The sequence below is a fragment of the Mus musculus genome, chromosome 13, assembly GCF_000001635.26.
Source record: "Mus musculus strain C57BL/6J chromosome 13, GRCm38.p6 C57BL/6J".
Taxonomy (NCBI): Eukaryota; Metazoa; Chordata; class Mammalia; order Rodentia; family Muridae; genus Mus; species Mus musculus.
The window spans coordinates 80,959,645-81,103,823 of NC_000079.6; the positions used below are offsets into that span (position 1 = coordinate 80,959,645).

A 144,179-nucleotide genomic window follows, 5' to 3' on the forward strand; every position below is an offset into this window, starting at 1 on the left:
AAAGCAGAGTAAAAATGAGCACTGTGAAGGTTCTATGACATGAAATTGAAAATTGTAGAGACTGTGGAATGAGTTTATGAGAGAGGGATGAAAGCATAGCAAATAACCTTCTACATCACACACACTGTGCTCCAGACTTAGCAGGACTGAAGCAGTAGCTTTTTTTTTTTTTTTTTTTTTTTTTTTTTTGAGAACATTAGAAAGATATCATGGTGGCCTACATTGTGCTATCTAGAACTGGAAAGGTAGGTATTGCTAAACTTTCATACTACACCCTGAGAGCTCAAACCCAAGTGTCGTCATTTGTGCTAAGTGCCACATGCTGAAGTGTTAAGAGAACAGATAAACACCAAACAGGCAAGTTCTTCCTGGAAGAACTGCAATGGGCCCAGGCAACCAAATCATAGTAATAAGGAAGTCCCTTTGTTTTGGTGGCACAAGAAAAGTGGCCTGAAGCAACCTGATTGAAGCTCTCTGTCTACTTTGTTCTATGACTTGTTCCTTCTTCCTGTCATACAAACCCAGCTACTCTATGCCCAGGCAAGCACACTTTCTGTTGTTTTCTAAAATCCCAAATAAAGCAGTCCCAAAGAGAACATTAAGGTGAATCGATTGCGGTTTTTCCTTTTAACATACTCAAAATCTTCCCCTCCCAGCACACACCTTCCCCCTCTTGGACAAACAACAGGTCCCTAGAGCACACAGCGAGAGTGCCTCTACCTACCTGCAGAATGAGGGAAGAGCAAAGGCTATGGAATGAAACCTCCATTATTGTTCATTTTGTTCATGGACTTCTAGTGTCCGGCCCTGTGTGACACTGTTTGCTGTTGAGACTACCCAGTCTGTGGTATTTGTTGTGGCCCTAGCTGACAGACACAAGTACATATCACAGTGTTCCAAGAGAATCCTCTCTCTGCTGGAAAAGTTGGTTGGAGATTGACCATTGACCTGCGCCTACAGTTAGGCTCATCAGTCTTACCATTGGGAAGAAAGAAGCTCTTACCTCAGTGCGAGGAGGAACTGCTACGCATTCAGGGAGTTGATCTCTAGCATAAAGGGCAAAGGCCATGTCCTCTCTTCTGAGATTGCACTGCTTCTCTGTCCCAAGATCTCTCTAAGGATGTAAGATGGGGGGCTCTTCTTGGTGGTTTTGCACGAGTCACCACTTCTCTGGCTAGCTGGTGGCTAGCAGCACTGTCTTGATGTAGAGTCCCTTTACTTAATTTTCTCTAATAATGAAAGAACACTTGCCTAGATACTTTAGAATGTATCCAAGGATCTGCCCAGAGTCACTGAACCACTGCATTTGTGATGTAGAGTCCCAGTCTTTGTTACCCCAGGTAAGATTAATACTTTGTAACATCTGACCAGCTGCTTAATCATATTTAATAATAATGACAAGATACTAATTTGTTGGCTGCTTTTCACATCAGTGTTTTTAGGCATCCCTTCATTGAATACTTTCCACAAATTGATCAGACAATGTGTCTGGCCTCCATTTTTCAGATGAGAAAACAGGACTAGCTAAGCCAAGAAACAGGTTCAAAGTCACACCTTAAAATAAACCTGGCCTCCAAATATCACCCTGAGAGCATCAAGGCAGCACAAATTTAAATTAAGTAAGAATAATGACCCAGAACAAGTCAGTTTTAAATACCAGCTGACAAATATAACTAGTTGTATTTTAAATATCTACACAACATTGTCAAACTTTCAAAGGCTAACCTAACCAGTAGATGTTCCTTGTCATCAGTAACTGAAATATATTGCTTTCCATTTCTTAGTTCATCCATTTCTCACAGTTTTGTTCCCTCCCACCCTCCCTCTCTTCCTTCCTTCCTTCCTTCATTCCTTCCTTCCTGCCTCCCTCCCTCCCTCCCTTTCTTCCTTCCTCCCTTCCTTCCTTTTCAATGTCAGTTTAGGGTCTTTAACTTCCTATAAAAAAATCTGGCTGTCATGCCTGCATATAAGCTTGGAGAGTCACTCTAACCTCAAAGCTCTTCCCTGCAAGAAAAGCATTCCTTTTTTTTCTTTTTATATTTTATTTATATATTATTATTATTTTAGGGTCTTTGAGACAGGGTCCCACCACAGTGGTTTAAATCCCCCCTCCTCCCACCACACTCATCTTTCATCTCCACGCCCTTATTATGGCTCCCTACCTCCCCCTCCCCCTCAGGGTTTCTCTGTGTAACCCTGGCTGACCAGGAACTAGCTCTGTAGACTAGGCTAGCCTCAAAGTCAGGAATACACATGCCCTGCCTTCCGAATCGTGGGGTTAAAGGCTCACCCCCACCCAATTTAAATATTTAATTTTTTTTTTTTTTTTTTTTACAACTAGAAAAAAAGAGCATGCACGTCTTGGGACAGTCTCAACCTAGTAAAAAGCAAGAAAAGCATTCCTAATAGAAAGAAGGCTGTTCTATGGTGATGCGATGCACTGTTTCAAATGCACACTGGCATCAGGAGCAATAAGAATTCTAGGACCTTGGAAAACAATTGGCAACAGTTGGCACAGGTTCTAAAGGCCTAGTGTGATTGTCTTAAAACTCAGCTCAAAGGGGTCCCTGTCCCTCGACCTGTCTCTGGATTATCTCATTGATCAGCTACACTGAACAATGCAACACTTGCCATTGGCTCTCAACATAGCATTGCCACAATCACCAGTACAGTTGGAAAAATCCGAACAGGATGCTAGAGGGCTGAATGCCCAGGACACCATCATGGTTCTCTGTTACTATCAAACATGCCTCCAGCTTTTAGAATCCTTTATGAGAAAGGCAATTGCACAAAGACCAAAGATTGGCTTCCTTTAACACTGAACATCAAAACCGAGTTAAACTCTCTTTTTCCAAGGATACCTAATGTTTTACAATTCCACTAAGGCCACAATGATTTAACCTCAAAGTCGTGCAAAGGTTTGACACATCACTTGCAAGGCGTGTTTTTGTTTTATTTACTCATTCTTCCTGTGTCTCATTTAAAAATGTCATTTCTCAAATTGGGTGCGGATTATTAAAAAAATTAAACGTAAGCAAACAAAAAATAAAACCAAACAAAAGCAAAAAACAAACAAGCAGACAAAACCCACCCACACCCCCCCCTCCAAAAAAAATCAAACAAACAACAACAAATACAAGCCAGAGCAAGAGAAATCTCCTATCTGAGGAAATACATGGGACGAAAGCCTAAGCCCTGGAAACGGGGTCACGTGGGGCCACCCCCACCCCCCACCCCACCCCCGCTGCGGATCCTGGACGTCACCCGCTCTGGCCCGTGCGTGCGGCGGGTGAGTGGCCCCGGGGTCTCCGCGGCCGAGGCGCTGGGACGCCCTTCCTGACAGCCGGTCTCCCGGCACGTAGCGCTCGCCTGACTCAGCGCTGAGTCACCGCTCCCGCGGACTCCCGCTTCGCCCTGCACAGCCAGAGGCTGCCGGGCTCCGTGCACGCCGAGGCCGAGCCCTCAGTGCTGCAGACCGGTCTCTGCGCTTCCCGGAGCAGCGCAGGGTTTACAGCTTTTGAATCCCGACCAAGCCCAGCACTAACTTCCTGCGTTGTTTTCTTTGCCTTAAGGGCTGACTAGTCTAGGGATCAAATTCTTCCATCGAAGCTTGTTGGCGCAAATCCCGGCTTTGTCCTTGAACAGTGACTTTGAGATGATCTTCGTTTGGATTTTTTTAATACTTCCGCGGTTCCAAACTTCTGTCTTATTTATGCCCTCCGTTTCCTAAGGTTATCTTTTCAGTGTGTTTGGTAACTAATCTTGTCATAAAGCCACACTGCGGTGACGCAAGTCAGGTTGGAATCTGGCATGGTGTACAGGCAGTGACTTACTGTAAAATCCAGGGCCTTCATCGCGACATCCTATCTGTCATCTCAGGCACTGATTAGCTTCCTTGCCCTTGGAGAGGTCCCGGGGATTTAGAAGGCCTGTTGAAATCTGTCTTTATAGCGGCCATGTTTCTTGCTTCCTCCTCGGAGTTTAAAATGAAGAGAACGATAGATAAGCATTTCTGCAAACGTAGCTTGGACCACCTGTCCCAGAGCACAATTTTACTCCAAACTGCAGCTGCAGAATGTCCTGAATAAAACTAGAAACCGGCCACCTGCCAGTGAAACACGTGATCCGCAAAGCCTACCAGAGGATAGGAGGAAAGCAGTTTTCCTAGACTGAACACACAGACCACGTTGGTTCTGGTGTTCTTATTCATCTTTCTGTCTAAAATACTGGAAAGGTAAAATGCGGGGCGGCCACATAAAATATCAGCGTACTGTTATAGTGATAGCCATTTACATCGCTGTTGATATGGTAGAGATGGAACCGAAGGCCTGATGCTCTAATCAGACACTGCTACACAGCTATAGCCTCAGCAGGAAGTTGTTCCGACTTCCGATCCCTGGACATTTTCATTTCTCTGGGAAACTCTTCCAGCTTCATCTTTGCTAGCATTGGAGCAAACTCCCCAACAAGCCCTTGTTGGTCCAAGTAGAGTTCTTGGACCAGCAACCCAGCATCACAAAGTAGCTCATAAGAAGCACAGGCTCTCTGAGCTGCTGACGCAGCAAAGACGGAGGAGTGCTTGCCTAGTATGCTTGAAGACTGGAGTGGAGGAAGGGAGAACAGAAGTTCAAAATCATCCTCCGCTGCGTCCTTAGAGCCTAGAATCTCAGACTCCATCCAAAATTGGCATGTTTACGAGGTCTCTTTATATCGTGAACTTGGGAAGAACTGATCAGTGGGCTGGCAGAGGTAAGGAGAAGGCGTGGGGGAGGACAGCATCTTTCACTTTCCAGGACTTCGGTAAGAAGTGCCACACCTAGCACTGTACCTAAAATAGTAAAGGTGGACTATCTTAGTTAAGGGTTGACTGTTGTGAACAGACTCCATGACCAAGGCAACTCTTACAAGGTCAACCTTTAATTGGGGCTGGCTTACAGGTTCAGAGGTTCAGTCCATCATTATCAAGACAGGAGCATCACAGCGTCCAGGCAGGCATGGTGCAGGAAGAGGGAAGAGCTGAGAGTTCTATATTCCTTATCTGAATGCTGCTAGAAGACTAGCTCCCACATGGCTAGCAGAAGGGTCTCATTGTGCACCCCCACAGTGACACACTTCCTCCAACAAGGCCAACCTACTCCAGCATGGCCACATCTCCTGGTAGTGCCGCTCCCTGGGTCAAGCATATTCACTACCACATGGACTTACCCTCTTACAATCCTGGAGACTGTCCACCATGTTCTAGGTAGACCCCTCTGGGCTCCTTTCTACATCTCAGCAATGGCCATAGATCTCTGATTGTCCCTGGCATACAGTCTATGCTGCTTGGATCACATGGCATTTTTTTTCTGTGTTTGTCTCCACATTAACTCCCTACTAAGGTCATGTGCTCTCACTGGAGGCTCCAAGTTCCACACTGACAAATGCAAGTGCACACCATTTCTGGGATGGGTGTGGGGAAGTGATACAGATGGAAATAGCAGGGTACAAGAGATACGATGGATAATTGGGAAAAGGGGTGTGCTGTTATTAGGGAAGAGAAGGCACATAAACACAGAAGGAGAGAGTAAGATAACAGTAAGGATGCCTGAATCATACCATTAGCTACCTTAAAAGAACCCCAAAATACCAGTTAGTCTATGTATAATATCATATATAGTTTAAATAAAATTTCCTCATCTGGGCTGACAATGCTTTCTACCAGAACCAAAAATCACCTAAGAAAAACCCAACACCAGTAATGAGAGGCCTTCTTTTGAGTCATTGAATAGGGTTGTCCAAGAGACTTCCCCCACATACAGACTATCGCTCTTGTCCTTGTTGTTCCCCCAAAAATGGAAAACAATCTCTATTACTGAAGATAGCAGTTACTTCAGACAAAGGGATAAGAAAGTGACCTGAATGTGCCATTCCTGACAACTAGCTTTCATGGTGTTTCCAAAGGAGGGAGGCAACCAAAAGTTCTACCCAGCTATAATTTCTATAAGCAACAATGGTACACTAACCCTAAGGGTACAGTGGGGGAACATGAGCTTTGGCAGTAACCAACACCTCTCTAACTGGATTTAAGATTTGCTCAACTAGAGGGAAACTGGGGGCTTGGGACTAGAAACCTGTTTAACTCCTCGGGGCTAGTGAAATCATGAATTGGGAAAGAATCTATAATCACCACTTTTAGCAACCAGCATAATATTTAACTAAATTTTAAATATCTGTTTCGTACCCAACCATAAGTGTAGTCATCACCTCTCACCAGGAAACTTCTCTTTGCCACAGAGACCGTTACAGAAAACCATAGCCAATCAAAATGCAGAGCTGTGGGGCCCAGTCCCAGTGAATACATCTACAAAACACTTCCCCACTCAAGGAACACTGGAGAAGGTGAAAAGACTAAGAGCCAAAGGACTATAGGGTTTGCTGTGAAGTAATGTCTCCTACTAATGTCAGAAGCTACACCCATAACATCTGTCCCATTATGATCCTCTAAGATGAGCTGCACAAAGATGATAGCACTGAAATGCCATGGTGGATAGAGCCTCAACCCTGTGAAGAATTATAGTGAACTAAGGAGTGCTGAGAGTGGGAGAAGTAGCCTTCTCCAGGGAAGAACACACCAATTGGTTATCCAGTATCAAATCATCAGCCCTGAGAACCTACATACAAGTTATCATTATACAGTCAGAACAGAGGTACAGTTAGGAATATATGTACACACACACGCGCGCGCACACACACACACACACACACACACACACACACACCCCTCACAGGCCATATTATTAAAAGAGAGCAATGAGGGCAATATGGGAAATTTTGGAACGAGAAGGTAGAAATGATGTTGATATAATCACAAAATTAAAAGAAAAATGAAAAAGGATTGATTTAAAAACTGGTCATGGGGCTGGAGAGATGGCTCAGAGGTTAAGAGCACTGACTGCTCTTCAAGAGGTCCTGAGTTCAACTCCCAGCAACCACGTGGTGGTTCGCAACCATCTGTAATGGGATCTGATGCCCTCTTTTGGTGTGTCTGAAGAGAGCGACCGTGTACTAACATAAATAAGAGCTAAAAAGCATGCACCAGGACAACCTGGCTAAGACATTTAAAGCACACAAACAACAATGAACGGGTCGTGTCAGTGTGGTGGAGCATGCCTTGAATCCCAGCACTTGGAGGCAGAGATCGATGGATCTTGAATTTCCCACTCATCCAGGAGTACATAATGATACCCTGTCTAAAACTTAAAAATAAAAAAGTAAAGATACTGGCCAGATTACATGAGGTCCCTTTTTAAATAAACTCATATTAAATCAAACATATCTATAAATAATCTGCTTCCAAGTAAAGTTATATTCATAGCTAGCAAGAGGATTTGGATGCCATTGAGAGCCATGCAAGGTATCATGGCCTGTACATTTAATCCCAGTTACTTGGGTGGCAGGACGGTAGACATCTAAGGCCAGCCTGGACAAGAGGGGGTGATATTATACTCAGAAAAGGCAGATTTGGACATTTTACTTTTAATAAGTGAGAAGGCACAATGTAAAAATTGTCATTAAAAATAACCATTATTTTAAAATGTCAATCACATTTTGTAAAATAACTAACACATTATTCTCTTCTACTGGCTGTTATTTTATGGGTTTTAACCTGTCTCCTTCCAGCTAAACAGTGACTTCTCTTCAAGGCAACTTCTCTTGAAGCCTTTATAATGTACTGCACTGCTTATAATAAGAATTCCATAGCTACAAATAACAGTTATGGAGAATTACTGAACAAAATTCACAAAATTTAAATGGAATACAAGCCCAGGCTTAATTATGTCAGGAAGAATTAGTTTGACCATAAAAATATGATCTCTAGAATTAAAGTATAATTATAAGCCAAAAGAACTTGAGAATCTTTGTTCTTCTCCCCCTTCCTTATGTGTGTGTGTATGTGTGTGTGTGTGTGTGTATGTGTGTGTATATGTGCATATATGCAAGGCATATATATATATATATATATATATATATATATATATATATATATAGCTTAGGTAGGGCTAGCCAATAGGCTTGGCTGTTTATTGATCCATATATGCATATGTATAATAAACAACTTAGGTCTAAGGCAAGAAAATCAAGCAAGTGCTCACACTCCTTTCCTCTGAGAAACCTGTGGTCATTCTTGGCCATAACTTAATCTGTGTAGAACCATAGAGGCAATGCTCGTTTCCCACTCAGGCCACCCTTTAGCAGAGAAACACAGGATATTTTGTTTTATGTCCTGCATAGGTAAGTTTGGAGTCTCAAGAATGCAGAAGATAGTTGGAGCTGAATGATTTTAATAGCAGTACTCAAACACATTAACCAGATATTTTTTTTCTGTTTTGCCACCAAGACTACAGAGCAGCACCAATTACATATCACTTCCCTGTGTCCCAAACGCTGGAGCTGTGTTGGCAGGTCACACCTTTAGTCCCAGGACCTGTGAATAATGTTTGAATCCAAGACCTCCTTGAGCCACATAGTGATATCCTGCCTCAAATAAGCAAATAAATATGTAAAAAAAAGTTTAACATAATTCCAAATATTTTATTAGAATTTTCAGTTTTAATGTTTAATTTTAGCATTATTTCACACTGTTATTTTGAGTTATAATTAAAATTATATTTTTATTACTGTAAGGGGAGGTGCTGATGTTAAGGTCCTGTTCCCCAATTGGTTCTTGATTTGTCAGTAAAGAAAGCTGTGGACCAATTGTTGGGCAGAAGATAGAGACAAGACTTCTGGGTGCCTGGAGGCAGACAGAGGGACTGGAGGAGTAGATGGGCTTTTCACTATGTTTCGGAATGAGAAGAATGAAGCAGCCATGTGAAATCTCAGGAGGAGCTGTGGCCTGGGGCCACTATTACAGTCATGGATGTTTGGCAGGGGCCAGATGGAATTAGCTACTAAGTTTAGAGCAGGTGGAAGAGACTGAGTTAAGAACTTGATGAGGGCAGGTTTTTCCAGGCCAGAGATAGTAGTGCCCAGAAATTGTGCCAAGAAGGCAAATTATAAAGGAACAAACTGTCTGTGTGTCTTTTATCCATGGATTCATGGGTCTCAGGAGGGGGCTAGTAGAGCAAAAGGGAAGCTGGGTAGGAGGAACTGGTATCGAGGCCAATCCCAGAGTAAAGGCTGTAGTGATAAAACTACATGCAACGAATTACCTTTGAATAGGGAGTTATATTTGAATCATAATTTCCTCTGACTTTCATAGGAACACTGTGACACATATTCTCACACATGATCTTACACACCTGAACACAATAATAATAAATATTGATAAGGACACATATTGATTATCCACCAAGACAACCTGCTGTAGCATTTTGCATGCAAGTTAAGTAAAATATGTGCTTTCAAATATAACAGAATTATTTTCAGTTTGTTACTGTTTTTTTTTTAACCAGCTATCCTTGTCCTCTATATTTCAAGCTGAGTCTTTCCTTCCTTCTAAATCAGCCAAACTACCCAGAGATGCAAAAGAAGGAGTTTCTCCCATTATGAGTTCATGTAGGTCAGAAGATCATTTGTGAGAGTTGGTTTTCTCCTTTCACAATGTGTGTCCTAGGACAGGAGCTCAGGTCATCAGACTTGACAGCAAACACTTTTACATGCTGAGCTATCCTGCCTTTTCCTCTTATCATACTACTTCTAGACAGCGATGTAATTTTTATATGATCTCCATTTTTCTTGGGGTTTTAATCACATTTCAAATAATAAAGTTTCTTGAAGAAAAACACCACTTTCCCATTAGAGTTCAATGCTGCTGTTCAGGACTAGGGAGGCAGAGCAAGAGGAGTATGAGTCAGGGCCAGCTTGTCTTCCTTAAAACACACACACACACACAATTTTAAAAACTTCCATTGATTTTGGTCAAGATAAAAGAAGTGACATTTATTGGATGGATAGTTTGTGTTTGTAGCTACACTACCCCATAGATTTCTTGCTTTTTATAGGTAAAAGTTTAGTTTTTATGACTTTAAATAAAACATTTAAATCTTAATATAGTCCCTTCCACCAGGGACAGGGATTCATGTGCACCCAGCACACACTGTACCACTGAGCTTAGGGTCCCTTGCCTTCTTTCCTTCCTTCCTTCCTTCCTTCCTTCCTTCCTTCCTTCCTTCCTTCCTTCCTTCCTTCCTTCCTTCCTTCCTTCCTTTCTTTTTTCTATCTTTCTTTTGTTTGTTTTGTTTTGGTTTGGTTGTTTCTTTTTCAAGACAGGGTTTCTTCGGGTAGCCCTGGTAGTCCTGGAACTCATGCTGTAGACAAGGCTTTCCTCAAACTCACAAAGATCTGCCTCTGTTTGCCTCCCAAGTGCTAGGATCAAAAGGATGTGCCACCACTGTTTTGACAATTTTCTTTTTTTCTTATGACAGATTTTTATGCTTTGCTGAATATTTGGAAGAATTTACTTTTGGGGGGGGTCTTCTAATCCTATTTATGTTTTTACATGGACTATTATATTTTCAATATATTAAAACTTTATCATTAAAGTTTTCATGATAAAGACCCCTTGTCTGCCTAAATGTATCTTGTAAAGTTATTAGATCTTTTAAAAAGAGAGTTCTTTGTTCTCTGTTACCTATTTCTATGCATTAAATTACCTATTGGAGCATTTGGTAGGTTTTCCTCTAATGTCTAGGGATAATTTTGGCTGTGTTTACTTAGTTATTTGTTCTTGAGATAATTTCATGCGTCCTCAGCTAACCACAAATCTGTAACCCTCCTGCATCAGCTTCCCAAGTATGGGCTCAGATACCACACCTGCTTATGTGTATAGAGAGATAGAGAGAAGAAGAGCACAGGCCAGGGGTGGTGTCACCTATAATCTCATATTCCGGAGAGGGAAGGACAATTGCAAATTCTGGGTCAGCTTTTGTTACAGTGAGACTCTGTCCCCAAACAACAAAAGCACAGGATAAGAGAGGGTTGGATTTAGAGGAAATGGGCTTCCACTTCTCATATCAGAATGATTTGACTTTGGGAGGTTGATACCTGGAAGCTACAAGGTACCATGGCTGCTCCCATCATGTAGTTTTTGTTTACTTTTTTAAAAAAGATTTATTTATTTATCATATGCAAGTACACTGTAGCTGTCTTCAGACACCCCAGAAGAGGGCATCACATCTCATTACGGGTGGTTGTGAGCCACAACATGGTTGCTGGTATTTGATCTCAGGATCTTTGGAAGAGCAATCAGTGCTCTTAACTGCTGAGCTATTTCTTTAGCCCCTTTCATGTGTTTTTTAATACATCAGAAAAAGGTCTTTTGGAGATTCTGAAGAAAGAAGTCCCTCATGTTGAGTGTTTACATTGAGTGGGGATAGAAGGGGAAATGTGGCTCCCTGTTATCTTCAAACCTTCCGTTTACATGGATCATTCTATTCTACTTCTTCTGTGACATTTTCCTACAGCCCAGGCTCTGAGAAGGTCACTGTGGGAACTGCAGATGTCTGCCTCTGGCTTTTCCTAGGAAGTACCCTAATACAGATTCCTGTGCCTTATACAGGGCTCCGGATTCTGGTCCTCTAGAATGGAAGCTCAGGGTCCCACATACCCAGGTCTGAGTAACTCGGAGTACTGTGGACTCAGGGAGGAGGTGATTGCACTGACTGAATAGAAATGGGAGCCACATCCCCATCCCTGGCAAATGCATTATGTGGGGCAGAAGGTGGACGATGAAATAAACAATGCCTTCTAGACCTGAACCGGAATGACCGCAGGGTTTCAGATCAGCCATTACTGTGAATGGGAAATCACAAACTTTTGATTTTCTTTACTACATACTATATTAAATGCCAGCTCCACAAAATATTGCTAAAATGCCCATCTTGCAGAGATGTCACTAATCATAGTGAGGCTAGATTATACTCAAATAAAGATAAGTAAACACATTTTAGCTTAGAAAATGTAGAGTTCATAAATACATGCTAAAGGTTTATCTGCTTTTGACAATTTCTGAAGGGAATTAACAGACATATAACTAAAAGAGCAAACTAAACAGCAAATAGTGGTAACGTTTTCAGATTTCTATTCAAACAAGTATCTTAATCTTTTAGCTGTAAAAACAAAATATCAAGCACACCACCTCCCTTGCAACATCTAGAAAGAGATGCAAAAAGTGACCCTGGTGCCAGTGACTCTTCCCAAGGCTCACAACCGTACTGAAGTGCTGTGACTCATGCAGCTCGCTTACTATTAATAGAAGAGTCTGATGACTCATTTTGTACCTTTAGAATCTGATGGGAATGTTCAAGTCTGCAATGCCTATGATGGTCCTTGCTTCTTCCTTCATTTTAAAACAGATTTGGGGGTAGATGATACTAATTTGAAAATATTGTTTTTTTTTTAATTAAGATATGATTTTGTTGCTCTTTCTTTGCTTTGTTCTTGTTTTTCAAGGCATAGTTTCTCTGTATAGCCTTACTGGAACTCACAGTGTAGATCAGGATGGCCACCAACTCAAGATGATTTACATATTGTAGTTTTGAATATAATTTAACAACTAGTTCTTGCCCAAGTTACACATGCAACTACTCCACAATCATAACATAGAGGCATTCCTTTATTGTTCAAGCCCCATGCCCACTTTGGCTCTTGGAAAGCTCTCATCTATTCTCTGTGTTTCTGCACTCATCTCCTCCATGATGTTGAGTGAATGTTATCAGGCATAAGAAACCTTTTGAGTTGGCTTCTTTCATTTAGTTGAGTGCATTTGAGATGCTCTGAATTTTGTCTCTTAGACCAGCTGTTAGCATTCTAATGAGTAAGGTATGCCAGTAACTCATTCAACATAAATGTTAGACCAGTAAAACTGACCTTATTTAATAGACAAAACTGACAACAAACCTTGTATTTATTAGGAAAAAGAAAGCTGGGCTTATTGGCACATACTATTAATCACTTGGGAGATAGAAGCTCTCAGGTATCTAAAATTCAGGCCAGCCTAGTCCATAGAGTCAATTCCAGGACAGTCAGGGCAACATAGGGAGACCCTGTCTCTAAACAAAACAACAACAGCAACAACAAAACCAAAAAGAAATAAAGAGAAAAATAAAAGTAATTGCCATTACCTCTTGAATTCTATAGTGAGTTTAGATTTATTTGAACATATATTAAGTTTAACTATTTCAAGAAGTACATGGTAACATACTTTAGGAAACAGTAGCTATTTATTCTTTTGTTTTGTTTTTGTTTTTGTTTTTGTTTTTGTTTTTGTTTTTGTTTTTCAAGACAGGGTTTCTCTGTGTAGCCCTGGCTGTCCTGGAAATCACTTTGTAGGCCAGGCTGGCCTCGAACTCAGAAATCTGCCTGCCTCTGCCTCCCAGTTGCTGGGATTAAAGGTGTGCACCATTGTTTTTAAATTGTGGAATACATTTGAACCATGTGGTCCAAAAGCTTTTCTTTTCCACCTACAAGGGAATACAGCACACAGGGCACATGGCTAGCATGGTATTCTGTTGCTTTATCAACATATCCTGAAGGCGAGGTCTCCCTGAGGATCCCATTCAACCTAGACCTTTGCAAAGACTCGTTCCCACTTAAACCCTATTAATCCTACCCCATGGAGGCAACAGGTGGCTTCGAAAATGGCCAGGAGAAAGATAATTCTTGCCCTTCAGGACGGGAGCCAATGGAAAAAAGTGACCTGAAGTCCAGGTCTCAGGCCTGACATGATGAAAATCTAACGCCACAGCTGTTCTCTCTTAGAACCGTCACTCATCATGTTTTAATTTCACAGTTTTGATTTAATCTTTTCTAAATACAGCACTGGATAAATACAGAACAAGATAACCAGAGTTCCCAGCAAAGAAGTCAGGTTGGTCTTGGCCCTGTCTGGCCTGTCCCTAGACCTTTGGGTTTTATTTTCTGTGGAGAGTGTATGCCCAGGGCTCAGCTTTATGTGTGGGAGGAACAGAGCTTAGCATCAGCATGTAAGCCTGCCTACCAGGGATCCCAGAGTGGTGTCAGCTGGGATGCTTGCTCTGGTAAATGTTAACTTGTAACACTGAGCTCCAAGGAAAGAGAAACATTTCAGTGATCTTCCCATTTTTACCAAGGTTTGTCATTTTTATTATGAAGCCACGTTATAAAAAGCTGGAATAAGATGCTTCCTTTCTGAGTGTACAACATTGACTGCTGAATCAATAACAAATCCCCAAATTTGCATTTTCTTACCAATGCCTCTTTCTAGTCAGTTCTGCCTCCACCTGGTTGTAGGCAATTGACTTTAACAAAACAAAACAAAACAAAACAAACAAACAAACAAACTGTTGCAGCACTGATTTTTGTTACTGTGATAAGATAACATGACCAAAAGCAACTTATAGCAAAACAAAAGTGTAATTTTTTTTGGCTTATAATTCTAGAGGAAAAAGAACCCGCCATAGTTGAGGTATTAGTAAATTTCTTCCCCAGGGGGAGACATAAGAACATTTTCCTGTTTCCTGAGATCCCAGTGGCAAACAGAGGCACAAGTTCACTCTGAGGAACGGGTGAGTTTATAAGGCTTTCTTACAGAACATAGCTGTGGTCTTAATTGCAGGGATGTAGGCACTCTTCCCCTACCAGTGGGCCATACCTAGGAAGCCTTTACTCAGTAGTGATCAGGGCTTCCCAGTAGCAAATTGATTGAGGTCCCCCTCCCTATCCCTCCCCTCCCCTCCCCTGCAGGCTATAGACTTCTTGCCCCTCTCTGAGGGGCACATGCTATTAAGGCGATCACACATAAAACAGGTGGTAGGGAACAACTGGATAATTGAGTGAGGGGCTCATGATCTCTCCATCCCTTGTTGGAGGGGAAGTAAACAGTCCATCTGGGATGATCTTTTTTTGCAAGGAGCTGCAGTTCAACTCCCCAGGAAGGAGGTTGTTTGGATTGGGGGACAGCAACACACCACAGGAGCAATAGCAGCAAGTGGCAGGATGATGATAGAGCAGGAAACTGGCAGACCATTTCCAGCCACATGCAGAGTGAACTGGCAGGGAGACAAAGCCCAGTCCCTAGTGATACGTTTCCTCCAGTAAGACCCTGCTTCCTAAGGGTCAGACCTTCAGAGTGCAACAAAGTTTTCAAACAGGTGAGCCCATGGGGGCACTTCTCTTCAAATGACTGCAATAGGTTCAATTTGTATTTTCTAGTATTTCTTATAAAGAATGTATACTCTCTGGAACTAGTTTGTTTGCATAGCATAGATGCTTTAAGATTCATCTGTGTTGTTCCATGTATCTATAACATGTTCCCTAGCTTCCATTGCATTCCATGTGATAGATACTATTATAGCTTTATCTGTATATGTGATGATGAACATTTGGACTGTATCTTTTTTGAGATACTACTCTGAGTAAAGCTGCTAGAGACATTTGTGTGTAAGTTTATGTAGTTTTCATTTTACTTGGGCAAATACTCTTGTAAAAATGGTTTGCTTGTGTGAGTAAATTTGTTTGTTTGTTTATCTGAAGTCTCTTGAAGACCATGATGTGCTTATGGGATATGTTGGACAGGGTAGTTTTATGTGAACTTGACACAAACTAAAGTCATCTGAGAGGAGGGGACCTCCATAAGACCCAGGTGTGGGCAAGCATGTAAGACATCTTTCTTAATTAGTGACTGATGGGGGCAGCCCAGTCCATTGTGGATGGTGATATTCTTGGGCTGGTGTGCTGAAGGTTTTTCTTTTGCTAGCTGTTGTAATGCTAAGTGCAGGCCCCCGAGATTTGGAGTCTGCACATAGTCCAGGTGACCCAAATTAATTCTGATAGGTGAATAAAGATGCCAGCAACCAATAGCTGGGCAGAAGAAACATAGGTGGGGTTTAGGTTTCCTGAGCTTGGAGAGGAGGACCACAAAGAAGAAGAATGTGCAGAAGAGGAGGAAGGAGAAGCTGTCACAGGTTAAGGATCAAGAGTATGTGGTTCTGAAGGCTGCTTAATTGGAACATCCCAGATGGAACATAGTAAATACTAAGTAATAACTTGGTGTCATCAACAGGAAAGTAGATTCTAACAGCATGGAGGTTAGGCAGCTGCCCAGCTACTGTGCTATTTAGGGCTTACTATAAATATAAAGGCTGCATGTGTGTGTTTTTTATCTGGGAACTCAATAACCTAAGGCCAGAGTAGAAACCCCAGGCCAGGATTTAAATATTAATACAATACTGGTGGTCCTGGTTCTATAAGAAAGCAGGTTGAGCAGTCTGTGAGAAGCAAGCCAGCAAAAAGCACTCCTCCATGGCCTCTGCTCAACAACCGCCTCTAGGTTCCTCCCTGTGTGAGTTACTGTCTGACTCCCTTTGACAATGAACAGTGATATGGAAAATGTAAGCCAAATTAATCCTTTCTCTCAACTTGCTTTTTGATCATAGTATTTCATCCCAGCAATAGAAACATTAGGGCATTGGATCTGTGTCTACTGATTGTAATTATAGCTAAGATAGACTATTTGATCGAGTATTGACTTATTTATAAAGCTTTCCTCTACTGGCCTATTATAAAGACATCAAATATCAACATTTTTAATGATATTTGACAGAAGACCACAATGTTAAACCAATAGTGTCCATTACAGGATAGGTTAATGAAGTCTGGACAAAGAACTATTAAGGCATCTCTGTGCTTTGAGATATCTAATGCTGCTATAACTGGATATATTTTCATTCCACTTATTTTGCATTAGTAAAATCTATTCAAATATATCTTTGTACTGCTTGCTGGTAGGAGTGATTTAGAAATTCACACAGAAGAACATTTATAAATACATTTAAGCAAAGGTGATTTGGAGACTGTATTTCAGTTTTCATGCTATTAGTCATGTGACACAATGATTCCATTTCCCCTGGAGTAAAAAAAGAATAAACAAAAGCAAGGAGTGTCTACAGTATTTGCTTGTACAAATGCAGTTGGATTGAATAGATTCTTTTGTTCCTCTGTAAATGTCTCTCAAATGTGTGAAGTAAGCACTGGCAACCAGGCCATGATGGAAATTTGTCACTCTTAGGCACAACATCTCTGTGCTGGCCCACAGAGAGGCCCAGTGGGTGAGAGCTCTTGCTCTTCCACAGGACCCAGCTTTGGCTTCCAGCACCCACATTGAGGCTCACCACCCATGACTCTCGTTCCAGGTGCTCATATGACAGGTGTGGTACAGCATGAACACTGTGCACACACATGCACGCAGTCAGAGCATTCATACATGTAAGACAAATTAAGCCTTAAACAATTTTAAAAATATATATTTGGTAAGATCTATGACAACTCGGTTGTTTAAAAATTTGTGGGGCATTACTTTATCACACTAATAGGGTCATATTAAGTAAACTAGGAAAATCATCTCATATTTGTGTGATAATGCTTATTTACAAAATTGATATGATGTATGCTATTAAGTAGTTAACACTATCTGGTATCAATTTGTAAAGAAAACATTTTACCAAATTTTTAGGAGAATTAATGGAGAATGATTTCTTTCTAATTTGAAAATTTTAAACTACAGTGCCTAATGATATGCCACATGTATTATGAAAGTATTTTATACTCAGGCCCGACTCTACACAGCTATACACATGTGTGCATTTTAATGTTAAAATCTAACATATTAGTTATTCCTTGAAAGCACTCGAAGGTACTAAGTAATCCTACTTGTGTTTTCTGTGAAGGTGGATAACCAGAAGCAAATATATGACAACGATTGCTTTCAAGTGTCTCTGTTCCACTCAGTCTGCGATAGAGTACTGATAGAGGCAAGCCAGTGGAGAAGTCCTGGCCAGCCAGCTCTGTAAACTTTCCATCCTCAGGCAAGAGAGCCAAGGTTTATTCTGCCTCCTGGTGCTGGCAGGGAACACATGAGATCATGCCTGTGCTCACAGAGGACCTCAATGTCCTTCACAAACATATCCTAAAGCACTTGATGGAATAATTAACTTTTAAGAAAGGAGCATTAAAATAAGATGTGGCTGTTTGTTTGACCTTATTGGGCATCTGGCCCACTCATCTTTATGACTTTCTATATGATCCAGAGTACTTTCTGTAGTATTTTCAGAAAATACAAAACATTTTTTTCCAGTACCCCTCCCTCCTTTTGGGCAAGAATTAATGACTGCTATCAGCCATTAGATTCCTTACTGGTAGCTTTGCCTCGTGTCCATTGTGTGTGATTAGTATACAGAAAGACTAGTAGCTTGTTGGCTCCGACTCACTGTGGAAGGCCTACAGATCATTGTGGTGGGCACAGAAAGAAACACACACATAAATATTAACTTATTTATTATGCTGAGATGCTGGTAATCTAACATGCATCTTGAACTACAGTTTATACTTTTACTTTTAAAGTCAAATAGAAAGTATGAGAAAAATATAGTATTTAGGGCTTGTTGTGCAAGAGATGGCTCAGTGCAGAAAAGTGTGTAGTGCTTTTCCAGAGGTCCTGAGTTTGGTTACTAACATCCTCATCAGGTGGTTCACCACCACCTGCAACTCTAGCTTCAGGAGCATGCTAGGTCTCTGGCATCCTCGGGCATGTATACACACACACACACATACACACACATACACACACACTCACACACACATACTCACTCACACACACATACTCACACACTCACACACACACTCACACACACTCACACACACACACTCACACACACACACACTCACACACACACACACTCACACACACACTCACACACACATACTCACACACTCACACACACTCACACACACACACTCACACACACACACACTCACACACACACTCACACACACATACTCACACACTCACACACACACACACACACTCACACACACACACAGACACTCACACCCACATACACACCCACACCCACACTCACATACTCACATACACACACACACACACACACGCACACGCACACACACACACACACACACGCACACTCACACACACACTCACACACACACACACACACTCACTCACTCACACACACTCACTCACACACACACTTACATCAAGCCTATTTTTCCTGACTTAAATTATGCAACTACCTGCAATCTAAGTAATTGATAGTAAACCTTAAGAATTCAGTTGCTTTTATGGTCTGCATATATATTCTCAATCAATTCTATTTTTAAAACATTTATTCCTCTTTATGTGTACTTGTGTGTAGATGCCACGTGTGTGCAGGTGTATCTCTTCATTCCCGCTCTGTTATTGTTTATGTTCTGCACAAGTCAGCCATGTATGCCCAGGTTGCTAGAAGAAGCTGAATTCACAGGCCGCCATGTGCTCCATGTGGGCGCTGAGAACTGAACTCAGGACCTCCTCAAAGCTGCAGAGCCATCTTTCCAGCACCATCTAAACAACCTTCCCTCTCTTTCCTTCTTCCTTCCTTCCTTCCTTCCTTCCTTCCTTCCTTCCTTTCTTTCTTTCTTTCTTTCTTTCTTTCTTTCTTTCTTTCTTTCTTTCTTTCTCTCCCTTCCTTCCTTCCTTCCTTCCTTCCTTCCTTCCTTCCTTCCTTCCTTCCTTCTTTGCTTCCTTCCTTTCTTCCTTCCTTTTAAACACAGTGGCTCTCTAAATAGCCTATGCTGCTCTAGAACTTGTGATCCTCCTGCCCTAGTTTCCCAAACACTGTGGTTAAAATGTTGTGTGCAATGGTTTGAATATGCTTAGTCCAGCGAATGACATAAACATGTCACATAAACAGGCTGTGTGACCTTGCTGAAGTAGGTGTGGCCTCCTTGCTGAAGTAGGTGTGGCCTCCTTGGAGGGAGGGTTTCACCATGGGGATGAGCCAGTCTTCTGTTTCCCATCTGAACATGATGTAAAACTCTCAGCTCTTCCAGCTCTGCCTGCCTGAACGCTGCCATGCTTCCTGCCTAGATAATAACGGATTGAACCTCTAAACCTGTAAGCTAGCCCCAATTAAATGTTGTCAATTATTAGAATTGACTTGGTCATGGTGTCTCTTCATAGCAATGGAAACCTTAGCTAAGACAGAAGTTGGTACAAGAATTACAAATTGCTAGGATAGCCCTGACCATGCATGCATTTTTTTAATTTTTATTTTTTGAGAATGTGAATTTTGGGACTTTGGAAAGCAGTGAAATACCTTAAGTATTACTGGACCATCCTTGTAGGAATATGAAAGACATTGGTGCTGAGGGTGATTTGAACTGTGCAGACCTGGACCAATAAGTTTCAGTGGAGAAGAATCTCAATAGTTGGCCTAGAAACTGTTTTTGTGCTTTTTTTGGTGAAGAATGTGGCTACTTTTGCCCTTTTCTGAAGAACCTGCCTGAGGCTAAGGTAAAGAGATTTCTATTAATTGCATTGGCAAAGGAAGCCTCAAAAAAGCCCAGCAGAGACTTTATTCTCTGGTTTAGTCCCATGAATAGCATTTTGATCAACTGTAGCAAGCTTTGGGAGAAAGAATATAAAATGTAAGGTTCAAAGAACAAAGGGACACCAAGAAGAACAATAGGGCGGAATCTTATGTTCCCGGAAATAAACAGATTAACATAGTGGTGACCTCAGGACAAGATCCCACCCAGCTTATTGTTTATGTGTTTGTAGTTGAGAAAGAAATTGTTAAATCATGCTAGGCATTATTACTTGGTTATGGTTTTCATTTGGACTTTTAGTCTGTAATGAACTACTATCCAGAAATGAAGGGTATACTTGTGATCCATATCTTGAGGCTGGAAAACACGGGCTTTTGATTCCAATCTTGAGGCACAGTGGCCATGAAAAACTTAGGTTCAGGCATGGTCGTATACACCTTTAATCCTAGGAGAGAGCAGATCTCTGAGTTCAAGACTAGCCTGGTACGGAGTGAGGTAAGGGGCGGTGGTACACACCTTTAAGCCCAACATTCTGGAGATAAAGTCATGCGAATCTCAGAATTCAAATTCCATTTACAGAGCAAGTTCCATGACAGCCAAGCTTAGACAGTGAAGGAGTTGGAAATGAAAGCTAGTAATAATGAACAAGTGGGCCATGTTCCAGCTCCAATAAGCAGTAGACCTCAGCCACTTGGACCGTGTGGCTCTGGCTTTAGAATCAAGAATAGAATGACTACTGGGAAAATTGATGTTGATTAGCAGGAGCTAAGAAATTATCAGTGATTAAGAGACCAGTGTCACTGTGGTGACATGCTTTCTGAAAGGAAACAAAAAAAACAAAACAACAAAAAAAAGGCTGTGTTCCAGTGTTCCAGAAATAGCTGGATTTGGTAGTATGTAAGAATCACCCAAATGGTACTGGTTTTTTAGACATGATGGAGTCATGGAGAGCAGCTAAGGCTTGGCACTGTGAGAGCCCAGGAGAGGCCTGGTGAAGGTACAGCCTCAGTTGCAGTTGACAACCCAGGACTGGAAGGGTCATGCAAAGAAGTTGAGGCTTGGCACCATGAAGAGAGCCTATGAGAGGTTATTGGTGAAGTATAGTTGCAACAGTAGACCCTAGTGTTTTGGAGATGCCAATATCAAGAACAGCGGCAGCAGTGGAATGGAGTCAACCAGAGTGCATAGTTAGAGATGTGACCCAAGCCATTTGGAGGAGACCAGAAACTGGAACAAGAAGCTGTAATGTTGAAGTTGTCTTGGAGACCCCAAGATGTTCGAGGTGCCAGGGCTGTGGTATACCTGCTGAGGAAAGCTGCTAACAGCAAGTGGAACCATCCAAAGAGAACTGTGCTGCAGTCAACAAAGCAGAAAGGAGTTGGACATTAGACACGGAGGTGATGAGTTTGGAGTTTGTCCAGCTGAATTTTGGTCTTGCTTTGGTCTATTATTTCCTCATATGAAGTTTTGAAATGGTAATGTATATCATGTGATGTTGGAGGTATGTGATCTGCTTTTTTGATTCTGAGTTTATAAGGAGTTCCTTTTAAGTAATTAGATGAACCTCAGAAGAGAGTTTTAACATTGGAATTTTAACATTGTTGAGACTATGATAGACTATGGGGTCTTTTGAAGTTGGACTCAATGTATTTTGCATTATGCTATGTTTAGGTATGGCCCCCACAGACTCATGTGTTTGAACAAGCCTATGGGACCAAGGAGTGGACTGTGTCGGTTTGAATATGCTTGGCCCAAGGAGTGGCACAATTAGGATGTGTAACTTTATTGGAGTAGGTGTAGCCTCATTGGAGGAAGAGTGTCACTGTGGGGATGGGTTTTGAGACCCTCCCCCTAGCTGCCTGGAAGCCAGTGTCCACCTGTTTGCCTTCAGAACAAGATGTAGAACTCTTAGTTCTTCCAGTACCAAGCCTGCCTGGATGCTGCCATGCTTTCTGTCTTGATGATATTGGACTAAATGTCTCAACCTATAAGCTAGTGCCAATTAAGTCTTGTCCTTTATAAAAGTTTCCTTGTTCATGGTGTCTCTTCACAGCAGTGGAATCTCTAAGACACTGTTATTAAGTTAGGAAGAGATCAATCTTTGGATACTTCATACATTCTTAATGCCTACATCTCTGGAGTGTTTGCTGTTAGAAATGGTGACAAATGCCTTTTCTGTCATCTCATCAAAATGTATTTTTAAAGGAACAAACCAATTAAAAACAAAGAAAATATCTCAAATTCTGTAAACTAAAAGACAAACACAGACTTGCATTTGAAGGTAGTTTGGACAGGGTTATATTTCTGTAAATATTCTTATTGTAGGTTCTTGATTTTTTTTAATCTATACTTGTGATCTATTTTATAACTTCTCTCTTGTATGATCTTTTGTTTTCCTTGGATTTAATCTTCAGGTTGTTTCTCTCTTTGGGAAACTGGTTGCAAGGGTTTACCTATTTTATGTTCTGACAGTTGCAGAGACTAGACCAAGGTAGTTAAGACACCTCTTTCAGCTCTCTGCTGCTCTGGTTCCTGGCCTAGCCCTCAGGCCAGCAGGCCTTTCCAGATTTCGAGCTTAAACAGCCTGGGCTTCCAGACCCTTAAATCTCTAAAGGGAAAGTGAGCCATTCTCTAGAACCTAGCCCTGCCATAGAGCCTTTCATCCCTACAGAGCCAAGAGCCAGGGGTGGGTCTGCTTGTTTTCAGCCTGAGGGTGAGGGAAGGAGTTTGGACTGATCCAATAGCAGAGGATTTAGGGCATTGTTATGTATTTATACTTGCACCACTCACAAAGTACAGCTTTATCTCAGAACGTCCTAGAAGTCCCTTAATCCCATCCAGATCATAGTCTAGATTTAGCATTCCAAACTCATGTTGAACTTTATATAAATGATTACTTTGGCTGAAGAAATACCTTAAAACTCAAGGTACCAAATTTAAAATGGTCCAGGCCACATTGTGATTTTTAGAAGGAAACTGGGAATTTTATGTTGGTGCTCAAGAGGCATATATACATTTCCACATAGAGGAGAAGTAAGATGATAAGAATCTATAATATGCTTTAATACTACAAAGCATAATTTTCTGAAATCTCTCCTTTAAATGTTGGGTTTTATGTCTTTTTTTAAAAAGTTTTCTGACCTTTTCATTCTGTGAAGCAAGGCAACCGCTCATACTGCAACTTAATGTTTAGTCCCCTTTCTTGCTTTATGAGTCTTTGGTCAGAAATGACTATAATATTGGTTGCTAGGGAAGAAGTCACCTTCGTTATTTCCCATTTTCTTTTTGTACTGTTTGTTGCTGAGAACCAGCCCAGTACCATGTACTGAGGAAAATTGCAATGGGTAGGGTTGGTGGTTTCAGGGGCAAAACTTGGTTTTGCAAGGGCAAAGGTTGCTTACTTTTAGTAGTACTTACCTTACTTAACTCTTTGCTATTCATAGACCAAAAGCTGTTGGCATCTGGTAATTAACTCAGCACACACACACACATGACACACATGCACACACACTCTGGTTAGGCCCAACCACCTGTCCCATCAACTCCACATGTGTTCATGCATACACACACACACACACACACACACATATATATATATATATATATATATTTGTGATATATACATATATTAGGTGGATATATATATGTATATTTGTAATATGTATATATATATATATATATATATACATATATATGGTGGATGGAGCAAAAGCAACTTCCAATGAGCAAGTTTCAACACAGAAAAAACTCTCACTCATTCTAGATGAAAAAGGAACTCCAACCTTTACTGCTCAAAGAAAAAGCTTTACCTTTTTATTTCTGAATGTAAGAAAAAAAGACTTCACCGTTATTGCTGGAAAAAAAGCTTCTACCTTTTTATTGTTGCAAGTAAGAAAAAAAAACCCTTTTCTTATTGTTGGTTCTTAGTTCTTATACTTTCTTAGGAGAAGAATAGATCATATGGTTTCCAAGTATTTTTTCCCCATAAGTTCATAGCAAGTTTAAGACACTAATTCAAGTCATAAATGATAAGGAATTACAGCAGAAATGTTTACATGTGTTTCCATTAAGACTAATACCCAACTAAACATTATCTGTTGCTAGCTCCAAAAGTTCATTAAAAGTTTAAAACTATAGTTCTTATGTCATGAGTTAGAACAGTTTTACCAAAAAACAAATCATCTGCCTAGTGTCTTATTATTTTGAAATCTTTTTATAGATAAACCAGTCAATATTTTATTTTCTGTCCTTGTAACTACAATATATTGTCCATTCCCAGTTTATGACCTTTATTTACCAGATAATAGTTTCATCATATCTAACCTAGAAGAAATGTTTCACTGATCATAAATCTGTTTCAAGCCTGCTTTCTTATTCCAGTGCAATTAGCATGTAACACGTGAAGGTTTACAGAACCCCATTTGCCGATTTTTAGAGGGCTGAAAATTATTTGTATAAATTTAAGAATTCTATAAAATCATTCTCAGGAATTATGAAGTTATCAGTATGTCTATACAGCATTGCTAAATGAGAGTACATCCTTGTTGATCTGCAGGAAGTCTGCCCAATAGGATGTGCTAATTCCCAGGAACTATGTAATAGTGACAGGAAAGGCATATCAGTAGCAAGAAGCAATCCTGGAATGAAGTCTCTGAAGGCCTTGCAATTCAGAGTTTACCTACAGCAGCAATGCAAAATGGTGGGCCATTTCCCAAAACTTACTTTGATGCATTCAGTCTTTCCTAGATGCCTAGATGCCTCCTGACATACTGTATCCTTTTATTTTCCTAAACAAAAGTACTTTGTACTTTAAGAAGCATCAAGAATATTGGTTGAAAAAAATCTTACAGAATTTTAAAAAGAATTAATAGTTCCACACCTCAGAGAACCCCATAAGGGACTGTTGCACATCAAGTTTTAGTGCTATCATACTTAATTTATTATTGGGAGTAGGTGCTGAAGCAGGGACTCATGTTGCCCAGGCTGGTTCCATCCCAAGTAGCCAAGAATGATCTTGAACTCCAGGTAACCCTGTTTCCACTTCTCGATGATGGGATCACAAGCAAGTGCTACCATCCCCTCCATTCTCTCTTTTCATTGTGACTATGTTTATCTCCAAGTTAAAACACCTTTAATCCCAAAGTTTGGGAGCAGAGGCAGGCAGATCTTGGAGTTCAAGGCCAACATGGTTATCAGTGCTATAGAGAAATCCTATCTCAGAGAGAGAGAGAGAGAGAGAGAGAGAGAGAGAGAGAGAGGCTGTTAACAAGTAAAACCACTCAGTCTGCATTTATTTGTCAGTGTTAGAGAAGAGTAATAAACACTGTTTTTTGTTTTCTTTTGTTTTGTTTGGAGACAGAGTCTTGCTGTTCCCATGGCTGGCCTATTGCTTGTTGTTAGGTCCAAATTGGCTTTGTACATGTAGCTATCCCCCTGCTTCAGTCTCCCAAGTTCTGGAATTACATATGGGCAACCTCTTGGCTGGTGTTATAGCCACTTTTAATTTATGACATTACAACCCTGATATTTGTAAACAAGGATAAGAAAAAAATAATATTAGCTCTTAAAAAGCTCCCCAAGAAACAAAACACACAAGACAAGGACATTTATTTCCTGTGTTATTGATGGGGAGACTAGAAAAGGCCACAACAACTTGCCTATTGCAAAACTTGCCTATGTGATTAGAGCAGCCAGCCTGCACCCAAAGTCTCCTTGAGTAGCAAACAGGAAGAATATTGTGGTAATGGTTCTGTCTTGCCAGCATGCTTATTTCTAGGGTCAAAAACGTATAGCAGAAAATAGTAACATTTTGAATGACATACATCAACTGATAGGTCTATAATTTAGCAAAAATAGAGTTGTGGTTATAATTGGGATAGATTGCTCACAGAGCACACTGCACAGGACTGCCTATAAAAATGAAAATGTTGTGTTTGAATGTGAAACATCTGTACCGACTCCTGTGGTTGAGGGCTTGGTCTCCAGTTGGCTGTGCTGTGTGTTTAGAGGTGGTGGCATCTTTGGGACCCTGCCTCCCTGGCAGGGGTGTGGTAGGGCTTAAACCTGATAGCTACTTCTGCTTCCTGACCATTCTCTCTTTTTTCCTGCTTGGCACCATGATGTGACCAGCCACGACATGGTTGAAATGCTCCCACCACTGTGGATTCTCTTCTTCTCTGCCATGATAGGCTGTAAGCCAGAATAAACCTCTTCTTCAAGGTGCTTCTGTCAAGCTCTGTGCCACAGCAATGAGAAAAGTAACTTACAGAGTTGGTAAGGACCAGGGTCTGCCGTGAGGAACATTTTTACAACTCACAATAGATGGTGCCACTCTCTTATTTTCTTGTTAGACTTTCTTTGTCCAACATGTATTTTGCAAAATTAAAAGTTGCCAGTATAGAGCATATTAAAGTGTGCAAAGAGTGCAGTGAACAACATGACAAATGTACATGTGCTGGGCTGGGGATGTAGCTCAGTTGTAGAGCAATGACTTAATATGGGTAAAACCTTGGGTTCCATATATGTAACACCCCTACCCTCAGTGTGTGTGTGTATGTGTGTGTGTGTTCCTGTGTACATGTGTGTGTTAGAGTAAATAAATCTATGCTTTTACAAAATAATAAGACAAATGCCTTAACAATAAAATACTACCCCTTATTTAGGAGATCCCATGCTCCATTCCTCGTAGTTCTTAGCTTGATGGAGCATAGGATTCAAATTTGGAAATCATTTTATCCTGCAAGAGTTGGTTTTAATTGTCAATTTAACTGGATTAAGAAATTCCTAGGGCATGACTGAGCCACTCCTTTGAGCTTGTTTGTAAGGGTGTTTCCAGACAGGATTAACTGTGAAAGCAAGCCCCACCCCGAAAGTGGTGGCACCGTGGTGTACACAGGCTAGCTCGCCAGCTGAGTAAAGCTGGGGGAAAACAAGGCAGGTGAAAGCCAGTTTCTCTTTCTCTGCATTTTGCTCTGTAGAGACAGGAACAAGCAGCTTCCAGAGACCTTGATCAGGACCAGTCTCACCTCCATCCTTTTCCCACCCTGATTGGCTATCCTCTGAGTAGTCAGAGCCAGAGTAAACCCTCTTTTCTTAAATCCTTTATAGCAGGCATTCTGCACAATGGTTTGAAAATTCTAATGTCTCTCCAAGACTTTTATCAACTTTGTGTGTGTGTGTGTGGGGGGGTGCACATGTGCATGAATGGAGGCTAGAGCTCCTTATAGGAGCACATACAACTTGCTTTTCCATTTATGGAAAGCCTTTGTCCCCAGTATTTTGAAATTTCCTAAGGATGAACCTTGGCAGGAGGATTTTTTTATTTATGTGCTGTGTGCTCTAGCAGCCTCTTCATATGGACCTCATGAGCTTCTGCTCCATAGATGACTCTTTCACTGAGTTTCTCCAGAGCATTCCCCATGCTCCTTACTATTACTTAAGGACATGATGATAATGCCCCAGTTTTAAAAATGGGGAGAGGGAATGGTCAAGACAGGCTTTCTCTGTATAATCTGGCTGCCCTGAAACTTATTCTGTAGACCAGGCTGGCCTGAGATCTGAAACACATGATACCACCACCTGACAAAATTTTTAAAAAATTATCTTACAGCACTTGAACTTTTAATTCCACTTTCTAGAAGATTTTAACTTTATCTTCAAACTTTTAAATTCATAATTTCTATTATATTTACAATTCCTAATGCCTCCATTTGTTTGTTTGTGTTTTTCATCTGAAAGTGTAAATAATAACGTTTCCTCCTCTTTGTATGGTCAGGTTTCTTAGCTGTTTAGTGTGTCTTTGTTTTGGTGATGCTTTCTCTACTCTGCAGAATTTCACAGGTCTTGGTGCCAGTTCTTACTACTGAGCTCCACATCTGTGGGTAGAGCTATGGGCCAGGAGATTTTTTTTTAAAAGGTGTTTGGCTAAGTCACTTTCTTGGGGAACTATTTGTGCCCTCTTCCAGAATACTGTCTTCCGTTTCTGTGCGTTGCCTGTAAATATGGCTGCTAATGTTTCTGCCAAAACACTAGTGAAGGAACTGGGCATGATCAGATGTAATATGAAACATTTTCTTGAGTCCCTCTGTTTTTGCTATGGGAGCCTTGATCACAACTGTTTCCTGAAGTCTGCAGTCAAGAAACAAAGTTATCACAAAACTGTCTTACATAGGAGGAGGTTGATAGGAGCAAGAGGGATGTGCAACATCCTCTGCAGTTTGGTAGTTGACTCAACAAAGAAGATGAGGGGACGAAGAAAGGGCAGGCACACGGGCACATGTTCAGAGAAGCTGGGGAAGGTGAGCCATAGCTTTGATGGAGATGCACCAGCAGCACTGATGCTCAGCTTGCTCATTACGTACAGCTGTGTGAGCATGTGGTTAGTTTAAAGAGCATAAGGAGGAGGAAGAGGAGGAGGAAGAGGAGGAAGAGGCACCGGCAGCGCCAGCTTATTGATCTCTTTGGGTCTCTGTAGGTGAGCAGTCACAGGCTACAGTCATCCAAGGAGTAGAAAGCTTTGGTTGATAGTTTCTGCATACAACGGTTTTAGTTAAGGTCCATCATTCCTAGCTTTTGTACTTGAACCACAGGACAGCTTTCCCTTTCCCCTGAGTCTAACCTCAGTACGGCTCTTACATTCCCATGGATCTAAGGCATCAGAATCTGTCAATGATGCACAACAATTGGGACTTTACCTGCTCCTCACAGGGATGCTTTCAAGGAACCTCCTTCTGTCTACAGTTTACTGACAGATTTCAGCCCCTGGGTTAAGCTAGAGTCAAGGAATACAGTGTTTCCAAGGGCAGAGGAAACAGACTATGAGCACAGTAGTGTCTGTGTGACTGAGGGGCATGCTGGAGATTCTGTTGCCGAAAACATGTAAATGTGCTTAATGAAATTTAAAAATAAACAAGAAATTGGTGACACAATGCACACCCTACCTAATATGTTTGGGTGTATGGTATCAAATATGACTCAAGCAGAGAAATGTGGTGCCCGTATTTCCTCCAGCACCCCTGTTACCCTCCCATGTTCTGTACATAGATGCTGTGTCCTGCTCTGAGGGGCCTATATGATGGCTTGGGATTGTTTTGTTTTGTTTTGATTGTCTTACCTGGGGCATGTTAGCAGATGTGGTTAAATCCTAAAGTTCTGACTACTATCTCTCCCATGATTTTTCTATGGCCCACTCTGCTCTCAAATTTACCATCTGCCCCGGCCTCCCTGTACTGAAGTGACAGGTTGCATGCCACTATTATAATGGTTTTGTTTTCCATGTTTGGAATTCCTTCTTGTCATTTGCTTTCCTGGCAAGCCTGTCCTCACTAAAAACATGTGTTATATTGCTTCAAAAGTCTTCCTGGAATTCCCTAGACAGACTTGCTTGTATTTCTCTGTACTGTTAACCTTTGATGGTATTATTGTTTTTATGGGATTGTGGTACTACTTAAGGCATATTCACTAAAATACAAATGTCCTCACAGGTACGAGTGTCTTTTGAGTCTTCTTGTGTTCATTCTCTAACTCTGGCTCAATCTCAGACACAGAAGGTTCCCAAGAACTGTGGGTTGGGCACGACTGCACCTTAACAACATTCTCTATGCACACAGTCAGCCCTTTACTCAGTTCAGCCTCTCCAATGGTAGGTATTTCCTGGATGTGCGTGCGCTGGCTGTTGCCCTGCTCCGTGCTCCCCATCCCTGTGAGTCAGATCGCTTCATTATGTAGGGGGATGGCATGACTTCTGCTCTTCACAAATTTTATTTCTAAGAAGTGATGTAATCTGTGAGTATACACAAAACTTACAGAGGCATCACAATTTAATTTAAATATATAGTGATTATTAAGCAGAGGGGTCTGGAGGCAGACAGAGCTGACCAGGGAAAAAGACCCATGACATGAGTTGGGCACACAGGGAAGTGTGGCATTGTACCAGCCTGGCTGTCCTCACTCACCCCTCAGCTGCCTGCTGACAAAACAATCACGCCCTCTGCTCGGCAGCTGAACTATTTTCAGTGGACTTGAAGTCCAGACACACACACTTATCTCTCCCTTCAATGCTGCACAATTGGCACGCCTTAAAATGGAAATCTTTTCAAATTTGATCTTTCGTGAATCTAACATCTCGTTAGAACAAAGCATACTTGCCAACTTTTGGGCCAACTGCATTCTTCAACTGCGTTCTTCTATCTAGCAGCCTTGAAATAGCGTGGTGATAAGCATGGATCTTCCCATCGATTAGGGAAATCCTAACTCCGATATTAGTCTCTTCCATAATGTTCCAAGTGGCAGGGGATAGCACTGTCATTTTTGCAGACAGTGGTAGAGGTAGTTACCTCAGGGAAACAACTTTGTTTGCAAAGGGCGTTAAACCTAAAGGAAGTGAGGCACTCACCTGTTCCATGATGATCCACCTGTTCTTTAATGCTGACGAGACATTATAACTAACACATAACCAAGCAATCTAATAGTAACAAGCTCATAGGTAACACCAAATCTTCTCGTGAGTTAAAGTATAGATATGACTGAGACCTTATTTCATGAATATGAAAGACAAAGAAGTATGAGAAATTGCCCAAGGTTTGAAAGAAAATATAGAGATTTGTGTTCCAAGCTTGCGGCCAGTTGTTCATGTAGGGTCTGAAAATCCTAAAACAGACTTAAAAACTCGCAAGATGTCTTGTGCTTGTAACAGTTTTTTTTTCCCTCCCATGTGGGGACTTAGGAAACTCTTTGCCATGAGGTTGGAACTCCGAAGAATTATAGCTGAGAATAAGAGTGAGCTGGGAGCCAATTGGCTATGTTTAGGGTGGTAGGTTGGGTCCAAAGTACATTTATCATTGAAATTGTAGTAAATGTTGATGAGAGACCCAGATAACCCAAAGCAAGCATTATCCTAATTCACAAATTATGCCAACACATAACTGTTAAAAGGCGAATTTGGATGCACAATAGCAAATAACCAGGACCACAGGGAAACAGAAAACCATAACTAAAATAAAAACTGTCCTGGAAAGACTTCAGAAATCTTATCACCAGGAAGGAATTTTTGAAACAATGTCTTCTCTCCTTCCAGAAATAAAAGACAAGGTTTAGAATCACGTTTCAGAACTGAAAACAAGTAAGTCATATCAGAATTACAAAGGACCAGATAAAAGAAACTAGACCTGCAAAATTAAGTAACTAGAATGAGTAACTCAAAGAGTAGATTTAATAGCAGTCTCAATGCAATTAAAGAGAGAATGTATGGTCTGAATAACGGAACAGAAAGAGAGATTAGGTCACACATGGACCTAATAAGTAAGTGACAGACCACATGGAGGGAGAAGTCACATTGAGAAAGCATCAGATATAAATGAAGTAGAGTATTTGAAGAAATAGTAGCTCAAAATCTTCCAACCTTGAAAAGAAACAGTAAAGCCACATTCAATAGTCTCAAGGCAAACAGATAGTTTACCGTACCCTGTGTGAAACTGCTATAAACAATTACAACCAGAAGGCTAAGTCGTAAGAGAAGCCTGAGGCAAGGGCAGGCTATTTGTTTTTGTTGTTGTTGGGTTTTTTGTTTGTTTGTTTTGTTTTTGTTTTTAGAGACAGGGTTTCTCTGTGTAGCCCTGGCTGTCCTGGAACTCACTCTGTAGCCCAGGCTGGCTTCGAACTCAGAAATCAGCCTACTTCTGCCTCCCAAGTGCTGGGATTAAAGGCGTGCGCCACCACCGCCCGGTTCAAGGGCAGACTATTAAGGGCAAGAGTGAGATGGTGTAATCACTTGCAAAAGGAGCCAGGAGGTCAAAATCAAAAAGGAATCAAAAGAAAACAATCTATAGTTGTTAGTTAGTGGAAAAACAACTCTCAAATATGAAGATGAAATAGCAGCATTTGATTTTCAGCAATAATGGGCAGAACTGAAAGTCCAGCAGACCCACTAGGAAGAAAGCTCTTCTTGATGCTGGAGAAAAATAATTTCTGATAAAGGGACAAATATTCAACAAGGAAACAATGAGAAAGCCAAGGTGGGCATTGGGACAGTGGTAAGTCAACCTGACATGCTCCAGAATTGCCTGGGAAACAGACCTCCCGTTGCATGCGTCTGGGAAGGACCATGTCTGCTAAGTTAGCCTCTGGCTGTGCCGGTGAGACCTTAGGCTGATAAAGTTTACTGAGGTGGGAAGTCCCATTCTAGAAGTTGGCAATAATGCTTCCTAGTTTGAGTTCTAGGATGAGTAAAAAGAAGAGAGCAGGCTGAGTACAGGCCCTCAGCCCTCTCTGCCCCTCTCTGCCCCCTCAGCCCTCTCAGCCCCTCTCTGCCCCCTCAGCCCTCTCAGCCCCTCTCTGCCCCCTCAGCCCTCTCAGCCCCTCTCTGCCCCCTCAGCCCTCTCAGCCCCTCTCTGCCCCCTCAGCCCTCTCTGCCCCTTGGCTGTGTCTGGACTGCAGCTGCTCTCTCTGCTCCTTGACTGAATGCGTAATGGTCAGCTGCTCTTCATTGCTCACACCTTCACTTCTCTGCACTTTTAAACTGTGAGCTGATATAAAAACCTGCCTCTGTGAAGTCACTCATGCCTCTTGTCACAACAATCCAACAAGTGAGCACACTGTTGACAGCTCTATTTGTCACAGCTGGCCTGGTTACACAGGTGCCCTGTGTGAAATGAACATAAATGAACGCAGTAGCAACCCCTGCCAGTATGGGTGGTCTGGGGTAATGTGCTGTCCTCTGAGGACCAATACAGATTCATTGTTGGCCTGCCTTCCTCCTTCAGCTATCTTGGAGCCTCGGGCTATGGTTGTATCTGTCAGCCTGCATTCACAGTCATAACTGTCCTCTGAGAGGCTCCATGCAGCAGCTGACAGAAACTGATGCAAAGACATAGAGCCAAACTTTAAACAGATCTCAGGAAGTCTTGTGGGAGAGTTTGGGGAATGATTAAGAGACCTGAAAAGGATAGGGACTCCACAGGAAGACAACAGAGTCAAATAACCTGGACACTTGGAGGTTCCCAGAGACTGAACTACCACCAATCAAAGACTGGTGCTAGGACCCCCCTGGCATGTATGTAGCAGATGTGGGTCCCCAACAACTGGAGTGAGGGATTACCCTGACTCTGTTCCTTGCTTGTGCATCCTGTGTTGTCTTAACTAGGCTGTCTTGTCTAGCAACAGTGGGAGAGGATTAATTAGTCCTGTAGTGATTTGAAGTGCTAGAATGGGTTGGTTCCCCAGGAAGGACCTCCCCCTTTCTCACAGGTGAAGGGGAGGAGGGTCTGTTTGATGGGGGATTAGCAGGTGGGAGCTGCAATCAGGATATAAAGCAAATTAATTAATTAATTAATTAATTAATTAATTAATGGGAAAAACTCCGCCTCTGCTAAGTAGCTTTTGTCAGTGCATTCTATCATAGCATCAGGGAATAGAACTAAGATGCGGGTATTTCCAAATGCGTGTTCATGAAGCAAAATAACACCAATTGCATCGGATGAAGCTTTGTTGTTGTGATTTGGTTCTATTTCAAATTTTTAAATTGTGTGCATATGTGTGTGCCCAATGCATGGCATGCACGGCCACCGGACAGCTTTCGGCTATCAGTTCTCATCTTCGTCTTGTTGAGGCAGGGTTTCTGCTGCCGTTTGTGGCCCTCCAGGCTAGCTCACCCAGCAGCTTCCATGCAGTTAGCCTTGCTAGATCACAGTTGTGTGCCACTACAGCTGACTTTTTTGGTTTGTTTGTTTGTTTTTCTTTTCAACTCAGGTTTCATGGATCAAACTCAGGTTTTCAGGCATGAAGAATTAGAGCTTTCACCTGCAGAGCCATCTTTCCAGGCAGCATTGTTATTCTTGAGACATATTCTTACTGTGTAGCCCAGGCTTGGCTTGAGCTTAACCTAATGACCATCCTGTCTCAGCCTTAAGTGCTAACATTACAGGAATATACCACCACGCCCAACCTTTTGAAGGCTTGATATTGTGGAGAGACAAGGTTACACAGAGCTTTCAAGCTTCTGCATATTTGTGAGTGCAAGCACCGGAAGTTTTGCTTGGACTATCTGCGATGACTAGAGCAAGGAGAACTTGGGACATAGAAACAGTGTCTCCCTCCAAGTCAATACAATATCTATTAGGGGTCTCTCTGGGACACGGGCCTGTTTACTCACAACTCTCTCTGTTTATGATACAGACTGACTTCTGGCTCACCCTATGCCATCCCACTGGTCTTTGATGACACAAGGGTCATTGACATGGATATAAAGCTCATGTTTCTTTCCATACAGTAGTAATGTCTTTTATCTCTAATCCAGCAAGGCTGTGCCTTTCGTCTTCTCAGATCGTTGGCAGTTCTATACACACACACACACACACACACACACACACACACAGAGAGAGAGAGAGAGAGACAGACAGACAGACAGAGACAGAGAGACAGAGAAGGAGAATTACAAGATAGAAAAGTATGTAAGCATATACATTCTGTTTAATAGAATTTATTAAAAGAAGGTAAGTGAACTGAAAATTAAGTGCTGTTTATGTCATTTGCAGAGTAAATTTGATGACCATGTCAAATGCTGTATATACCTTTTAGCAATTTTAATATCCATTCATGATTTAATTGCATTCTTTCCGAATTAAAACATATAGGTGTTCTGAGTACATCAAGAAATACTCAGATGTCATGCTTTTTCTCAGTTCTGTTGTCACCATCATCACAGAAGATGTCAGGTTTTGCATGATTCCTCCCACACACCAAGGAAGGCCACTCTATAGCAGTGGAGCTGAGCCGCATGTCTCCAATACAAGTTAGCTGAGGCACTTTCTGCCTAGATGTCAGATACACAGGTTAAGAGCTCTTTCCCTGATAGTGCCCACACCAATTAGCAGCCCCAGGTTATTTACCTATGTTCTGAACTGCCAGCTCTATGTTGTGGTTTACCTAACTTACCACTTGGCCTCAATGAAGTGACTGACAGATCTTGGATGTTAATAAATATTTACAGTTTATTATAAAGCGTAGCACAGGGGATACAGGTGACAAAAAACCCCCCACATATTGAATGAGATATGGGAGAGGATCTGATTTACTCCCCCCTCCATGACCTGTGTGTGTCCAACTGTCCAGAGGCTCTCAAATCCTATCTTGTATTGTTGTTTGTTTGTTGGTGATTGTTTTTGAGACAGGGTCTCATTGTGTAGCACTGGATAGCTTGGAACTTTCTATGTAGACAAGGTTGCCCTCAAGTTCCCAGACATATGCCCTCCTCTGCCTTCTGAATGCAGAGATTAAAGACATGAACTACCATGCTCAAGCCCTTTTGAGTTTTTATAGAGACTCCATTCCTTGTCCATGAATGGATCATGGACAACTGTGGAAACCAACTGGAGAAGGGTATATGATGTAAAGCGAACATGCATGAGGGGACATACAGTAAGTAGAGTCCACAGCAGTATTAATCTGTGCATGTCTTTGCAAATGACTGTGCAAGATATGGAGCAAGTGATCTGGAATGAGGAGCGCCTTAAGGCCTACATCTAGACAAGGGCTCGAAGACAGGTCAGCAGAGGGGGTGGGTATTAGCATTTCTATTTCCTTGGAAAAATAACTTCTAGTTTTTAAAGTCTATACTGAGGAAGGGATTGTGATTGAAAATCAGTACATAAACATGTGCATGCACAAGTGAACGTGCACACACACACACACACACACACACACACACACACACACACACACACACAAGTACACCCCTCCTCTAATATGATGAACATAAGAAACCTGTGGACAGGTGAGAGGGCTCAGCAGGTCCAGACAGCCTGCAGCCAAACCTGGCATCCTAAATTTGATCCTTAGCACTCACATGCGGAAGGCGAGAACAGACTCCTGCAAGTTGTTTTCTGACCTCTGGGAAAGTGTAATGGCATGTATAACTTCATCCAAACAAAAACATAAAGATGTAAGTCAATTCTAAAAACCAAGTTCTGTACAATGATACATAGAAGCTATGCTAGTACATCCTAGCACCTGAGAGGCTGAAGCAGGAGGATCACAAGTTCAAGGTTGATTGAATTACATAACAAATACTGTTCCTCCCTCTACGAAAGAAATACCAGATCTGGGTATGTAATTTTCTTAGCTATAAACCTCCAAAGTTCCTTTTAGAGGGTTTTGATCAGCTTTGTGCCACTCCAGTGAAATTTCTAGCACATGCTCCTTGGGAAGTAAAGCCAGCAGATGGTTTTGGAAGTTCAAGTCCCAGATGGGTTAGACTGTGGTGTGATCCTAAGGTAAGTGTGGCCAGTCATGGTGAGTGTGCCAGAACTCATACCTTGTCAGAAATCAGAGATAGGTGGGGAGCAGGTGGAGAATGGCAGGGTCCAACTATCCCTTTCAAAGCATCTCCTAAAACGAAGGACCCCACACCTAATAAACCCTACTTCACAGAGGCCTGGAGCACCCCTGATCTCCCAACTCTGAAGCCTGTAGTGTGAACTGTGGGAAGTCAACTCCAAGATGGCGCCAGTTTCCGGTTGCCGTTGTCATAAACAACACCACTGCGCAGGCGTCAATTCGAATTTGGTGCCAACCCCTCCCGGGTGCATGCAAATTGGGTGCCGGCAGACTGACCAATCCCAGGGGCCCACGGAGCCTTCTCCTGTGCTGGGGTGCATATAAGCAGGGCTCCCTGGGCACCCGGGGTCCCTGTAGAAGCATTGAGGTGTTCCTGCAATAAAGGCTGTTGAGAAGAATCCAACTGTGAGCAGACGCGACAGTGAACTTTCAGAGGATCCATCCAAGGCATAAAAAATAGCAACGTTTTTCTCAAGTCAAACTGGGCCTTGCTGTGGGATGCAGAGGTGTCAAGTATCAATGATATCTAATGGTGACTGATCTGTGAGAAATGATTATGCCCATTTGGTGCCCTCATATAGTTCATGTCTGTTTTTCACAGTGTTACGGATATGCCTCAGTGCTTTGTACACACTAGGCAAGCACTGTATTGTGTAGTACACTGAGTCATACCCAGCTCTATATTGATAATTTAAGATTAGTCATAGCAAGAGTAGTTATACCACAGAAATGGGAAATTACTATATAACATATCTTTTTTTGCCCCGAAGAAACAGACATGTGTTAAACATTTACCAAAACATCATGGTATCAGTGGTCGAGAAAAGAAAGGGAAGTAGAAACATGGTTTTATTCAGAGGAATGTTATTTAATTTGAAATGAAATTTAAGTCTGACTTACAACTGGTAAATGTTCAAACTTTTATGTATTTATTTAAAGAGGTGTTTTTATATTACAATGTGTTTGTGTATGTGTATGCATGTGCATGTCTGTATGCGAGTGTGTTTGTATGTGCGCATTTATTTGTATGAGTGTGTGTGTATGTGTGTGTGTGAGTATGTGTATGTGCAATAGCTTGTGAGTGTAGTTGTCTGTGGATTTCAGAAGGTGTCAGATCCGCTGAAGCTGGAGTTGTAGGTAGTTGTGAGCCACCCAGTGTAGCTGCCCAGAACTGAATTCAGATTCTCTGTAAGAGCAGTAGACACTCTGCTGAGCCATCTTTTCAGTTCAATTTTTTTTAATGCATTTAAAGGATAACATACAGTTCTCTGAGGGTACTTTGTTATGTGGATCCAGTTTATAAGGAACACCTAAGAATCTGTATCAAAGAACCATGCACATAGGCAATTGAATGTTGAACCAGCTGTCTAGGTTACAATCTGATTTAGACTTTTCTAGTGAAAAAACAAACAAACAAACAAACAAACAAAAAAAACAGGTTTCTCTAGATAATAAGAGAAGACAATGGGAAGGGCCAAAAGACCCTCCCAGCTGTAGGATGCAGGCTGATGAACACACAGGCAGGGACTAGATTGTTTGGTAGAGGCAGCTAAAGCAAGTTTTATCTTCGTCTAATGAAAGCAGATAGATTTCTATGACACAATTTGACTTGGTTTTAGAGTCCCACAATTTAACTTTACAAAGAAAAAATTCACTGTTGCCTTTGTTCATCACACAAATTACACACCAAGTATAGAACCAGCTACTTTGAAAATAATATAACCCACAGCACCCAGAGGAGACTCTGCTCCCAGGAGCTCTAGCACATCCAGGATCTTAGGATCAGGGGTGAGTAGGACACAACATCTGTTCCAGCATCATCAGGAGTAACTGGGACCAGCAGGATTCAGGGACTCAGGAACCCCACCCGAACAGTGGCTCAGGTTCCTTCCAGTCTGCACCGGTTTACATTGGATGCAAACTCTGTAGCCAGTCCCACAGCACCCAGAGAAGGCTCAAACCCCAGGCACTATAGCACAGCCATGACCACAGGATCCCAGAATCCCAGTATCCCAGGAGCTTGGTCCCACCAGAATCTCAGGGTACCAGAGGCAGCTGAATCCCAGAAACTCTGACACACCCAGAATCTCAGGATCACAGGATCACAGAGACTGCTACATTATGAGGAGTTCTGACACAACCAGGATTACAGGAAGGACAGGCTCCAGTCAGATAGCAAGGGTAGGTAGCACTAGAGATATGCAGATGGCAGGAGTCAATCGAAAGAACATAAGCAACAGAAACCAAGGTTAGTCCTGGATACACAATCACACCCGAAAAGCAAGACTCAGATCTAAAATCACTTCTCGTGATGATGATAGATGACTCTAAGAAGGACATAAATGACTCCCTTAAAGAAATACAGGAAAAACAGGTAAAAAGGGTAAAAAGGTAGAAGTCCTTAAAGAGGAAACATAAAAATCCCTTAAAGAATTACAGGAAAACACAATCAAACAGGCAAAGGAAATGAACAAAACCATCCATGATCTAAAAATGAAAATAGAAACAATAAAGAAATCAAAAAGGGGACAACCCTGAAGTTAGAAAAGCTAGGAAAGCGATCAGGAGTCGTAGATGCAAGCATCACCATCACCAAGAGAATACAGGAGACAGAAGAGAGAATCTAGGGGGCAGAAGATATCATAGAATACATTCACACAACAGTCAGAGAAAATGCAAAAGGCAAAAAGCTCCTAACCCAAAACATCTAGGAAATCCAGGACAAAATGAGAGGACAAAACCTAAGGAAAACAGGTATAGAAGAGAGTGAAGATTTCCAACTTAAAGGGCCAGTAAATATCTTCAACAAAATTATAGAAGAAAACTTCCCTAACCTAAAGAAAGAGATGCCCATGAACATACAAGAAGCCTACAGAACTCCAAATAGACTGGACCAGAAAAGAAATTTCTCCCGTCACATAATAATCAAAACACCAAAAGCATTAAACAAAGAAAGACTATTGAAAGCAATAAGGGAAAAAGGTAAAGTAACATATAAAGGCAGACCTATCAGAATTACACCAGACTTATAACCAGAGACTATGAAAGCTAAAAGATCCTGGGCAGATGCCATACAGAAACTAAGAGAACACAAACACCAGCTGAGACTACTATACTCAGAAAAACTCAATTGCCATAGATGGAGAAAGCAAGTTATTCCATGACAAAATCAAATTTACACAATAAATTTCCATAAATCCAGCCCTACAAAGGATACCAGATGGAAAACACCAACACAAGGACAGAAACTACACCCTAGAAAAAGCAAAAAAGTAATCTTTCAACACACCTAAAAGAAGATATCCAAGTAAACATAATACCACCTCTAACAACAAAAATAACAGGAAGTCACAATCACTTTTCCTTAATATCTCTTAACATCAATGGACTTAATTCCCCAATAAAAAGACATAGACTAACAGACTGGATACGGAAACAGGACCCAGCATTTTGCTGGATACAGGAAACGCACCTTAGTGATCAAAGCAGACACTACCCCAGAGTAAAAGGATGGAAAATAATTTTCCAAGCAAATGGTCCCAAGAAACAAGCTGGAGTAGCTATTCTAATATTTAATAAAATCAACTTTCAACCAAAAGTTACCAAAGAGGATTAGGAAGGACACGTCATACTGGTAAAAGGAAAAATCTACCAAGATGAACTCTTAATTCTGAACATCTATGCTCCAAATGCAAGGGCTTTCACATTCGTAAAAGAAACTTTACTAAAGCTCAAAACACAAATCGCACCCCACACAATGATAGTGGGAGACTTCGATATCCCACTCTCATCAATGAACAGATGATGGAAACAGAAACTAAACAGAGACACAGTGAAACTAACAGAAGCTGTGAACCAAATGGATCTAACAGATATTTCTAGAACATTTCATCCTAAAGCAAAAAGGATATACATTATTCTCAGAACCTCATGCACCTTCTCCAAAATTGACCATATAATTGGTAACAAAACAGGCCTCAACAGATACAGATTGAAATAATCCAATGCACCCTATCAAATCACCACGGACTAAGGCTAGTCTTAAATTCCAACAAAAACAATGGAAGACACACATACACGTGGAAGCTGAATGACGCTCTACTAAATGATAACTTGGTCAAGGAAGAAGTAAAGAAAGAAAATAAAAGGCTTTTTAGAGTTTAATGAAAATGAAGACACATCATACCAAAACCTTTGGAACACAATGGAAGCAGTGGTAAGAGGAAAACTTATAACTCTATGTGCCTCCAAAAAGAAACTGGAGAGAGCTTACACCAGCAGCTTGACAGCACACCTGAAAGCTCTAGAAGAAAAAGAAACAAATACACCCAAAAGGAGTAGACAGCAGGAAATAATCAGACTCAGGGCTGAAATCAACCAATTAGAAACAAAAAGAACTGTACAAAGAATCAACAGAACTAGGAGCTGGTTCTTTGAGAAAATCAACAAGATAGATAAACCCTTAGCCAGCCTAACCTGAGGCACAGAGAAAGTATCCAAATTAAAAAAATCAGAAATGAAAAGGGAGACATAACGGAAACCATGGAAATCAAAAAAAAAAAAAAAAAAACCAAATCATTCGATTCTACTACAAAAGTTTATACTCAACTAAATTGGAAAATCTGGTTAAAATGTACAATTTTTCTAAACATATACCAAGTGCCAAAGTTAAAACAGGATCGGATAAACCATCTAAACAGACCCATAACCCCTAAAGAAATAAAAGCAGTCCTTAATAGTCTCCCAATAAATAAAAAATGTCCAGGAACAGATGGGTTTAGGGCAGAATTCTACCAGACATTTAAAAAACCTAATACCACTACGCTGCAAACTATTCCACAAAAATAGAAACAGAAGGAACACTACCCAATTTGTTCTATGAAGCCATAATTATGCTTATACCTAAACCACACAAAGACTCAACCAAGAAAGAGAACTACATATGAATCTCCCTTATGAACTTTGATGCAAAAATACTCAAAAAAATTCTTGCCAAATAAATCTAAGAACACATCAAAAGGATCATTTACTACGATCAAGTAGGCTTCATCCCAGGGATGATTCAATATGTGGAAATCAATCAATGTAATTCACTACATAAACAAACTCAAAGAAAAAAAAAACACGTGATCATTTCATTAGATGCTCAAAAAGCATTTGACAAAATTCATCATCCCTTCATGGTAAAAGTCTTGGAAAGATCAGGAATTCAAGGCCCATACCTAAACACAATAAAAGCAATGTACAGCAAACCAGTAGCCAACATCAAAGTAAATGGAGAGAAACTTGAAGCAATCCCACTAAAATCAGGAACTAGACAAGGCTGCCCTCTCTCTCCCAGTCTGTTGAATATAGAACTCAAAGTTCTAGTTAGAGCAATTCGACAACAAAAGGAGGTCAAAGGGATACAAATTGGAAAGGAAGAAGTCAAACTATCACTATTTGCAGATGATATGATAATATACTTAAGTGACCCCAAAAATTCCACTAGAGAACCCCTAAAGCTGATAACCAACTTCAGCAAAGTGGCTGGATATAAAATTAAGTCAAACAAATCAGTAGCCTTCCAATACTCAAAGGATAAACAGGCTGAGAAGAAATTAGGAAAGAACACCTTTCATAATAGTCACAAATAATATTACATACCTTGGAGTGACTCTAACCAAGCACATTAAAGATCTGTATGACAAGAGCTTCAAGTCTCTGAAGAAAGAAATTGAAGAAGATCTCAGAAGATGGAAAGATCTCCCATGCTCATGGATTGGTAGGATTAAGATAGTAAAAATGGCCATCCTGCCAAAAGCAATCTACAGATTCAATGTAATCCCCATCAAAATTCCAGCTCAATTCTTCATAGAGTTAGAAAGAGCAATTTGCAAATTCATTTGGAATAACAAAAAAATCCAGGATAGCAGATACTAGTCTCAACAATATAAGAACTTCTGAGGGAATCACTATCCCTGACCTCAAACTGTATTACAGAGAAATAGTGATTAAAAACAACTGTATGGTATTGGTATAGAAACAGGCAGAAAGATCAATGGAATAGAATTGAAGATCCAGAAATGAACCCAACACCTATGATCACTTGATCTTTGACAATGGAGCTAAAACCATCCAGTGGAAAAAAGACAGCATTTTTAACAAAGGGAGCTTGTTCACCTGGGGCTCAGCATGTAGAAAAATGCAAATCAACCCATTCTTATCTCCTCGTACAAAACTCAAGTCCAAGTGGATCAAGGACCTCCACATAAAACCAAGACCCTGAAACTTATAGAGGAAAAAGTGGGGAAGAGCCTCGAAGATATGGGCACAGGGGAAAAAGTCCTGAATAGAACACTAGTGGTTTATGCTCTAAGATGTGCAATAGAAAAAATGGAACCTCATAAAATTGCAAAGCTTCTGTAAGGCAAAGGACAGTGTCAATAGGACAAAAAGGCAACCAACAGATTGCAAAAAGATCTTTACCAATCCTACATCCTGTCGAGGGCTATACAAAGAATTCAAGAAGTTATATTCCAGAAAATCAAATAACCCTATTAAAAAATGTGGTACATAACTAAACAAAGAATTTTCAACTGAGTAATATTGAATGACCGAGAAGCAACTAAAAAAACGTTCAACATCCTTAGTCATCAGGGAAATGCAAATCAAAACAACCCTGAAATTTCACCTCACACCAGTCAGAATGGCTAAAATAAAAAACTCAAGTGACAGCAGATGCTGGTGAGGATGTGGAGAAAGAGGAACACTTCTCCATTGCTGGTGGGATTGCATCCTGGTACAACTACTCTGGAAATCAGCTTGGTGTTTCCTTAGAAAATTGGACATATACTACCTGAAGACCCAGCTATCTCACTCCTGGGTATATACCCAGAAGATGTTCCAACATGTAATAGGGACACATGCTTCACTATGTTCATAGTAGCCTTATTTATAATAGGCAGGAGCTGGAAAGAACCCAGTTGTCCTTCAACAGAGGAATCTGTACAAAGATTGTGGTACATTTACACAGCTACATTTACTCAGCTATTAAAAATAATGAATTCATGAAATTCTTAGGCAAATGGATAGAACTAGAAAATATCATCCTGAGTGTGGTAACCCAATTGTAAAAGAACACACATGGTATGCACTCACTGATAAGTGGATATTAGCCCAAAAGCTCCAAATAACCAGGATATAATTCACAGACCACATGAAGCTGAAGAAGAAGGATGACCAAAGTGTGGGTGCTTTGTTCTTAGAAGGAGAACAAAATACTCACAGGAGTAAATATGGAGATAAAGTGTAGAGCAAAGACTGAAGGAAAGGCCACCCAGAGACTGTACCACCTGGGGATTCATCCCATATACAGTTATCAAACCCATTCACTATTGTGGATGCCAGGAAGTGCATGATGAAAGGATCCTGACATGGCTGTCTCCTGAGAGGCCCTGCCAGAACCTTACAAATACAGAGATGGATGCTTGCAGCCCATCATTGGACTGAGTCCAGGGTATCCAATAGAGGAGCTAGAGAAAGGCCCGAAGGAGATGAAGGGGTTTGCAACCCCACAGGAAGAACAACAATATCAACCAACTAGACCCCCAGGAGCTTCCAGGGACTAAGCCATCAACAAAAGAGTACACATGAGTCCAGCTGCATATATTGCAGAGGATGGCCTTCTTATGCATCAATGGAAAGAGAGGTACTTGGTCATATGAAGGCTCAGTAGATGCCCCAGTGTAGGGGAACTAAGGGAGGTGGGAGTGGGTAGGTGGGTGGAGGAACACTCTCATAGAAGCAGGGGAAGGGAGGATGGGATAGGGGGTTTCCAGAAGGAGGGGGTACTGGGAAAGGGGATAACATTTGAAATGTAAATAAAGAAAATATGTAATTAAAAAAAGAAAATAATAAAAACCCATTGGGCCTGTTGTCTATTATAAATATCTACAACTACTAAATGTATACTCAGGCTTTGAAACCACCATGGTATTCTGAAAATAATGGGCCTGGTCTTATAATTATTATATTGTTATTCATCAAGACCTTATATCCTCCCTGAGTTATTTTATCCTCTGTGTACATCTCACCATATGTCATACCATGGTTCTTTCAGATGTCTCCATCCATTATGCTGTGCAGGCCTGAGTACTCAGGACCATTTCTGATTGTCCGTTGTGGTGTCCCTACTACTACAAACTTAATGTATAGCAACTGACATGGCATTTGTGTTCAGTGACTATTTACTGAATAAGTGAATAGTTATTTAGTATGGGTAGATGGAAGCATGTCAGTACTGAACATTTCAGGAACCCATGCTGCTTGGAAAAAAACACAGTCAAGATGTACGAGCACTGTTCTAAAAAGTTGTCAGGCCTGGAGAGAGTTCAGAGGGTAAGAGCTCTGCTGTTCTTGCAGAGGACTGGGCTTCATTCTCAGACCCCACAAGTTGGCTCACATCTATCTGTGACTCAGGCTCTAGGGAGATCTGACAGTCTCTTCTGAGTTCTTTGGAGTGTGGGGTCATACATACAAGGTAAAATATTCAAGTATGTATATAACAAGATAAAATGGTACAAGAAAACTTTCTCATTATTGCCACCTACTCATATTATTTTTAAAGCATCCAAGGTATGTTTCAAAAATTGTTTCGATCTTTAGACTTAAGAAAATATCTTAACAATGTTGTTTACTAATTTAAAAAAAACAAACAAGTTCCACACAGTTAGACTGCAGTGGTTTAGTTGAAAATGCCCCTTCCCCATATGTTTACATGCTTGGTCCTGGGTTAGTGAAATGTTTGGGAAAGACGAGAACACATGGCCTTGATGGAGGAGGTGTTTTAACGAGGCTGGGCTTGGCAGTTTCAAAAGTCCACATTATTCCCAGTTAGCTCTCTCTGCTCAATATCAACTCTGTTGCCCAGGTATGAGTGATAACTTTGATTCAGACCTACATGAAAAAGAACAAGCATGGCAATAAATAAATAAAAACTGAGCAGTTTGAGAAAAAAAAAAAAAAAAAAGAAAGAGCACCAGAGTATTCAATGTTGGAGCCAAGGCTTGCGCTGAAAGAGGTAAGGCGGGGCCTGATGTGAGATTCTCATTGCCCTCATGTTGATTTACCATATGTCTTTTTTAAAAGTCTGTTTGAAACATAGTGCATCGTTTTGCATGGCTTTCATTATATAAAACTAGAAACACATAAAGTTTTATTTATATCTCTTTTGTATGATTACTTTAAGAGCTGAACTTTCTAATACTGTGTCTAATACATGTAAGTGTGTGTGTGTGTGTGTGTGTGTGTGTGTGTGTTGGGGGGGTATTCAAACTGCTAAATTATTAATAGAATCCTCCATTTAATGGGTTGAAAAACAGGCTCCTTGGATGGCAAGGGTTTTGTCATCCATAATGTCTAGCATGGAAACTAAGAGCAGCGTTAGGCCCCACTAAGAGCAGCATTAGGTCCCAATAAATATTTATGGAATGAAAACTACATAACTGGTTTTAAATGTAAGTGTCCCTGCACCTAGGCCTACAGCTTATTTGAAAGCTGTCATCCTCAGCTGTTCTTCAAAGCTACTATTTAGTAGTGATTTGATACACAGTTAAATTGATTAAAGTATTACTAACAATGACTGCAATTTTAGCTTGTATATTCCCAAATATCTTGTAATCTTTCAAAACCACACACAGACTACATACACATATTCTCACATACATACATACACTATACACACATACTCACATACACACCCACAACACACACACACATTTATACACATATTTCAGCCAGTGGATTGGCCTACCCCATATTTGCTAGGTTACTTCAATTCTACCAAGCTCCCCTCTTTCTAGGAAGTGAGGAGATCAACACTTGGTTCATATCTACACCAAAAAGTTAACAGTTATTTAAATCACTGGACAAGCTATGATATTTCTAGAGGAATAAATCAATTATATATAATTAAAATTATTCGTTAGGCCTAAATTTCTAAACTTTTTGGTTTTGAACTATCTACTATTTCAGTATGGGTATATCAGCAGTGTAGACAGAAGCCTTGGGTACTTGCTGCTTGAATGTCTACTCCCTTATTCTCTGAGGGACACTGACTGCATGGAAAGGCTCTGTACCTGGTTACTTATCGGTGTCTTCTTGTATCTCATATAGATGTGTTTCTTTACCACAGACTTAAGCATTTCTCATTTTCCTCACCCATGTGCAATTGATTCTGTGTTCCATGGGTTTAACACCTGTAAATTTAGCCAACATCTGATCAAAAACATTCTTTAGACATATGTACACAGAAAATGAACAGACTTTTTTTTTTTTAATTGAAACTATTCCATAGCAAAACCGTGTTAAAATTATTTACATTGGGATGACATTATGAGTAATCTACGGAGGTTTAAAGTACACAGGAGAATGTGCATATACAAACACTAAAGCATTTGTGCTGGGCACTTGAGCACCTATGAGTTTTGATGTCTGTGGAGAATTGGAAGGGGATATGCTGGGACCAATAATTTCTGACATAAGGATGACAATTACCCCATCACAAGGCTCATTTCCAGTATGGTTTCTGGTTATCTGCTTCATTGATCTTCACTTCTCTTTGTTCTGTGAGAAAAAAATGTAGTTTGGAGCCAATAGAGGAAATAAAAATGTACTAGAAGTGTTTCCAATACAAGGGCATGTGACCTTTAAGAAGAGTCCAACTTCAATTTGGCTGAAAGGCTTTCTGTAGGCAAACCACCTCCTCAAGGTCAAGAGAGTTCGAAGAACACAGCAAACTTTGTTGAGCACGCCAGTGAATTTTGTAAAAGTTATTTGTGTGTGTGTGCATGAAGACATAGTGCTTGGCTGGTCATTCTGGCCTCCAGATAGTCACAGGATGCAGCCAGTAATGATCGTGGAACACCCTGAAACAGATTATTAATTTAATAAACCAAAATTGTCTGATTTCTTTCTTTGTAAGAAGGAATGTGTTAAAAATTTTTACTCTGTTCTCCCTCGTGTATTCTTTTACGCTGTTCCAAGTAACTTTTTTTTTGTTGTTTTATTTTCTTTTTACCTAGAAGAGCTCATTGTAAAGCCTAAGTAATATTTTGTCACCAAACAAATATCCCTGGCTTGATAGTATAGTTAAGTACATTGACACACATGCACGCATGCATGTAAACACACACACACACACACACACACACACACACACACGCACACACACTTCTTGCAAAGTCTTAATAGGTACCAGCAACAGTTATTTAAACCTGTCTGGTGATGCCTCATTCAGCTCTGGGATTGTCAGGCTGAACGACGAGGAACGTTAACAGGAGATATATGACAGAAGCCTAACTTCAGCGAAGGGAACAGCACAGATATGATTAGTGCGGAAGGGCTGGGCATGGTGGTTCATAGCTCTATTCCAGCATGCAATGTTGTGAGGCATGAAGACTCTTTTGAGATTAAGGCCAGTGTGGACTACATAACAAGACCTCTCTCAAAAAACAAGCAAAAAAAACCCATCTGATTATTTGATTAAAAAATAAAAAGATATTTGCTAGAAACAAGGAAAATAGACCAAGGATGGACTTCTGAGTGAAAGATGGGCACCTTTCATTTATTTATTTATTTATTTATGTTCTTATTCACTTATTTATTTATTTATTTTCTTATTCACTTTACATCCTGATTGCAGCCACCCTGCATCCTTTCCTCCCAATCTGCCCCTTATAAATCCTTACTCCAACGACCACTTCCCCTTCTCCTCAGAGAAAGGGGGTGCCTCCCCATCCCCCTTGGGTACCATACTGCCCTTGGCCCTGGGACATCAAGTCCCAGTAGGACTAAGCATATCTTCTCCCACTCAGTCTCAACTAGGCAGTCCAGTTAGGGGAAGGGATCCAAAGAGAAGCAACAGAGTCTGAGACAGCCTCTAATTGTTAGGGGTCCCACATGAAGACCAAGATGCACATCTGTTGCATGTATATAGAGATGCTAGGCCCATGTCTTCTTTGGTTGGTGATTCAGTGTGTGTGAGCTCCCATGGACCCAGGTTAGTTGAATCTGTGCATCTTCTTGTAGTGTTCTGATTCCTCTAATTCCCTCAGTTCTACATCCCACTCTTCCCCAAGACTCCCTGAGCTCTGCCTGATGTTTGGCTGTGGGTCTCTGCGTTTGCCTCCATCCACTGCTGGATGAAGCCTCTCCGGAGACAGTTATGCTAGGTTCCTCCTGTCTGCAAGCATTGCAGAGTATAATTAATAGTGTCAAGGTTGTCTCTCACATGGGATGGATCACAAGTTGGGGCAGTCATTGGTTGGCTGTTTCCCAGTTTTTTGCCCCATCTTTATGCCTGCACATCTTGTTGGCAGGATAAATTTTAGGTTGAAGGTTTTGTGGGTAGATTGATGTCCCCTTGTCTCCACTGGAAGTCCTACCTGGCTTCAGGAGGTAGCCACTTCAGTTTCTATAGCCCCTGCTGATAGAAATTTCAGCTAGGATCACCTCCATAGACTCCCCGTAGCCTCCCTGGAACTTCTTGATGGAGGGAAAAAAAAAAGACAAGTGAATGCTGGCTGGTTCTATAAAAGAAACTGAAGGCTATGTAGGTTAAAGAGTTATCAGAACAGCTTCTTAAAAGAAAAAAAACAACAACACCCAAATAGCAGGAATCAACAGAGAAGCCAAGGAGTGCTCTGAGAAGTCTGCCTTTGGAATCAAGGCTGTGGATGGCCAGAGTTCCAAGGAGGAAATGGCCCACATTGGCAACCCAGCAGGTGATTTAATTAAAGTGGGAAGGGAGTGGATAGTAAGGGATTTGACCGCAGGAAAGCCACCGGTGAGTTTTGCCAAGGAAACCTGAGCACTGAGAAGCAAGGAAAATAACCGGGGCTAGGGGAAAACCCCAGACTCTAAGGACAGGGGCCAGAGACTGAAGACTATTTTTTTGTGGAGCTTGGCTGTAATACAGAGAGAGGCAGAGAACAAGGTGATGGGCTGTGGAGTGGAAGTGAAAGAGAGTGAAATGTCAAGTAAGCCTGGACTTGACTGTTTGCTTTTCCCTGGCTTGCCTCTAACACTTTGCTTTTGCCTGTGGTATCCTGCTGAGTTAACAGTATTCTGGGTCCAAAGAAAGCAGGATAAATACCTGCTGATTGACTGACCCAAATCCCAAAGCAGGATACTCCAGTCACAAGGTCTAAACAGGGACACAACACTGCCAATTGAAACCTGCCTTCCTGGTTGCTTCAGGCTACCCAAGCTTGGCCAGGCTGTGAGCAGAAACAGTTGACCACAGCCATGTCTACGGTGGCCATAAATCAGTGTGGGAGAGAATTTCCTGGAGAAGAGGCATTTCTAGCTGGGTTTTCTTTGTCTCCAGCTGCTAATCGTAGTTATACTGCAAACCCAGAGGGACATAAGTACACTCTATTTTCCATAAAGCTAAATTATTGTTTTATTGTCAGTAATAAAAACTTCCTGGGCTGAGGGTGATGGTTAGAAGCTCCAATATAGTGAGAAAAAAAATCTAAGTAACTGCATTTGAGCATCTTCTTTTGCCTATTTTATTTTAAAATTAACTCTTTCCAGCATAACAGACAACATAGTGGGTTTCATTATGTTAGGTTAGTCTTAGACTCATGTTAATGTTCTTGCCTCAGCTTAGTGAGTTCTTTGATTATCATCACACCTTGCCTGCATTGCTACATTTTCATAAGGAAAGATTATATTTCATTATCATTCGGCTTCCCTTCTTTTCCTCTCCTTGCCTCCTCTCCCCTTGTTGATCCACTTCCTCCTCTCACACAGTCCTGCCTCCAGATTGCATGACCATGTGTATTTTATAGGCCACTGAGTGCTCTTCTGCAGGTGTTCCTGAAGAGAAGCTAAGCTGCTGATAGTTTAAATGCTTAGACATCATTTGCCACACCATACTATTGATTTTTCCTAGAAAGTTTTTTATTATTCTTTTTTAATATTCAATTAAAGGATCTCATTTCCAATGTAATCACAATGTGATTTAAGTGTCAATGTATATATTCTTTGAGGTCACAAATATGTAGCTTATACTATTAATAATATGAGCTGACTAGATTAGTTAAAGACCATTGGCAAGTGTGGTGTTCTTCCTTTAACTCCAGCTCTCAGGAGGCAGAGACAGGCAGACTCTGAGTTTGAGACCAGTCTGGTCTGTATGATGAGACTTTGTCTCAGAAACACTGTAGTAAACCCTTTTGTTTACTATGTGATGAATAGGTCATATAGGAGAAAGCATGAAAACAAGAAATTAGTTATAAGTCCAAAGTAATGGGTCAGCTAAGAGAGGGTAACAGCTCGGAGTAGTGCAAGAATTGTAGAAAAGTGATGTGAGTGGGTCTGGCTGGGCACACTTTGAAAAGAGAACTCAAACCCATTTGCAGATGGATAAAGGAACTCTGGCAAAAGAGCAACTACCATAGTTTGGGGTCTGAGCAACAGAACCTAAAAGGAACAAAGGGTATTGGTGAGAGATCAAAAACCATGTTTCCAACATGGTAAGACTTAAATGCTTCTTACCCTTGTTATGCAGGGACTTAGAAAAAAAACAGATGAGGAATTTGCGGGGTGTTTATTCACCCCAACTTTCATAAGAGCATCCATGTGATGAAGATTTTCTATCACTTTGCTAGTAGCTCCTAACATTAGCAATGGTTTAGTTAGCAGTCCAGTATCAAGTAGATAGCTTTCAGTGTCAGAGGGAAGCTGAGGAGACAGAACTCAGCCTAAAGTGATTCTAAGAAGAAAACCACTAGGTACATTTGGGTGTAATACTGTCCCTTGGTAGGCTTGAATCATCTACATTTCACTTCTTATTTGGGCTCCTTCCATAATAGAACATCCAGTTTGGGAGTATGTGATTGTTTTAGTCCAGAGATACAGAACAGAAAAGGAGATAGCTATATATCTATGTATCATCTATATATGTATGTATGTATTTATGATCTATTTATGATCAACATATATCTGCTAGTTAGTCAGATAATTTATTTACTTGGAGAGCTGACTCACTTGCTTATGGAGACTGAGAAGACTCCCAAGTGAATTAACGGGGAGGTTGGAAAACTGGGCAAGCTAGCACCATGGCTCACTCCAAGTCTAAACGTTTTATAACTAAGGAAGATAATAGTGTAAGACTTACCCCATGTCAAAAGCCCAAGATCACAAAGTATAGACCCCAGAGTTCAAAGTTCAAAAACTCAGGGCATAAAACAAACAGCCTAACAAACAAATAAAAACAAAACAAAACAAAACAAAATACACAAGTAGAAGACATCTGGCTTGGGAACAACCGAGCCACATTTACATTTCACCATTGTATGGCCTTCTAGCTGGCTAGTTGGTGTCTACCTACACTGAGGCCTGATCAGTGCCTCAGTCCCCTTATCTGTTAACGCAGTAGAGATTATCATTTAATGTCAAACCACCTTAGTTTCTTTTTTCTTTTCTTTTCTTTTCTTTTTTTTTTTATCAGAATGTAGGGTTCAGTGCACACTGGGGCATTGGAAATGACCCTCAACCTAATCAAGTCAGCAACTCAAATCACTCCTCTAATAATTGGGTGGTCATCAGCACTTATATTTGCTTTTCCTGGTCATTTCCTGTGATGTGCTATGTAACATGGTACTTTGCAGCAGGACACATCCTTTTATGCAGGAAGATATAGAAAATGGATTAGTAATCACACCATAGTTATTGGCTTTATCAGGTATTTCATTATCCACTTGTTATGTGCCTTATGGAATTTTGAAATGTCACACCACATGTTGTGGTGGCAGTCAGGGGGCAGCAGTCTGTGACTGTAGTGTAGCAATCTACAAGTCTATACAGCATGTGCTCTGAGGGGCTTGTTTATAGCATCAATATTTCTATAATCCTTTTCCTTGTGGAGTAGAACTAACTAGGGAATCACTTTGTATAGATTGTAAATGGCTCGTTCACAAAGCTGCTTCATTTTACTTTCGTCTCTGCTGGTCTGGGAACAGTAACTGCCTCAGCTGTCTTCCATTCCTGCTGTAACAAAAACCCCAACAGAAACAACTCGAGGAGAAAAGTTTTATTTCTGCTCAGGTTCCAGAGACTTCAGGCTATTATAGCCAAGAAGGCTGGGTATTGCAGCTCAGGTCAGACCTTGGCAAACTAGGGAGGAGAGAAAAAGAACACAGGGCCTTGGCTTTATTTCCCTTTTATTATCTCCAGGAACCACTCTATTAAAGATGGATTTTCCCTTCAGCCTTCCCCATTTATCAACCCTCTTTGGACTGCCCTCATGCACAGTCCCAGAGCTAGCCCTTACTGTTCACAAGCATTTGTCAATTTAGTCAAGTTGGTAAGATTATCCATCACAATCACTAAGGCAAGGCTGCAAGGACTGAACAAACTGTCTTAACTGAGTTAAGAGCTGAGGGTGAGCAGTCAAAATGGAGGTTTATGACATAAAAACAACAATCAGTCCTAGCTGTGGGAAAATACTGTTGTTACGCAGTGAGTTCTCCTCCTCCTCCTCCTTCACCTTCTTTTCCTCCTCCTCCCCCTCTGCCTCCTCCTACTACTGCTCCTCCTCCTCCTTTTCTTCCTCCTCCACTTCTTCCTCCACTTCTTCCTCCTCTTCTTTCTTCTGAGACAGGATTTCTCTGTGTAGCCCTGGGTGGTCTTGAACTTTCAGAGATCCATCTGCCTCTGTCTCCTGTGTGGTAGCATTAAAGGCATGTGCTGCCACTGCCAGGTCCATGATGCTTCTTAACACTGGTGTATGCATGCACCACCATGATGAAAGGTGAAAGGAAAGTGCCACTGAGCTTTGAACAAGGAGGTGCTCCCCCAGGATGAAGCTATGGGTGAATGTGGGGCTGAGGGTACAGGAACTCAATGAAAGTGCTTCTTGGGTTCATACCTTGCCCCTTCAATCCTCTCAATAAGTCCGTACACTGTTCAACACTCTTTGAATTCATTGAAGTGATTAATAGAGGTGGGTTTCATGCCAGCAAGATTTTGCTGAAGGGACCCTGTTATAGCTGTCTCATATGAGGCTATGTCAGTGCCTGGCAAATACAGAAGTGGATGGTCACAGCCATCTATAAGATGGAACACAGAGCCCCCAATGGAGAAGCTAGAGAGAGAAAGCACCCTAGGAGCTGAAGGGATCTGCAACACTATAGGTGGAACAACAATATGAACTAACCAGTACCCCCAGAGCTCGTATCTCTAGCTGCATATGTAGCAGAAAATGGCCTAGTTGGCCATCACTGGGAAGAGAGGCCCCTTGGTCTTGCAAACTTTATATGCCCCTGTACAGGGGAATGCTAGGACCAAGAAGTGGGAGTGGGTGGGTAGGGGAGTAGGGTGGAGGGAGGGTATAGGGAACTTTCGGGATAGCATTTGAAATGTATACAAAGAAAATATCTAATAAAAAAGAAAGCAAGGAAGAAAGAAAGAAAGAAAGAGAGAGAGAGAGAGAAAGAGAGAGAGAGAGAGAGAGAGAGAGAGAGAGAGAGAGAGAAAGAAAGAAAGAATTAATAGAGATAACAAAGTATCAGTAATGATGCATCACCAAGAGCCCTTGCCAAAATAAGTCTGTCACATCACCTGCCACATCTTCTGTGCTATGTGCATTTCTACATGCAGCAGGCCTCTTGTACTTTCCACTTCCTGTTATTTATGCAGTATACTTTAGCATGGTTTATTTAAATATTAGTCTGACCATGGCATAAGTCCAGAAGAGCTGGATTTCAATCTAGGTGAGGATTCTGCTGTTCTCTTTATATGGGGAAAGAGAAAGACAGTCACTTTAGGTTGAGCAAGAACTTCCTCCTTGCCACTCCCCCAGAAATTAGTATGGAGAGTTCATGAGCTGATGTTTGGCTGCCAGAAGTTTGGCTTACAGGACATTATGATTCATTTTGGCCACATGGCAGTTCAGCCCCTCTCCATTTGGAGAATTCCCCACTTATGGAACTTAGTGGGAGACAAAGAAAGGCTGAGTGCTAGACACCGACATCCCTTGAGGACATAGACTATGGTTCACATTGGTACTTTGTCCAGAATTACTGATGCCAGGATCCCAGCACGGAAATCTTGCTGCTTGGGACTGTGTCAATGACAACAAAAAGCTGAGCTTTGTTTATTTCTTAGCTCAACTGGAGTAGGGCTCTGCAGCCCTTCCCCTGAGTCTGCACATTACTCACAATCTTTTTGATAAATTCTCATTTTGCATAATTATAAAACTAGAGTTGCCAGAAACTGTAAACCTCAATCAATACAGCATTTGTTGAGACAAGTCCCCATATTTTACCACTATCATGAGTTCTTTTTAGCTCAAAAAAAGTAGATAAAAGTCATCAATAGACTTCATGTTCTAAAAGAGTTTATTTAATACTCGGTAAAGTATAATTATGTATTTATCTATTGTTTTATACATATTAATATCACTGCTCCCAGGAGGTCAACTTTGAGGGACACCAAAGTGAGAAGCAAAAATATATTCTGTACAATGAAAATTCATCAATTCAAATGAGTTGAGAGAAAGAAATTACTATGCCAGTTGCACAATACCAAATTTGAAAGTACTAAGGCTTCACTGTTTCCAACAGTGTTGACAACAGTAACTGCACCCAAATAGCATAAAGACAGTATTAGCAGTGATTGAATGATCAGGAGCCTGCCAAGGAACATTTGTAGATGACATGGTCATGTTATGAAGATTTCTTTTTGTTTCAGTTAATTAATTAATTAATTAATTAATTAATTATTTTATTTAGTCTACTTGACACAATCTAGAGTCATCTCAGAAGAGGGAACCTCTATTGATAAATGACTCCCATTATATTGACCTGTAGGCTGGTCTGCGGGTGTGTTTTCTTGATTATTGATTGATATGGGCAGGCCTAAGCCGCCTTGGGTAGCACCAAACCCTTAGCTGGTGGTCCTGGGTGACATACGAAAGCAAACTGAACAAGTTATGGAAAGCAAGCCAATAGGAGCATTTCTCTCTGGAGTCTGCTTCAGTTCTTGCCTCTAGGATCATGCTTCGTTTGAGTTCCTAGTTTGATGTCTCTCACCAATGGACAATGATAGGAGCACATGAACAAAATAAATACTTTCTTCCTCAAGTTGCTTTTGGATATGCACTTTATCACAGCAAGAGGAAACAAACTAGGACACTTTTATTAGATGGGCATCCATATTATCCAGAACTCTCACTGGCTTCAATATAAAGTGGTAATGTGCTGGCATTGCCAGAACTAATCTTACTTTAAGCACTGCTAATACCCAAGTGCTCCAGAAGTTCAGGATTCAGTCTACCTCTCCCTGCCCCTTGCTTGGGAATGCCTTTTCCACTATTTTTGTGCTCAGGAAGCCTCAGCCTACTGCTAGTACAGTGGCTGAAAGAAGCGCTGCAATCCTGGGAAGAAAGTGACTTCTGCCTCGGGTATGTTAAGAGTTTTACAACTGTCTTAAATCTTTCTAGCATGGACCTTGTGCCCATTCTTAACCAGAGAGACAGACGTCTTTACATTTTCATATGAGGGTCATATGCTCATCACTTGCAGCTTGCCATGACCTTGGTTCTGGTGCAACCCATGACAGTTTGGTCATTCAACAAAGATGTATTAACAGAGGATGAGGAACAAACTGACAGTCAAGGGCAAACAACAGTAATGTCATGCGAAGGTCCTAAGTTTCTAGTACATTCGGTGTATTCAACCTCCTCCTCCGCACTGTTGCTAATCACTGTTAGGCTTCTCTCACTTAGCTATGTGTTCTGTTCCCAATCGTGTAAATGTTCTTCCTTCTATTTAATATCCAGCTCTGATCTCAGATGGTCCCTACAACATTTCAGCCTCAGTGTACCTCCCAGGTTCCATTCCCAGTAGGCTGGGTAGAAAGGTCTCTGGTAACTGCCAGCACTCTACTTCTTATTGTGGATTGCTTGACTGCCATTTGGTCTCACATTCTAGAAGACTCTTCTTTGTGAATAGTCCTCTCCAGCTGGACCAGGAGGAGGGACTAGGCCTCTCTTAAAAACTCTTGCCGAGTGTGGTGGCGCACGCCTTTAATCCCAGCACTCGGGAGGCAGAGGCAGGCGGATTTCTGAGTTTGAGGCCAGCCTGGTCTACAAAGTGAGGTCCAGCACAGCCAGGGCTATACAGAGAAACCCTGTCTCAAAAAAAAAAAAAAAAAAAAAAAAAAAACCCTCTTATTTTGTGACCATTTTCTTAAACAAGAAGCAATAAGTCATTATCAGGATTAACATATAAAAATAATTCTATTGAATTATTTTCCTTGCATTTTAAAAATAGTGGTTTTCGCTCTGCTCTCTGGAATATAGCATTTGTTCCTCTCCACTACAGTACGACATCCCTTAAAGTGTTTGAGGTCAGTATCACAAAGCATGTATCATGGATCTAGCCTTTCCAGCCATTTCTCAAGTGACACATTTTCCAGAACCTTTACTCTCTTATCTTGTACACTTGTCTCCAATATGTTCTCCTTTGTCTGTGTTGTTTTTTACTAGAGTGCAATAAAATATATTTCTGTGAAAGAGTATGTTTGAGTGATTAAAAAAAAAAACAACCAAAGTTAAATCATGAAATAGAGACTTCAATTTTGTAAATTTGTTACCTATTTTTCTAAAATAGGTAGAGCAGCAGTGTTTGGATTTGGAAGTAAATAAGACACAGTAGGGCTGCCTCCTTCTCCCTTCCATTCCCTTTTTTCCTTCCCTTCCCTTCCCTTCCCTTCCCTTCCCTTCCCTTCCCTTCCCTTCCCTTCCCTTCCCTTCCCTTCCCTTCCCTTCCCTTCCCTTCCCTTCCCTTCCCTTCCCTTCCCTTCCCTTCCCTTCCCTTCCCTTCCCTTCCCTTCCCTTCCCTTCCCCTCCCCTCCCCTCCCCTCCCCTCCCCTCCCCTCCCCTCCCCTCCCCTCCCCTCACTTCCCTTCCCTTCCCTTCCCTTCTCTTCCCTGTTGTTAAGGCAAAACTATGGAGTCTTTACATTAGCATACACCATCATTTTGTGCCCAAAGGGACTCAGTTTATCAGCACTTTGTTATCCCCCAAAGCATACAATTGACTTTTAATTCATCTAGAGTTGATGTGATCGCTGACATGTTTATGTCCACCATCTGACTGTTTGCTTTCTATTTGAGTTGTCCTCATTCTGTTACTTGTATTTTCCTAAATTACCAGTAGGTTTTAAAGTTTCAATTCTTTTATTAGCTTGATCAGTGTACATTTTGTTGCTTCTTTTATTCATTTCCCTAGTGATTACAACATATGCATTCTTGATTCAGCAGATGCTAATGGATATTAGCACTGTTATTAGTTCCAGAAAACACAAAGAACTTAAAACTGTGGGATATACTCAACCTTTTAAAATTTGCAATCATATGCAATTCATATGTATAGATGGCAAGGAGAAATTATTATTAACATGTCACATTCAATCAATGTTACTCATCAGTTTAGATTGATTCTCATGGCCTCTGTTCCTTTTTGTCAAGCCTTTACCTGAGAACAATGTCCTTTAAGAGTGAGCTTTGGGGCTAAAGAGGTGATGGTTCAGCTGTTAGGAGCGCATGCTACTCTTTACAGAGGACTCAAATTTTGTTACCAACACTTACATGGTGTGGCTCACAACTACTCTAACTCCAACTTCAGGAATCAAATGCTTCTGGCCCTTGTGGGTTCTTGCAATCATATGCACATATCCCATCTCTCCCACACATACACAAAATTAAAAGTAAAGTGTCTTAAAGAGGGTTTTAATTATCTGATGTATCATTCATGGAAACAAAATCTTCTGCACAATACCTTCCCTTCATAGACTGTCTTGGTTGCGCTGTTTTGAATTTGAGTTCGCTCCTCCAAATGTAGAAATGTCCACACTGCACTGTGATCACTTTCTAGACACTGTAATTAGTGTAAATGGAATTAAGTGCGTCATATGGAATAGGGGCCAGTGCTCAGCACTTCAGCAGAACTTAAGTGATTCCTAAGCACATCGATGTGCAAGTCAATTGTTTAATTGAAAACTTGGGGTGGAGCCCAGAACTCGGTCCATTTCTTGGAGAAACTTTCTAGAACTCAGTATGATATTTAAGAATTTTATTTTCATTTCTGAATACCCTTTCACTTTTTCTGCTATTAAATTTCTGCTTGGCCACTATCAGTCTCATAGTTAATGAGAATCCGTATACTTTTTTTACACTGCTACTGATGTACCAGGTGTAACAAAAGTATACAGTGTCCTAGGTTCTGATCTACTTGTGAGATATTTTGCCTCTGAATTCCTAGAGATTACTGTAAAGCTCCAGGTATCTGCTGGGTATTTAAAACATAGTTGTTGAAGAAGAGAGCGAATAAATTCAACAATTTTGCTTTGTGCTCAAACACAAGTTGCATTTGTTTTAAGGATATGTATGGTTGTCAGATACATGCTTTAAAACTAGCAAAATGTTTTCGTCATTAAAAATAAGTGTATTTAATTGACTCTAGTGTTTCATAGACAATACTACTAATTATGACCAAAGAAATCAAAATGTAAGTGTAAAAAATTATATATCAGCATTATCTTTGTGCTTAGTAAATATTTCAAAAAAATAGTTGAGTCAATGCTATCTTCAATAATCTGTAAACACTATATGAAGAGATTGTGATCATGAACTAGATGAGTAAAACAAAAACAGATTTTGTTTTATCTGTTAAATATGAGTTCAGTTTAAAAACAAAAAGTACATATATAGAGAATAGACAAAATGTTGCTTAAATACAGAGCTTAGAAACAGTGGTAATCCAGATCACAGAGTTATAACTCAAAAAAATAACAACTACTGAGTTAAACTTGCTATTTTTGCAAAGAAGAAAGTTGGACCAGAAAGTAAACTTTAAAAATAAAAGTATAAAAATGCTGGGTGGTAGCAGCACATGCCTTTGATCCCAGCACTCAGGAGTCAGAGACAGGTGGTTCTCTGTGAGTTTGAGGCCAGCCTGGTCTACAGAGTGAGTTCCAGGACAGCCAGTCCTAAACAGCGAAAACTTGTCTCAAAGAAAAGCAAAACAACAGCAAAGTAAACTTCTTGTTCAAGGTCATGTGGTTAGACTCCAGTCTCTAAATAAACATTAGGCCTTTGCCTGTAGAGGGAGGGACTTCTTACATTTAGCTAATGGGGTCTCACATTCTTTGGTTTTTTGAGAAAGGGTTTCCCTATGTTGGAATTAAAGGTGTTCACAGCCACACCTAGCTATGTTTCCCTGTCTTAACAGGGATGTTTAGAAGAAAAATCTTTGTTATTTTGCTTTTAAAAAAGAAAGGTTGATTCACTAGTTCATATTCCAGTGGCCTTATTTTCCTAATGTGTGTTCTGAATGGAAAAGGACATTTCAGCCCTGGGATTTGCCTGAGCTGTCTATAGAGGAAAGGAAAGTTTGAGGAAGCTCTCTGGAAGACGTATTACCTAAGTTAAGATATTTGGGGATTGAGATGAGGTACTAGTAATAACTATGCTGAAAATACAGCTGTGAACTAGAAATCTCTCCAATAAGAATGGATACCCACCGTAAACAAATGTGCACTTGTTTTGTAGCTAATTTGGCAAGAATTCTGACAGTGGGTGTTGGAACAGGGCCTTGCATTTTTATACTAATTGTGTGTCTTAGGTAACAAGGAAGGGCTATCATTTGGACTTAATCCAAGCAAATAAATCATTTAGAATGTGTGTAACGAGAACTGTGTATTCACTATACCATTGAGTTCATAAGGATTAGTCACTAGAACATGAATCAAGTCTCATCCAGGTTGGGGAAAGTACATACTGTTTCAAGCACACCACCTCTCTAATTCCATTACTAATCTTAAAAGCCATGCAAATGTTTTTGTTTTCTTTTGAATTTAGGTCACATTCCATTGTGCAGTGATGTAAGAGCTTTACCCAAGCATGGGACACTAATGAGCAATTTGAGAGATCCACGTCTAAAAACTTCACCTTTGGTCACACACAGCCAGAACTTGGGATCTAAGAACATAGAGTCATTTGATTTGTAAGGTTAATTGTTCACCTGTTTACTTTTGGCATATTTTCTAGGAGGTTAAACTGGAAAAACCAAGCACAGGTTATGGTCCACTTATTTGAGAGAAAAGAAAAATAAACCCGGAGTCGTCCAGTATTTTTCCTACCACATTTGAACATGCTTTTGGCCAGCATTGTTCTCCTCTGCAGACAGCCAAGGTTTGCTATGGTCAGTAGTTTCCAGGCTGCATATATGTCAGCATCAGCTAGGGGCAGTTTAAAAATCCAAATGTGTGGGCTATGTTTACAATCACTTAGATTATTCTTCCAATGGTATTTGATAAACACCAAAGATCACCCCAGCTTGAAGGCAAGCTTGAGAATTGCCCCCACCATGGGAGCTTCTCTAAGTCTGGAATCATAACAATGATTTGAAGAGTTTAGTTCCAGTCCTCCAAGTTGTTTGAAGACCTCAGCATCAAATTATAAACCTGATTTGCTTTACCCCAGCTTTAGTAACTGAAATTTTAGAGCAAACCAAATGAAGAAAAGGGAAGTCTTAGCAATCGAGGAGACCTAATTTTTTATAACAAGACCAGAAACATATTAACTAGACAGATGTGAACAAGTTACTTATTCCCATCAAATCTCCATTCCTGTTCTGAAAAATGGGTCAACGATGCCTTCTATTGAACTGTTATTCTTGCATGCTTTGTTAATCAAAGTAAGCATTCTCTCTCACCTGATCTGGAATTGTAAAATTCCACTTCTGGACAAATCTAGCTCTTCATGTGACTTTATATCCTACTACTTGTCCTCTGCTTTCTTCATGGGAATGCTTTCTCAATCACTACACTCTCCCCCTAAGACCAGTCTCAGATATTCTACCTGCTGACAATTTTTTTTCCTTAAATTTACAAATATATGCTTATTTTTTCTAGATTGCCTGTTTCTGGGCTCAAGTTCTCTGGTAAATAGCATGCTCTAGAACTTCTAACATTCCTTCATACTGTAGAATGTAACCACACACATTGCATGAATTAAGTTTCCTTGGCTGTATTTCTAATTGGACTATCACTCAAATTCTCTTTCACACCTAGGTATTGTGTTTGGTTTTTTTCATTCAACTGAATTTATTATGTACTTACATTCAAGTTCTTTGATCTACACAGTATATTTCAGTACAAAAAGGTTGTCAGTATAAGGACATAGACAAATCTAGGCCTTGACTATCCCTGTATCATTTTTTTGACTCATCAAAATATAACATTTTTATCTTGGTGTGGTGATATAAGCCTGGTACTTAGGGGATAAAGTAAAGAGGATGGATTCAAGTTTGAGCCAGTCTGATCTACATAGTCAGTTTCAGGCCAGTGAGTGCTACATAGCAAGACAGTGCCACAAAAAGCATATAAAAAATATTTATATTTACTCATGCCATAGAATAAGATCATCATTAAAGAAAAATGATTTTAATGTAATTTTAAGGTGGAAACTGGAAACAGAAATAGTAATTTGCTATATTAAGTTATGGTGGGCACTCATGTAGGCCCAAAATTCATCATGAATTTTGAATTGGTAATTTTTCAAAATTCCATTCTTTCTCCTTCAAATATAGCAAGCCCTATGCTGGGATTATTATTGTATACATGGGGAGAAGTCCATGAATTTCCTTGGGAATTATTTTGTATGACATGTGAAGAGGGTATTCTACTTTCAAAACTAAGAGATCTGGCTCTGCTTTTCAATACCTATAAATACATCAAAGACATAAACAGCCAATCTAAGTGAAAGAGTTGGCTGACCACCTTTTACCCCCTACATCATGCAACAATCAGGTAGGTTTTGTCTGTTTCTTCAGTGCACTGTGCTTCAGCCCTGAGTCCCCTTTGTGACTTTCTAAGTGCTTTTTGTGTCTGTAAGCTCCGTGATCTTGCATTTTTTGGGGTGAGGATAGGAAGTGACTGATTCTACCAAAGGCAATTGAGTTATATATGACTACTAGGGGAGAAAAGGAAGATGAAGAGGGGAGGGGAGGGGTAGAGGGGGAAGGGGGTCAAGAAGGCATGGTTTGGCACCTAGTAGATTTAAGAAGTAATACTGCCACCAGGGAATTCATAACCAGTAAATATTAAAGCTTTCCAGTTTCCTTAAGGCTGGCTTCCTAAAACTTAAAAAGTTGGAAACAAAGCTGGATTTAGTAAACCTATATCCATTAGTAAGTTTCTAGCCCCTATGTGCTGGTCTCTTAGGGTGCCCTCTGCTGGGCCCCAACTAATTCTTCTGACATGGGGCAAGAAGTTATGAAACTCACATGCTGAACTCTCATATAGAATAGAAAGGCCATTTATGTCCCAAACTATTAGAATCCTAGCGTTTGCTTCTCAAGCCAACAATCCAGATAAACTAATTGCTGTCTATATGTTTTGTTCTGAAAGTGGGAAAAAGGCAAATTCTCCTGCCAAATTGTCTATATGTTCCCACTGTGGCTTTATGGAGATAATACCTTTACTTCGCATCTAACTCACTGCTGATTAGTGATGGAATGGAGGCCAGAAAAACAGGGGGATGTTCAGAAGAATCAAAAAGGAAAATACTTTCCAACAGGCAGGGCTGTGGGCTTTCTTTAAAGCACGTTGTGTGGGCAGATGTCTTCTCTGGCTGGCTGTCTCTATTACCGGCCCTGATCTGGGCACTTTCACCCTGCTCAGCCAGAAAAGAATACGCATCAGTGTTTACTTTTAAGTGTTTATGAAGAAAGCCTTGAGCTCTTTGGATGTCCTCATCTGGAATCTCAATAACAAGTAGGTACATGGCATTGTCTTGTGGATTCTTTTATCCATAAAGATGTGCAAGGGCTTTATAAACATTGGCGCAACCACGGCAGCCCTATGTACTTTCTCATCTCCTGTACTTCGCTGGGTAATCTCTGTCTGTTAGTACATTTCCCCAGGACTGGTTAGAGCCAGTCATCATAAGAAGAACTTATTATGGAACCAGTACATTTACTTTGTTGAAGATCTTCTAAAAGAAACACTTCATTAAAGAATAAAGTTGTTTTCTTTTGGCCCCCACCTAGCTTCTTGGAAATCCTAGATCTTTGGTATTCCTTGAGTTTAGAATTAGAGAAGGTGAAATATTATGTCTGACCTGTGTTCTCAAACATGCTTCCTTACTGTTTAAATTTGTATCTGGACATTTGTACTGTTGAATATATCTCTTTAGAGTCCAGATCAACTGAACTGTTAACATATTATCAAGCTGAACTGGTCATGGTGGCATGTGCCTCTGATCTCACCACTGGGAAGGCAGAGGCAAAATGATCTGTGTGACTTCAAGGCTAGCCTGGTCTACATATCGAGTTCTAAGATAGCCAGGGGCTATATACAAAAAACCTGTCTCATAAAACAAAATATATCAGGTTAATAATGTACTTAATGTTAGGAACTCAGAGGTCTTAAAACAAATTTTTGTGAAATTAGGAGATTTCCCAAATCCCTGGCCCTCACTTTTTCTCTCCTTAAAATTTATTGTGCAATTTGTACCTTTTCCTTTTACACATCCATCTTTGACTTAAGGCAAAAATAATTGCTCTCATTGCTTTTTAGTTATTGAAACTTCCATACTCACATTTGAAATTTGAAAATGCTTTGGTGAGAGCCAGCCATTGTCATGGCTCCTGATATGTGTCTGTCCATAGATATATGTATCTGATTTGTAAAGTAGGATCTCAGAGGAAGAGAGAAGGAAAGGACCTAGTTGTGGAGAGCCGTGCTGCGAGCAATCGCCATTATAAGATGGCGCTGGCTTCCGCTGTGCCTAACTAGTAAACAAGCCTTGTGCGCAAGTGCGAGAGTGAACTCACGCCTAGTCACTGCCCATCTCGGGGCGTAGTAATGAGGTGATGGGCGAGCAACAAATCAGGAGCTGACATGCCACATCAGGTGCTGAAACACCATGCTGAGGGCTATATAAGCAGCACCATTTTCCGGGGTCTGGGTCTTCCCTCCTTAAGAAGCAATAAAGCTTGCTGCAGAAGAATCCGGTTGTCTGAGTGTGTTCTTGCTGGCGAGAACGATAGCTCGGGACAAGTGGCGCTGAGAAACCTGGGAACTGCATACCATCACCGGTGCAAGGGAGATCCCCCGTTCGCGGGGCTGGTTCAGAACTGCGGGACACGTAAGGCTCTGTAAGGTATGTTCGGTCTTGAAATTTCTCCAGTGTTAGAGGCCTTTTTGTATGTTTTCACGGGGCTCATTCTTTTTCTTTTGATCACGTACTGCTTCCACCGCTGGAACTGCTGACTGGTTCTCAGTCATGGTCAGGCACAGTTAGACAACAGGGCAGCGAGCAGTATGGGAACTTCCCACTCCGTAGTGACCGCCTTATGGTCGGTCTTGAGGCAGTGTGGCCTAAAAATTGCCATTAAGACTATAGAGGGTTTTGTTAAAGAGATAGATCACGTAGCACCGTGGTATGCGTGCTCAGGGTCATTAACTATCGCCTCTTGGGAGAAACTGAAAGGAGATCTAGTTAGGGAACAGCAGAACGGCAAACTTAAAGCAGGGACCATGCCGTTGTGGAAACTGGTAAGATCATGCTTAACAGACGAGGATTGTCAGCAAATGGTTGAGGTGGGACAGAGGATACTGGAGGAGGTTCAAGACAGTCTATCAGAGACAGAGCGGGGGAGAGAGATTAAGAATTGAAACGAAACAAGGTGCACCAAAAAATAAAGGCCTTTCCACGGGCCTTGAGCCCGAGGAAAAGAGAAATAAGGGGAAAAAAATGCCCTGGGAGAGCTTGGAAAAAGGGATGGAAAGGGAGAGAAGAAGAGAGATCGAGCTGGGGAGGCACATAAGGGAAGGAGCCTCTATCCGCCATTAGAGGAGTTCAAGGCACTAGCTGTTAATAGCTCAGAATTGGATAAGGAACTTAGCTCCTCTGAGGAAACAGACTTAGAGGAAGAAGCGGCTTGCTATGAGGGAGAAAGATACCAGCCAGATGAAGGACGAGCTAATCAGTCACAGAATAAGACAGAAGCAGCTAGAGACAACTGTCAGTTCGCTGCGCGGTCTCCGGGCCCTCGACCTCTGGGTCCTAGTGCACCTCCGCCCTATGTGCAGAGGTATCATTCAGACTCATTCATTCCAAAAGAGGAACAGAGAAAAGTGCAGCAAGCATTTCCAGTCTTTGAAGGCGCCGAAGAAGCAATAAAGCTTGCCGCAGAAGAATCCGGTTGTCTGAGTGTGTTCTTGCTGGTGAGAACGATAGCTCGGAACACCTAGTCAGAGAAGAACACAGGCTGATGGTGGATTGGCAAGTTAGGAGACCCAGCCTGCTTTTGTCCTGGAGGACTTTCACAGAAGGGCAGCAGTGGGATGAGAAGGCTTCTGGCAGTTGCATGGAGAAGGGATGCTGGGAAGGTATGCTGAGAGAGTGGGGGTAAATAGAACCCAAATGCAGAGTCATCAGTGAGTATGGAAGAGGAGGAGATGTGGTGAAGCTCACAGGTCTAGCCAGTCCCTTACAGTCCTCAAGCAACTGTGAGTACATGAAGTGCTAGTCCAACATACAACATAAAAGGGTCAACCTACATACTACTTTTAGCACAGTAGCATCTTCTTTTTCCTCTAAAGATTTAAAGTGGGTTGTGGGGCATTGGGCTATGTACAGACAGGCTAGTCTCCAGTCAAGCTGAGATGCTGAACCCCGGGACCCGGTGATGATAATTCATCTACATGGGACAGAAGGAGTTCTCTCATGCTCCTGGAACTCTGGCTTCTGCCTAAGTTACCGCCCCCCACAGCCCCCACAAGAGGAGCATGGTTAGAAGTCACATAGACAATGTCCCAAGCTTCTGACCTTCAGGCTAAACTCCTCCACAGTTACCTAGCAACAGAAAAGATAGCAGCATACTTTAAAAGGGGCTGTTTGGCCCCTCCTTGTCTCTCTCTCACTCCTCTCACTCTTCTTGCTCCCTTGCTCTTACTCCTTTTTCCTCTCCTCTCCTCTCCTCTCCTCTCCTCTCCTCTCCTCTCCTCTCCTCTCCTCTCCTCTCCTCTCCTCTCCTCTCCTCTCCTCTCCTCTCCTCTCTTCTCCTCTCTTTGTTCTCTCTTCCTCTTTCTCCCTTTTACTCTCTAGCCTTTCTTCTCTCTTGCTCTCTCCCTTTCCTCTTTGTCTCCTCTTGGCCATGGCCAGTCTCTCTCTCTCTCTTTCTACCTTCTCTCTTCCCCCCCTGCATTTCTACAATAAAGCTCTAAAACCATAGACTGTCTCTGTTCAGCTGCACAGACTCTCTTGCTTGTATGGGAATCTCTCTTCCCTTTTCCCTCTCTCCCATAACCCCAGGGCTACAGGGTATAACCCCAGGGTCCCTTTTGGTTTCAGGGGCTGCCTCTTGTCCACCCCCCTGTCAAATGGGTCAGAGGCTTAGATGCCCACCCAGGGCCAAGTGGAAAGCATCCAGCAGCCCTCCCATGTCTGCCTGCCCAGAGCATAGGAGGAACTCTGGCCAGACGTGGGCTATCCTCCCTCCCCTCTTCTTTCCCCAGGCCCTTTTTTAGTTCCCACAGTGGGTGATTTTTTTTTTTTAATATGTGTAATACTATGTAATTTTATAATTGATCAATATATCTGTTGTTTGGAATCCATTTATTTTAGGAATCAAATTGTAAAAAACAAAAAGTCAAATTTTTGAAAGATTATTTGAAATTCAGAGTTAAGTTTCAATAAAGAGACTTCTTTTAAACATTGAGTTTTTCTAGCCAGTCTTCAATATAAAATTATCATATGAAACATCTGGACTCGATCTCTATCAAGCTCAGGTATCTGCATGTTTCCCAAAATCACACTGATAGAAGTAGTCTGAACAAAACTGTGAGAGATAGGGCATATGAGAGGTTGAAATGTAGATCATGAAGAATTGGAGAAGGGCACTCTGAGTCATACCTGGAGCAGAGATGGTAAGGTATCACACTGAATTACTTATGTCCCTAAGCTACCAGGTCCCACTGGTCAGCGACAATAGTTACCTTCCATGTGGTTACCTCCACATATAACAGAGCCATGCATGGGTCAACACCCAATATACAAAGACTACTACATCAGAGTTTCCTCAGTTGAAAATTCTCTGTTTAGCTCTTAACCCCATTCTTAATAGGGTTATTTGGCGCCTAACTTCTTGAGTTCTTTGTGTATATTGGATATTAGCCCTCTATCAGATGTAGGATGGTAAAGATATTTTCCCAATTTGTTGGTTGCCATTTTGTCCTTTTGACAGTATCCCTTGCCATACAGAAGCTTTGCAATTTTACAAGGTCCCATTTGTTGCAAGGTCCCATTTGTGGCAAGGTCCCATCTGTTGATTCTTTTTGTTTGTTTGTTTGTTTGTTGCCTCAAAACAGAATTCTTTTATTTTGGGCAAAACAACACAGCATCAACATCCTCAACAATACATAAACTTATATATAAAATATAGAATATCTTCAGTATTTTTCATTTATATGGCAGCACAATAGTATATGCAAGTGAAAATGCTGTTGGTGGGACACTACTCTGAGCAATGTTCTAGTTAGCCAGGTGTCAGCATTCAATGACAAGTAAAAGAACCGTCTAAAGAGAGTTCCTGCAAAGCTGGGCATATGTACCCTATTCTGTACTCTGCCATTCCATGTGCAGCCTGACTTTTTTCAATCACACCTCTTAGCCTTTGGAGTGGTACAGGCACAGGTATTGCCTGATACTAATTTTTCACCATGAAAATTCAAAATGGCTTAAAAAAAGAATATACTGGATTTCAGAAGTTATTTACCTTCATCTGAAAAAAAAAATACCGTAAGCACTTCCAAAACTACAGGGTTTATAACACCCTGTATTTAGGAGTATACATTTACTTAGGCATTGTCAAGTTGTTTAGTAACTTCTCATTAGCCCTCTTATCTTAGGAAGGTCAACCACAGCCTGATTTCTTTTGTATCTGCTGCTGCCCACTTTTAACAATGGGAGGAAGACTTCCATGTTCTAAGTCAACTGCTTTTCCTTAAGTCTCAAAGTTTGTGTTCTGTTTCAATGTTACTTTATTGTATAATTCAGAAGCAATCTCTCAGCTATGAATAAACAAAACAAAGAACCCTCCAGTTTCAGGGCTTAAAAAGGGAACCCTTCTTTTAAAAATTAAATTCAATTTAAACAGATGAGACCAAGCACAGGCACTTTCCTAAAAACCAAACCTCAGGCCAATCACAGAATTACTCAATAGTTATAGCAGACAGCTCTGTCTTGGGGGGGGGGGTGTCATCTCTGGGAGCCTCAGTAGGAGCACTGGTCTTTGCTCTTGTAGTTCCTCCTCATTACTGCAAGCCCACCAAGAGATCCCAGGGCAAAGTGCTTTCACAATTCTGGGTTGAGGAGACCTGTGAAGTCACAGACATTTGAACAGAGGAGTTGCTTTCAAAAGTATGTTCTCCAAGATCATACTGAACAAGGGTCTCTTTCTTCTTGCTCCTGGTTTAAGTAGTCCAGTACTAAGAAATCAGTGCTCTGGAAGTAGTTTGCTAGCTCTGATGCTTCACGGTTCACACTCCTCAGGTGCACGACTAAATTTCCAGAGTTGGTGAACATGACGCCACGTGCTTTTCAAAACTCATAAATCTGAGGCTTGCGGATAATGTGCCAGGAAATCCTCATATGGTGTTTATACTTCCGGAAGGAAATGAAAGTGGCAATATATATATGGCACCGGAAACAGCATTTACATTCCTGCTTTAGGCGATGCATCTTTAGCAAGTAAGCCCTGGTAAACTTCTTTCCATAGCAGTCACACTGAAATGGCTTAATTCCTGAGTGGATAAGCATGTGCTGATTTAGATTCTGAATACGGGTGAAGAGAACGCCACAGGTTGGACACTGAAAAAGCCTGTCTGGACCATTTGGACTTGGTCTTTCTGTACTATTAGCAGCAGCAGCATGAGCATTGGTGCTAGTAGTGCTCTGAAGTGTAGGTAATCCTTCAGTGACTCCTTCATCTACTGAGCCTGTAGAGGAAGACTGTAAACTAATCAGAAGGTCCTCTTGAGCTGGTTCACTTCCGGGCACTGTCTGCTGATCACTCCGTGAGCTCTGAGATGCACTAACAGGCTGGGGCACTTCCTCATGGACCTCCTCATCACTTAATCTTTCTACTTCAACTCCGACATCTTTTTCTGCACCTAGAGGCAAGGTACAAATTTTTGTGCTCTCACACGTCACATAGTCAGCCATTCTTCTACATGCCTCGGACAGGACAGGCAATTCTAAAGAACGGGGATTTTCTGCCTGCTTTGCTTTCTCAGGCTGAATCCTTGCTTTGCTTTCTCAGGCTGAATCCTTCGATCTATTCCGAAAGGGAAAGTCCATGGAAAAGCTAAAGAATTCTCGACTGGCTGATTTCTATTTTCTGCATAGGAAGCTGAAGAATTCAATATCTGCGGGGAACTGGTTTGTGTGCTACGTTTTACAGGACTCTCAGGCGATATAACAATGTAGCTTTTGCATTTTCTCTGGGACCCTCCGCAGACAGGAAGGTAGGCTACTGGCTTGCTATATATTGCTATATATTGCTTTTACTGTTTAGGTATGGGTCTTGAATTCCTGATCTTTCCAAGACTTTTAACGTGAAGGGATGTTGAATTTTGTCAAATGCTTTTTCAGCATGTAATGAAATAATCACATGGTTTTTTTTTCTTTGAGTTTGTTTATGTATTGGATTACATTGATGGATTTCCATATATTGAACCACCTCTGCCTACTTGATCATGATGAATGATCGTTTTGATGTGTTCTTGGATTCGGTTTGTATTCCCAATATTCATAAGGTAAATTGGTCTGAAGTTCTCTTTCTTTGTTGGGTCTTTGTGAGGTTTTGGTATCAACATAACTGTGGCTTCTTAGAATGAATTGGATAGTGTTTCTTCTGTTTCTATTTTGTGGAATAGTTTGAAGAGTAGTGGTATTAGGTCTTCTTTGAAGGACTGATAGTATTCTGCAGTAAACCCATCTGGTACTGGGCTATTTTTGGTTGGGAGACATTTGATGACTGCTTATATTTCCTTAGGAATTATGGTTCTGTTTAGATGGTTTATCTGATCCTGATTTTATTTTGGTACCTGGTATCTGTCTAGAAAATTGTCCATTTCATGCAGATTTTCCAATTTTTTGAGTATAGGCTTTTGAAGTGGTATCTGATTTTTTAAAATTTCCTCAGTTTCTGTTGTTAAATCTCCCTTTTCATATCTGATTTTGTTAATTAGGATACTGTCTATGTACCCTCAGGTTAGGCTGGCTAAGGGTTTATCTATCTTGTTGATTTTCTCAAATAACCAGCTCCTGGTTTTGTTGATTCTTTGTATAGTTCTTTTAGTTTCTACTTGGTTGATTTCAGCTCTGAGTTTGATGATTTCCTGCCATCTACTCCTTTTGAGTGTATTTGATTCTTTTTGTTCTAGAGCTTTCAGTTGTGCTGTCAAGCTGCTAGTGTATGCTCTGGCCACTTTCTTTTTCGAGGCGCTCAGAACTATGAGTTTTCCTCTTATCACTGCTTTCATTGTGTCCTGTAAGTTTGTATATGCTGTACCTTCATTTTCATTAAATTCTAAAGTCTTTAATTTCTTTTCTTATTTCTTCCTTGACCAGGTTATAATTGAGTAGAGTGTTGTTCAGCTTCCATGTGTATATGGACTTTCTGTTGTTTTTGTTGCTATTGAAGACCAACCTTAGTCCATGGTGATCTGATAGGATTCATTGGATTATTTCAATCTTCTTATATCTGTTGAGGTCTGTTTTTCTTATATCGGTTGTGGTCAGTTTTGGAGAAGGTACCATGAGGTGCTGAGAAGAAGATATATTCTTTTGGTTTAGGATGAAATGTTCTATAGATATCTGTTAAATCCAATTGGTCCATAACGTCTATTAGTTTCACTGTGTCTCTGTTTTGTTTTTGTTTATATGATCTGTCCATCGATGAGAGTAGGGTTTTGAAGTTTCCCACTATTATTGTGTATAGTGCAATGTGTGCTTTGAGCTTTAGTAAAGTTTCTTTTATGTATGTGAGTGCCCTTGCATTTGGAGCATAAATGTTCAGAATTGAGAGTTCATCTTGGTAGATTTTTCCTTTGATCAGTATGAAGTGTCTTTCCTTATCCTTTTTTGATAACTTTTGGTTGAAAGTCAATTTTATTCGATATTGGAATGGCTACTCCAGCTTGTTTCTTGGGACCCTTTACTTGGAAAATAGTTTTCTAGACCTTTAGTTTGAGATAGTATCTGTCTTTGACACTGAGGTGTGTTTCCTGTATGCAGCAAAATTCTGGGTCCTGTTTATGGATCCAGTCTGTTAGTCTATGTCTTTTCATGAGAAAATTGAGTCCAATGATGTTAGGAGATATTAAGGAATAGTGATTGTTGCTTCCTGTTATTTTTGATGTTATTTTTATGTTTGTGTGGCTACCTTCTTTTGGGTTTGTTGAAAGAAGATTACTTTCTTGCTTTTTCTAGGGTGTAGTTTCTGTCCTTGTGTTGGTGTTTTCTATCTATCATCCTTTGTAGGGCTGGATTTATGGAAAGATATTGTGTAAATTATCTTGGTTTCTCCATCTGTGGTAATTGAGAGTTTTGCTGGGGATAGTAGCCTGGGCTGGCATTTGTGTTCTCTTAGGGTCTCTTAGGTTCTCTTAAGTACGACATCTGCCCAGGATTTTCCGTTTTCATAGTCAGTGGTGAAATGTCTAGTGTAATTCTCATTGTCTGCCCTCATATGTCACTCGACTGTTCTCCCTTACTACTTTTAGTATTCTTTCTTTGTTTTGTGCATTTGGTGTTCTGATTATTATGTGATGGGAGGGATTTCTTTCCTGGTCCCATCTATTTGGAATTCTGTAGGCTTCTTGGATGTTCATGTGCGTCTCTTTCTTTAGGTTAGGGAAGTTTTCTTCCATAATTTTGTTGAAGATACTTACTGGCCCTTTAAGTTGGGAATCTTCACTCTCTTCTATACTTATGATCCTTGGGTTTGATCTTCTCATTGTGTCCTGGATTTCCTGGATGTTTTGAATTAGGAGCTTTTCACATATTGCATTTTCTTCAACTGTTGTGTCAATGTTTTCTATGGTATCTTCTGCACCTGAGATTCTCTCTTCTATCCCTTGTATTCTATTGGTGATGCTTGCATCTATGACTCCTAATCTCTTTCCTAAGTTTTCTATCTCCAGGGTTGTCCCCCTTTGTGATTTCTTTATTGTTTCTATTTCCATTTTTAGGTCCTGAATAGTTTTATTCAATTCCTTCACCTGTTTGGTTGTGTTTTCCTCTAATTCTTTAAGGGAATTTTTGTGTTTCCTCTTTAAGGGCTTCTACCTGTTTACCTATGTTCTCCTGCATTTCTTTAAGGAAGTTATTTATGTCCTTCTTAAAGTCCTCTATCGTCATCATGAGATTTGATTTTAAATCAGAGTCTTACTTTTCTGGTGTATTGTGGTATCCAAGGCTTGTTGTGGTTGGAGAACTGGGTTCTGATGATGTCAAGTAACCTTGGTTTCTGTTGTTTAAGTTCTTGCCCTTGCCCTTTGCCATCTGGTTATCTCTGGTGTTAGCTGGTCTCGATATCTCTGACTGTGACTTGTCCCTCCTGGAAGCCTGTGTGTCAGTACTCCTGGGAAACCAGTTCTCTCTGGGAGGAATTTGAGTACTGAGAACTGAGTCACAGGGTTAGCTTCAGGGTGCAGACAGAAACCAGAAGGATCCAATCCCAGGCTTTTCCTTACTTCCTGTGTCCTGATGATTCTGGGTGCGACCCTCTCGTGCTCAGAATTTGAACTGAAGTGTGTGCTCACAGATGTGTTGACACTCCTGGGAGACCAGCTCTCTCCTGGCAGTATTTGGGTATGTAGCAGTGTGGCAAAGGATTCGCTTGGGTGCTGTGTCACAGCATCAGCCTTGGGCACAGATGGGGTAAGGCAAGTTGTGAGAGTTATTTTTTGAACTTGTGAATTAGGACTAGAGAGATAGACATCTTGATGGTTAAGGGCACATTCTTCTCTTGTGGAGGACCGGGCTTCATTTCCCACCATCCATGAGGGACTGTTCACCATCCTTTATAATTCCAGGTTCAGGGTGTTTCATGCCTCTGGCAACTGAGAACAGCCTCCCTGACAGGCTCCTGCAGGTAGTTCAAGAACTTGTGAATTCCTCCTTACCATCTTCTCTTCTTCCTGTTCTGGACACTGCTGCCTTTCACTCTAATCCAGCCCATGTCTTTCCTGAAAGGTATGTATGAGGAAGAGTTGCTCTAGTCCTCCCTGACAAACTCAACCACCTCACTACAGTGTGGAAGAAACCTGTGGAGACAAAATGAAACAGATATTATTGTATTACAAATTCCTTTCATTTTCCTGAATAGCAATTTCTTGTCATTATATACCTAATTGTTTGTCTTAGTCTTTTCTTTTAAATTATTATAAGTAAGAATCAATAGAATTAAGTAAATATATTACTTAATTTATTACTTGGAATGGAATTTTTTTCTGGTTAGTGGTTGTGGTCGGTGTCACAGATTTTACATGATAAGCAACACAAATAAGTGGCTTTTCCTAAAATATTTGAGTTTTCATTATTTTGAGTTAATTTTGGATTTTAAAATTTATTTTTATCGTGAGTGTACGGATGTTTTGCCTGCAAGTACCTGTGTGTGCAATGTGCATGACCAGTGTCTGTGGATGCCAGAGGAGGGCATCATGAATCCTGGAAACTGGGGTTATAGGCAGTTGTTAGCTGCCTTGCTGGGGTTGGGAATAGAATCCAGGTCCTCTAGAAGACCCTTCAGTGCTCCTAATTATTAAGCTATCTCTACAGCTCCTGGTGTGAATTTTTTATCTGAAAGTTAACTTCTTTTTCTACAATAGAGAAAGGATAAATGAGAAATCTCCTTCTACCTGATATCACCAAAGATGGGTAGATGAGGGATTAGTTGAAATTCACTCATGAGGATCTTAGTTAGTAAATCCAGTTAAAAAATTAAATAAAAACCCAGTTAAACTTAGGTATTATTTGTTGTTAGAAATCCCAGTTAAACAACAATAATAAAAAAAAATATTTAACAGTGAACAAGAAAAGTTTGGTAGAGCACATGAAATCTACGGTTTTTTTTTTTTTGTTGTTTTTTGTTTTTTTTTTGTTTCTTTGTTTCTTTGTTTTTTTCTATGTAACACTCAAGGATATGACTTTCTCTCCTGGTACTTTATCTTGTGAAGAACACTTTAAAACTTCTAATCCTTGCAGACCACCCAACTTCTAACTCTATAATCAACCATATACTTTCAGAAGCCCTCCATCTTCTTTACGGGCTTCTGGCTTACAGAGTGTTCGACCTGCTTGCTAAGACGCTTAAGATCTCTTGCTTGTCATTCCCTCATCAGCTGTGTACCAGGCTCTGCTTAGATGAGGACAAAACCCCAGAGCCTGACTCTAGTCATGCTGGAGAACTGTTCCCCATGCCCCTTCTTTTGAGGTGCATGCCTGACTACTCCTCCAGTCTTCTTGTGACAGATAGGGTGATGTATGTGTCCCATGCTGATGGCTGCTGAGCAGAAGCCCTGTGTCACAGCAACAGCCATGACATACAAAGCCTCTCTGTACTGGCTGGCTTTGTGTGTCTCCTTGACACAAGCCAGTCACCACAGAGAAAGGAGCCTCAGTTGAGAAATGCCTTCACAAAATCCAGCTATGGAACCTTTTCTCAATTAATGATCAATGTTGGAGTGCTCAACCCAAGGTGGGAAGCCAGGGGAAGCAAGGCAGTAAGCAGCATGCCTCCATGGTCTCTGCATCAGCTACTCCCTCCAGGTTCCAGGCCTGTATGAGTTCCTGTTCTGACTTCTTCCAATGATGGATTGTGATCTGGCAGTGTATGTCCTTTTCTCCCTAACTTGCTTTTTGGTCATGGTGTTTCATCACAGCAATAAAACCCTAAAACAGCTTCCTTTCTCTTTTTCATAATGAACACATATAGAACTGGCCCAGCCATAAAATGGAATGTGGAAACCTGACTGACTCATTCATGAAGGAGAGCCTGACAATTAGGAAAACCTGCTTTGGGCTTCATGAAAGAAACTAAAAGAACTATTGTTTTCAGCTATATGGATGGAAGAGTTTATCTGCTACACCGCCTCAATTAATACTTTTCCGCAAAGAAAACTGCAATGTATTTTCTTGTGTCTGTCTGTGTATAAGTAAAGTATGTGAAGGTCAGAGGTCAGGAGTCATTTCTCTCCTTCTGCCTTGTGAATCTTGGGGATCCAACTCAGGATGTCGGTCTTGATGACCAACGCCATTACCCATGGAACCATTTCATCTTGAAATAGATATTAAAACCCACTGTACAGTGTGTTGGTGTGAGGGTGACAAAACATACTTTGATCTAAGTTTAGAGGATGGCTTAGTGCTTCAGTTACAGAATGGGTGGCATTCGAGCAGAATTCTGTCTAGATGTAAGAAAAGATAAGAGGAAAGGAACTGCCATCATGGAGAAAATTGTGTGCACTTAAGACCCCAAGGGAAAACACTGATGCTGTTTTGGGAGGTGGTGGAAGTTTTTGTGGGTGGAGCCTAGTTGGAGGAAGTGGATGGCAGGAGCATACCATGGTAGGTGGGAGGAGGTGTCTTATGGGTTATGGCCTAGACTGTTCTGACAGGAGCTCTCACTGCTTCAGAGGAGGAACGGGACTGCTTATCTCCTTGACTCCTGCTGCCTCAGTGAAGTGCTCTGCCGCCGTGATTTCTCTGAGTAATGAGTGCATCCTTTCTTCTCTGCTTTGCTTCTGTAAGAGAATCTACCTTAGGGATGAGAAAAAGTCATCTTACACAAGTTAACCAATCTGGAATCTGCAGAGCCCCAAACCCACTCGCATGGAACATAAAGAGCAACAACTCACAAACAGACTGGATTCCTAGGCTCCTGTTAAACTGCTTTACTTAACAAACCTCCTTAAATTTTTGGAACACAATTTCAAACTTTGAAATTAAATGAGCCTACTGTGGGGGAGTTAATGCTATGTGAACTTCTAGGGGTCGAAGAGCACAGTAATATACTTCTTCTGCCTCTATAGTTCTACACAAATCAAATATATATGAGATATAAATTATTTTACATATGTATTTTGTGAATTAATGGTAAAGAAAAGCCAAATCTCATTAAAAACTATTTTTAGACTATTTATGGATACATATTACTCCAATTCTACTTGTCAAATAATTTTCTAGTAAAAATTTTTTGCTTGTGTAACATTTTGAAGAAAGCAAAATATTTTATCCTTTCAAACTTAAATTTTTCTGTCATTTTAGTCAATAAAAACTCTTTTATTTTATCTTCACTTTTCTATGTTTCGGCTAGGCTGCTTGCCAGCTACCTGCTAATTTGGAGTGGACATTCAGTGGGTATGTTCTAGTTCTGACTTTCAAGAGGAAACAAGGGGCCTAACTTTGAGATTCATGTTCGTCTTGTACTGAATGGATCCTAGGTTTTCTAGTCGCATCACAGTAAAAATAAATATAAACTTATCTGTTGACTAGACTAGTAAAAGATAGTATCTGCAAAAAGACCTGTATAAATAAAGGCTATATTAGATGTCTACAGTTCTAAATAAAAATCTGTAGGTAATCACATTAATTGACATAAAACAATTGAACTTATACAAGTAAGCTTACAATATATTTAAAATATAATTTGACAATATATTTTATCAACTACATGATAAAAGTTCACTTGCACAGCTGAGTGAGTTTATGAAAGCTTCTTTTGGGTTTCTCCAAGGGTATTAGTGATGGTGAGGCTCAGGGAAAGCATCCCATTTGAATTCCTTTCATCATTAATGGAGAAATACTGACTTCATGAAGGACATAAATAAATAAATAAATAAATATGAAAAGACAGGCAAGAGCACCCAAACAGATTAATCAGCTTTTCACATCAGCCTTCTGTATTGCATGTGCATGCTTCTTATGTAAATGATGATGTGACTTGGAACAATTGGGTTCCTTGCTTTATTTTCCTGTAGACCAAGAGAGCTGACTCAGTTACACCTGCTGCCTTGAGTTCACATGAGCTTTGATCCTTAAGCAATGTGTTAAGCACTTAACCCCATCTCTTTATTGCCTACCTGTTATCTATTTATTCTTTCACTGTCTATATCCTTTGTCTGTTTTCCCAGAGAGCAAGGTGACATCTGTATGAAGCAGTTTGCCATTTGTTAGAGAGCCTTAATGCACACCTGTTGAGAAATTTTGTTTGCTTTGTCAGAAAAGTTCCGGATTACTGTTCAAACAATGATTCTGGTTGTTTTCAACTCAGTACACAATATAATAGTGTGTAGAGTGTCTCTGGAGGCTCACATGTTGAGGAATAATATATTTCAAAACAAAATTAAAATAATATTTTGTTCCTGTTTCTACAACTTTGGCAAATTTACTTTAATTTTATGTAATTATGTATACTTACCCAAATGCTTGCTTTCCTTTTTCAGGGAAGCTTTGGATTTTGTCTGGAGGACAGCATTTCACCTCTTCCTAGGGACCCTGCATACTAGAGCCACGCTCACCTTTCTGACCTGGCCCACTGGCTGTCTTTTCCAACTGCATGTCTTGGGCACTGTGTGTACTGCTTTGGACTACTAGCAATACTCCGTCATTTGGGGGATAGAGTGAGGAAATGCTTACACACAATCATCTTCAAGAAGTTGTGTATGTTCTGTTATGAAGTAAGGATGCTGGAGGTAGGCTCTAATCTTTGCAAGCTGTAAGCCACTATAAGTCTTGTTGATCATGCAGGGAGACAAAGTGCTTTCTGGTTACTTTAGTTTTGTAAGGAGTTTGTGACCAACACAAGTTGATCCACACAGAAGTGGCTCCTACAAAGTCACTTAGCTATTTATTGTTTTCATTGGTTTTGTCTGGGAGCTATGGCTACAATTTTGGACTCTAACATAAATAGGCAATATTTTTTTCCATGAATTCCTTTTCATTTTGCTCTCTATGTGTCTCTCTGTGTCTCTGTCTCTGTTTCTCTGTCTTTCTGTCTCTGTCTGTCTCTGTCTCTCTGTCTCTCTGTCTCTCTGTCTCTCTGTCTCTCTCTCTCTCTCTCTCTCTCTGTGTGTGTGTGTGTGTGTGTGTCTTTGTCTGTGTGTATGTGTTGGGATATGCATACTCGAGTGCCATTACTCATTGAGGCCAGAGATGGGTCTTTCTGGAGCAGGAGTTAAAGGAAGTTGTGGCCTGCCCAATGTGGGTGCTGGGAATTAAACCCAGGTCTTTCTGAATGAGTGGGCAGCACTCTTAACTGATGATGTTGAGGTTTTGTAGTTTACTAATTATTGTAAGGCTAACTGCTGGCCTCCAAGATTTGGAGATCCGCACATAACCCGAGGGATCCCTGCCCTCAGTTAATTCTGATGGTAAATAAAGATGTCAGTAGCCAATAGTTGTGGGGAAGAGACATAGGTGGGGTTTAGGTTTCTCAGGCTAGCAGGGAAAAGAAAGGAGTGGCCATGGAAGAGTAAAAAAACAAGAAGAGCTGCCACGGGCTAGAGGCCAAGAGAACATGGTCCAGGCTGCTTGGTTGGAGCTAAAAGCAGCCCAGATGAAACTTAATAAGTAATAACTTGGGTTATAAAGAGGAAGGTGGATTCTAACAGCAAGGAAAGCAGTCCGTTGCTCAGCTATTGTGCATCTTAAGGCATATGAAGATATAAAGGCTGAGTGTGTCTTTCATCCGGCAACATAAATGGTCAAAGGCAAGAAGGAACCCTGTGCTGGGCTTTTACTATTTTTACTACAGCTGAACTATTTCTTTTGTCCCATTTCTTTCTGTGACTGGCGTTTTTCTTTTAGCATGTCTTTGCTTCATCGTCATTGTTGCATACACCAGCATTCCCTCCATTCTAAAGCCCCTAATACACCATTGTGTGTACACACCACAAATTCTTTATCTGCCCATTTGTGGATACTGGGCTGCTTATACTCAGGCTACTATGACTGTTGTACAAAAGTTGCATCTTCCTACATTTCATAGTTTTATATTCATTTCTTCTACATTTTTATCTTCAACACTAGGAACTTTCTAAGTAGAAAAATACAGTATTTTAAATAATTTGTATTATCTTTATCTGTAGACTTTTCTTATCTCTTCTGTTCAAGCATGTCTTCTTATGTCTGTAGCCAAGAAATTTAACTCTGATAACTTCTCCCCCTTGTTTCATTTCATTTAGCCCTCTCTGCTTCCAAAAGTGTTCAGGACTGGACTGGTAGTATTAGCTCTTTTCTGGATAAGTTGGTAGAGTTCATCAGTAAAGTTATGTAGGCATAGTCCTGTGTTTTAATGAAAGTTTAATTATCAATCTGAGTAGAAGCAAAGTTGTACGTTTCTGTTTCTCCTTGAGGCAACTTTGGTAAATAGTTTTTAAGAAAGAAATCTTACTTGCATAGACATCTTTTAGTTTGCTGGCACAAAGTCTTGAGGGCATCTTCCCATTCTTTTCTCAGTGTCTGTCGTGATACCCCTCTTGTTGTTGATATTACTAATTTCCTCTTTATTTTTTTTTTTCCTTTTTTGGTTAGTTTTCCTGAGAACTAGTTTTGTAATGCTTAACTTGGTATTTGTTTAATTAACTTTTTCTTTCCTTCTCTTCCTTTCTTTTACCCCTTCATTCATGTTGGAAATTGAACCTAGGATCTACTTTTGGTAAGAGCTTTAATACTGAGCTAAAACCCTCAACATTGATTTTTTTTTTTAATCTTTACTATTTCCTTAGTTCCACTTTGAGCTTGATTTTCTCTAGTTATAGGTCTTAAATGACAGCTTTCCCACCACCCCCTCAATGTGCTGCAAAGGTCTACTCTATTATACTATGAATGGTATTTTAGAATTGATGGGACAGTGCTGTTTTCACAAGTATTTGTTTATTGATATAGACTTGAAAATATTACAGCTGTGCTGCTTTAAAGACTTGGGACAGTTTCTCTAAAATTCAATGTAATCTTAGAAAATAATATTTTTAAATTAAACATAAAATAAGCATAGGTGATTAACAGACAAAGAAGCATGTGATGCAAATCATAAAACCTATAAGTAATATGTATGTTTTTACTATTTAGATTGGTAAAATGAAAAAAATCATAAATAAAAGCCCAATATTAGTAATTATGAGGAGCAATGCTCATTCCAATATTTTTGCTTCTTGAATGTATTTGCTGATATATGTATCTGTATACAAGCTGGACAGCCCTGAAGCTCAGGAACTCCCATTACAAATCATTTTAATGGTTACATATTTCAGATAAGAGCTGCAGAAGAGTAAATATATGTCATTGTAAAGATGTCTGCTTTTTAAACAGCTTTATTGAGATGTGATTCACATACCATACAATTTATTCACTTAAAGTATACAAGGCTGTTAGTTTATTCACAGATATTTGTAGCATCACCACAGTCAACTTCAAGATATTTTTGCCATCCCAAAGAGAAACAGTGTAGAATTTATCTGTCACTTCCATATCCCTGCTATTTCTATTCAGTGTTATTTTGATAAGCCAAAAAATCAGAAATGTCTTATGTACCTATTTTCTAATACTTGTTGTATGCATTTAAAAATTTAGAAAAAAAAAAAGAATGTAGTTTTCATTAAGAATGCACATTAACTAAGAGGCAGTGAATTTTTATATCCCCGGATGCACTGAGTTTAACACTGGTTGCTTTTGTTCAAGTACCCCAGTTTCATCCTTCTGTTATTCTAAGCAGGACAATATCTAAGACAAAGCAGCTTTTCTCTCTTGGAGTGTCTGTTGTCTCCTCCTCTAACGTCAAATTCCCATGTTCTGTAGCTCTAAATGCTTAGAGTACTGACCCTCATCCTTGCTCACTGTCCATCGCAACCACCTAGAAGCTTACTAAAATTACTAATGTCTGCACCATACCCTGGAGGTCCTTAAGCTGATATATAGCACAATTCCCAAATCACTGGCAAAGTAAAATCAAAATTTCTCAGCAGAGAATAAAGACCCTCATGAACTTAACCATCCAATTATAATTCCTGGTATCTTTAGGGACAGCAATCCCGGACTTTCTTCTAAACATGTGATGCTCATTTTCTCCACTGTGCTAGTTCAGTCTATTTACATGATAAAGACTGCTGTTTCACTCTGCATAGAGAAATTCAGCCAGCCGACTGACTGGTATAATAAACACCAAGTGACTTAAATAATAGAAATTATTTCTTGCTGTTTCTTCGGGCTAGAAGTCTGAGATCAAGTTTTGTTGTGATTTGAATGTGAAATGTCTCCCATTGGCTCATATATTTGAACTCTTGATTTCAAATGGTGGCCTTGATTTGGAAGGTTGTGAGACCTTTGGAAATGAGCCTCAGGGGAGGAAGTAGGTAACTGGAGGTGGATCTTGAAGTTTTATAGCCTGGTCTCACTTCCTGTTCTTTCTGCTTCCTGATTGCAGAGTCGATACTACCAGTCCCTTATGCTCTCCTTCCTCCCCATCATGGAGAGTGTCTGTTGTTGAAGTGAGCGAAGTAATTTCTTTCTTTCTTGAGGTGTCAGGCATTTGATCTCAGCAAGAAAAGTAACTAATATGGGATATTAGTAGGGTGAGGATTTTGGGGGATGCACTCACTGGTTTATCAATGGCTAGAGTCTCCTCGTGTTTTCTTCTGGACTTCCCTTCAGTGATCCTGATTTCTGATGATATGATATGATATGATATGATATGAACACTATGCACATTGGATTTTATTAACCTGATTACCCCCAAAGGCACATCTTTCAAAACAGTAGCATTTTCTAGGACTAGAGGCTACTTTCATATGAATTTTGTAGAAAAAAAAAAGAGGAGTCATCCCATTTTCCACATTGTTCAGCTTTCAAGGAGTCACCTCCACACTCGAGATTCTCCAGATAAGTGCAATCTACATTGGTTTCCCCATAATTTGCACTTGTTTATAAAAGCCTATTTTAACTCCTTTTTCTGTAAATACTCCTGAGCTTATTCTTGAAAGTGTTTTGTTTTGTTTCGTTTTGTTTTCTTTTCCTTCCTTTCTTTCTTTCTTTCTTTCTTTCTTTCTTTCTTTCTTTCTTTCTTTCTTTCTTTCTTTCTTTCTTTCTTTCTTTTTTTTGGGGACGGGTTTCTCTGTATAGCCTTGGCAGTTTTGGAACTTGTTCTGTAAATCACACTGGCCTCAAACTCAGAGATCCGCCTGACTCTGCCTCCCATGTCCTGGGATTAAAGGTGTGTGCCACCACCACCTGGCTCATTTGTACCTTTTCTTCATATTTCAACTCACTACTTGGCACTCACAGTCATTATACTTAATGTGTTTAACGGTAGGGATTTATCTGTTTTTTTCTGCCCATTAGTCTATTCCTGAAGATCATTACTGTTTGCATGTGTAGAGATGGTTTCTTCTGGAACTTCAAAATCCTTTTAAGACGGCCAAAGTATAAAGTATTGTTTCTAGGTGCTAAGCCAGCAAGGCAATCAGTCCACATTAGTCACAACCATCAGTGCTGGCGGCGGCTCTAATACAAAAACTTATTAGTTGTTCAATACAATAAACAGACTTGAATTTCTACCTGACATTTTGGTCTGCTACAGATCTGCTTCTACCATTTCGTAGACATGCAATGGCTCCTGTGGTAACACTGGGCAAACTATCCACTCTTCATGTGGAAAACACTCTTGACTATGCACAGTATCTAGAAGGAATAAAGGTGGAAGAAGAGGGAAGACAGCTAATGTGTGCATCCTTCTAGAGAGTGTTACTGTGGTTTCTCTGTTACTGCTCCTGTGGTTTATGGAGCACAGGATGGCGACTTAGCTTTCCAACACAAACTTTAACTATATCCCCTCCAGGACACTTCCAGACTCCAGCCTCAGACTGAGGCTGAATCACTCATCCCATTTTCTGGCACCTCCAACTTCTCACATCAAGCAGGTTTTGCCTTCTCTGGCTTTCTAGTGCATGATGAGATGTTTCTTCGCTGTTCAACCCCAAGTCATATAAGCCAGTTTAAGAAGCAAATGCTATTTCCTTCTATAGGCACACTCTTAGCGCTGTTCCCTGATGAATGCACAAGGGAATGCAGACTGCATATGGCTGAATGTGGAGAACTAAAAGTGTCTTTTCTCTGATCTAAACCCTGTAATCATTGTTTGAGGCTTCCATATATACATCTAATGTTGGGGGTGAAGAGTCAGGTTTTTTTTTTTAGGGATATGGACCCAAATATCCTTTTAAACAAAACTGAAAATAATACTAGAAATGCCTTATCAACTTTTCTGCTATAGCTTTAAGACCAGCAGGATTCTAGCCTTATTTATAGTAGCCAGAAGCTGGAAAGAACCCAGATGTCCCTCAACAGAGGAATGGATACTGAAAATGTGGTACATTTACACAATGGAGTACTACTCAGTTATTAAAAAGAATGAATTTATGAAATTCCTAGGCAAATGGATGTATCTGGAGGATATCATCCTTAGTGAGGTAACCCAATCACAAAAGAAGTCATTAGATATGCACTCAGTGATAAGTGGATATTAGCCCAGAAACAAAGAACACCCAAGATACAATTTGCAAAGCACAAGAAAATCAAGAAGAGGGATGACCAATGGGTGGATACTTCGTTCCTCCTTAGAATAGGGAACAAAATACCCATGAAAGGAGTTACAGAGACAAAGTTTGGAGCTAAGACGAAAGGATGGACTAACCAGAGACTACCCCACCTGGGGATCCATCCCATAATCACCCACCAAACCCAGACACTATTGCATATGTCAGCAAGATTTTGCTGAAAGGACCCTGATATAGCTGTCTTGTGTGAGACTATGCCAGTGCCTGGCAAATACAGAAGTGGATGCTCACAGTCATCTATAAGATGGAACACAGGGCCCCCAATGGAGAAGCTAGAGAAAGCACCCAAGGAGCTGAAGGGGTCTGCAACCCTATAGGTGAACAACAATATGAACTAACCAGTACCCTCAGAGTTCATGTCTCTAGCTGCATATGTAGCAGAAGATGTCCTAGTCGACCATCACTGGGAAAAGAGGCCCCTTGGTCTTGCAAACTTTATATGCCCCAGTACAGGGGAATGCTAGGGTCAAGAAGCAGGAGTGGGTGGGTAGGTGAGCAGGGCGGGGGAGGGGGTATAGGGAACTTTTGGGATAACATTTGAAATTTGAAATGTATATAAAGAAGAAAAAAAAACTAAAAAAGACTAGAAGGATTCTGAAAGGCCACTTTCCATTTCAGGGCATTTTCTGAGCCGAAGGAATGGGAAGTTGGAGGGGGCAGGGCATAAAAGTATAGTTATGGATTCAAGGCTGTGAAGATGGTACCTGGCTGTGCCTCTTGGGGTTCCTTCAGGTTTGATGGAGACCGTATTAGGACTGCAAATGCTGAACAGAATCCTGCTGTTGGAGGAACTTTGGGGCTTATCAGCCACCCCAGAACTATGACCAGCTGGCCAATGCATCTGGGCTGCAGCTTTGATAATATCTCTCTTTGATTCTTTGATTCGGGCTGAGGGGTTCTGGGAGTCAGTGCAATTCACTAATATGTCAGAGGAGGGTCATTTTTCTCCAGTGATATAGAATGAAAATCAAGGCTAAGTTGATTTGAGATTCCAGGTCATCTTTTTAAGGTTTCTTTACAGCACCAAAGACAAATAGACACTGCCAAGTGCTCTGCTGCAGGAAAGGTATCCAAGAAGTACTCTAGAATATTAATGGATACATGCCTTGCTGCAGCCTGACTGAAGCCTGCCCCACTCCCCCAAGTACAGTCACAGAATAAAAGATAATGTAATGGCCTCATTGCAATGTCCAGGAAATTTAAATAATTTAGAGTTAACTGATTTTGTTTTGGTTTGACTTGGCCCATTTGATTGCACAGCCCATCATTGGAAGAGCTGGCACATTGTGTAGTCCCTTTCCTGGCAGCAATCGCCATTTCGATATTACCCTTCATTCATAGCAGGTACCTCTGGGGAGCTCGAGCACTGGCATTCTGCCTGGCAGGTGGAACACAGCCCTTCCACGAGCTCTGTGCACTGAGTGGCAACTGAATGACAACTGGAATGACGAGTAGCTGCTTGACGATGCTGCTGTCACAGGATCTCTACTGTTATAATGGCACATCGTTAGCTACCACTCGTTGGTTGGTGTTTTATAGCTCAGAGCGATGTAATAGATAGCAGCAGATGGAGCTGGAATCTCTTTGGAGAAATGAGTAATCCCACAACCAAATAGGATTGTTCCCTGTGCATTTCGTTTTGGCATCTTTCAAAGCAGTAACCGAGAGGAGGGAATCCAGCCACCAGTGCTTCTAAGCTGTTCTTTTGTACATACAGCTCAGGAGCTGAGCCTTACTAGATGTAATTAGCTGTTTTCCCATGCAAACTCATCACTTTGGTTCTCTGTAAAAACTAGAACTCTGCAAAGTATCTAGGCTCATTGACATAGGAAGTGTTCTTCATAGTCTCTGCCAGCCTCTGCAGATGATTTCTTTGCTTTCCAATTATATTAGTACAAGCCGTATGATCATAGGCAAGGCGACTCGAATCATGAAACACATATTCACACAGTTTGGATTGCTAGCCTTCGAGATGAAGATACTTGTAAGGGCACGTTCTGATTGGAACATTTTTCTGTCACTGTCCCTTTACAGGGCAAGAGGAGAGGACAAAACAAAGTTCTTCCTTTTTAAAGAACACTAATCCCATCCTGAGGTCCTAGACTACCTGACATAAACCGGGTTATCTCCCAAAGTGTTCACCTCTGGAAACCAATAGAAGGTGGGTTAAAATGTCAAATATAAGCTTGAGAACAAAACCCAAACCAAAGTGGCAATATAACTTTGAATATGAGTTCTCTCAGCATTATCTAGTACTTTTTATTGAGTCTTTGTGAGTTTCACATCATGCACCCCAGTCCTGCTCATCACCCTGCCCTCTCATATTTGCATTCATCCTTGCAACCTCCCCCAACAAAATAAGACACACAAGCCAACATACAACAACAGATTCAGACATGGTCCTTGGAGGTAGCTCAGGATGGGACCTCTGCATGGCCCCAGGTGGCAAGGCTGCTACTCATGAATGCCTACTCCTCCCCCAAAGCCTTCAGTTCCACCTCTCTTCATAGTGTTCAGGCTGCTCCACTTCTTTTTATCCCCATCTGCCAACTATATACTCTCACATTGTGGTGGCTCCCACTGCAGCTTGGCCACATAGCTGTTGGCGCCTTGGATGAAATCTTCCATCCATGCTGTGTGGCATGGCATGGTGGCAAGTGAGTATCTACAGCCCAGATTTGCCAGGTGCTGGAGGGCAAGCCTGTGGGTGACATGGTGGTCCACAGGTCTCTGCCTGTCTTCCTCATCCTGTACTGCTGCTTGGACTTGATTTGATTGGATTGGATTGGATTGGATTGGATTGGATTGGATTGGATTGGATTTTTATGAGGCCTAGGCATAAGACAGTTTTGGTCACCAAGCCAAGCATTAAGCTAGGATGAACAAAGGACTGTCATCTGCTCTGCATGTGACTGATAAAAAACACCACCACAAAGTGTCTCTGCCCATTGCAGGAGAGGGAGGGGTGGAGCGCAGTGTTGCAAAATTTTTCAAAGAATCTTCTACTTAGATAGTATAGTCTTAGTGCATCATTTTAACTGGATTAAGAAAGGTCTTGAGCATGTAGAGCAATGCTTACTCCTGCCTTTGAGTTCAGTCTCTGCTTCTTCTCCTCTTCCTATTTTTCTACTTCTGGGCACAATTTGGGTGATTAACTCACTTGCTTCAAAGGGCTTCATACATGCACATGTGCCTACCACTAAATAGGTATATATCATTTATATATCTATTTATAGTCAATATATTCCAATGTATATTTCCCAATATTCTTTCTTGATTTTCAGGTCTATATACCTGAAACTAACTACATCCTTGCTGTCTCAATTCACTGCCTGATTAATACTTCAAATGACAAAGTTTTCCAAATCACTTAACTTATCCCTTGAAACCGATATCTTCTTTACCTAATGGTTCAAGTAAAATCTGACAATGACCTTAACTTTCCCCTCTTTCTCATTCCCTAATAGCTTCAGTTGATGATCTTGCTAGTCCTGTTTTATCATCAGTCTGGGTTCTCCACTGTCACGGTTGGTTTTGATGTCAAATGGACCATCAGCTTCATGTGATTGAACACTTAATCCCCAACTGACTCTGCTGCTTGGTAAGGGGTGGGGAGTGTGGTTAGTGAAGATGAGTCACTTGGGGCAGGCCTTTGAGGGTGATAGAAGGGCCTGCTTCTGAACTGGGCCCTCTCTACTTGCTGGTCAATACTTGGAAGAAGCCCCAGCTGACATCCTACACCAGACCACCCCAGCAGCCATGCCTTTTCTGCCTTTATCTTAAACTGAGCAAAAACTCTAAAGCCTCTTCTGTATGATATACAGTCCCAGCAATGAGACAAGTGTGTTATAGTCAATTTCCACAGCCACCCTCACAGGAGTCAGCAACCTTACACATTCTTCTCATCTGCTTTCTAAGCAGTGACTAGAGTGATGGTGTATGGTTTATTTTAATAAGTGCTATGTGCTGCCATTTGAAAAAGTAACTAGGTTTTTTTTTTTTTCCTCCTCCTTAGATTTTTCTCATCCTTGTACCCTGTACAACTCTCTTTTCATTTCTTTCTTTTAAATAGAGTCTTACTATGCAGCCTTGTCTGGAATTTAAAATGTAGACCAGGCTGGCCTCAAACTCACAGAGCTCAGCCTGCCTTTGCATCCTGAGTGCTGGGATTCAAGGTTTGACCAGCATGCCTGGCCCTATAAAAAGCTCGTGACAGGCACTTTCCACTATTCTTACAAGGAAGGGTAGTGTCTTTCACATGGCTTCTGTCCCAGTGCACTGTGGCCCTGCCTTTGGCTGTCTTAGCCTGTGCTCATTTTCTTCTTTCTCTCTGGTTTCCCTTCAGAGTGGCCTCACAGCACTTACTAACAGTCTTTCCTCCTTGCCTGTCCTATATAGTCTCTGTTTATTTCAGGCCTCAGCTAGCACGGCCCTTCTCAATGACATCTGTGAAATTCCTTGTTAAGATGCTTAGCTCCTATGACGCACTCTTAGCAGTCCTACGTTTGGTTTTCATCATAGTGGTGGTTACAGACTTCTCTCCCATGGTGCAAGAATGGCCCCTGTCATTATCTGCTTAACGTTGTATGAGTTCCAAAAATTCTTAACTCACAGTTTGTATTTTCAACTGCTACATTTTAAGAGCTGAGTCCCGAGAATGCAGCATATTTAATAAATATTTATTATTATATTGAAATAAGTAGACCTATCTCCCATAGCACCCATGAATCATAGGCTGCTTTTACCTCAGGTCCCTTGAACAACTTAAAAGAGAATAAAACTCCTGAACGAATTACCACAAAGTGAAGTATACCATGCAACCAGGCAAAGCGAAAAGTTCTTTGACCATGGAGATTTATCAGTTTTCTGTTTAAGAAAGTTGTAAATAGAACAACTTAGGGGTTTTTTTTTGTTTTGTTTTGTTTGTAAGGAACGTACTTGTAATTCAAAGTGTTTGTCCTCAACTGCTCATTTGAAAAATATAGCATTAAAAATCTTGATCCTAATGGCAGATTGCCAATTTATTCATGAAAGGGCTGAGATTTCATTATTGAAATAAAATTCGGCCACATTAGAGAGGTGTGATGCACGCTCACCCATGTGCTATCCACTCATTTAGTCATCTGCTGGAACACTACGGTATTTAACATGTTTAGAGGCCCCAAATATCATTTTATTTTAACAACAATAGTTATTATTATTACCAATAGACAGAAATGCTCTCATCGCTAAGTCCAGCTCTTTGAAATCAAGTGATGGAGCAGCCGGTTATAATCTGAACCAGTTTGGGAATCAAGCCCTTGGTTTTTGGTTATAACTAATCATGTCAAATGGAAAATCAAAAGGAAGAACAGCATCTCAGTCTAGCTGAGGAGCTATGGAGCTGGCCAGGCTCAGTGCTGAGAGCCAAGGCTGGCTTTCTGGTTTTCTGGTCTGGTCTTCCCCTTCCCCTTCCCCTTCCCCTTCCCCTTCCCCTTCCCCTTCCCCTTCCCCTTCCCCTTCCCCTTCCCCTTCCCCTTCCCCTTCCCCTTCCCCTTCCCCCTCCCCCTCCCCCTCCCCCTCCCCCTCCCCCTCCCCCTCCCCCTCCCCCTCCCCCTCCCCCTCCCCCTCCCCTCCCCCTCCCCCTCCCCCTCCCCTCCCCCTCCCCCTCCTCCCTTCCTTCCTTCCTTCCTTCCTTCCTTCCTTCCTTCCTTCCTTCCCTCCCTCCCTCCCTCCCTCCCTCCCTCCCTCCTTCCTTCCTTCCTTCTCCTCCTCCTTTCTTTGAGATAGCATCCCATTATGCCAAGTTGCCTTCAAACTGACCGTGGCTGAGGATGACCTTGAACTTCAGATCTTCCTTCCTTCATGTCCAGAGCACTGGGGTCACAGGACTGTGCCCTACGTTCTCATTTATGCAGTGATTGAATACACGGCTCTGTGCCTGCCCTGTAAGTGCTCCACCAATTGAGCTGCATCCTCAGCTCTGGTTTTACATTTTAACTGGTTATAAACCACCAATAGTAACTATTTGGAGGTGTGTTCTTCCCATCATGAGCAAGTATTGTTTATATCTAATTTTATACTATAGCAAAATGAAATAGTTACAGCAGACACAACAGACTTCCAAAGATTTTTTTCTGTAATATATATATATATATATATATATATATATATATGTGTGTGTGTGTGTGTGTGTGTGTGTGTGTGTGTGTGTGTATGTATATATATATATATATCCTCCTAATTGACAGATTTACATGCATATTATTTACTTATTTAGACTAGATTTCACAGTGTTGCACTGGCTGAAACTCACAAAAAAATCATCTACCTCTGCTTCCTGAGTGATGGAATTAAAGTTTTGCATCCAGGTAGTTGAAAGATTTTAGAAAACTAATACTATTACATTAAACTTTCCTGTGTTCAACTTCAGTTTCATTTAAACAAAACGTTAAATATCATTTCCAATTTTGAACACTAATGTTTATTACTGACAATCTGAAAAACAATAATCTGATTTGTCTTCTGGGTCCTGGTGGCTTAATATTTTTTAGGAAGCTCAGAAAAAAAATAGAACCTCTTACCAGCCAGTAAAATAAAACCCTGAATCTTAAAAAGAAATCAAAGAAGCAAACAATCACCCAGTTTCATGGGTGGCTTTCCAAAGAAGTATCCAGAGCTGAAAATTAGCTCTGAGCTGAGTGAAGCTGGTCCCGTGGCAGCAGGGAGGGGCTTGTTGTTGCAATGTAGAGTCTTAGCCCCAAGATAGAAAGAGGGCTTTTTAGCAGAACTTCCAGGCTACTTAAGCTGTTTTTATGTTCTAGTGTGAGATGTCCCAACCTAAACCAAGTAAACATTTGACTAACCATGGTAGCATTAGATACTCCTCTTAGTGGGAAAAGAAAAATGGCTTACCTCTGCCTGGTTTTGGATTGGCAAGAGCACAATGTGAGCTTGCTGGGACACAGTCGTTCAGAGGAAACAGCGTTTTCATTGATGGTGTGGTGGCTTCTACCTGGTGTGAGGGCACCCCGTACTAAGTGGGTCAGAATGAGTTTCTAGCTGCAGGGCAGGGGTGACTCCGGAAGTGCCAAGTCATACCAGACCTCTGAGCTGGTGGGGAGCTCCTGCCCTGCCCTCCTTCATGCCTGCTGTGCCAGCAGCAGCTGTCACAGAGTTCTCCACACTCTCTGCTTTCCACATGGATGAGAACCAGGCAGACTTCTAGGAACCAGAGTCCAGGCTCTGCACGTATGTGATTGGAAACACCCTTGCTCTGGAAATCAAGGTACTTGCTCTTTGAAGCATTGGTGCTAGTAATTCAGGAATTCCCAGGGACACAGTGAAGCATAGAGGAGATTGGAGGAGTGGGTCTTCAGCAACCTAAAACAACTCCTTAGAAACTTCAACCTTGGAGAGAAAATTTTCCCTCTGTAATTTGCTCAAGCCTACAGTTGAAATCCCAGCACAGGGGTTCCAAGCACAGGTTTACCCTCCGCTGACCTGAGTGACAAGTCCTTCACTGATGATAACATTTTAGGTGCTGGTAAGAGATCATATCACCCAATATAGACTTTTGGTGTGGTTTGGGGTAGAGGGAGAAGAAACTGGAAATAGAGGAACTGGATTTAGAACTGAACTGACAGAAATGTAGCCAAGTAACAGCAGATCTAGGCAAGAGTTGGAGTCAGTGTCTTTCTTCCTCGCAGGCTAAGAAACTGTTACAAACAGTTTAACTTGACATGTCCGTGCTCTGAGCTGTCTTGAGAAGTCTCCAGAACTGCTTTTAGATGTCACTGCTTGTTCCGACCTTCTTGGGTGAGAGCACAGGCTAGAGCGCTGGTTCTCAGGGTGTGGTACCCAGAAGGGCAATCCCCTTCTGGAAACAAACTGAAAATGCATTCTTGGGTCCATCCAGGTCCTCAGAATCAGAGGCTTACGTGATTCTGAATCATCACTAGACTGGAAACTGGTCTTCAAGACCTGTTAGCCCGCTTCATGAAACAGCTAGTTCCTAGCTGGCACTATGAGAGAGAGAAAGAGAGAAAACAGAGACAGAGACAGAGACATAAAGGCAGATACTTAGTCCAAAGCATAACCATTTACTTTGGATAGCCACAATAGCCCTTTCCCAATAATAGCTTAAAAACTGTAGTAACCAAGGAAACGTCATTAATCCTCACATTTTCCTAGCAGCTGTTGTTGAAGGTGATGTGCTCCAGTGGTTATGAATCTGTCAAAATGAGAAGAACACACTGCTCTACTTACACAGTTGCATTATAACTTATGCTCAATAAACTAGATGAATTAATGCCTGTCTGGAAAAAAATTAAAGTTCGTTCAAGCAAAGTGTAATTCACCTTTCGAAATGCGGTTAAGGAGAAGAACCTTCTGCTACCAACCAGTCCCCTAAAAAGCTAACTAATAAACCAACATTTATACAAAAGCAAGCAAACATGCAAGGTATAGGATATACTGGCTAAGAGCTATAAAAGGCAGCCTAATAAGAGCATCTAATGGAACAACAGACCGAAGTTTGCTGCCCAAAGATCTAGGACAGATCTAGTTCCTCAAGAGATCAACCCAATACATACATTGACCTTTAGTAGAAATGTCTACAGGATATTTTATGTGTGTTTTAAGGATTGCTTGAAAAAATAAAGGCCTCTTCCCAGCAATTACAGTAAGTATTTGAGTTAAGAAAAGTGCTTTTATTTTTGTCCATGCCTGTGTGCTTGTATGTATTTCTATATGTTGTATGTGGATGTGACTGTGATATAATGCACATGTATAAGCAGGTGTGTGCCTGTGCATATGAGCACAGAGACCATAGAACATCATGTGCCTTCACCACTTTCTGCTTTCTTCCTTTGAGACAGGACATCCCACTGAGCTTGGAGCTAGGCTGGTAGCCAGCAAGTCATAGTGATCCCCCGTCGCCATCCTTCACAGTATCAGACGTAGAGAGGTGCACTCAAGCCTTCACCCATTTTTTAAAATATTTTTTTTAAATATAGGGGCCGGAATTCAAACTCCTGTCCTCTTATTTGCAAAGGAAGTGCTCTTAACCACTGAGTCATCTTTTCACTCCAATTACTCAAAGGAAATCACTAGTTTAGGCCATGTGCTAAGGGTCTATGATTAGCATGCACAAAGCTCTATCTTCAATTCTCAGCATAAAAATTATATACACATAAAATAGAAGTAAACAAAACAAAGGGTAAATGTTGAATAAACAATAGACTCTACATTTCTTTAATTAAAAATCTAGAGAAGTTGGGGTAGAGACTGTCTCTAAATTAGCATGTTGACCATTTATTTGGTCACTCCCAGGTCAGGTCTCTCATTTGTTTATTTTTCACATTTACACGCTTTGAGATCTCTGCTCATAGAGGATCATTGTGGGTGGAAAGGATTGTGACACTTAACTATTGATCATCAAGGAAACAAATGTTTTGGTTGTTTACAAACTGTGTCTGAAGCCCATTTCTTTGTCCTTGACACGGCAAAACTGTGTGATCTTGAGCATCATATTAAAAAATATCAAGAACCTATTTTTTATTCCTGCAGCAAAATTTTTCTTGTTAATAGGATTCGAGACAAATAACTGATTTTACAAAGGCAAGGGACAAAGTGCAGAAGCCTAGAAACATGTATTTCTATTGTTTGTTCCTCTTTGTAGATAACAGCAATGTGCTTAGTTTCTTTAGTTTAGATGAACTTTAAATTGAAAATATTCAAAAAGAAACTAGCTATCAACTTCCTCACAGTGTCCTGCTTTTTAAGTCAGTACTTCTAAGCCTTGTTAGTCCTACTGCTGAGAAGTTAAATGTCTATATCTCCTTTCCAACCTGACAAATCCCTGCCCCTCCCTGTGTGGTGTCCCCCTCGTCTGGGTCCTGGGTCTGCATGTCCACTAGAGACAGCTTGTGATTTTCCTGTTTCTACCATCTCTTTCCAAGCAGTCTGACAGGTGCTTAGATACTTCAAGAATGACACGATATGGTTTGACTCTTGCTCCAACTTTTTAGGGTTTCATGCATCTTAGAAATGGTTTTTAATATGAATAGGTTACATGCGTTTATCTAGAAAGTGAAGATGATGAAGGTGACTCGTGAATGATCCTTTGAAAATTTAGCAATATGATAGATATAAAATACACATAGAACTCTATAAGGGCAAATAACGATAGCAGCTATATTTTTTTCATTGACAATTTAATCTGACCAAAGCATGTTTTATTATAGTATTATACATTCAGACATCTACACTGACTCTACTCTGCCAAACCTAGTGGAGTGCTCATCAGCTGACAAGCTTAGTGGTGGAAACCTAAAGGCCCTTTTCATAGTAAGCATGCTAACAATGCCATGTGGAGTCTGGGGAAGCCAATTCTATCATTCCACCATGTGGGTTCCAGGGACCAAACTCCAGTCATCAGGCTTGCTGACAAGAGTGTTGTTTGCTAAGGCATTTTGCTAGACTGCTCATATTTTAAAGTATTTTTCCAGGAGGATTCAGACAAGTAGGTACATAGAAATGTATATATTATCCCTGAAATATTCTGTATGGTGATTCAGGCACAGTGGTGCACACCAGTCATCCCAGTCATGATAGGCTGTGGTCCAGATGCAGAGGCCTGCCTGAGCAGTATGACAAAACCCAGTCTCTTAAAACATGATAAAATCAAACACCAGGTGAGGATGTAAACAGAAAAAAGAAAATGAATGATATGTTTGCTTTGCTCTGATGTAACTAAAAGTTTTATGAGGGACACTGAGTGGCTTTACCGATATCCCCTGTGGGTAGGACGGCCACACATTCTGTTACAGTCTAAACAGTTCATGTTTACATGCCTTATCTTGCTGTCATTGCTTGCCTGTTCCCCTTCATTGTATTGTAGTTGAAAAGCTCCTTTTTCATGGTATACGTTCCAATTACTCTTTCTCCTCCCCAGCTCTCAACACATGCACCCAACTACTCAACCCCAGTCCTCTGCTTTTTTGTAGAAAACAAGAAGGCAGGCAAGCAAACAAACACAAAACCTCATCAGAAACCCCTTCTCCACAGAAACACAAAATGGGAAATCCTAATATAAGAGCAAAGGGCCAATAAGACAAAAAAAGTGTTTCAACAAAGCTATATGAAACAAAAGTACCATTGAGTTTGCTTTGTGTGGGCCTTCTATAGCTGGCTATGGGTCCTACCCTGAAGTGTGGGTAATATACCCGGGGGAATCCATTGGAGAAAACTAACTTTTTCCTTTGTAAGTGCAGTTGCAGATAGCTTCTGAGTTGGGGATGGGAGATGGAATACACCTCCCCTCTCTCCTAGTGCTGGGACCCTGATGGCTTTAACCTGTGCAGGTCCTGTGCATGCCAGTTTCTAGGATTTTATATGTGACTCAGTTCTGTTGTCAGGAGTCATCCATCCTCTCTGGCTCTTAAGGTTTTGGGTGTTTGTTTGTTTGTTTGTTTGTTTTGTTTCTCTGCCTACTCTTCTGTGTAGTTCCCTGATCCCTGAGGGGAAGGGTTTAGTGAAGACATCCTCTTTAGGATTGAATGCTCCAAAGCTCCTACCCTCTGCACATTGTCCAGTGCTGGGTCTCTGTGCCAGTTCCCATCTGTGCTACTCTGATGCTGTCTGAGTGAGACAATGCTCTCTGGGTACAGCAGAATGTCATCAGTTCTCATTTTACTGCTATGTTCCTTTAGCAAGAAAGTGTCTTACTTTAAATGACACATATTTACCCTATGTCCTAGCGTGATTTCCTGTTGGTGTGATAAAATACCCCAGCAAAGGCAACCTAGTAGAGAAAGGGTTCATTTGGCTCCCAGTTCCTGATTATACACAGTCAAAACCAAAATGCAGTGGGTTAATAATGTGGGCCTGCTGTTCTCAGCTCCTCATCTCCTTTTCATTAAGCCCAGGCCAGCCCACAGAACAGTACTACCAATATTCTGGGTTGGTCTCCCACCTCCCTTGATCACTAAGAAATCCCTACTAGGCATCATCCCTAATGTATGTCAAAATCATTTGAACATCATTTCATATGGTGATAGATTAAAGCTGTCTGACTTCCAAAAGACAAGTTCACACTCAAAAAAACCTTCAGATGAAACCAATTTATTTTTCTAACTGGGCACTGTCTCTAGGAGTTGTTATTCAGGCTTCTTAACCACTTCACATATATAGATCAAGAGAAATTCTGCCTGGAGGTTGAGGGTCAGCCCTCATGAGAATGAACATTTTATTCCTTTTCTGTGAGGCATCACCTGGGCAGACTTCTGAGATGGGCTAGGAGTTCTGTAGAACCACGGTGTTCCTGAGCTGCTTCTCAGCCAAACTCTCCTAAGAAGGGCTGAGAAAAGCCTGTTAATCTTATGACCTTTTCTCTGTTCTTTTCTTTCCCTTCATCCTTGCCTTCCTTCCCACTCATCTGCCTTTTTAGTTATTTACTTTTTAATTTGCTAATTGGGGCTGAAGAGATGGCTCAGCGGTTAAGAGCTCTGGTTACTTGTCCAGAAGACCCAAGTTCAGGTCCCAGCACCCATGTTGCAGCTCACAGTGGTCTGTAACTCTAGTGCCAGAGGATTAGCCAATGTTCCCTTCTACCCTCCTGAGACATCAGGTATGCATGAGGTACACAGCCATGCATGCAGGCAAAGCACACATACAGCTAAAATTATACAAAATTATGAAATAACTTAGAGATTTGAAATTTGTTTATTATTATTGTTGTTGCTATTATAGTGTGTGTGTTTGTATGTGTGTGTGTGATATATACCCATGTGAGTGTAGGAGCTCACATGTTCAAGTGGAGATAAGAGGACAGTGTCCTCTCCTGCTGCCTCTACTGTACCAAGTTCTTCAGGATGGCTGTCTCCCAGCTTCAGAGCTTTCTCTGTTGTCTGCCTCCTGTAGGAGTGCTGCGACCACTGCTTGCTTTCTCTGTGAGTTCCAGGATGCAGGCAGATGTGTGTGGCAGATGCTTTAGCCACTGGCTTTCCTTTTTCTTTTTCTGTTCTGTTCTGTTCTGTTCTGTTCTGTTCTGTTCTGTTCTGTTCTGTTTCAAGACAGAGTTTATCTGTGCAGCCCTAGTTGTCTTGGAACTTACTCTGTAGACCAGGCTGACCTTGAACTCAGAGATCTACCTGCCTCTGTCTCCCCAGTTTTGGGATTAAAGGTGTGAGTCACCACTGCCCAGCACTTTAATAGATAGTTATGAGCCACTGTGTGGTGCTGGGCACCAAACCCATGTTTCCCCGGCCCTGCAGGGACCCAGGGCAGGAGAGAGGGTGGGGAGAGGGAGAGGGCGAAGAAGAGGGAGAGGGAGAGGGAGAGGGAGAGGGAGAGGGAGAGGGAGAGGGAGAGGGAGAGGGAGAGGGAGAGGGAGAGGGAGAGAGAGAAGAGACATGAAGAATAAGAGCAAGTCAATCATACTGATCAAGTTCTCTAAACTTTATTCAGAAGTGGCAATATAAGCATAAGCAAGAGGAGGCTCCAAGGGAGGGGGGAAGAGCCCAGGGGCTCTATGAAGGTCAGGTGGCAATCTTCAGCTCCTGGAACCAATGGTCACAGTGTCCTCTTTTCCCATAAACATTATTACTTATTACTGTTATGACCACGAATGTTCTCTCAGGATTGTTTATGTAAGCTAGAAAATATCCACAAGGCCATGGCTCCCGGAATCTTCTCCCTTTTAATTATTTTCAATAAGGCCCCATGTAACTGGGGTCGTCAATAGTCATCTCATCCTTGGATGAGTGGGCATTACCAGTGGGGGGAGCATTGACCTGATTCCTCCCGTGGGTACTGTCATGACCCACAGTCATGGCTCTTAGTATCTTTTGGGGAGGAGAGGCAGAGCCTTATAAAAAATCCTTAGGATAAGGTTGAAAACAGATACCAACCTCCTTGCAAACCAGGTTTGTCTCACGGGGAATTCAGAGATGGTCCGTGTTAGACCTTCCCCTGCGGTGCTTAGCCTCGCAACCCACGCTGGTGCCCATACTGGATTCATTTTATCAAGAACCAGTATGCACAGGCCTGAATCCCAAGCAGCTCCTGAAGGAGAATTATCAACCTCAGGTCCAGCAAGGCCTCTGTCAGCCAAATCAAGTCTATGATAATAAATTTGCAAAGGTCTCTATGCCAAGGAATCAATCTGCTGTTTTATAAAACCAATAATTCTATTAAAAATGAAAGGCCCCAAAGTTACTAATAATAAAATGCTTGTTAAAGATCCAAGGAGGGGCATCAAGAGGGTGTACATAGAGGACTTCCACCCATTATCAGCAGCGGTTGAAAACTGTTTTCTCTGGAGCTCCAACTTAAGTTTATGTAACTGGTGGATTCGTGTTTCCACTATACCTGATTCATTTACATAAGAAGCAACATTCTTCTTGCAGAAAGAGACAGGTGCCACCTTTCTCAGCAGTCAGCAAATCAACTGCTCTTCGATTCTGTCAGGCAACTTGGGCAAGAGAAGTTAATTCTCTGTAAAGAAGCTAACGACTCAATGAAGGCTTCCACTGCCATCACAAATTGTTGAGATAATTTGACGGAGGTAAGAAGAGAATGGGTTAAAGTTCCCCCAGCCAAACCGGCAGCCACAACAGAGGTTACCAAGCAGATGCCAGTCACTGCAGGGAGGAAAACAGTTCACTTGATTCTAATATCTGGGGGGCTATTCCAGGTCAAATACAGGGAGTTAGCAAGGTCAACTGAGGAACTAGGGTCATGGGAAGACACAGCAATTTTTTATCTATGTTTTTGGAGAGAGTTTTAGTAAGGGTACCATTACATCAAAAAAAAAAAAAAAAAAAACAACAACAACAACAAAAATAAAACCTTCAAGGGGCAACCAGATCCTGACTAGGCCAGCTAGTGTGATTGCACAATTTATCATTGGGACTAGTGTAGCAGAATTTAAATTGTTTTTGTTCAGGGATCAAAAACCAGGATACTTCAAAATTTGGGGAAAAAATTTTATGACTGGCACCAGACATATTTAAAGGGATGGGATAAGGAACAGCTGTCAATGGAGGACATTCTAATGCAGCACAAAGGAAGCAGGCTGAGACATTTCTTAATTCAGTAATATTGGCAAGTATCAGGCCCTCTCTTAAGAGAGATAGCCAAGAAAAAGGGTGATGTGTGGACAGTGTGGAGAGCTGTATACTCAGCTCCTTTTCTTTATTTTGCATCTCAGCGTGGAGTGTTGTTTGAACTTGAACAAGGGAGCACCAAACATATATTCGTCTGCTGGGTCAGGTTGACTGTTGTGTCTTATAGATCACTCCTTTCACAGGCGAAGTCCATCTGGAATCCCAAGGATCCCATATGACCCAAGTATAGCCTGTGGCAGAAGGGAAAAAAAATGTGGCTTTTATAAGGCTGCTGAAGGATAACCTGAGAACTTCTTAGGAATTTAACACTATGAATTCTTCAATCCATTCCTTTTTACAATAAGAATGGAACTGATCATGAAAGAAGCATAAAGCAGGAGAAGTTTCTCCAGATAAGGCCATAAAATTTGTAAAATTTAATAGTATGAGGTTTTGACATCCTGTAGGTGGGCAGTCAGCTATAGCTAAAAGATGGCTCTGATTTTTTGTTTTGGCATTCTTGGTATAATTCTCTGTCATAAAAAAGCGCCAGGCAAATGGTGAAGTGATCTCTCTATTACCAATGTTTATCATAGTTACCCATTGGCACAGGAGAATCATCCACAGGAAAGTTCCCCATTCTCCGATTACCTTCATCTTTTCTGAAAGAAAATGAATAAATAGAACTTTTCAGGGAAGGACTGGTTCCCTGGATTCTTTTTCATTATTAATTTCTTTTATCAATCTTTCTGGCAACCATCTGGTGCTCCTGCCTTGGTATCACAGATCTAGGCTGAGCCTCTACCCCATATGAGGACTGGGTCAGGCCCATTCCATTTGAATGTAAGAGGATCTTTCCAAAGACCTTAGCATAGTCCTTTGTCGTTTCAGGGTGCCAAAAGTGATCAGTGGCAGACTTGCCATGGGCATCCAAATTCAGGAAATTGAGGATAAACAAGGCATGATGGAGGAGATACTTGGGGGATCCCTTCTATGGGTACAATTCCCCTCTTTTTAGTTTATGTAGGGCATTTTTGATGGCCAAATCGGCACGCTTAACAATGCCCTGTCCCTGAGGATTATAAGGGATGCCTGTAATGTGTTTAATCTGTAGCTGGCAGCAGAATTCTTGAAAATTTTTTTACAGTATATCCTGGACCATTATCAGTTTTGATAATTTTAGGTTTTCCCATAACAGAGAGGCAAGTCAAAACATGGGCAATGACATTTTTAGAGGCCTCCCCAGTATGTAAAGAAGCAAAAATAAATCCACTAAAGGTATCTATGGTGACCTGAAGGTATTTAAGTTTACCAAATTCAGGGATGTGTGGAACATCCATCTGCCAGACCTCATCTGGAACCAATCCTCTGGGGTTAACACACAGGTGTGGAGTGGGCAGAAGTGTCACACAGGCGAGACTCTGTTTCACAATCTGGCGAGCCTGTTCTTGAGTGATCTTAAAAAGTCGGCGGAGGATCTGAGCATTTAAATGATGTAGAGCATGACCCTTTTTTGCTTGTTCCACAGAACATAGTAGTATAGGAAAAGCCAAATGAGTGGCAGCATCAGCACAGGAATTTCCTTTAGAAAGGGGGCCAGGTATATCAGAGTGGGCACGCAGATGTCCAATATAAAAAGGATGACGCCTTGCAACAATTAATCCTTGAAGCTGAGCAAAAAAGGGGGCAGCATTTGTGGAAGGTTTGATAAATGGAACTGTTTCAAGAATGGGGACAGAATGAGCAATGTAAGCACTATCAGTATACAAACTAAAAGGACTATTCATCAACAACTGAAACACTTCAACAATAGCAAAAAGCTCAACAAACTGGGCTGATAAAAAGGGGGAACGGACAGAGGTGACCTGTCAATCAACAACATAGGCTGCCAAGCCATTAGAAGAGCCATCATTGAACACCAAACAGGCATTGGGTATAGGCTGAGAAGATGTACATTTAGGAAATATAAAAGAGTGGAGTTTAGCAAATTGCAGCAATTTATCAGCAGGGTAGTGACTATCAATTTCTCCTAAGAAGGAGAAGGAACAAACTATGGGCCACTCATCAGTATTTTGCATGAGCCAATCTAATTGTTCTTTGGAGTAAGGTAATATTATCTTATCAGGATCCTTGCCAAAAAATTTAGAACTTTGTTCTTGTCCTAGAAGAACGAGTTTTGCAACCAAGGACGTATAGGGGGTGAGTACCCTGGCAGGGAATGCAGAAAGATGTACCCAGAGAAGGGGGTCGTGCTGCCAAAACACTCCAGTGGGTGTATGAGAAGTGGCACAAATAACAAACAGAAGGGAAATTCAAAGGAAACTCGCTGCTTCTGGATGACACTCTCCACTAGCTCAAGAGCTTGTCTAGCTGAAGGGGTTAAGAAACGGGGGTGGGGGGTGGGGAGGAAGGATCAGGATCTCCTTTAAGGATGTCAAAAAGGGGTTTAAGTTCTCCAGTGGTAAGTTTAAGTTAGGGTCTAATCCAATTTATATCTCCCAGCAGCCTTTGGAAATCATTTAGCGTTTTCAAATGTCCTACCTGGAGCTGCAGCTTTTGGGTGCCAATTTTTTGGTGACAAAGCTCAAAACCCAGGTAAAAATAGGGATCCTGTAGCTGTATCTTATCAGGGGCGATCTGGAGTCCTTGTCTGCCAATTTTTGAGACAGTTCTTGGCAGCAATAAAGTAATTGTGTACCATCAGGGCCAGCCAAAAGGATGTCGTCCATATAATGAATGAGATAAATGGAGGGCCATATCTTACGAAAAGGATCAACCACCTGGGCTACAAATTTCTGACACAGGGTAGGACTGTTAGCCATTCCTTGAGGTAGAACTCTCCACTGATATCGAGGCATGAGCCCTTTAAAATTGGTGACAGGGAAGCTAAAGGCAAAACGTTGTCTATCCTCAGGGTGTAGGGGTATGGTAAAAAAGCAATCTTTAAGGTCTACTATTATCTTAAAATAGCCAGCAGGGATGGCCACAGGAGTGGGCAAACCAGGATGTAAGGCTCCCATAGGGAGCATAGTGTTATTGATTGCTCTTAAATCTTGCAACAATCGCCATTTACCAGATTTTTTTCTTAATGACAAAGATAGGTGTGTTCCGGGGGGCGGGGGGGGGTAGTAGTAAGCTCAATGTGGCCTGCAGCAAGTTGTTCCTGTACTAACACTGTCACTGCAGCCAATTTTTCAGAAGTTAGTGGCCATTGATCAACCCACACAGCCTCATTGGATTTCCATGTAATTTTATCAGTGTGGGGTACAGGGATATCAATGACCACTAGGGTAAATTTTCAGCGCCAGTTCCAAAACAATCAAATTTTTCAATCACAGGGAGGGGTTCCCTCATTCCCTGTGAATATTTTCCTAGTCCTTGGCCGGGGCGAAAACGCTGTTTTAACATTTGATAGGTAACAACCTCGTTTGGGCTGAACATAATGAAATTTAATTGAGCAAGTATATCTCTGCCTCAAAGGTTAACGGGCAAGCTGAGCACAACGTAGGGTTGTACAGTTCCAGAACTGCCTGCTTCATCTGTCCATGTGAGAACCTTAGAACTTTGTTGAGGGTTAGAGGTCTGTCCAATACCTTTTAAATGTGTCAAGGTTGGCATGAGGGTCCAAGAAGGGGGCCAATCTTTATCTGACATCACTGAGGCATCAGCTCCAGTGTCCACCAATCCCTCAAATCCTTTTCCTTCTAATTTTAATTTGAGTAGGGGTCTATCTTGGTTAATCTGATGGATCCAATAAACATCAGACGAGCCAAGTCCACTAGAGCCCCTAGACTCCCGGATGAATTTTTGTTTAGAACATTTAAGGGGAATGAGAAGCAACTGGGCAATTCTCTGTCCTGCTTTTATGGTATGGGGGCCAGATGTGGAAGAAGCTAAAATCTTTATTTCACCTGTTTAGTCATTATCAACAACACCGGGGAAGATATTCAGGCCCTTGATTGTTAGAGTGGCACGTCCAAGGAGGAGCCCAAAAGTATTAGGAGGCAAAAGACCTAAGACCCCGGTGGATAATACTTGTGTCCCCATTTAAGGATTAATATTGTGTTGGTGGAGGAAGAGAGGTCCAATCCTGCACTTCCCGGCAGTTGCTCTGTAGAGGGAGGCAACAGAATGGGGGGTGGGGGGAGCATCCTGACTGAGGGACAAACCTGACAGCCACAGGGGTTTGACTCTGGTCTCGGGCCAGGGGCTGGCCCCTCTGGAAGTTTCCCTTTTTCGGAAACAGAGAATTTCCTTGCGAATCAATTTTTGAACGGCACTCAGAGGCCCAGTGCCTTTCCTCGCTTACAGTGAGGGCATAATGAGTTAGGTGCTGCATGCATGACTCTTGGTGCTGTGCAGTTTCTGGAAAAATGACCTGACTGTTTGCAGTTAAAGCAAGTTCCAGATTGGCTATTTTGAGTAAAAATCTTTAAGAGCAGCACAAATGGTGAGTCCCATAGTATGGGCAGAACCAATGCCTGCACACAAATTAATATAATCAGAAATTTCAGCACCGTGATGGTGAGGGCATATGGCAGCCTGGCAGACAGGGTTTGTAGCCTCCCTCAGCCTTGAAGCAGGCTGATTCAGACTTTGCTGCCACTGAATATGAGATCACCTGGGGTGTAGCCTTCCAATTTAGATGGCTCTATTGTTATGTCAACTTCTGCTGCTCTTCTCTGAGACTCTGCTACCTGCTGAGAAACCCTTGAGACATTTGGGAGACACAACACATCCTATCCTGCATGTCACCTACAGGCTGGCTCCAGGCACCAAGAATGGATTGATGGGGGATGGGCCTCCCCCCTTAGTAAACTCGTGGCTTTGATCAGAACCTGCCTTGGCCTCATTCTTTGCTCACTGTCTAGTCTTTTATAGCCTCAGCCTCCTGCCTTTCAGGAGTATCCAGTTCATGTAAGCCGAGGGTGGTTTACAGTTACAGATTGGCGCCATGAACACGGACCTGAAAATGGCGGGGTAAACTGAGGGACTGCTGTCTTATGTGGAGCTCCACGAAAAGGGAAGAACAAGAAGATCGTATCGGGCACAGTGAGCAACAGGTATTTATGCTAGCGTTAGCTTTAAACTTCATTTTTTAAAGTGTTGCTGGAGGTGCGATAGGATACAGGCTAAGTTAGAACAGTGTTGACCTGGTGCTGATTCCACTTAGGGTTTGTCAGCGAAATATGGGACTAGAAAATTCCAAACAGGCAATTGTCTGCAGCCTTCAAGAGCTGCTTCAGGCAAGAGGAGTGGGGTTTGAAGAACAATTGTTAGAAAAATTTTCAGATAAGATAGATTCTTGCTGCCCATGGTTCAGAGAAAAAAAAAAAAAAAACTTTAGATAAGAGAACCTGGGAGAGAGTTGGAGAAGTTTTGAAAAACACCCAGGCAGATAATTTCACCCTTTGCCTCTGGGCACTTGTAAAAGATGCTATTGAAAAGGAGATCTCGGGTCTCACACTCTGCCTCTGGCTTACACTGCGCTTCTTGCCGCTCCTCCGTCGCCGCCGCCGCGTCCTTCGCCGATCGCAATGGAAGAAGAAATTGCCGCACTCGTCATTGACAATGGCTCCGGCATGTGCAAAGCCGGCTTTGCTGGCGACGACGCCCCCAGGGCCGTGTTCCCTTCCATCGTAGGGCGCCCCCGACACCAGGGCGTCATGGTGGGCATGGGCCAGAAAGACTCGTACGTGGGTGACGAGGCCCAGAGCAAGAGGGGTATCCTGACCCTGAAGTACCCTATCGAACACGGCATTGTCACTAACTGGGACGACATGGAGAAGATCTGGCACCACACCTTCTACAATGAGCTGCGTGTGGCTCCTGAGGAGCACCCGGTGCGAGGCCCCCCTGAACCCCAAAGCTAACAGAGAGAAGATGACGCAGATAATGTTTGAAACCTTCAATACCCCAGCCATGTACGTGGCCATTCAGGCGGTGCTGTCCTTGTATGCATCTGGGCGCACCACTGGCATTGTCATGGACTCTGGTGACAGGGTCACACACACAGTGCCCATCTATGAGGGCTACGCCCTTCCCCACGCCATCTTGCGTCTGGACCTGGCTGGCCGGGACCTGACAGACTACCTCATGAAGATCCTGACTGAACGGGGCTACAGCTTTACCACCACTGCTGAAAGGGAAATTGTTCGTGACATAAAGGAGAAGCTGTGCTATGTTGCCCTGGATTTTGAGCAAGAAATGGCTACTGCTGCATCATCTTCCTCCTTGGAGAAGAGTTACAAGCTGCCCGACGGGCAGGTGATCACCATTGGCAATGAGCGGTTCCGTTGTCCGGAGGCACTCTTCCAGCCTTCCTTCCTGGGCATGGAGTCCTGTGGTATCCATGAGACCACTTTCAACTCCATCATGAAGTGTGATGTGGATATCTGCAAAGACCTGTATGCCAATACAGTGCTGTCTGGTGGTACCACCATGTACCCAGGCATTGCTGACAGGATGCAGAAGGAGATCACAGCCCTAGCACCTAGCACGATGAAGATTAAGATCATTGCTCCCCCTGAGCGCAAGTACTCAGTCTGGATCGGTGGCTCCATTCTGGCCTCACTGTCCACCTTCCAGCAGATGTGGATCAGCAAGCAGGAGTATGATGAGTCGGGCCCCTCCATCGTCCACCGCAAATGCTTCTAGATGGACTGAGCAGGTGCCAGGCATCTGCTGCATGAGCTGATATTGAAGTATCAATTTGCCCTGGCAAATGTACACACCTCATGCTAGCCTCATGAAACTGGAATAAGCCTTTGAAAAGAAATTTGTCCTTGAAGCTTGTATCTGATATCAGCACTGGATCGTAGAACTTGTTGCTGATTTTTGACCTTGTATTCAAGTTAACTGCTCCCTTGGTATATGTTTAATACCCTGTGCATATCTTGATTTAGTCCTTAGTTCATGTGGCTCGGTCACTTGGGGGCTGGGGAGAGCACGCTGCAGATGAGAAAGCCCCAGCCTGGTGGATCTCTGTGAGCACCACTGAGTGATCTGTGCAGGGTATTAACCAACAGCAGACTTCCAGGATTTCCTGAGGCTGGCAAGGGTTCCTGAACCAGTTACCACTCCTTCTTGCCAGTCTAACAGGGTGGGAAAGTCCGAGCCTTAGGACCCAGTTTCAGTTCTGGTTTCTTCCCTCCTGACCACCATCGGTTGTTAGTTGCCTTGAGTTGGGAACATTTGCATCGACACCTGTAAATGTATTCATTCTTTAATTTATGTAAGGTTTTTTGTACTCAATTCTTTAAGAAATGACAAATTTTGGTTTTCTACTGTTCAATGAGAACATTAGGCCCCAGCAACACGTCATTGTGTAAAGAAATAAAAGTGCTGCAGTAACTGAAAAAAAAAAAAAAAAAAGAAAAAAGAAAAGGAGATCTCGCAGGTGTCAGATATTACCCAGACAGAGCTTGAAGAATCTCAGGAAGAGTGCCTGTCAGAGAGGACTTTCTCAGAAAGGGGCCCTCTCAACCCTAAATTAGAAAGATATAGAGACACTGATGATGAGGTAACTTTAGACAAGGAAGATCATTCAGAAAGAGGAGCCGCCAAATATTTTGATGAGGATTGGCCTCCTTGCAAACCTCCACCTATGGCCTCCACTATAGGAGATGCTACTCAAATGGGCATGCAACTAAGTAAATTAGAAGTTTGAAATTAAGTTGCAGAAATTGACTAATGAGCTTCGGGAGCTAAAAAGGGTGTAAGATACAGGGAAGCACAACTCCTCTGAGATGTACCAACCTCCCCTAGAAAGAGCTGTGCGTCAGGCTGGTGGGAAGGGCAAGATACATCTGAAGTGCTAGCCTTTCCTGTAGTTGAGATAATTGACCAGCAAAATAATAGAGTCAGACAATACCAGACTTTGGAGTTCAAGGTGATAAAGGAGTTAAAAACAGCTGTTGCACAATATGGCCCTACAGCTCCTTTTACACAAGCATTATTGGATACTGTCATGGAGTCACACTTAACCCCCCCCCCCCCCAAGATTGGTAGACTCTATGTACAGCTACTCTGTCAGGAGGAGATTTCTTACTTTGGGATTCTGAATGGCGAGAAGCCAGTAAGAAAACTGCCGCTTTAAATGCTCAGACAGGTAATCCAGACTGGGATATTAACATGCTTTTAGGAGAAGGTCGATATGAAGGCAATGCTAATCAGATTGGTTTTCCTGTTGGAGTGTACGCACAGGTTGATATGGCTGCCCGCCACCCTTGGAAACAGTTACCAGGTAAGGGGATCTTGGTGGAAGTTTAGCCAGCACTCGTCAGGGTCCTGATGAGCTTTACCAGAACTTTGTGGATAGGCTACTAATAGCAGCTAGTAGGATTCTTGGAGACACTGACATGGGAAGTCCTTTCATTATGCAATTGCTTACGAGAATGCCAAAGCAGTGTGTCACGCTGCTATCCAACCACACAAAGGACAGACGGATTTAGCGGGATATATCCATCTTTGTGCAGAGATTGGGCCATCATATAATCAGGGTTTGGCTTTTGCCACACCTTTGCAAGGAACCAATGTACAAGCAATGCTTTCACAGAAATGAGGGAATTATGCATGTTTTAAGTGTGGAAGTTTGGATCATTTTAAAAATGACTGTCCTAAGAATAGAGGTGCTGAGAGTGGGCAAGCAGGCCGTGCTCCAGGAGTTTGTCCTTGATGCAGGAAGGGCAACCATTGGGCTAGGGTGTGTAAATCCAAGTCAGACATTCCAGGCTGTCCATTGCCAGGAAATGAGAGGAGGGGCCAGCCCCAGGCCCCAAAATACCCACAGCAAGCAGCTTATGGGGCCATGAAGCTGTTGCCCAGCCAAAGAAATCCGTTTTTTAACTTGTCAGGGCAACCCCACGAAGTGCAGGATTGGACCTCTGTTCCACCACCCACACAGTATTAACCCCAGAAATGGGAGTTCAAACTCTGCCTACAGGAGTTTTTGAACCTCTACCTGCAGAAACTTGTGGATTTCTTTTAGGACAAAGCAGTTCTATTGTAAAAGGTCTGCAGATTTATCCAGGTGTTATAGATAATGATTATGAGTGAGAAATTAAAATCATGGCTGCTTCCCCTCATGGTGTTATAACTGTACCTGCTAATCAAAGAATTTCTCAACTTGTCTTAGTTCCTTTGCATCCACTACCATCCAGATTTGTTAAGAATGAGAGAGGACAAGGTGGCTTTGGTTCCTCTGGTGTGTATTGGGTTCAATCTATTACTAATCAGAGACCTAACCTTAAATTGACAATAGAAGGAAAAGGCTTTGAAGGATTAATAGATACTGGAGCTGATGTAACAATTATTAGAGGACAAGATTGGCCTTCAACTTGGCCTTTGTCTGATACGCCTACTCACCTTCAAGGAATTGGTTATGCCAATAACCCAAAACAAAGCTCCAAATTGCTAACTTGGAGAGATGAGGAAGGCAATTCAGGACAAATGCAGCCATATGTTATGTCAAATTTGCCTGTTACCCTATGGGAAAGAGATCTCTTGTCACAGATGGGTGATATAATGTGCAGTCCTAATGAGGCAGTGACCAAGCAGATGCTCAGACAAGGATTTTTGCCTAGTCATGGGCTAGGAAAGAAAGGACAAGGTATTAAGACTTTTGAAGGTCCTAAACCTCACTCTAACACAAGAGGTTTGGGGTATTTTCAGTAATTGCCACTATCTTGCCTGCATCCCATGCTGATAAAATCCAACAGCTTAATGATATTCTGGTGTGGGTTGATCAGTGGTCTTTACCTAAAGAGAAAATAGAAGCCGCCTCTTCACTAGTGCAGGAGCAATTAGAGGCAGGACATTTAGTAGAATCTCAGTCTCCTTGGAATACTCCAATTTTTGTTATCAAGAAAAAATCTGGTAAATGGAGATTGTTACAAGATCTAAGAAAGGTTAATGAAACCATGATACCTATGGGAGTTTTACAACCTGGGCTTCTGTCTCTGGTAGTCATTCCTAAAGGATATTATAAAATTGTGGTAGATCTGAAGGATTGTTTCTTTACTATTCCTTTACATCCTGAGGATTGTGAAAGATTTGCTTTTAGTATTCCTTCTATAAATTTTAAAGAACCTATAAAGAGATATCAATGGACAGTTCTCCCACAGGGCATGGCTAATAGTCCTACCTTATGTCAAAAGTTTGTGGCACAAGCCATTCAGCCTGTGAGACAACAATGGCCTATGATTTACATCATTCATTACACAGATGATGTCTTGATGGTGGGAAAAGACCCCCAGAATTTGTTTTTGTGTTATAGAGATTTACAAAAGGCCTTAGCTGATAAAGGACTACAAATAGCTCCTGAGAAGATACAAACTCAGGATCCTTATAATTATTTGGGTTTTAGACTTATGAATCAAGCTGTTTTCCCCGAGAAGATAGTTATTCGCAGGGACAACTTGAAAACTTTAAATAAATTTCAAAAATTTTAGGTGATATTAATTGGCTTCGCCCCTATTTAAAGCTTACTACAGGGGAATTGAAACCTTTATTTGATATTCTTAAAGTGAGTTCTGATTCTACCTCCCCTAGAAGGATTGCTGGCCTTACAACAAGTGGAAAGAGCTATTGAAGAACAATTTGTTACTTATATAGATTACTCTTTGCCTTTACATCTGTTAATTTTTAATACGATTCATATGCCTACAGGATTGTTGTGGGAAAGGGCTCCTCTCATGTGAATACATTTGAGGATATCTCCTAAATGTAATATCCTGCCATATTATGAAGCAGTAGCTCAGATGCTCATACTTGGAAGGAAGCAGGCACTAACTTATTTTGGCAAAGAGCCAGATATCATTGTTCAGCCTTATAGTGTAGATCAAGGTACTTGGCTGAAGCAGCACAGTATGGATTGGTTGCTTGCTCAAATAGGACTTATAGGAACTATAGATAATCATTATCCCCAAGATAGGTTGATAAAATTTTTAAATGTACATGAGGCGATATTTCCTAGTATGACTTCTTTACAGCCTTTGTATAATGTTCTTTTGATTTTTACTGACGGCTCCTTTAAAGGGCGAGCTGGATATCTTATGAATGATCAACAAGTAGTCATAGAGATTCCTGGCCTCTCAGCTCAGTTAGCAGAGTTGACAGCAGTATTGAATGTTTTTCAGTCTGTAAATGATGCTTTTAATATTTTTACTGATAGTTCATATGTTGCACAATTGATTCCCTTATTGGAGATTTGTGGTACATTTAACTTTAATATGCCAGCAGGATCTCTATTGGTCATATACGAGCTTATTCTCGTCTTCCTGGACATTTAGCTGCAGGCAATGATTGCATCGACAAAGCTCTAATAGAAGAGGCCTTAATTTCAGATCCTGTTGCTTTGGCTAGATGTGATCATGATAAATTTCATCTCTCTAGCCATACCTTAAGGCTCCGACACAAGATCACTAAAGAACAGGCAAGAATGATTGTAACACAATGTCCTAAATGTATTACATTATCTCCAGTGCCGCATTTAGGAGTTAATCCACAAGGTCTTATGCCATATTTGGCAAATGGATGTAACTCATTATGTGGAATTTGGAAAATTAAAATATATACATGTTTGTATTGACACTTGTTCAGGATTTCTTTTTGCTTCTCTACCTACAGGAGAGGCCTCTAGAAATGTAATTGATCATTGTTTACAAGCCTTTAATGCTATGGGATTGCCTAAACTCATTAAGACAAATAATGGGCCATCCTATACTGGCAACAATTTTACTTCATTTTGTAAGGAATTTGGTGTCAAATATAAAACTGGAATTCCTTATAACCCCATGGGACAAGGAATTGTTGAACGTGTTCATCACACTGAAAAAATTGGCTTTTAAAAACAAAACAGGGGCAGTTATACCCCCCAAGGTCACCAAAAACACATCTTGCTTTTGGCTTGTTCGTTTTAAAATTTTTGCAAACTGATGTTAAAGGTCAGTCTGTAGCAGATCGCCACTGGCATCCAGTTACTTCCAGTTCTTATGCCATGGTTAAATGGCAGGACCCATTAACTAAGGCATGGAATGGTCCAGACCCTGTTTTAATCTGGGGAAGAGGTTCTGTCTGTGTTTTTTCACAAAAAGAAGACAGAGTGTGATGGCTGCCTGAAAGACTGGTTCATCAAGTGAACACAGATCCTGAATCTTTTAGTAAGTATGATTCTAACCTCCATGATGGCTAAAAATCCTTTTTAACCAGAAAAGTTAATTTGGAGCACAGCCTCCACTCCCAGAGAATTTTCTGCCTTTCTGTCAATTCTCAACGCCACCTCCCCCACACCAGGAGGTCAGAGTTTGAGCTTGATCATTGCTAATTTGCAACTGAATAGAGTACCTGGACTACCCCAAAGAAGCTTTTATTCTGTTGTTTTTCAACAGTCTCGACTTTGTTTTTTCAAGCAGGTCAATCAACTATGCCTTACAGCCTATTTTCAGCAAGCATGCAGCTCTGCCTCTAGCAAGCGCAGGTGGCAGAAATTCATGGATATGAAGAAGCATATTGAGTATATATTGTGGCTTTGGTCTGATTTGGGTATAAGGTGTGCTATGAGGGCCAGTTAGTCAATGATGGGCAACCAGATTTTGGAACTATATCAATCTAAGACAGAGGTATATGCCAAGAGGCTGTGGTTTATTAGTAATACATGTTTGTGCAAAATAAACACAAAGAAGCTGCATATATTCTCCTTGACCGATAAGAACAGTTCGGGAAAATCTGAGTCCCCAAGCCAGGCGTGGCTGCGAGCCACCATGACTCCCAGGCAGGACTATGGAGCATAAAAAATTTGTATGCCCCAGTCCAGCTAATTTTTAGTATATATTTAGGGAGGAATTTTAGCCTCCCTCAGCCTTGAAGCAGGCTAATTCAGACTTTGCTGCCACTGAATATGAGATCACCTGGGGTGTAGCCTTCCAACTTAGATGGCTATATTGTTATGTCAACTACTGCTGCTCTTCTCTGAGACTCTGCTACCTGCTGAGAGACCCTTGAGACATTCCAGAGACACATCCTATCCTTCATGTCACCTACAGGCTGGCTCCAGGCACCAAGAATAGATTGATGGGTAATGGGCCTCCCCCCTTTATAAGCACAGTCTCTTAGCTTTGATCAGAACCTGTCTTGGCCTCATTCTTTTCTCTCCATCTAGTCTCTTTCAGCCCCAGCCTGCCTTTCAGGAGTACCCGGTTCACGTAAGCCGCAGGCTGCTTACAGTTACAAAGGTTAGCGTTTTCAAATGTGAGATGTCATTACAAAATGCTTTCAGTTTCATCTCTGCCAACAAGCCTCTCAGCCTCATCAGTTAAATGAGCAACGAAGCTGCTGTATGGCTCATCAGGACCCTGGAGGATCTTGGCAAGGGAAGTAGTGGCTGACCCTTTAGGGGGAAGTCACTTCTAAGCTTTTAGGGCTGCATTTTGGATCTGTGCCAGGATGCCAGGAGGAAACTGAGCCTGCTTTTCATTAGTATCATAAGGGCTTTGTCCCAGGAGTTTATCCTTGGTCCATCCTTTTGAAGTTTTACTTTGAGAATTACGGATAGCAGTCTCTCTGCAATTTTCAACAAAATCAGTTTTCCAAAGAACATAATCACCCCCTGAGAAGGTGGCACAGGCCGTAGAGAAGTAGTCATTAGGAGTAAGCCATTGATCACTGTGGCTTTCAATAAGGGACAGTGTGAAAGGAGCCATGGCACTGTAATTTGACACTGCCATCTTAAGATCTCTAACATGTTTAAAACCCAAGTGGCTGTACCTCTGATTCTTTCTCTCATCTCTCTCAGCCTCAGAATCTCCTGAGGCCTCATTTTCATTATCAGAGGCCTCATTATCTGACCATGCTGTTCCTCCACTGTCATCCTCCCCCTCAGAGAGACCCTCTTCACCTGTTAGGGTAGAATTTGTATTGGTAGTATCAGGGAGTTCCTTAACTTTACTCCTAGTGACTGGAAAGGCCATGACAGGCTTCAGCATTTTTTATTTCAATTTACATTTAGGAGTGACTGGGGAGTCCTGGGAAGGTGAGGAGAGGGAGGTCAATTCTAAATCAAGGGCTCTTAATTCTTTTATAAGTTGGAGATATTCCCTTTTCTCTTGTAACAGCTTTCTAAGGGAAGTTGTTTTTTTTTTTGGGGGGGGGGGAGCTGAGCTTTGGCCTTAATAGTCTAATCATCATCGATTGAATCAAGAATTAGGGCACAAAATGAGGGGCAGAAACACAAGAAGGCTGCCAAGTAGGGTTATGATCTTTTACTGCCTTGTCCTCTAAGGAAGAGTCACCCTCATAGGAGAGTACATTATTGGCCTCATCCTTCCTTAGGGTTTTTAAGGCTTGAGAGAAGGATAAATCTTTACAGGAACTGGTGGGGGAGAGGAGGCAGCTGCTGCAAGCTTTCTGAAGGGGTTGTCAGTTGCTAAGGCCTCAGGGGGTCCTGGCTCAGGCATAGGGATGCAAACAGATTCACTAACAGAGGGAGGTCTAGATATATGTTGTAAAGCTTTCTCTCCTTCTCTAACTACCTCTTGAATATCTGGCCAATGTTTACAAACTTTCAGAGTTTCATTAACAAGATTCCAATAAGAAAAGGCTTGTACAGGAACATTTTCTGGGCCAAAAGTCCTATAAAAATCTTTTAAACAGTCACCCACTCTAGCCCATCTCTTCTCATCTATTGTTCCCTCTAAGGGAAACCAAGGACATACTTCCCCAACAAAGTAATAAACTTTCTTAAGATCTTTTTTTTTTAACCCATGTTCCTCGTGTCTTGAGGGATTCCTTAAGACCACTTAGAAACAATTCATGTTTACTTAATGCTTGTCCCATAGTCTAGCCACTCTTCCTACCTTTCTCAGATCTGTCTCACAGTGTGGGTGACACTATGGTGATCTCTGTGTGAATCTTCACTTACTTCCTAATGAAGTGGCGATCCAGTGCAGACCTTCACTCACACCCTGAAGAGGCAGCAGTCCAATGTGAACCTTCACTCACCTTCTGAAGAGGTTCAATGAAAGTCTTCACTCACATCTTGACGAAGCGGCGACTCAATGTGAGCCTTCACTCACTTCTTGATGAAGCGGCAGCTCAATGCGAAGAGTGGTCTCTCTCAGACCCCAAACCCAGAGCCCCACATTAGGCGCCAGTTTTCTCCAGCCCTGCAGGAACAATCAGCGGGGACCCAGGGCAGGAGAGAGAGAGAGAGAGAGAGAGAGAGAGACAGAGAGAGAGAGAGAGAGAGAGAGAGAGAGAGAGAAAAGAGACATGAAGAATGAGAACAAGTCAATCATACCGAACAAGCTCTCTAAACTTTATTCAGAAGTGGCAATATAAGCATAAGCAAGAGGAGGCTCCAAGGGAGGGGGAAAGAGCCCAGGGGCTCTCTGAAAGTCAGGGGGCAATCTTCAGCTCCTGGAGCCAACGGTCACAGTGTCCTCTTTTCTCATAAACATTCTAACTGTTATGACCACGAATGTTGTCTCAGGATTGTTTATGTAAGCTAGAAAATATCCACAAGGCCATGGCTGAGGCCATGGCTCCCGGCACCCATGTCCTCTGGAAGAAGTGCTCTTGACCATTGAGTCATCTCTCCAAGCCTCTTTGGCTTTTCTTGATGGCTCCCATTTGATTTTATGAATTAGGGTATCATGGAGCTCAGGCTGCCCTTAAACTTATTAGGTAGCCAGAAATGGTCCTGAACTCCTGATTCTTCTGTCTCTGTCTTCCAAGTACTGACATTGCAGGCATAAGCCACCTTATTCTTCTGAACACAGAATTGACTGGATGGCCTTTGTGGCCCATTATGCTCCTGTTCTGCTTCCTTGGTCTGCAATTACGAAGCCTTTGTGTGGGTGCTGCAGGTCCAGACTCAGATCCTCCTATCTGAGCAGTAAGTCTTTTGCCCACTGCACTGCCTCCTCAGTCCCTGTCTCCTTGGCTTTTTTCTTGTTCTTTCTTTATGTTCCTAAAACTGAACTTCTTGTTGTTGTAAAGAGCTAACCAAGCAGGGAAGAAACCTAAGGTGAGAAACAAGACAGAATAAAGGAGTGCTAAGAAAGTCAGGAAAGGAGCAGGCACTGTGTGCAGGGGAGTTCAGATACAAATTCGTATTGGCAAAAATCTTAGGGTTTCTGGGCCTCAGTTTCATAGTCATGAAAACATGGGAACATTCACAATAACTAGCTGTTAGAGAAGTTAGTGCAAGTCTGTTATGTAAAGTACATGAAGTTCATTTTATAGGTGACCAATAATTTTATTTTTAATGTTATCAGACTTGGGGACACAACCTGCATGCCAAGTCAGGTTCACCCACCAGCTCTCAATAAGCTACTTAAACAAGCCAAATTAAAAGTGGGGAGAAAAAAAAAAAAAGAAGAGGATTTCAATGTAGTCACATTGGCTGATGAGATCCAGTGAACTCCTTAATCCACCAACAGGCTCCTGAAGTAAAATCAAAGTTTAAATAGAGAGCCAAGGATACACACATAAGAAGTCCTGGACATAGACAAGGTGTGATCACACCCATCACTACGCATCATCCTCTGGGCTTCTGTTGTCTGAGAAGTTGTTAGAGCTATGTGATACCTCTTTCCAAGAGACAAGTTCCTCCCTTAACTGAGGTCTTTTATTTCTCTCAACATGAGATTCTGGGGGAAATTCCTTTGTCTTTAGAATACATGGCTTTAACAGTCTGATTGAGAGACACAATGGTGTCTGTAGGAGTTCTTCACTAGTTAATTAATATGCTATACAAGAAGACAAAAGAGCAGAAATATAAAGGTTCATTCTTAAAGCCATATTTGCATAAATATTCCTTTGGCAAAAGATAACTCCAATTTATTTCTTAATGAGAAAAAAAATCGTAATTCCAGCCCTGTTAAAACATATTATGGAAATAATTTGATTCTTTCCCTCTAATTACTATATTTTATGTCTATGCCCCAAATACATAAAGAATTTTGGGCTGTTGCACTTCAATGATTAGCCTGATGTGTGTGTGTGTGTGTATGTGTGTGTGTGTGTGTGTGTGTGTGTGTGTGTGTGTGTAATTATCCTTGGTTTGCTTTTCAATAAAAATGCCATGAGTAATCAAATAACTTAGGACCTTTTGCAATAGAAATAAATAGAAAGTAGGCAAGAATGGGTCTCTTGACTTTGACTGATCCTCCTGAAGAGCCACACCCTCAATCCCAGAGGTTTCTTGAATGCCAATCTGGAACAACTGCCATTCCAGTTCTGGATTCAGCTGACTTAGGTTTTGGGTGGTATAAAAATGAAATAACCAGAAAAAGATCACAAATAACTGAAGAAGTCATTTCAATTATAGGTGGTACCCTGTCTTCAGCCTCACCCATAGTAAAGAAGAGTGTGTAGCCCAGTCATAGAGAAGTGACTGCAGTACACACATGAGGGAAGAAGGGAGTTGGTACCTCCATCTTTTCCTTTTACACATTTTAACAGGGAACAAGCAACCATTTGCTCTAAAGGTCAAACACCAAGCAAAAGAGGCCTCCATCTTGGTGAGTCTCTGAGGAGACCTTCCTTGTGTTTTTATTTGTTCATATAGTTACATTCTCAGTTACAAGCAGCAAAACAAATAGGTACAAGTGACACCCAGGCCATTCTCTCTGTCAGTCAAGGAAAACAGTAGCAGCTGAGAATATAGTCTATATACCATGTTTAATCCAAATTTAATTGTGTAAGATAATGAATGCACAAAACACATGTCAAGGGATTAAGACACCTATATTAGGTTTTTTTTCAAGCCATCTCCTGAACCTCTTTGGGCTCAATATAGTTCTGTCATTATACAGGTACTATATGCAAACTTCTACAGTGTCAGATGATCATTAATAGAAGACAAATCATGGAAAAGAATCCCAATATGTATAGTTTTGCTATGTTCTTTCTTACACATCAAATTCTAAAGAATGGTATAGCATGCCAACATAAAGCGCTACTCCACCAGAACCTGGTTCTATTGTCCTCAGTTGAACAGGCATTTTAAAATTTCCCTGGGTTGATTCTATGATACAATGACAGAGACCATGCCCACTCACTTACACTCTTTATCATTTAGCAATGTCTAACACGAATTAAAGCTCATGCAATGGGTATGCCAGGAAAAGGTTGATTGCAGCAATTAATCACTAACAACCTTTTTTCTTTCTAGAAATGAAAACAAAAGCAAAAATTTAAGGTTTGAACTTGATTTGAGTTCATATTTCACATTGGCATTTTTTTTTACAACATTTGTGGTGGTTTGTATAGGAATGTGTTTGCCATGAGGAGTTGCACACTGTTAGGAAGTGTGGTCTGTTGGAGTAGGTTTGGGCTTGTTGGAGGAAGTGTTGTCAGAAGTACGTGACTAGGGGCTGGCATTGAGATCTCAGATGCTCAAGTTAGGCCCAACATGTCTCATTCTTTTCCTGCTGCTTGCAGATAGATGTAGAACTCTCAGCTACCTCTTTAGCACCATGCCTCCCTGCATGCTGCCATGCAACTCACCATGGTAATAATGGACTAAACATCTGAAACTCTAAGCCAGCCCCAATTAAAAGTTTTCTTTTATAAGAGTTGCCATCCTCATACTGTCTCTTCATAACAGTAGAAACACTACTGGAGGTAGCATTGTACTAGTTAAATCAACAGACAATTGTGGTAGCTCTGAAGACACATCCACAGGTTCTTTGATATTTCTCCCTTCAATGAGGGTGGTGGCTAGTGTCCCTTTCCTGGAATGTGTGTGTTGGGGGTGGGGGGTTTGATGACTGAATAACCAACAGAACACAGAATAAATTGTAGTCTATGATTTTGAAGCCATGGGAGACAACGGGACAGATCTTCTTCTGGGGAAAACAATGAACCCCGAGGACAATGAGGAGGGGGCTATGGAGAGGCCTGAGCTGTGATGGACTGAGGTTTCTTGGTGACAGAAATCTAGTTGAGTCTTCTTAGAAGAGGATCCTGAGTCATCAGGTGGCTCTTCTAAGGTTGTATCATGACCACTTCTCTCCAAGCTAAGTGGCCCTCAAATCCCCAAGCTTGGGGAATTGTGTAAGATAATGAATGTTTGTGGCTTTAAGTTGATACATTTTAGTGGAATTTGTTATGCAATGTTAGATAACTAATATAGTTATCCAAGATCCCTGACATAGACAGATATTCTTCTAATTGAACCCAGAACATAATGACATTAGGCAATCTCTACTCTCCTTTGTTCCCCACCCCCATTTTGCTTATTTTCATAATTTGAAACAAGGTCTCATTAAATTGCTCCAGTCAAATTCATACTTTCTATGACTGGCTTTGAACCTGTTCTCCTTCTGTCTCAGCTTCTCAAGTAGTTGTGAATAGAGGCCTATGCCACCAGGCCCGGCGTTGACCTCCACAAATCTACAGTGTATTTGGAAAGCTAGCCTCATGTGCACACAAACATAAATCTAACTCTGAAAGTTTCTAAGGGTACTATCAGATAAACAGGACTGTTGTGCAGTGGGATTCCTCAGGGTGACACCCATATCACAGCACTTGTAAAAATCAGTGTTAAAATCCTCCGAACTGAGCCATGAAGCTAGGCAGTTAACATATTTGGAATATACAAAATACTTTTCGCCTTCAGGGTAGCCCCGTGACATATTTTGACGTGTAGAACGAGTGAGAAGACGTCAATGCCTGCGCAAGTGTCTTCCTCCCTCCCTGTTGGAAGCTTACGCTGGATCTCAGACAGAACCTGGACCTTCAGTGGAGCGTGGCGATGCGTGTGACATGCACCAAAGCATGCTCCTGACCAGTTAGACCGATCATTACAAGCCACGAGGAACAAGCTGGTAAGCAGTGCTCCTCCATGGTTTCTGCGTCAAGTCCTACCTCCAGGTTCCTGCCCTGAATTCCTTCAGTGACAGACTCTTACTTCAAAATTTAAGATGAAACAAACCCTTTCCTCTCCAGGTTGTTTTTAGCCATGGTGTTTCTCATCACAATAGAATTCCCAGCTAAGACAACCTGTAAGCTGAACACACCATTTCCTCCAACACCATTTGCGTTGTATTCCAGCCACATAAAAGCAAACAAGGACAGAAAATTTTGATTTCTACCTGGAATTAAGACAGAGTAGTAGGAATGAATAAGGAGTGATACACCTGGCAAGAACAGCTCAGGGAGAGCTCAAATGATGGCAGAGAGGCAAGGCAGAGACCATAGCATGGCTGGATTGCTAAAAAAGTGTTTAAGTGCATCAAAATATGCACTGGACTCAGGTGCTCACCTAATGCAGTGCAACTGTAAAAGAAAGGTGGGAGGGGGTCTCTTATGTAGAGATTGTTGGGGTTCATCTACATAACATTTAGCTCAATACTATATGCTTAGTTACTCTAACATATAGATACCCTGTGACTGAGTAGCTAGCCAAATGGACTATTTTGTCCACAGAGTGCTGCATGAAAGTTTCCATTCATTCACCCTTTCTCAGTCCACTTGCAAGTACTGAAGCCTTCTGAGAACCTCAGAGGTGAAGCTGCAACCAAATGGGAGGAGCCAGTTGCTCCAAGAGTAAGGTACCGTGTGAAGCCACCGAAAGCTGAGTTTTGGTTGTCAATGCTTCTAGCACTAGTTGTCATAAATAATGTAGTCTCTCTTTTGGTGTGCTGTTTTCTTTTACACTATTGTAAAAAGAAACTAGAGGATTGCAGAAAATAAAAGTATTACCCAAGAAGACGGTGGTGGTGGGCAGATGAGAGAAGACAGATCCTCTGGGTCTGGAGGGCCTCATGAGTTGGGAAACATTCTGTAGATGTGCTGATCTAATTTTAGCACTGAGATAGACAACTCTAAATGTGTCTTGATTGGCATATACATAAGTTGACTTACTTTTGACAGCTGTAACTAAAACATGCTATTATCTATTTTACACATATAAAGAGGCACAATAATTTATTAGGAAAGATTAAGGGGAAAAAACAGACCCTAGGTTCTAATATAAATTGACAAATATACATCTATCTAAAGGTTTTTCAAATGCTAATGCCCACCTCAGAGAGAACCAGGGGAGGCCTGGCACACTGAGCTAGAGTGGAGGAATGCTGGCCGATGGGCACTGTATGTTGAGAATGCTGGCCTGCAGCTCAGGGAACCAGCAGTAGGAAACTGCCTCGGCCTTTTAGTAATTATATATGCAGGTGTCAATTTCTATTAAACAGGAGAAAAATTTAGTGATAGATTTGAACAGTCATCTGAAATTACAGAATCATTAAAGGGGACATTGTTAAGCTATAGTTTGCTTTAAATAGAGCATGGCTTTCTCAGTGAAATATGCAATAAATCCCTACTTCTGAGAAATAACTCTTAATGTCCATTCTTCCACAAATGATTCCCTTTAACTGTCACATGTGAGCATTCTTTTGAATACACCAAGATCTTTACACTCGCATTAGAGGACGTGCACCCTTTGCTTCTCAGAGTTAATAGCAGGCATTCCCTTTGGCATAACCATTCCCCTTTCTTTTCTCCTTTTCTGTAACAGTCACAAAGGTCTTTGAGAAGCTGGTCGATGTTCATGATAGAGGGCCCAATGGCTGCAGCACCTCAGTATGGTGCACTCCCAGCACTCAGATCCTGCTCACTGCCTCAGCATGAATGAGCTCTACAAGTATGCCCCTGGTACCAAGAACCAGGAGCCCAGAGGTCTCAGCTAAAATCTCACTAGCAATAACTGTAAGGCAAGAAGGTGAAAGGGCTAAAGAAAAGATTCCTTAAGCCCCATTTGGTTTCAATTCACAGGTCAAAAAATTCCATGTGCCATGTTGCTTTTTGTTTCTTTGTTTTTGTGGGTGGTGGTGGTTTTTGTATTTCAAAGATAATGCAAATCCTTTGTAGAAAACTTGAAAAGCTCAGAGAAGCCAAAAAATTGGAAAAATCTCCATAATTACACCAATACTTGTTACATACGTATGTGATTCTGTAAGTGTAAAGACAGCTGTAAAATCTGTCTACTCATTCATTATACACACACAGAAAATACAGAAAATCTCTAATATATATTTACATTATAAATATGTAAATGTACATCATAAATTTATGTAACTATTACTTTTATGTTTATACTGTGTGGAAGCTTTTCTATTTGTGTTAATTTCATTATGCATGGTTTTTTTTTTTTAGCTGCAAACCTTGGTTTATATTATAGACAGCTTCATACTTTAATTGGAAATTTAAAATTTTTAGTTAGAAATTTTTATTATCTGTCTGTGTTGGTGTAAGGTGTGTGCATGTGAACACAAGTATTACACACTGATCTTGTAGAGGACCCAGTGTGACTATTTGGAACGGAACTGGGTCCTCTACAAGATCAGTGTGAGGTGATATGTGATCTTAATTATGGAACCATCCTAATTGGTGTTGTTTTTAAGGACTTCTAAAAATAGTCTCTTTCAAATGTCTTCATTAGAATTCTGTTCCAAAATTATTTGTATTTTCCAAAATATACAGGAGAATCTCTCCCTGCCCCAATGTGTGTGTGTGTTAAATCTGTTTATTTTACCACTATAGCTTCCGTTTAAGTGCTTCCTTCTCTGTAAAGGAAGCTTTGGAATTATGAGGAAGCATTGTACACTATATGTATTTAGCATCACAGAAGGATAATATTTAACCTTATGCCTCTTTCCATGCCACCAGAGACAAAAGTAGAAACCATGTTTTTAAAAGTTGACCTGGATTAACAATGAATTTAATAATTTGGACACTGTGAATTTTTTTATGTCCATGATGAATCAGCTATTGCCTGAGGTGACTTACTGGTGTCTCTGCTTTTCCTGTAAGGAAATGATAGTTATACGACTCTTTAATGGCTTCCTATTTCTCTAGAAACTTTGGCACCCTCCAAATCTGTATGTTAGGAATGTCACATAAGTCACTAGTAAGTATGTGATGACATGTTGAGCTAAATTTTCACTCATGTTACAGGCTTTAGATCTAAGAGGGAAAGTCACTATTCTTCATTGGAGGAACCATACAGAGCTCTACATGTATTGCTGTGGCACCAAGAGTCAAGTTGACCAAGTATATGGAGCGTTTACTATTGCCATTGACGGTTGTCTTCTTTGAACGTGACAAACTTTGAAAGCGTGCCTGAGAGGAGCACAGACAGCAAGCATAAAACACTGAAGACAAAAGGCCTGACATCTTCAGAGATTTCTGAACTGTGCTTGAGGTTTGGTTAACTACATTCAGAATCATGTGACAGTTGTTCTCTAATCACAAGAAACCTGGTGAAATAGTATAATTTCTGCAAAATGACATTTTAATGCTCCAAATGGATGCCTTCTATTCTAGAGATAGTTTTTAAGCAAAGCAGAAAACTCATTGAACTTTGGATAGAACCATATGATCACAGTGTGGTGTCCAGGAACCAAGAAAAGTATGCAACGTGCAGTGTGCACTTTGTGACTAGAAAATTTGAATTTGTGCATAGATGATCATGGCCTCCTAAGGTTAGTGGGATTTGGAAGTAGTAAGTGTTGGCAAAGGAGTTTTCTAGGGTAATCACTCTGACTAGTTAGACCTCTTCATAAAATCTTTCAGTGAACGTAGTAGATCCTGTTCTACAGTTATGCCACAAGTATTCCAGTTGCTTAGTAACTATTTCATGTTCCAATTTTGATACCTTTTTAAATTTTTTGTGTCCATGCTTCTTGTCTCCCTGACTTAAATATTTATAGTACTGAAGAAGTCCCATTTTTATTTATTATGATTGTATTACTATTTTTCCATTGATTAATTAATTCACTTTACATTCTGATGGCAGCCTCCCCTCTCATCCCAGTCCCCCATCACATGGCTCTGGCTCCTGCACCCCTTCTTGTTCACTTCTGAGAAAGGGGAGATCTCTCCCAGGGAACCAAATCACCATGGCACTTCAAGTTGCTGATGGACTAGTTACATCCTTTCCCAATGGGGCCAGAAAAGGTAGCCCAGTTAGGGGAGCAGGATCTACAGGCAGGCAAAAGAGTCAAGGTAAGCTCCCAGGGACAAACATGAAGACCAAACTGCACATCTGCTTCATATGTTCTGGCGCCCTAGCTCCAGCCCTTGTATGCTCTTTGGTTGGTTGTTCAGTTTTAGGGACCTCCCAAGGGCCCAGGTTAGTTGACTTCATTGGTCTTCTTATGGAGTCCCTATCCCCTCTGGGTTCCTCAATCCTTCTCCCAACTCTTCCACAAGACTTCCTGAGCTAGATCTAATTTTTGGCTGTGGGTCTCTGCATTTGTTTTAGTCAGATGCTGGGTGGAGCCTCTCAGAGGACAGATATGACTGTGAATGCAGGCTGACAGATATAAACATAGCCTGAGGCTCCAAGGTAGCTGAAGGAGGAAGGTAAGCTAGCAATGTGTCCCCAACACCAAAAGTTGTCAGGGGTAGCTACTGCATTTATTCATGTCCGTCACAGACAGGGTCTTACCCGCGTTCACGCGACCGGCCAGGAAGAACGCAACAAACCGGAATCTTCTGCGGCAAAACTTTATTGCTTACATCTTCAGGAGCAAGAGTGCAAGAGAGCAAGAGCGCAAGAGCTTTATTGCTTACATCTTCAGGAGCAAGAAGCAAGAACGCAAGAGAGCAAGAGCTTTATTGCTTACATCTTCAGGAGCAAGAGTGCAAGAGAGCAAGAGCTCTATTGCTTACATCTTTAGGAGCCAGAGCGCAAGAGCGCTAGAGTGCAAGAGAGCAAGAGCCAGAGCAAGAGAGAGAATGGCGAAACCCCGTCCCTTTTTAAGGAGAATTATTCTCCGCCTAGGACGTATTACTCCCTGATTGGCTGCAGCCCATCGGCCGAGTTGTCGTCACGGGGAAGGCAGAGCACATGTAGTGGAAAACTACCCTTGGCACATGCGCAGATTATTTGTTTACCACTTAGAACACAGGATGTCAGTGCCATCTTGCAACGGCGAATGTGAGGGCGGCTCCCCACAGATCCCCCTTTTCTTTTAATAAGAGCAATAGGCCACCCATATTAATGAGAGTGGAGATAGAGGTCAAATCCCCAGTGTGCAGGTAAAGGAGCCGTACACATAACCTCCTCCCAGGTTCTTCACCCAGAGGGGTCCTGGTCTGGTCCCGTGTCGTTTTACCTGGGGAGAAGGACACTTGGACACTCAACCTTCTTGAAAGATGACATGTCTCCCTAGAATAGGCTCATATATGCCGCAGAGCCCTTCTACTGCAGTGCTTAGCCGTGCAACTCTCTCGGGCTGCTGAAGCGCACTCACTCTATCCTGTGCAATGAGACTAGCCTCGTGGGGTGCAAGAGCTGAATGGCCAGCGACCTATTGCTTAAGCATAGATATATCAGGGGAAGCACCATGTTCTAGAGCTGCAAGTGCCTGGGCAATAACTACCTTGTCTCTCCTAGTTTGGGCCTTAAGCTTACAGACCAACCAAAGAAGCAACACTAATCCACAGCAAAGTGTATCTCCAAATAATCCCACCCATACCCATTCTTTAAAGAAGGAAAATGCTGAGGAGATCCAATTGGGTAATCCTTTGGTCAGGGACAGGTCCAAGCGCGTGGAGTTGACCTGAATGATGGCAAGTCTCAATTCCCGAAGGGTCTGTTCAAATTCAGCCGTCCAATTCTGTAACATATACTGAGAAAGACTTTTTGACAAATTAGCTGCCCTAGTAAATTTAACATACTGAATGGAAGTAACGCACAATCCCGGAAACTTTTGTTCACATCCCAGCTGAGCTATTTGCCATAATACATCTAGTTGTTCCTGGACAAGATCTATGCGTTGATTCATTTCTGTCCATGGAGCATTTTTGGGATTGGAGGATGGCGGCCGCTAAGCCTGCATTGGTGAGAGGTCCCCCAAGCTCCCGACAAACCCTGAGCCAGTCTTGTAAGCCTTTGTTCTTTCTTGGGGCTATGGCCGCTCAGCACTCCTGTGTGGCTTGCTCATAAATGAGCTGTTCTACCAGAGGTGCGGCTTGCTCTGAATCTCCAAAAATACGCTCTGCTGCCTCTGTCATTCTGGCCACAAAATCTGAGAATGACTCCTGAGGTCTCTGGACGATCTTTGTTAGTTGTCCAGTGTCTTCACCTGCTTGGGAGAGCGCCTTCCAGGCCCTAATAGCCTTTTCATCTGATTCAGAACTATTAAGAACTGGCTCCTTGAGCTCACCTAGTGATGAGTATAGGCTCCTTCTCCTAGAGACCTCCGCTAATTGATCTTTTTTCTTTTCTTTTTCCTTCTCCTTCCTTCTAATCTCTCCCCAGGTATTCTTACCTGACCTAAACTTTTCCTCAGGTTCAAGACCCGTGGAAAGGCCTGTATACTTATTTTGTGTTCCATATTTCCTCTTTGCTCCTACTCTCTCTCCCCGCTTTACTTCTGATAGATTGCCCTGAATTTCATCCAGAATTTTCAGCCCTGCCTTAACCGCTTGATAACATGTGAAAAGGAACAAAAAGGCTCCTAACACTAGAAAAAGTTCAAGGCCAAACATACCTTGTAAAGCTATTTCCCACTTTACTTCTGATAGACTGTCTTGAATTTCGTTAGAAAGTTCAAGACCAGACTTACCTTGTAAAGCTATACTTACGGGTACCCTGTTCCCCAGCTGAAGAGTTCTGAATTCACGCAGTTGAATCCTTCTCAACAGTCTGTTTTACGGGAACACTTCATTACCACCGTTCCCCAGCTGAAGAGTTCTGAATTCACGCAGTTGAATCCTTCTCAACAGTCTGTTTTACGGGAACACTTCATTACCACCGTTCCCCAGCTGAAGAGTTCTGAATTCACGAAGTTGAATCCTTCTCAACAGTCTGTTTTACGGGAACACTTCATTACCACCGTTCCCCAGCTGAGGAGTTCTGAATCCAGGCCGGATCCTTCTCAACAGTCTGTTTTACGGGAACACTTCATTACCATGACCCGCAGTTCTGGTTCCGGAATGAGGGATCTTCCTTGCGCCGGTGATGGTAACCGTCCCAGGTTTTCTTGTCCCGGGTTTTCTCGGCCCGGGTTTTCTCTTCCCGGGTTTCGGCACCAACTCTTACCCGCGTTCACGCGACCGGCCAGGAAGAACGCAACAAACCGGAATCTTCTGCGGCAAAACTTTATTGCTTACATCTTCAGGAGCAAGAGTGCAAGAGAGCAAGAGCGCAAGAGCTTTATTGCTTACATCTTCAGGAGCAAGAAGCAAGAACGCAAGAGAGCAAGAGCTTTATTGCTTACATCTTCAGGAGCAAGAGTGCAAGAGAGCAAGAGCTCTATTGCTTACATCTTTAGGAGCCAGAGCGCAAGAGCGCTAGAGTGCAAGAGAGCAAGAGCCAGAGCAAGAGAGAGAATGGCGAAACCCCGTCCCTTTTTAAGGAGAATTATTCTCCGCCTAGGACGTATTACTCCCTGATTGGCTGCAGCCCATCGGCCGAGTTGTCGTCACGGGGAAGGCAGAGCACATGTAGTGGAAAACTACCCTTGGCACATGCGCAGATTATTTGTTTACCACTTAGAACACAGGATGTCAGCGCCATCTTGCAACGGCGAATGTGAGGGCGGCTCCCCACAACAGGGCACCTGTGTATCCAGGTCAGCAGTGTCTTCACATATTGTGACAAGGCTTTGACCAACGAAGAGGCATCAAGGTCTCACAGTGTGTCCCTGTGAATCCACTCCCTATGTAGACACAGTAGTACTTCTTTCCTCCCTCCACACAAAGACCTCCATGGAGATATGTCTGACTGGCACATTCATCAAAGTTGAGTTCACAGTGGTCTCCAAGGACTCCAGGTGCACAGTCACAGAAGTAAGCCCCAAGAGCATCTTGAAACACAGCACCACATAGACATGGCAGGGATCCACATTCATCAATTTCCAACTCATAGTTCACACTCTTAAGGATGGACACACATGTATCTGCCTATCTCATTGAGGCATACAGCCTCACTCACACAGGGCTCAAATTCAGCCACTTCCAAGTCACAATGCCTACCTTTGTGTCAGGCACACAGAAACAGGAGGATCCATTGATTCCATCCTGGCACACAGCCCCATTGTGGTAAGGGCTGGAAGCACACTGTCTCATAGAACTTTCCAGCATATCCAGCAGGGCAGATACAGTCAGGGTGTCGGGGTCTTTATGGCAGGTGCCTCTATGTTGGGTAGACAGTCCCTCCATAGGAATTACTGGAAGTTTCACAGGTGAGCCCTCTGTACCCAGGAGGACATTGGCACAGGGAACTCCTTTTTCCTGATTATTCACACAAGTAGCAATTCCTTGGCAGAGACTGAAAAAGCAACTTTGTCCAAATTATTGGCTAATGTCTAAGCAACAATTGTTGTCTTGTGGAAAACCCTTGCTTGTAGAATTTTTTTTGGCAAGAATTTAAGAGACACCTGGTATTGTTTTTATTGCAAAATAAATCCTGGCACCTCGAGTCACTACAGGACTAGGTCCATCCTTTCCCACTGAGGCCAGACAGGACAGCCCAGTTAGGAGAGCAGAATCTACAGGCAGGTGAGAGATTTGTTCAAATCTTTCCCCTTTCCTCTCTCCCTTCCCTCTCCCCTTCCTCCCTTTCTCTTCTCCTCTCTCTTCCCCACCCTCTCCCTCCTTCTTCTCTTCCCTATCCTTCTTTTGACACGCTCACTATGTATTCCAGGCTGACCTTGAACTTGGAAAAAAATTCCAGATCCAGCCGTCTGGGTTTCAGTATCTCATGTGGGAACATCCATGCCTGACTCTCAGCTCCCGCTTTTTAGTTCTTGTATAGACCTCTAACTCTGTACAATAAAGTTTATGCCGAATAAGACTTAATCTTCTGTGGATATTAGATGTATAAAGATCTATTTTATAATCTACATCTTTCTGTAGTTGCAGAGTTCATGAGTGGCCATATTTATTTGTATAAGCTCCTTTGTTTTATATACAGGGAAGTAATTTCCTCCATAGGACTTCCTAATTATCAGCAGCAGGCTGAGAATAGGTAATGCCTATTACCTACTGGTCTGAATTTCAAAGGAAACTGAATGGTTGTTTGGCCATCAATTCCTAGCAACAATTTTTTTTTTTAATTTTATTTTGAGATAGGATCTCATATATCCCTGGCTGTCCTCTAACTCACTATATAGACAAAGATGACCTTGAATTTCTGATTCTCCTGCCTCCACCTCACATGTGCCATAGTGACTGGGAATACACTGCTGAGAATCCAAGCCAGGGCTTTCTCCATGCTTAGCAAGCACTCTACCAACTGAGCTACGGTCCTAGCCTACTACTTACTATTCTTGAGAGAGGAAAGAGATGAAAATGAAAATTGGGGGGGGGGGGGAGAAATAAGAGGGGTAATAAGGAAAGAAAGAAAATGAGGAAGAGGTGGAAGGGGAGAGGTTATGAGAAGGAATGAACATTTCCCCTCCCCCACCGCCCCACTTGTTGCCTGGGAATCGGGATGTAAAGCTCACAGCTAGGTTTCTCCTGCCTTGCCTATCTGCTTTCCTCCAAGATGACCATGGCCTCATCCTCTGAAACCATAAGCAAACCCCCAACTAAATGCTTACGTTTGTGAGCTGCCTTGGTCATGGTATCTCTTCACAGCAGTAGCCGTAACTAAGACAGTAGTCTATGGGGTACACATGAGTAAACACCAGTTCCACAACTAGACAGTGATCAGCTGTTCATTTAGGCTGTTGGCAAATTGCTATTTCTTTCTCCTAATATCCAGACAGAGGCACTTTACTTTAGTAGAATGAAGCTTGTAGCATAATCAGTATTTATAATGTTAAGAATGACAAGAGGCTTTTCCTTTCGACTGAATCCTTCACTTGAGACCGAAAGGACCAACCCCAAATAGAGTGAGTCAGAACATTCTGAAACAAGCTAGGTTTCTGAAAGCCCTGGAGATTTGCAGCTGTCAATCAAAAAGGGCCTTGCACCATGTCCTGACCCCATAAGGGCCTATCTTCTGCTTTGACCTTTCAAGGACAGAACCTGGGGTAAGCCCTGTTCAGGAATCGCTTTTGTCAATCATGTCCTTCCTTCTTCCTGATCACGTCACCTACAAAGACCGAGTGTCTTGTGATGCACACGGCTCCTTCTGTTCTATACACAGGAGGGCGCTTCATGCAGGATTATTAATCTTTATATTTGTTGAAAGTAATTCAAACAAGTGTCTGAATTATCCACACAATATGAAAGCTAGTTGTAAAACTGTGGAGGGTGGAGGGATGGCTTGCTGCTCTTACAGAGGACCAATGTTTGGTGCCCAACCTTCAATTCGAGTTGCCTGTAACTCTAGCTCCAAGGATTCCCACTCCCCCTCTAGTATTCACAGCACCCACACTCAGGTGACATACTTGCCCACACAGGAACACACACAGGCACAAGCACAGGAACACTATTTTCACATATACAAAACCAAATCTTAAAAGCAATATGACTTTTCAAAAATCTTTATTAATTTATTAATATATTAAAAAGAGCAGATGCGGAAAGAGTAAATGGCCAATAAGAAATGGACTCAATGTTTTACCTTTTGCTTTTACTATATGAACAGTCTTTTAAGGGAAGTTTTCAAGGATTAGAAGTACTGACAAATTGGAAAGAGGAACATGGGCTGGAGTTGATAGCTCAGCTCTTGTTCTTGAAGAGTACTTGAGTTTGTTTCCCAGCATCCAAATGGTGGTTTAACGCTGTCTGTAACTCCAGTTCCGGGATCCAAAGCTAGCTCCTGACCCACGTGAACACTGCATGCACAATACACACAAATACAAATGCAGGCAAAATACCCATCCTCATAAAATTAAATGAATAAGCCAATCTTTTTAAAAGAGAAAATACAAAAGATGAATAATGTTTATTTAAATCAACCTTTACTTCAAATAGCAAACAAGCTACAGAGTCTGCAGCAGTCCATTGTAAGCGCTAGACATTTTTTTTCATGAATTTAAAATAGCTTTTAAAAAATTAGGTGCTTTTCCAAATATTTATCCTTTGCCAGAAGGAAGGCTCTACTTCCCTGTTTAGTCTTTATCTTGGTGACTGGCAAGAAATCATGACTTTTGGATCATAACATTTTAGGTTGTTTTGAGGGATTGAATGCAGCTGGATATGGGAAGGTCTTGATGAAAGCTAACAGTTTGCTCCTAACACTTAAACAGAGCATGACATGATCATAAACATGAGAATCCCCACTACCCCATGAATTTAGTACACTAAGTCTGTATTCACTGTGATTAAAACTGGCATGCTATCTAGTGTCAAGTGTGATGTGCTGGGTACAAGCAGCATGGATCATTCATGTTATGACAAATGTACTCCACTGGAGTCCCTCACTGTTGGACATGATACATAGGAATGGTGTGTGTGTGTGTGTGTGTGTGTGTGTGTGTGTGTGTGTGTGTGTGTGTGATTTTCCATATTGGTTACTAGCTGTGATTAGGTGTAAAGGGCAAATGACATTTGCTGTCTGCTCTTGGCTTGATGTTCTTTCTCCAAGTGATCCTTAAGAAACCATTTTGGTTTAGAGCCTGTGTTTGCTTTGGTTTGCCTCCTATAGGAGCATGTGTTGAAGACACTGTCCTCAGTATGGTGACATCTTTAAGAGGTAGGACCTAGTGGAAGGCAGGCAGGTCACTGGAGTGCTGCCCCAGAAGGGATTAATGCTCTGTCTGATTAGGTGCTCTTAAAAAGCAAGATATCCTAGAACATCAAGCCTGGCCACCAAATGGGTCACTGACTTCCTGTCTCATTCCATAAACTCTTGTTCACACTCATTTCCACCATAGTGGAATCTACCAAGCCATGCTGCCAGGAGCAACTAGGAAAAGACTAGATGGAGATGCTGCTCCATCTTTTACTTTCAGAGTCTACAACTGCAAGCTAAATAAACCTCCTTGCTTTATAAAATACCTCTTGAGCATGTTGTTAGAACAGAAAATGAACTCATCTACTAATAGGCCACTGTCAAAATGAATGCCATGTTTGTTATAGGTCTTTAGCAGTTTTCAAGACTCTTGGAAGGAAAGAACAGTGTGAATTACAGATATAATTTAATAAATTATAGCATTGGATATGAGAAGAGGAATAAGTTTGGTAACAGAATGATGGCATAGCATTTACTATATATGTGGGTTTTTAGGTGCCAAGCATCTGTAACAACATGTAAAAGATGAATAAAAGCAGTGCTCTAACTTACTTACTAGAGTGTATGGGCCTTGCTTTGTTTCAGCAATGATTCACTGGGCACTGGTTTTTATTTTGGAAGTATGTGGAGTACTTGGGACACAAGAAAAAAAGCAAATTTTCCATTTTTAAGGTTCTGAGAGGCACAGTTGGGGTTCTAGAAATTAGAAGAAGACTTAGATTTTCTTCTCTGTGCAGTGCCAGTGCTGAGAGTGGACAGACGGCCTACCAGATTTAAAAAATGTATTCTACTGTAGGTGCTAACTTATTAATAAATGTTAGGTATAAAATATATTATGACTTATTATAAACATAAGCTGAAAATTGCTGAAGGTTATTAGCCTCCTTTATTGAATCCTTATGCTCACTGACTCCTTGTCTGCCCCTGAGCCTCTGCAAGTACCTTCTCTGTCTTTTACTGTATTGACTATTTTAGCAACTTCACATACATGGAATCATGCAGTGTTTATCCTTTAGTGGTGTCTTAACTTATTTTTTAATGAAGTAAAAAAGGAAATCTCAAGAATGGAAGAATACTTGGCAACCACATATCTAATAAGGTTGATGTCTAAGTTATAGAGGAACTCTACAACTAAAGAGAAATAAATAAGTAGATATTCAACCTGGGAGGTGATGGTGCAGGCCTTTAATCTCAGCACTCAGGAGGCAAAAGCTGGTGGATCTCTTTCTCTTTCTCTGAATTTGAGGCCAGCCTGGTCTACAGAATGAGTTCCAGGACAAGCAGGACTACACAAAGAACCCTTTCACAAAACAAAACAAAACAAAACAAAACAAAACAAAACACGAAAAAGGGAAAAAAACAAAAAAGGAAGAAAAAGATACAAAAATAACCCCAATAACATAATTAAAATGATCGATTAAAAACTGTAAGAGAGTCAATGTAAGGAAGTGTCCTAGCTTCTGTGTATGCCTGTTTTTGTTTGTTGGTTTGTGTGCTTGTTTCCCTGGGGAAGCTTGGAAAAATGGGATCCATACCCACAACAATTAAAAAAGAAGACATGAAGGTCCTTCAGTGTTTTTTGCTCCAGGTCAGGGAGTGTTGGGGAAACTACTCTAGCATCCAACCACTAGGAAGGTCAACAACACTTTATCTGACTAAAATCTACCCTCACACAAAAGTACCCAGAGGCCTTAGTGCTAAACACAAGGAGTCTCTCAAATACTGTAAACACAGAGTGGAACACTTTTGGAACTACATTCCTAAAGTTGTATCCGTGGTGTATTTAAGCAAATGTGATCAGAATTGAGAGAGAAGAAAAATGCTATTTAATCTTAAACCACCTTGATAGCACACTCAAAGCAGGAGCATCTGTGCAGCTTAAATTACGATCTCCTACTGCGTAAAAGACCTGTTTCACTACCCATTGCCAAATGTTACCCTCTTCACTTGCATCCAAATGATCACTTTTAATATTTTTAAGTACAGATTCTCAAAACACCCTTAAGATATGGGAGTGGGGGTGGAATCTTAATCCCAGCAGCAGACGCACACTGCTCCAGGAATTCTAACTGTCTTTGGCAGAGAAGAGAAACAGAGAGATGGGCAACGCATCTGGCTCAAATCGATGCAGGTATTTGAGAAAAGAAGTGATGTTGCTCGACATTAAAATTACACCATGCGTGTTGTCAGTGCTACTGAATTCTATACTTTGGACAGGTCACGAGGTGACTTCAATGCTATGATATATTAGCATATTTTATTAAAACAATAATAAAATAGAACAAGTACCATTAAATCACACATCTACAATGAGTGCGCTTTTGCAGGATGTCTGTCCCACAATGTTCACTTTCACTCTTGGTTTGATTTGCTCCTTCCAACAGGTGCTTGGCTCACAGGTGTCTCATTTCAGTCTGTGTCAAGACCTTGTGAATGGCAAATAGTCTCTGCTGTCTGCACATGAGGCTTATCTGGCCTGGCCTGGCACCTGGTTTCTAAAAGCTTTGGTTCTGTACTTTTAGTATATAAAAGGATCACATTCAAACATGGACAATGATCCAAAAGAATCAAGAATATCACAATGGGCCCACCTTTTCTCTCCACGTCCCTTTCCTCTTCCCTCCCTCTCTCCTTTCCTCCCCCCCTCCCCCCTTCTTGTGTGCTTATAGGATCAAATTACCATATAATCCATTAGAGCGGAATTCAGCAGCGTTGCTGGCATTCATAGTATAATTTGTAACGTTTCTTCCACCATCACTTTTTTGTTTGTGTGTGTGTTGGTTTCCCAGACAGGGTTTCTCTGTGTAGCCCTGGCTGTCCCGGAACATGCTTCGTAGACCAGGCTAGCCTCAAACTCAGAGATGTGCCTGACTCTGCCTCCTGAACTCTTGGATTAAAGATGTGTGTCACCACCGTCAGGCCAACTACCTCCATCATTTCATATATGATGTATGTGTATATACACAGACACACACACACACACACACACACACACACACACACACACACACGTATATACCCTACCCACATTTTCTCAAATACTGAAAGCATTAAGAAGTAAAAATAGTAACTGACAATTACCTTTGGAGAGAGTGTGAGTTTTAGGAATCTGAGAGAAAACACTGCCATTGAGATGCCTGGCGCATGAAACGGGTAGCACCCTCTTTACCCAACATCAAGCTCAATGAAGTCCAGTGACATTAGTGCTCATTAGTTTATGGCACCCTGCCTTCCATTTTTATGGATTTAAACCATGTTTGGCAGTTGCATCCATCCTATCATTCGACAGAGAGCCGGGCAATGCTTCAGCTGAAGGATGATAAATCTGTCACTTCCAGGGAAATTTAGTTCTAGCACCATGTTTTCCAAAGTTCTTAAAAGGGACTCTAGTCCACCAGAGAAGGTGTCTCTGCTTTATATACACTTTGATTTTGTTGTGGTCTTTTTTCCTTCTACTTATAAAAATAATCTGCTTATCACAGTTCAATGTAAGAAGGATGTGGGGAGCATTGAGAAGAAAACAAATGTCAACCATTATCAATAACCCAATGCAGGTTTCATATAACATCTAACTATATTTGACACCTAGATGGAGCACTGTGGTGCTTTAACTGCAGCTTCAAGGGAAATCATGAGGAGAACAAAGTTTCTTAAATTTTTAAATAATATCATATTTTTTTGTTTGGGATGAAACTTAGTTTTCTTAAAAAATATGTAAGAGCTCTAAAAGAAAAGGTCACAGAGCATTCCTCAGGGCAACTTTGTTCTCCTTCCAGCACGTCTTCTGGAAACACAGGAAACGAAGTCATCTTGACTACAGCACTACTCTGGGAGAGATTTCCTCATCTCTCATTCCAAGACAAAGAGAGACTAAAAATCACAAACTGAGAAAATTTTCTCCAAAACAAACTGTACTGTTTCAATGGACCGCCTCTCAGTTTCGTGAGCGAGTGTGGTGGAGTTATTTTTAACTGAGGACAGAACATTCACTTTGGAAAGTGCTCAGAACCTTAAATTTGTTGAGAGCGGAAATCTATCTTGCTGCAAAAAGACCATCACAATCTCAGGGCCCCATCCACCCTCAGGTGCAGAATCATTCCCAGGCCACACATGAGAGCTTTCAGGACTCAAGATCATCTAGAGGGAGAGAAGTGTGGATGTTGAATCCCTACAACCACTCATGGAGGAGACAGGCGCCTGACATCTTCTAGATTCCTACTTTGTATTTTTGCCCCCACACATTTATTCATAAATAATGAGGCTGGATGCTACCACCTGGATTCCAATACTTTTATTGATGATTATTTTCATTAAACCATGTTAGCCAAGTTCGGATGATCAAAAAACAACTAATATTTTTGGATAATGTATATCCTTGTACATTACAGGAATGATCGGATCTTTTATTATAGCAGTCTTTTTTAAATTGCACAAACACTAAGCAATGCATAACATAATAATCACTTCTGTGTTACTCAGTACGATGTACAGGTCTCTACTACATGGCTGTAAATGCCTACAGAGTTTAGTACAAAAGCCAAGGCAATGAGGAAACTTGTCCTCTTTCTACTGGAGAGTGTAAATGGGACTCTCAGAGGTGGGTGTCAGCAATTGGTATCCTTCTGAGTTCTACAATCTGGGAGTCAGTCAGGGTGCCTCCTTCCTGGCTTCCTTGACCAGATTCGTTGTCACTGACACTGAGACCAGCACCTGGAATCAAAAAGAATAAACACATAAACTCAAATGATTAGTGTAATAAATTCTGAATAGTCAAGTTATATTAAACCAAAACATCTTATTTATATATTAGTGAAATTCCAGGCTACTTATTTGGAATAAACAACAGATAACTTAAAATTATGGTATACTTTAAATTCACACAACTTTGGTAGCTTTTAAAAGTAGAAGTTGATTTCTTTTTTGTTGTTGATGATGATGTTTTGTTTTATTTTTGTTTGTTTTCCCCGAGGTAAGGTTTCTCTGGCTATCCTCGACTCAATTTGTAGACTAGGCTGGCCTCAAACTCTGCCTGCCTCTGCTTCCTGAATATTGGGATTAAAAGTGTATGTCACCATGCTCAATGTAGAAATTGATTTCTAGAGCTATAACTTCTGGTTCCTCATGTTTTTGTTTTGTTCTGAGACAGTGTCTCACTTTGTAGTCCAGGCTGGCCTTAAATTCATGGCAACCCTACTGCTTCAGGTAGAGTTCTGAGATTCCAAGAGTGAGCCACTACATGTGGCTTTCTCTATCTCTTTTCCTTGCTGACATGTGATGGACAGGTAAAATTTATGATAGAGAATGTGATTTTTCAACTAAGGGCTTACCAAAATAGAAAGCCAGGCAAGCTAAGAGACTTTTTCATCAATGAGGTAGAAAACATAACCACCAATCCATTGGTTGCTATGCCAAAATAATTTAAAACTATATCAGGTCAGTACTTGTTCTTTTCTTCAGTATGCAGGGACTGTATTAACTCTTGTTTATTTTCTTTTTCTACAGACACAGGCACACACATGTGCACACACACACTCAGTGAGAAATGAAGAGTACAGATGTGGTCATAGAGTGTGCTGGTACCAGGCAATAGCTCCCAGTGCTTCCCCCTCTGATGGCTATTCAGCTTTGCAGAATGAAAGTCAAGTAAGAAGCCAATGGCTGCAGTAGTTACCAAGTCCCTCACTGTGAGGGGGGAGAAAGTAGTTCTGCTGGTAGCTATGGGTTAGTCTTAGCTTCAGAATAACCTATGTGGAGAAAGAACCAGGAGCCTATGTCAACTCCTTCTAACTAAGCCCTACCTCACCTGATCTTATCTGTCCTACCCTCTGACTCATTCATTCCTATGTTTCTATATCACATAAAGTGCCCATCCCTGCTCAGAGCCCCTGGCTCTTTCAGGTTTTTTTTTTTTTTCCTGTTTTCTCTCATGTCTGTTTTTCCTACTGTCTGTGTCTCGATGTTATCCCCGTTGTACCACCTCTTGTAGGATGCACTTGTAATCCTCTGTGCCCTTCAGAGGGCCATTTGTGCTCTTCCTGTGGAGATCAGTTCAGGTGCTGCCTTTAGTTCCTGGCCTGTATCACAACCTTCCTGTTGTTCTGGCTCACACTCATACAAAATACTTGGTGCACTATGGGTATATCTTTATGATGTGTATTCTGCAACCACGCTGAGTCCACCTTCATCACCTTGGGACTGGGCCTCTTGGTGCAGATCCAGTGGTCTTCACTGACATCCTTTTTAGAGATTTCACAAAAGATGGAACATAAATGGCTGAGAAACATTTAAAGATGGACAAATATCCTTATTTTTCAGGGAAACACAAGTAAAACTACATTGATATTTCATCTTATCCCAACAACTTTTGCCAGGATCAATAAATCAAATGACAACAAATGTTGGTAATAATGCAGGGAAGGGGGACACTTATTCATTTGTGACAGTAGTAAAAATTGGTACGGTCACTGTGGAAGTCAGTGTTGAGGTTTCTTAGGAAGCTAGGAATATATCTATCTCAAGATCCAACTCTTGAGCATATATCCAAGAGTCTATACATCTTACGACAGGGCTACTTCCTCAATCCATGTTCACTGTTACTCTACTCATAACCAGAAATTGGAAACAGCCTAGATGTCCATTAACTGATGGATGGCTAATGAAAATATGGTACATTTATATAATAGAATATTATTCTACTGTTAAGAAAAATGATCTATGAAATTTGAAAGTAGATGGATGGCGCTACAATGTATCATTAGGAGTAACGTAACCCAGACTCCAAAAAGACAAATATTGAATGTTTTCTCTTATATGTGGATGTCAGCTTTTAAGCTTTTGATATGTGTTTTAGTCTGAGTGATCACAGAGGTTAACAAGCAACCAGTGGAGAGGACAGGATCTTCTAAGAAAGGGTGTACTGGCTGGTTTTGTGTGTCAACTTGACACAAGCTGGAGTTATCACAGAGAAAGGAGTCTCTCTGTACGATACACCTGTGAGGCATTTTCTCAATTAGTGATCAAGAGTGAGAGGGCCCATTGTGGGTGGTGCCATCCCTGGGCTGGTAGTCCTAAGGTTCTACAAGCAAGCAAGCTGAGCAAGTTAGGGGAAGCAATCCAGTAAGCAGCACTCTTCCTTGGTCTCTGCATCAGCTCTTGCCTATAAGTTCCTGCTCTTTATGAGTTCCTGTCCTGATGTCCTTTGTTGATGAATAGCAATGTAGAAATGTAAGCTGAAAAAACCCTTTCCTCCCCAACTTGCTTCTTGGTCATAATATTTTGTGCAGGAATAGAAACCCCAACTAAGACAAACTGGTATCAGAAGTTGGGTATTCCTGTGATAGCGTGACCATGTTTTGAGGAGGACTGTGGAAGGACTTTAGAACTTTAAGCTAGAAGAGCTATTGGGATGTTAAGAACTCTGTGGGATGTTCTCTAGGAGCTTGTAAGATAATGTTGAGAACAGTGCAAACAATGGAAGCCTGGTTTGTGAAATTTCGAAGGAAGATTAAAGACCCCTATCAGGGCCTTTACTGTTTTGATTGTGAAGATTCTGTAGTTTTGGTTAACTGGGACTGAAGAATCGGCTGTGATTAACAAGATACCAGAACTACAAAAGCAAAACATTTGCATTACTGGGATGTTTGGTGCTGTTTAGCTGGAACTAAGAAATCAGCAGTGATTAAGAAGAGACTGACATCACTGAGGTAAAATCTTCTGGGAAGTGTTTCCTGAGAGCACAGAGAAGCTGTGTTCTAGAGGCAGCCATGGCTATACCTTGTGTTGGCAGCCAGACTTGGTAATGTGTAAGAGTCACCCAGATGATACTGGTTTTGAAGCATGAAGAGGGAGCAGCTAATACTTGGCTCTGTGAGAAGCCAGGAGAGGCCATTGGTGAAGTTTCAGATTCAGTGGCAGTTGAAGGGCCAGGACTGAAGAGGTCATACAGAGAAGCTGAGGCTTAGCACCATGAAAGAACCTATGAGAATAAAAGTGCAGTCTAATTGCAGCAGAAGATAGCAGTGTTTTTGAGATGCCAGTTCCATGAGATGACCACCAGGAACAACAGCAGTAGTGGAGTACAGGCAACTGGAGCCTAGAAGACAAAGTGTGTGCTACAAAGGACAGAGCTGGAGAAGTGACTCAAGCCCTTGGAGGAGCCCAGAAGATTGTGAGGCACAAATGTTATGGGTATAACCAACCACTTAAAAAAAAAAAACTATATTTAAGGTCCACTCCATGAGATGGAACCCATGCCTAACATTATGAAAGTGACCCAAACCGAGATATTAGATATGTTATAGTGTCTAGGGGAAACCCTCCTACTATTATTCTGCTAAAGGAATTCCCATCTTCTTGCAGTAGATGGGAATGAACAGATAACTACACTTGGACAATGTGCAAAGCATGGAAGAGTCTGAAGCACTCAGCCCTAAGTGGGTTGTCTTTATCAAGCCCTTCCCTTCAAAGCTCAGGAAGTTATGTGAACAAGAAAGTAGAAAGGCTGCAAGACCTGGTGATGTTAGATGACTCCAAGGAAACTGCATTGTTCAGACACAACAGGGCTAATGTACATGAACTTCCAGAGAGACTGTGACAGTTTGCACTGGACCCAACAAGTTCAAACCAAACAAAATCTCAGCACAGAAAAGGGGAAGTGGCCATAGAGTGCTATTCCTATCTAAGAACTATTCTCAATTTTCTGGGAAAAAGGAAAATCATGTTTTCCTGGGGTGTGTCACTGGGCACATTAGCCACACTCCAGGCTAGACCCACGTCCAGGAGGAGTTGAGCAACACAAAATGGACTCTGTGTTTTTTATGTGTTTGTTTTGCATTTTTTAAATTTGATTTTTAAAAATGTTTGTTTTTCAGATGGGGGAAGAGGGGAAGGGGAGAAAGGAAGAGAAGAAGAGGGGAAGGGAGGAGAGAGGGAGGAGGGGAGAGGGAGAGAGACAAAGAGAAAGAGGAGAATGCTTTCTTTACTTTTAGTGTCTGCTCCAGTCCTCTGGAGAACTCTGAACTGTAGTGCCTTCTCAATCTCTATAAAAAAAACTACCTTCCTACTTTAATCCTCCCCAATTGCTGTGATTTGGATATCAAAGTTATAGTCTCCTAAAACAATGTATATTAATCATAAAAGAAAAAGATGACTAACAAAATCCTGTAACATCTTTTCTTAAACTAAGAACTAGACTATTCCCACAGACAATACACTTAAAAGTTTTACTAATGTAATAATATTGAAATATGTATTATCTAACAAAAAATTTTATTTCTTTTTCTCTTAGCCAAACAAAAAGGAAGTTAAGACAACTTGGGGTGTATATTTCTACATTAAAAAAAAAAAGGCAAAAGTATAGGTCAGAGACTCCAGAAGCCAACACTAAGATTCACCTCCAGGCTTTCAGACAACAAAGGGTACAGACTTCTTTGTTTATGTGACAGAAAACTGAGGGATCCATTTAAGAAGTATCCCAGTGAACTCATCAGATAATGGACATTCTGTAGAGAGAAGGTTAATCTGGGCAAGAGGGAGATGAATGATAAGAGAACTTCTCATCATGAGACCAACTAGAGAGAAATGGCAAGAACCCTACAATTAGCATCAAGGAAAAGCAGGCAGAATGATGTAACAAGTACCAACCCTTAGTGATTTCAAGTCTGCCTGCTGTAAATTCTATGAGGAATTTGATGTCCACCAGGATAAGGTACTCTGGAATGTACTGTCTGTACTGACAACTGGTTCAGCATCCAAGCTCCTAAAAGGTGGAAGGAATAAGGCTCTGGTTCTAGTCATCTACAGAGTTAACCACATCTAAGTGACCCACAACCTCCTTCTTCCAACTTCTTTCCAGTTTAACGGAATGTACACCATATAGACTCTAATCCCTCATTGGTAGGCAAAAAGGGCATGTGTTACCCATAAGCATAACACAGAATGATGGGGTAGAAACCATCTCTTTGCCATTCACTGAATGTTAGTTTACTCAATCTTTATGTCACAGTGACAAAATGCATAAGAAATAACTCAAGATGTACAATTAGTTTGGTTCATGGCTTCAGGGATTTCAATCTATAGTTGTTTGGCCTCATGTTTTTTTAGTAAAACATAACCGCAGTGGAGGAGTTCTTCATAGAGAACAGTCAGTAAGTAGATCAAGGGACAGGGTTACATGCAGCCTCATGCCATGCCCCATTTCCTGACCTCTATCAAGGCTCTACCTCCTGCCTTCACTATCTCTCAGTGGTAGTATTGTACTAGGAATCAGGCAAAGACCTCATGATGAAACCACTTCTGGAAACATTATCCTAGACACATTCTGTGGTGTGCTTGACTAGTCTAGACATTTCTTAATCAACCAAAATCAGCTATCACAGACTAAGATGTGATCTGCCTTGTGATTTTTCTGAAAGGTATTTTAGTCCTAATACATTAAGCCAAGAATTCAGGAAAAACTCAGTGACTGTGGTAGCAGCAGCTTTTTGTTAGAGAGAATGAGCAGCCAAAACAAACAAACAAACAAACAAACAAACAAACAAACAAACAACAACAAAAAACTACAAGCAACAATTTATATGAATCTTATGCATCCCATCTTCTCAGTAAATTACTGTGCATAGTTAAGAAGAGGGTGATGTTTACTCTGTTTTACAGATGCAGGTGTTAGGTGAAGATTTGACTTGCACTGATGGGCCACATCACACTACAGAAAAGTCACAGAATGGAGATACCATTCAGTCTTGTGTTCCTGTCTCATGTACTGGCAAATCTAAATGGTTTTTTCTTGGTCTTGAGTTATCCAACTTGGTCTTGAAGGGTTCAACAGTGTCTACAAAGTAAATATGAAACTTGGGACAAATATAAAGCATCCAAACTTCTATATCATGTGATAGTCATGGCGTAGTCAACAATCACGTGGTAGCAAACTGAAGTATGAACATCCTTGTATTGCTTTTCTCCCAGCTCCTCCCAGTCTCCTGCACACGTTCATGTACTTTTTTTTAACCCAGTGAGTCCAACTAGCAATGCCAGTCTGTGCATGGGAATGGGATAATAGGACTTTCAAAAAAGGATATAACTGTTCACATAAAGAAGATAGAGTGAAAGAGAAGGAAGAGGTATATATACAGAAAGAGAAAACACAGGGAAATGGAAAATACATGCCATGAAGGCAGACGAGAGGGAAGAACTGGGAGGAAAGAGGTATAGCAAGAGGGAAAAAGTGGAGACGCAGATAAGAACAAGCATATTTCTTTATACTCTAACACCTTGATTATTTTAAAATTCACGTTGTTAGACTTTTTTTCTAGACTTATGTATGGTATCTCTACAGTTTTATTATTTGCTCAAAAATGTTAAAATGCTTTGTGAGTCGAGCAAAATACTTTGGTAAGCCAAGTGTATACTACAGGTCAATGATGAATTCTACTGTAGATAGACAGCATGTGGGTGGCTCATTTATTTGACCATATTCCATGATGGAATATGTCCAGGGGATGAGGTCTGGTTATTATAGTATCTTTTCTAATAATACAAATAACCAGTGTTAGAAATTGCCATTTTGATGTCTTAAAATATTTTTCCCAGCGAGTTTAGGGAACTCTATGGCATGCTAAGCTAAGTCTCTAAGCAAGTCATTCCATGCATTCCTGAACCAAATGCACTTAGTAGCTGTTATATATATAGTTCACAGATCTAATTTAATTATGTCCAAGAATTCATTGTACTTGAGTGTTTGAGCATAACGATCAAATGACACTGTATACAGAACGGGGGCCTAATGTGTCCAGATCTTAATTTGTAGACTTCCATTCAGTCCCAACTTTACTCAGTGTTTTACATAGCTAGTTAATCCATTCTCCTTAAAACTCTGTTTTGTCTTTAGTTGCTCTGTATACAAACTACTCACTAGGGTTCCAGATTGAGTGGAACTGAAAAGAAACACACTCACAATATGCATGCACAACACACACACACACACACACACACACACACAAGTCAATGAATTACAGCGTGTGATTTTGACACTTTGGCAATGTTAGTTGCTTCTGAAAGTATCTGGAAAAACATTCCTCTTAAATGATGTTGTTTTTTTACAGATCAGAACAAACCTCCTCAATGAGTGTCCTTATGCTGAATTTGACTTCCCAAGATCTTGGTGTTCTAGCTGGGTTTTAGGACAGAGATATTTACATTTAGTTAGAGTACGTTGTTTTCTTCTTTAAAAGCAAATTATGAATTATTTTTAGTCTCTGTTATATTTGATGTGAAGAACAAGATATCCTTGGGTTTCGATGGGATCAGAACTGGATCATGGGAAGGGGCGTGTACCAAGGGTGACAGTGCTTCTGCATGTTCACGGAAGGGGACATGAAGTAGCCCTGAAAGATGGCCCACTTGTAATGTCATGTGTGGGTCTCATACATACCAGTTTTTAATGCAAATATCAGGTCATCAAACTCCTGGGACTCTTCATCGGCTATCAGGGACCCCGGGCCATAACCTCCAGAAGAAGGGAATGAGGCACCATTCTGGGGACTTGTCTTCAAATCAGGGCTTGCCTGGCTGGTCTGCTGGAAGGATGATCTTTCCCAGTCAGATGGCACCTTTTGGGATTGAGGTAAGAATAGAAGGTAGTAATGATTGATAACAGGAATGAACATATTCATTTTGAAGCCCGAGTTTGCAGTGTAGTTCTACATTTCATTAAAACCTGTGAATGGTCCGTTGAGTTATTCATATGAACATGCGTGTTATATATCTTCTCCATGACATTACACTGCTCCTAGTGTTAGTATAGACTGTTTAGAACAGTTTCTCAGAGTCACACGCAGATTGCTATGATTTTATGTGTAAGGAGATAAAACTAATTTTTTTTTCTGTAAAGTGTATGTTAAGGAAATCCAGAAGATACTCCAAATTCTTAATCTAAAATATATTTTAAATAGACAAAGGACATAATGAGCTAAAGGGAATTTATGCATATCCCTCCTTGGTTTTTGATTAAATGCTCAAAAAGACTTCTGTCGTAAG

At 41.4% G+C, this 144,179-nt stretch overlaps 1 protein-coding gene, 3 long non-coding RNA genes and 3 pseudogenes across 11 annotated transcripts in view; 3 read left to right on the forward strand and 4 right to left on the reverse strand.

The window, feature by feature from the left end:
* Positions 1–1,790, reverse strand: part of Gm4211 — a 3,771-nt gene extending 1,981 nt beyond the window's left edge. For both annotated transcript variants that reach the window (XR_382678.2, XR_382677.1), the window contains exon 1: positions 1,004–1,790. This is a non-coding gene — a long non-coding RNA (predicted gene 4211). The remainder of the gene's footprint in view (positions 1–1,003) is intronic.
* Positions 1,791–4,429: 2,639 nt separating this feature from the next.
* On the forward strand, positions 4,430–120,213 carry 9330111N05Rik (RIKEN cDNA 9330111N05 gene). The gene is made up of 2 exons (NR_015587.3): positions 4,430–4,749; positions 119,127–120,213. It is a non-coding gene; the product is annotated as an RIKEN cDNA 9330111N05 gene (long non-coding RNA).
* Gm4813 (predicted gene 4813) lies at positions 69,457–70,262 on the reverse strand (annotated as a pseudogene).
* On the forward strand, positions 104,960–106,556 carry Gm8399 (predicted gene 8399; annotated as a pseudogene).
* Positions 126,963–128,031, reverse strand: Gm18517 (predicted gene, 18517; annotated as a pseudogene).
* Adgrv1 (adhesion G protein-coupled receptor V1) overlaps positions 135,424–144,179 on the reverse strand; it is a 538,324-nt gene continuing 529,568 nt past the window's right edge. For all 7 annotated transcript variants that reach the window (XM_017315364.1, XM_017315363.1, XM_017315365.1 and 4 more), the window contains 2 exons: positions 143,575–143,752; positions 135,424–135,857 (listed from right to left, as the gene is read on the reverse strand). In XM_017315364.1, coding sequence (XP_017170853.1) covers positions 135,739–135,857; positions 143,575–143,752 — 297 coding nt within the window. In that variant the 3' untranslated portion in view covers positions 135,424–135,738. The remainder of the gene's footprint in view (positions 135,858–143,574; positions 143,753–144,179) is intronic.
* Positions 144,065–144,179, forward strand: part of Gm32639 — a 25,160-nt gene continuing 25,045 nt past the window's right edge. The window contains exon 1 of the long non-coding RNA XR_382679.3: positions 144,065–144,179. This exon is cut by the window's right edge and continues 268 nt beyond it. This is a non-coding gene — a long non-coding RNA (predicted gene, 32639).